This window comes from Hakea prostrata, chromosome 4 (genome assembly GCF_041222555.1).
Source record: "Hakea prostrata isolate BN-2017 chromosome 4, UWA_Hpros_2, whole genome shotgun sequence".
Lineage (NCBI taxonomy): Eukaryota > Viridiplantae > Streptophyta > Magnoliopsida > Proteales > Proteaceae > Hakea > Hakea prostrata.
In genome coordinates this window covers 41,049,697-41,193,875 of record NC_142603.1, presented here as the reverse complement: position 1 = coordinate 41,193,875, position 144,179 = coordinate 41,049,697, and the positions used below count along the sequence as shown (strand labels likewise).

The 144,179-nt window shown below is 39.0% G+C and overlaps 2 protein-coding genes and 1 pseudogene across 4 annotated transcripts; all 3 read left to right on the top strand.

Annotated features, from left to right (window-relative positions):
* The first annotated feature begins 1,002 nt into the window (after positions 1–1,002).
* Positions 1,003–2,808, top strand: LOC149018904 (CDPK-related kinase 3 pseudogene; annotated as a pseudogene).
* A 35,716-nt stretch (positions 2,809–38,524) lies between these two features.
* LOC149018903 (U11/U12 small nuclear ribonucleoprotein) lies at positions 38,525–59,240 on the top strand. 3 transcript variants are annotated; one of them, XM_089153019.1, is made up of 6 exons: positions 38,525–38,615; positions 38,716–40,500; positions 41,176–41,290; positions 56,102–56,209; positions 56,353–57,225; positions 57,325–59,239. In XM_089153019.1, the coding sequence occupies exons 2-5, from the start codon at positions 39,077–39,079 to the stop codon at positions 57,025–57,027; spliced, it is 2,322 nt and encodes a 773-aa protein (XP_089009145.1). In that variant the 5' UTR covers positions 38,525–38,615; positions 38,716–39,076; the 3' UTR covers positions 57,028–57,225; positions 57,325–59,239. The 3 variants fall into 3 exon arrangements, with proteins under 3 accessions (XP_089009145.1, XP_089009146.1, XP_089009147.1); XM_089153020.1 differs by lacking the exon at positions 38,525–38,615 and having other exon boundaries at positions 38,629–40,500; positions 58,088–59,231; XM_089153021.1 differs by lacking the exon at positions 38,525–38,615 and having other exon boundaries at positions 39,021–40,500; positions 57,325–59,240.
* Positions 59,241–65,142: 5,902 nt separating this feature from the next.
* On the top strand, positions 65,143–127,364 carry LOC149018902 (DNA topoisomerase, type IA, core). Its single transcript, XM_089153018.1, has 15 exons — positions 65,143–65,347; positions 65,464–65,520; positions 77,115–77,218; positions 77,834–77,927; positions 78,772–78,871; positions 96,549–96,792; positions 101,018–101,180; positions 101,276–101,395; positions 112,647–112,726; positions 113,026–113,304; positions 114,862–115,030; positions 115,196–115,324; positions 115,411–115,623; positions 123,747–123,926; positions 125,912–127,364. The coding sequence occupies exons 1-15, from the start codon at positions 65,327–65,329 to the stop codon at positions 126,563–126,565; spliced, it is 2,607 nt and encodes an 868-aa protein (XP_089009144.1). The 5' UTR covers positions 65,143–65,326; the 3' UTR covers positions 126,566–127,364.
* Positions 127,365–144,179: the final 16,815 nt, after the last annotated feature.

Below are 144,179 nucleotides of genomic sequence, written 5' to 3'. Positions count from 1 at the left end.
CTTCTCAGAAGGCTCCGACACACCGTAAAACAAGGGCAAGGCGGCTTGATTGGACTCTCTTGATGGTTTAGGGGACCGTCCTGGCGGCACCTGGAGCCCATGGGCGACAGAAATCACCACCGTCTTATAGGACGAGAGGCAGGGCACCTCTGGAGGTATGAATCTAATATATACCTAGTCAGAAGCGGGAAGAAGGGTGAGCTCTACACACATCCCAGCCTTCATTCTTTTGCTTTTCAACCCTTAAGAGTAATCTTCGTCATCTCTTGGGGCTTTTGGCTCCTCAATGGAGTCTCTGATTTATCGACCTGGACTAACTCGATCGTCGGAGGTGGCTTCCCGTCCTCAGAGGCGACCCACTTTCACCTTGTTTTGGTTTCAGAAACGAGGGCTGGATCAAGAGCGAACTATAGAGCTAAAATCATATTTCTTGCACTAACACTCCCTCATTTACTTTTAAATTGAAATGAGTAGAGTTCAAATTTAAAAATCCTTTGGTCTCGAACCCAGTCAATTTTTTATTTAGTTATTTATATTTTTGGGTAGAACCTAGTCAAAGATTCCTGGGATCCTTCCTCGTAGAGCCATTGCATTCATACAATTTGCTCTTAAATGAACAAGAATACAACAAGGTTGTTACGTGAGGCCCGGAAAACGAGGAATTGGGACAAAGAGAGGGGCTGAGGAGCAATATCCAGTTACAAACGAATTTCTCGTGCTCTCGTAGATGGATCTCTGTCATTCTTTCTCCCTCTTCGCTGATCTGAGTTCCCTCTCCTCTTCTGCTTTCTACAATCTAGCCCGCTGTTGTCTGTTCCTCAATCTTTCTTTTCCTTTCTGACCCAATTCCCCTTATTCCCTCCTTTAACGTTTACTCGCGGTGGTCTCTTTTGTTTCTGCAGAAAATCCGGAATCCTTAGATCCCTACAGAGAAGGGTTGAATGATTTCCATGTTTAGGATTTTGACCGATTTCTTTTATATTTAGAGTGTCGTAGCAAGAGATGGGGCTGTGCTACGGTAAAAACATTTCAGTCGTCGTCGAAGACGACAGTGTCGGCTACAGCGATGATCTTCAGACGCCATCAACTTCAACTCACGGTAATGAGGCCTCCCGTGGGCGCTCCTCAAAGAATACACGATCTGACACTCCAACCAGATCCTCCAACAGCTCTTGGCGCAGCGCTTGGCACCGGAGTTCTGGTACTAGTCCCCTTCCACAAGGATCCTCTCAATCGCCGGCGAGGTCTTCCGTTGGATTCTCCCGCCGCCCTTTCCCTCCTTCTTCGCCGGAGAAGCTCATCAAGGCTTTGTCAGCCAAACGATTTGGTTCCCCAAAGCCCAAGAGAGGTCCCATCCCTGCGGATGGTGCGGAGGTTCATCAGCCCCTACTTGATGATAAGAACTTTGGATATTCAAAGAATTTCACTGCCAATTACGAACTGGGGAAGGAGATTGGCCGTGGGCATTTCGGTCATACATGCTCCGCCAAAGCCAAGAATGGAGAGCTCCAAGACCAACCTGTTGCAGTCAAGATCATCTCCAAGGCTAAGATGACAACACCAATTTCAATTCAAGATGTTCATAGAGAAGTCAAAATTTTAAGAGCTTTATCCGAAGGACACCAAAATTTGGTAAAATTTTACGATGCATGCGAAGATGCCGATAATGTCTACATGGTCATGGAATTGTGTGAAGGAGAACGACTGTTGGACAGAATTTTATCCAGAGGTGGAAGATATAAAGAAGAAGATGCAAAAGTTATTGTTGTCCAAATTCTAAGTGTAGTTGCTTATTGTCATCTTCAAGGTGTTGTACACCGTGATTTGAAACCAGAGAATTTTCTTTTTACTACTCGAGATGAAGATGCTCCAATGAAGCTTATCGATTTCGGTCTTTCCGACTTTGTCAGACCAGATGATGAAAGATTTAATGATATTGTTGGTAGTGCATACTATGTTGCACCTGAAGTCCTTCGTAGATCACACTCTACGGAAGCAGATATTTGGAGTATTGGAATCATAACATTTGTCTTGTTATCTGGAAGAACACCTTTCTGGGCACGCACAGAATCTCAGATTTTCCGTGCTATTTTAAGAGGTGGTCCAAACTATGACAATGCACCATGGCCTTTGGTATCACCCGAAGCCAAGAGTTTTGTTCAAAGGCTACTACACAAGAGCTACAGGAAAAGAATGACTGCAGCACAAGCTCTCACGCACCCTTGGCTGAAAGGTATAACATGCTCTGTTCCTCTAGATACATTGGCCTATAAATTAGTCAAGTCATACCTTGAAGCAACTCCTTTGAGACGGGCCGCATTAAGGGCTCTGTCAAAAGCACTAACTGAAGATGAGCTTGTGTACCTTAAGGCTCAATATATGCTGTTGAAGTCACATAAAGATGATGTGCATGTTTCTCTTGAGAACTTCAAAATGGCTCTCATGAAAAATGCAACCGATGTAATGAAGGAGTCAAAGATTTCTGACATCTTAATTACTATGGAAGAACAATTTTCTCATGTAAAATTGGACTTTGAAGAGTTCTGCGCTGCAGCAATTAGCACATATCAACTGGAGGCTCTTGAAAACTGGGAACCGATGGTGAACGAGGCTTTTGAATATTTTGAACTGGTAGGGAATAGAGCTGTAACAGTGGATGAATTGGCATGGGAACTCAATCTTAGCCGCGCTTCACACTCAATGCTTAACGACTGGATCAGATGCTCAGATGGCAAGCTCAGTTTTCTCGGGTACACTAAATATTTGCATGGTGTGACAGCATTCAGCTAAAATTCAATACATCAGTAATTGTATACCTTGCGGCATGTAATTGTTTGAGAGGTGACTTGCATGGAGAGGCTTATCTTCCCCCCCTTCGTTTATGGGCTGGAAATGTGTGTATAAATGAAATTTATAGTCGATTCAGAAGATAGGTTCTTGAGGGAGTTCAAAATTGATTGGTCATATTAAAGGAAAATAAAAAATAAAAAAATAATAAGTTTGTTATGTGAGAGTTTTTCTGAAGTAATTTTTTTTGGTAGAAAGTTCTCTAAATAGTTGGGATACCCATGTGGGGTGCCAATCGTCTGCGGCGCTCAACCTTGCGGCCATCTAGCTGCGTTTAATAGTTGAGCGCCACATGTTTCTCTTTTTATTCCAACCGTTGGATGGTTGGAAGTTGGAACATCTAATTAGGTAATAAATTAGATGAATCAGTTAGGTTTTAGGGAAAATTACTTGATTAGCTAGTATTAGGTTTGTAGTAACAAAACTAACCACTCATTGTTCTGATCAACAAGAGTAGACAGTTGTGTGTTTTGGTTTTCAAAAGTAACCAAAACAGTGGCAATCACTCATTGAAAGACGTCATTTGACTATTTTACCCTTCTTCTTCTTTATTCCGATTCTTCATCCCTGCTGCTCTTCATCTTGCAGTCCAACCTGTAAACAGAGAAATTTCTTTTTCGTGTAAACATTGATGTGGTTTGTAAAATCATCTTGTTGTCTTTTCTTTCTTCTACTTCTAGTTTTGTAAGTGGAAACTCGATATGAACAGATTTGTAAAGGGAAACTTAATTTAAGCTAATCGTGTAGTTTTCCCTAGGTTTTATCTATTTAACCAAATCATGAATAAACCTTTACCTTTCTTCATGCACCCTTGACTCACTTGACACTCACAAATCCTGCCGTCGTTGTTGTCACCGTCGCCGGAGTTGTCCCATTTCAAGACAAATCAAGAAGAAAAAATTTAAAGAAGATGACTACGAATAAAGTTGATTTTGAAGTTGAAAAGGCCAAGATTAGAGAGGTCAGGATGATGTTATCTCATATTAAACGCAGCTAGATGGCCGCAAGGTTGAGCGCCTCAGACGATTCACACCCATACACACATAGTTTCCTATTAAGATTTTCATACGTGAATATAAATTATTAAGAGCAAATTGCATTGGCACCCCAAAATGGAAACCTTAAAGTATTGGCACCCCCATTTTATGTTTAAAAAATACAGAGACCCCAAAATTAGATTTTTATTGGATATATTTGTCAAATTTATCACTAAAAAACAGTTAAATTACTGTTTATGTTCAAAAATATTCCTATAATAAACAGTGTCTAACAGGTTTTTAATGATAAATTGGACAAATATATTCAATAAAAATCCAATTTTTGGGTCTCTGTGCTTTTTAAACATAAAGTGGGATATTTAAACATAAAGTGGGATGTCAGTGCTTTTAGGCCTCCATTTTGGGGTACCAATGCAATTTGCTCAATTATTAATGATGTAAAAAACGAAATAACTTTACCAAAAAAAAAAAAAAAGGAATCACTTTTAGAATATCTTTATTCGAGTTTGGGAAGATCCTTTACTTGATTGTGTTATAACCCTCCACGAAAATTTAGAAAGGAACACTTTGGTCTACCTTATCAGTATTTAGAGGTAAGGAACCCTAATCCTAAATGTGAGGTAAAGGTATAACGAGAGCACAATCTTCTAACCTATGGATAGAAAAACCGGATTCCTACAATGTAGGGAACATCTTGACATCTGAACCACTAAACTAATGCCTTCGCCTTGTCTTAGCTGGACTTTGCACAACAATTTGAAACTCTTACATATATTAGTTGCAATTAACCCACAAATTTCTGGGACAAAAAAAAGTTAACTCCTAAATTTCATGTCATTGTTCCATAACAAATCTTAATCCGGAAGTGCTTTCAAGGATCTAATGATTTAATGAAGGATAATATTCATTATATAGGCAGATTTTATCGTGCCCATTTTCATTTTTATCCATTTCCATTCATTTCCTTACGGATGCATGACACATGTCTGAGTTAAAACCCAATGTTCGAAAAAATTGCAATTTAAAAGATAATGTTTTTAACCATTAAATTTTGTTTTAAATGTTTTAATACAAAATGTTCTCTTAGAACATTGCAATATAAAAGAAAATGTTTTTAACCATTAAATTTGTTCTCTCTTCTCTCTTTCTCTGCAAACCGGATCCTTTCGGGGAAAGGTTGGCGAAATCAAATTAAGTCCAATAGTGAAGCGTGCAATCAACAACCACAACATCACAATCCCTAGAAAAGACCCAAGTCTCAACTCTATTCGTCTCAGTTTCCTCATGTATTCCAATTCTTAAATAACTAAACCAAGAAAGGAGAAGGTATATCATGGAAGAAACAATGCTTTTTCACTTTACCTACAACATGGCGGATTCTTATTGTGTCCATTTGTCGTTCTCCTCCATTTCCATACGGATGCATGACCACGTCTAGATTAAAATCCAATGGTTGAACCACACAATAACAAAATTATTTTTGAGAGAAATAACTCCCTCCCCTGTACTTACTCTCTATTTACTCTTACTTCCTTCTCTAAAGATTCATCTCTAATTCCTTGAAAAAAGTGAACTTTTACCTCTTCTTCACCCCTAATATTTTAAAACAACCATATTACCATTTTTTTTGATAATCTCTTTAATCGATTAAGTTGATTTTTTACGTGTCATTGATCCCCGGGGGCCAAAGGAAGGTCCAATGGATCCTTGAGGTTGAGCGCCTTCTTGATGATAATAACTTGGGATACTTAAAAATTTTACTACAAATTACAAACTGGGGAAGGAGGCTGGCCGTGTGCTCCGCCAAATGCAAGAAAGGAGAGGCTTAAAGGCCAAGGGCTTGCTATCAAGATCATCTCCAAGGCTAAGATGACAACAGGAAGATCAATTCAAGATGTTTTGTAGAAAGTCAAGATTTTAAAAGCTTTTTTGGACACCCGAATCTGGTAAAATTTTCAGAGTTTTTTGCAAGGCACCCACTTAAGTGGGCCTTTAATTCTTGACTGCCTACTTAAGTGGGCCATATTGCACGACACCCACCTTGATCAAGTTGGAAAGTGCAAGTTACCACCTTAACGGCCAAAGCTTTGTCCGTTAAGGTTTGTTATTCAAATGGCCCATATATCCTTCTAGGAGTACAAAGACCTAATTACCATCTTACTCATTAAGTGACTCAACCCTTAGGTGGGTGAAGGGACTCATCTTTTTCCCATACCCTACCAAAAACCCCACATTGCCGGCAACCACCACCTCTCCCCTTGATGTGCTAGTAAGATAAGATAGAGAGGAAGCAATCGAGTCAAATCCTCTAAGCAAAATGGAAGAATCGGCATTCAAGTTTTTACCATGTTCAAGCTCACGAGTATCCTACAAAAACCCAAAGGGAAGTCCATGAATTGTTCTTTCCACCATTAAAAAGAAAAAGTAGGAGTGATTTGAATAAAAGGAAAGGCAGATGCTCTCACATCTTCTACTTGAGGATCCAGATCAAGGTTAGTTCGGGAACATTCGATCGGACCATCTGCCTTCGATTTTCTAGAAGGGTATTGTCATACATTATGGTTCAAACCATGCACCCCCAAATAAAACCACACGGTTGAGAACGCTTGGTTCAAATCCGGTTCACTGGGTTCATCAAGCACTTCTCGGTTGAACCCTTCTCGGCAGAACACTTCTTGAAAGAATACTTGCCTAGAGGGACACCTCATTGTGACTGCCAGCTGGCATGTGGACTTCTCAAATATCCCTTGTCTGGCGCCCAAGAAGCTATATCTCGGCAAAAGTAACGTTGTAAGGGGATCCAACGTATTTTTATCCAAAACGTTAATCAATACATTAAATACAGCATTGAATGCACTGAGACTCATTAAATGCTCAGTACCTACCAAAAAGCTTCTCATTCGCCTAGGACTTCTTCGAGTGTTGTACCCTTACATTTTGTCTGTCAAAGTACGGGACTGCTATCACATCCACATCTACATGAATCTGACCATGAGATCCGGTTGGGATAAAGTACAGTTGTATTGAAGCTTCTTCAGGAAGATTAGGTTCTTAACTTGGTGATCAAGTAACCCACCGTGAGTAATCACAACCCTTCATCCAGAACTAAGGGGTACGATGCGTCTTTGCCACCTCAGAGATATGAACTTGGTATACATTCCAATACTCTACACATATTAGGGTAAGTCCATTGAGAATAACTCTGATCATTTACTCTTTTGCAACTACCCAAGGAGACACTCATTCTTCATCTTCTTGGGGCATTTACTCCTTGTTACGAGGATTTATGTTTTTTAGATTCTAACTTAATCATTGGAGGTGGCTTCCCGTCCCCAGAGGCGGCCCACACTCACGTCTTCATTTCTTAGGAGCCAAGCTTGGTCCAACAAAGAACCAGACCACTCTCAGGTGGAATCTGGAACATGTATCAACTCAGGACCATGGAGCACTCCAATATGGTTTCTCTAAGTTGAGGCTTAGCAGAGGAGAAGACACCATGGACATGGTTAGCACCTGCAAACATCAATTAACCCAACAATTTCTCTTGAAGATACGCTTATTTGGCAGCTCTATAGAAGGATCTGATACCTTGGTGCAAGCAGGAGAAAGGGTTTTCAAGGAAACTGCCATGGAGGCTACAGTGAAAAGAACCTTTGACTTATTCTTCTTGAGTCAAATCAAAAGCTCAAAAACATCCATAGATTTGTTCATTACAGAGATTAAGAAAGAGAAAGGGAGAACAAATGACAAAGAAGCATGGAGATGGGATTATTTCGACCTTGCCATTCTTGACTTATTCTTCTTGAATCGAATCAAAGCTTAGAGACATCCTTTGTTCATTACAAAGGAAGGGAGACAGAAAGATGGATAACCCTGGAGATTAACTTGATCTCTGCTCAAGGCCTCAAAGACTCCTCCGCCAACCTGTGTCAGTTGCAGACTTATGCATTGTCGTGGGTGAATCCAACCACCAAGCTCCGCACTTGTGTTTACATCGTTGGCGGCAAAAATCCTACCTGGAATGATAAGTTCATATTCGGAGTCTCCCATCACTGGAATGATCTGCCATTGAAACTAAGGTTTACCGGTTTAATCATTTTTTTTCTTAAATTTTCTAAAGAGAGAGAGAAAGAAAATGGGTTGATGGCGCGGGTGGGCAAGTGAAGGTGGAGTGATTGTCGCCGGCAGGGGAGGGGGTGGTGGTAGCTGGCGATGTGGGGTTTCCGGGCAGGGTATGGGGAGAAGATGGATGAAGGGATTTTCCCTTCACGCACTTAGGAGATGGGTCACTTAAGTGAGTAAGAAGGCATTTTAATCTTTTTAGAAGTATAGGGATATATGAGTCATTTTACCACCAAATTTAACGGTTAAAGGCTTGACCGTTAAGGATGGCTATCTTGCAATTTACCAACTTCATCAAGCTGGGCACCGTGCAATTTACCCCACCAGTCAGGATTTAGAGGCCCACGTAAGTGGGTGCCCTGCAAAAAACTCGAAATTTTAAGATGCACACAAGAATGCTGACAATGTTTACATTGTGTGAAGGTGGAGACTGTTCGAAGAGAATTTTATCAAGATGTTTTACCTTGCAGCCAAGGGTGTCACTGCTTTATCAAGATGCAAACTTAGTGATGTTGTTGGTAGTGCATTCTATGTTGCACCTGAAGTCCTTCGCAGATCATACTGTATCAAAGCAAATTATTGGAGTATTGGAGTCATCACATATATATCTTCTTATGTGGAAGAGTACCCTTCAGTTTTAAGAGCTAATCCAAACTATGACGATCAACATTGGCCTTCGGTATCACCTGAACCAAAAAATTTGTTAGAAGGCTTTTGAACAAGGGCTACCGGAAAAGAATGACTGTAGCACATGCAAGCTCTCACACACCCTTGGCTGCAAGGTTAAAACATGCTATGTTCCTCCTATATACATAGAAAATGAAACCGATGCCATGAAGGAGTCAAAGGTTTTTGACATTTTAAAATACTACGAAACTGTAGAAATTTTCTCATGGAAAAATGGATTTTGAAGAGTTATGCGCTACAGTAATCATCACATCAACTGGAGGCGCATGAAAACTGGGAACGGATGGCGAACAAGGCTCATGAATATTTTGAACAAGAACGGAATAGAACTGTAACAGTGGATGAATTAGCATGGGAACTCAATCTTGGCAGCTCTGCTCGCTCAATCCTTCACAAATGGATCAGATCCAAGTAAGGGAAGCTCAATTTTCTCGGGTACACCAAACTTTTGCATGGTGTGACAGCATGCAGCTCAAATACAGGACATCAGTAATTTGTGTAGCTTTGGGGGCATATAATTGTTTCAAAGGCGATTTGCATGCAAAGCCTCATAGAAATTCTTTTCTCCTTCTTTCATGGGCCAAAATGTGTGTATAAATGAAATTTATAGTCAGAAGAGACGTTCTTGAGGCAATTCAAAATTGATTCGTCATCAGAAAAAAAAAAAAAAACAAGGTTGTTATGTGAGAGCTAATTTCTCTAAAGAGGCTTTCCTTTAATTTCTTTTTTATTTTTTTGGGTAGCAAGTGCTCTAGAGGGATGGGACACACACATAGTTGCCAATGAAGCTTGTTACACATGAATAAAAATTAAGAGTATTTTATATGTGGGTCTTCTTAGTAGACCATAAACTAATGTTAAGTCACTTTAGTGTAATAAATTATGTTTAAGTCTCACAGCAACTAAAACCGTTTGAGAGGTATTAAGTTTGTTTGTAAAGCATGTCCAGACCAGTAAAGAAAGCTTCATTCTGTGTCTATGATAAGTGTCGAATTTTCTTAGCCCTAAGCTTTGTTAGTCATTTGTATTTGTAAACCTTTTAATTTCTGATTCGGTAATTGAGTATAATGGATGTATGGCTTACCTTTGCTAGGTTTCAAATTGTAGGCTTCTCATTATTGAAGGACCAAACTAGAAAACCTATGATTCTATTGGGCTGTTTTACCCAAGGTTTAAAGTATCCCACGATACAATGCGATACTAGCCGATACGTATTCATATTTGACCCAACCAATACGATACACATCGATACATCTCTCCATTGAATTACACTAAAATACATTAGCTAGAGTGATACAATACTCGATACAGGATGATACGTTTCTTAAAATGTTGTGGGTCAAGGAGATGATGAGGTGGCAATGGAAGACCATGACCAGATCAATATTCAAAAGAAACCACGTCAGTCTACTAGGTTCAAGAAAGCTCCTGTATTCCTAAGGGATTATGTGACATGAGAGGCTTATTTTTGTAAAGAGATGGGTAGTAGTTGATAACCTTGACAGCTGGTGTTGTTTGTATAAAAAGGGCTTAAACCTTTAAGGGGAGATAATAAGAACATTTTTTCCAAATTTCTTGAATCTTCTTTAAGCTCTGCTTCTCTCTGTTTCTATTCTTCGTCTCGTCTTTTGTCTAGAATTCTATCTATAGACCTATTTCATCAAGAATCACAACATAAAATCACATGACCGATACGATACTCGATACCGATACTTTAAACCTTGGTTTTATTGTTATCTATTAAATCTGTTTTATTTGTTTATCTATTTTGATCCACTAAGGTTATTTAACTGCGTTACTCTGGAATTTTACCCAGTGATATGAAGTTATTAATGGCCGAATTTCTAATTGTACCATTCATTGGTAAGAATATTACTTGTTTTGACATGGGATTTTATGTTAATATCTCTTGTATAGCAGCATTGTGTAAATTTAAGAATAAGTTCAGGAAGTTTAAGTTGAGACCTAAATTAAGACTGGAAAACTATTTAGAAGAATTTTTTTTCATTTATTTAGGATACGTTTGATAAGATTTCTATGCTGCACGCACGGTTTTTTACAAAAAAATAATTTTTGGTGCTTCTATGCTTAAAAATGTTTTTTGAAGATCTCTGAGCGTTTGATTAACATGTTTCAAAATTAATTCTTAAACATTTTCAAAACAAGCAAATGTTTGATAAACATCTTCCAAGAAATCTGTTATAGATGGAATTTTATTTTTAACAAGTATTGATAATTATAAAAATGACATATCATCTTATTAACTACAAAGGATGACATTTACTTGAAATAAAATGAAATTAATTTTACCAAGTTATTTGGTTGGCTATAAAACTGATGTAAATTTATAAAATTTTAAATCGACATATTTTATGATTTCCCCACTCTTTTTGGATTATCAATAATGGGAAGTATATATTACATTCATTGTGAAAATGAATAGATCCTAACCAATTTTTGTGATGTACAACCTAAACTCGTAAAGAATCAAAAGAGTCTTAGTGGATTTAAACCACCATCCTCTTGAAAATGCTCATGTTCACACTTTAATTTTTTATTTTTCTTTTTCGTAGACATTAGTCAATCAATGAAGGAAGATTTGCCAAATCAAGCGCATGGGGAGTGAAGAATGCATCTATATCTAAATCTACATCTCACCAATCTGACTATGGAAAAGAGAATACAAACTATGAACAGCCAAAGGTGGCATAGAATCAATTTTATTAACAATATACACAACACCAAATGAGAGAATTTTTGAACATACATATAAGATGAATCACCAAAGAACAACTAGAGACCAACATTGGAATTTACATCTTCCTAATTCAGCCAAGAATAGACCTGCACAGCTGCACTTCAGTACCTAGCATGAGAGAACTTTCGAACATATACTTTGTATAACTCTAGACCATGAGATGAAGAATCGATAGGCTTCCAAGTCTACTCGACCAAGAGTTGGACATCTTACTAGAAGACACAAAGAACAAGAGAAGATTGAACATATGACTAGTAAAACTTACGCCTAATAAATATGAAAAGAATAAATGCAGGATTAAGAAGTAGTTTTACACCCTAAGGGTTACCGTTGATGACTGGAATTCTGTGATCCTATTAGCCTAACCATTTCACAGGAAATCTCTTCTTTTATAGATTAATAAGAACATATGTTGTCATGTTGAAGGAAATTCTGAATAAGGTAATAAACAATTAATGCAACTCTTTCAATTTTGATTATCAGGTAAAAGGAGAAGAAAATTTGTTCATCAAAATCAATTTAATGTCAGGTCATTAGAAAAAGGGAAAACTTTTCAGACTGAGCAAAGGTACCCAAGATGCCAGCAATTCTCCCATCCTTAGAATATTGCACCTTCAACCTTCAAGAAATCATAATATATTAAAGTAAAAATTTTAAAAAAATTTCATCAAATATCCCCTTTTCCATGGTAAAACATATTACAAACAGTGAAGCTAAATCACACTCTCAAAAACAGAAAATAGTTCTCTTGCATCCTTTAGACAACCACATTTTCATAAGCCACAATGATTAAGTTGATAAGACAAGTTGTTGCATTAGGAAACTCTACAACAATTACAAGAGCTGAAAATAAAAGGATTTTGGGCTTAATGGTCTACTACTCATTTCCAAAGTCTTAAATCTAAGAAGAATCATAAACCTTCATTGATTAAATACCCATTTACTGATTCTTTAATCAAGTAGAATCATGGACGCATAGGAAAAATTAGAATCTAATAGCAATTGAATGGTTTCAACCGAGAGCAGGAGAATACAGTTTTGCTCCACTTGTTTTTTAATGGATGCGACGGTGGAGTTTGACGGCAAACATGGGGTTGATGAAGACCACTGTCTAGAGATATCTTCTCGGCTTCTCCGCTGTTTCGTGATTTTGTCGGGCACAATTTCATCAATTTTGTCTCTAAAACAGAAAAACAATGTATAGTTGTTTTGCAGAACTTGTTATTTGAGCAAGATTTACCACCGGTCCATTTTGCTGGCACACAAAAACAAACAGATTTACCATAAGCATTATAATTGTTTTCTATTCTCAAAATACATGAAAACAAAAAGAGCATTTTTCGAGAGATTTATCAAATGCACCATTATTCAATCACAGAATATTTCTGTGAAACTTGAAGGTAGTCATGTCCACTTTATACAGGCGTGATTTTGCTTGGGTTCAGCGCAATAAATGCATTGCACCATTTAGCAAGACATTCAACGGCCTAAAACATTCTAAATGCTCTGAACCGAAGCAAAATCCAATATAGCCGTTGTCATTTCATTTTCATGCAGGATATTGAAGTTCTCTTCTGTGGGTTCAAATATTTATATGATCTCTTTTGATTAGTCTACAACACTATAACATATTCTCTGAGTAACCTGTCTCTGTCATCTTACATTTAGCATGCTATTTTTATTGTCTTTGCTGATCAGATGTTTCGATGTCTTTGTCTAGGGCATCTATGTATATTGCCTATGAGGTTTAATTGAGCAGGTTTCCATGAATCAAATGGGATGTTAATAGGTACTAGTATCTTAGTATCGTATGAGTAAAAATTTACAATCTTAGGGAGAAAAACTACAGAGATATCTCAGAATCATATTCTTAAAAGATCACATTCCACAGAATCTTGTAAACCAGTTGTTGTCTAAACATTATCAGAATATGAACTAACAACAAGGTGGAACAGGGGAAGGCCGTTAGGCTTAAGTGTACAGACTAGATGCCTCTCTTATCTTTGTGTGGTTAACTCTGATTATGAATGGTTGTGGTACTTGGGGTTTAAGATGGTTGGAGAAACTCAAATGTCATTGGCAGTTCAGGAACAAATAGTTGATAAAGAGTGTAGTGGTCATGTTTCCTACCCAGTGAAAACTGCTGACTTGACCTGATATGCAAAGAAACCATTGTTCTATACCATTTTATTTGTTGTCCAGATATGAAAACCAGCTGTGTAATTTCTGGGTTTCATTCTGAAACCACTATAGAAGTTAATAGTATTCAGGACTGGGAGGGTTTGTGGTAGTTTGTTGACACTCAGAAGAGGATGGTTTCATCTGTAGGGTAATGTCACATTAGTCAAGGATACTTTTGGAAGTAGAAAATGTGAAAAGGAATGATGATTTAGGGAAGTATGTTTGAATTCCCCTAGTCTCTTAGTAGACGAACATGTTCTTGGGGTGTTTCTGTATTCAATAAACAATTCAGATTACTAATTGACCCCATGAGTTTTGTAGAATTGTTAACATACTTCAGTTGACACATTCTTAGTATCACACCCTTACCATTAACTTTCCTTCTAATGTTTTTGGAGAAAAATATCTGAAGGGCTATAATCAACATGATTTATGATTTGAAAATAAAAAATAATCTAAATGTGTTATGTTCATGATGAACTTACCAAATTAGTTTTCTCCAATATTTCAGTTCTTTGCATTAGAAAATTTAATATTGAAATTCTTTTCTATATTATTTTCATAACTTATATTTAGAGTAAGGTGAAGCGAAGCGACAAAAAATGTATAGCAATGCAATATTAGGCTTAATTTATACTTATAACAATATTTTATGTCAATAACACATGCAAAGATACGTGAGTACTACTCATTAAAAATGCCTTCCAATTGACGTTCCAACAACACGTAATTTGCATTTCTTAGAGGCAAAGTAGTTACTATTCTCTATACAAAAATAAATTGTAATAAATCATGAATTTTTTATGGATTGAATTATGATAGATTTTTGTTTGTTCATAAATAGAATAAGATTGATAAAATGAATTATTTTCATAAATTATTAATTTAATGTACACAATATGAACTACTGTTTTATTTTATGGAGCATTTGCTAGAACTATTGCATGTTAATTTTATTTTATTTTTAATTTTGATGAAGAAGGGATTTTTTTTCCTATAAGTAGATGAGATGAGCCATTGTCATCTGTAAAAATAGGATTCTTTTGGAGAAGATCTAAAGATTGATAGAGAATGGTAAGGAATGAGAAAGAAGCTCCAATTATTGTGGAAGGGGCGACGGTGGCCGATTCGGCCATAGGAACACTGGATTCTACAGCCATGACGATGATGAGACAAGAGAGTCAGCCCTCTTTTGCAAGCATAGTAGGGAGTACGGAGATTCCGGCTATAGATCTTCTGCCAAAACCGGTAATGGCAAGTCAGTTTTGGCGCATTATGATTCTGCAGATGGAGTACAAAGCCCGCCGTTTGCGCGCATTGGTAGGGCAAATTTCCGCACCATCACGATGGATGATTTGCAATGGGAGGCGGTGAAATCTTGGAATCTGAAGCACAATGTCACCCTTCTTCCTTTAGGGAGAGGTTATATCATCTTCCAATTCAAAATCGAAAGTAATATGGCTAAAGTCTAGTGGAGGAGTATGTGGCAGGTTGGGACATGTTGCTCCAAAATCTACTTGCTCCAATTCAGCCAAGAAGTGTTTTGAACCAGGAATTTGTAAACAAGAAAAGAAAAAAAAAGTGAAAGAAAGCTGCCTCTGTGGACGGGGGGACGCCACCTCTAATAGTAAAGTTAGACTTTGGATAACATAGTTCCTGTTAAGGAAAAGTAAATGCCCAAAAAGATGAAGTTCTCTTGGGTAGGTGCAAGAATTAATTCAATCTGAACTTTACTTAGCTTTTTTTAGCTTTACTTACCAAAAGAAGGTATTAATGATTGTTCTTATACTAGAAGAAGATTCCATGGAGAAGATGGGTGACAGCCATTGGATGGCTTGGTACAGTTCCGAAAAGTAAAACCAAAGCAAAGGTTAGGTTTGTGCCCAAGTAACTAGTTTGAGGCACCCTTTACAAGGTTTGCAGACATCCCCTATCAAAAGTTGACACCAGATGGTATATGTTTTGCCCTGAACTCTCGACAAGCCAGCGGGAAGCAATACCTAGAGGGATTTTAACAGGCTGGCTTATCTTATCTTCTAATAAGCGCCAATGCATAGGTACGGTGCATTAAATATTGAATTTAATGCTCTAGCACGCATACAGTTGTATAAGGATAGCTTTGTATCTAGTAGTGATCTTGCTAACTAGTGAAAGTCAAGGAGTCCATTAGTGGCGTCTTCGGGATGAAACTGCCACCAAGTGGCTGGACTAGTAACCAATCTCCGAGGAGTGTCAAGCGGCTAGTTCGAAGCCAAGATGCTAACATGGAATCTGGATTCCAAGGAGAACCAAGGGGCTAGTTCGAAAACTAAATTCTGAAAAAAAGCCAAGGCTTGACAGATGACTAAGCCGAACCCAGTTGACTTTGGTTTATACCAGTTCGGAAGTCTCAAAAGCAGTTTGGATAACCGGACACAACTGATTTGCTTTCAAAGATGGACGCCATATTTCAATGCGCATGAAACTCAACCATCATCTAAGCTAGTGTGGGCTCGACTTCCTAACCAATCGAGTATTGGCACGAGAAGGTACTTATATCAATTGCAAAAATGGTAGGACATCCTGTGGCTTTGGACAAACAAACCAAGCAAGGGCACCTTGGTTTATTTGCAAGGGTTCTTGTGGAGATAGATATAGGTGTAGAGCGAGTTGATAAGGTTCAAGTGGAGTGTATGGAACCAAGATCGGAAAATGTGTATAGCTTCTTGCAATTGGTTATCTATGAAGATGAGGGAAAGTGCAATTTCTGCAACAAAGAAGGGCATGTGGCGTCGCGATATCATTTGAAGAAAACTGAAGAAGCAAACGGTAAATTGGAGACGGAGGAAAAAGCTAGCATGGCCATTGATGCAAATCAGTTACTGGCGAGTGAGACAAGGAGGTTAGAGAGTCTGGATAGGAGTTCAACCCGGCCCAATTTTCTTTGGGGCGTGATTTTCTCTCCTTTTCTTCATTTTTGTTCTTCCCGCCCAACAAAACAAGTGAAATGGGTTGATTTCATTTTGTAGATATGAAATAATTTTTTTGTCCAACATAAACCAGTTACTATTTGGTTCGAGTCAAGTTTAAGCTGGCTTGTTCACCATGAGTTGAAGAAATTTGCGTGTGAATTATTTAACGGTCAAGATTCAAGGATTTAAAGAACTTTCAATCTAGTCTTTGGCTACTCAAAGCAGTGCCTACTAAGCATAATACATATTGCACACATGGCATTCTCTACTATGTAGAGGTCCTTGCAATTTCTTCTTGTAGAAAATTTTCAGTGCCACCTCCTAAAGTTTCACATAAAAATTAATGCCACCCTCTCAGGTGTGCAATTATCATGCAATCGTTGTCAGAGCCCTTGTTGTTAGAAATCATAATTAAGTGCCAATGTAAACAAGTTAAATTTATTAAAAAAACAAAAATGCCCCCAAACAAATAAACCCAAAGTTAGTCTTCCTCTATTTGGAACAACTCATTCCTCTTCTACTCACCGACAAACTAACCCCTCACCGGGAAACCCCTTCCACCATTCCATCTCTATCTCTAGCACCAATTAACACTGAAAACCACCCAACGCTGCAAACTCCAAACCACCACCGCTCAAATCCCCAATTTGATACACACAAAACAAACAGTTAACACTTATCAATAATTCCATTCTGCTTGCTCCGGGCTCTTCTTCCGCTTCTTTCCTATGACAGTTTCGATGGCAATCGCAGGCAATGCATTTTAGGGCATCCGAAGGGCATCTTGTTGCTGTTGAGGACGAAGGTGCAATGATGATCTAAGATTTAAGATGATGAGTTGCACTGTAGTTCCATTACCAGTCCCATCTCTTCTTCCTTTGCCACCATCTCCTACAAATGCTCCACGTGGAATTAGTGAAGCAGGTGCAACGTTTGAAGTGGATTCTGGAATAAGAAATTGTTACACCAAATTCGGATGGGTTCAGGAACCGGAGCGAACCATTTAGTACAATTGATTTTTATGCTAATCCAATCAAGAAAACAAGAATGAATTGTTGAGTTCATGTCGGAAAGCCACATTTTGAGGATATCAACTTTACTCAAGTGCCACGTAGGCATTGCCACTTTACAGAATAGAAGTACCCGAGATGACAACTGAGATGTCACTTCTCGGAGAAGAACTAGATGCATCAAAGAATTTAATGAGCCATCTAATGCATAATTCTCAGGTCTCGTGAACTTAACGTCAATTGCCAAGACATCAATCCGCATGTCAAATTAAGGGATATATGAATAGATATTTCGGATAATATCTAAAGCCAACTATGTTACACTCGTAGCTTCTTGAGGAAGATTCAGGCCTCGGCTTCTCTAACAAGCCAAGCATCACTCTTAATCTAGACCTTTCATTGAGCATATGTTAATCTAAGGGAGCGGGGGAATCTTTTTCAAGAGAACATCATGGATTCATAGTATAAAGGTAACGGAGGAAAGATAGAACATGCACAATGAGAAAACAACAACATTTTACTCTTTTACAATAACTCTTAGCATTGAATGCTCTTTGAGTTCTAAATCCCTCACTACAAGGTTTTATGTTATCTTGAATCTGACTCAATCATCTAAGGTGGCTTCCCATCTACAGAGGTGGCCCTCTCTCACAATTTATTCCTTATGCAGCCACCAGATTTAAGACCAGCTCAGTCCATCCTTGAACCAACTCAGGACCAGAGCAACTCTTGAAGTTTGGCATCCCTATTTCCTTGTTTGGTTGTCATTTCCATCAATTTCTAAATCACCTTGTTTATTCATCCTTCTCGTCCCATGGATCTCTATTCATTAACTCAAACTGAAAATTATCCTTCTTCAGGGAGACCTCAAGGGTGGTGCTGAAAATTACCCTTCTTCTTCCCTCCCATGCCATCAGAAACAAGAAATCCGATGACTGGTGTGCGTGCTTACTTCTTTAGTTAACAGCAGCGTGAGACGACCCCTCTGTACCTGCAACCACTCGAATCACTTAACCCTCGTCGCAATGCTAGCCACTTGCAGTACCTCTCCAGCCATGCCACCACGGTGCGAACGTGCATTTTAAAGGTTAGCGTTCATTTATTTGGCCAACGTTTGTTGTAGCACTGTTGAGGAATCTACAAATATACTTTAAACTTGTTCTCACAATACTGTCAAATGAGCTGAAACATACATGCAGTACTTTCTTTAAGGTATTTAGACACCCCGATTTGTGCAATACGGGTTCTAAAAGTGTCTTCACCCCAAGATCAGTCAGCCCAAGCCTTTAAGGTTGCACCCCAGAAAGGTTTACTCAAGGTATAATTAGGTTATGTTCACTGCTTAACAGAATAACAGGGAGTGAGAGAGAGAGAGAAAGAGGAGGAGGAATTCTGTACTTAGAAAATTCGCATTATAAGCCTCATTTCCACATTCCAACTTCATTCTATCTTCTTCCAAAGGTGAGAGAGCTCTAGGGAAAGTCTCCAAAGGTTCCCCAGTGTTTTTGAGGTGTTTTGGTGCTTCAACAACAACACAACAACACACAATCATCACAAACAAGGTAAATCTCTCATTCTTTCTTCCATTTTCATCTTCTCATGCTTGCATTTCAATCAAAACCATGCTTTGCTTGTATCCAATGCTAGAAATCATGCTTAGGAATGCTTAGAAACATATTCCCTAGGTTTTAAACACAATGCCATGCATAGACAACAAGTTCTCACATATTGGTGTTCATCTCGCAACGTTTTCATACCGAAATCGTTATCTTTAGAAAAATTTATTTTTCTCTCAAACCGCTCGAAATTTTCGCACGAGATCAAATGCTACATGCTCAAGATGATATTGTAGATAGGTCCATAAAATTTGATTTAACCAATTTCAACTTTTCAAAAATCAAATTTTGACCTGAATTGCAAAATCCCCAAATTTCCTTCTTGCTGAATTTTTTGCTTTAATCCAAGTTTTCGATCGATATTCTTCAAACAAACTTCATAGACATGAAATTCCAAGTATTGCGCACATGCTAGTATGTTCAAATCAAATTTCCCCAAATTTGAAATTTTCCGAAAATTACGAAAATACCCTTTTGGCTCAAATCTTAAGGTAGCACTAACTGGAAATGTCTCTTGTCTCTTTCACAGTTACACTATGTAGAGGGGAGGGCGAGGACGAGGTAGAGGTCGTGGTCGCATTGTAGGGGCACTTAGGGGCAGAGGTCAGGTTCCTTCAGAGCCTAGACAGGAGGTTAGGAGACCAGACATGTTCGACACATCTCAGGCCGAGTTCCTGTACGAGGCCTACTTTAGTTACTGCAATATCGAGATGGGATGTCTGTAATTTTCGTAATTTTCCAAAAATTACAAAAATACCCTTTTGGCTCAAATCTTAAGGTAGCACTAACTGAAAATGTCTCTTGTCTCTTTCACAGTTACACTATGCAGAGGGGAGGGCGAGGACGAGGTAGAGGTCGTGGTCGCATTGTAGGGGCACTTAGGGGCGGAGGTCGGGTTCCTTCGAGCCTAGACGGGAGGTTAGGAGACCGGACATGTTCGACACACCTCAGGCCGAGTTCCCGTACGAGGCCTACTTTAGTTACTGCAATATCGAGATGGGACGTCTACTTCACTTACGCCGCCCTCGAGTCTTTAGGATTCGGCGAGAGATTCGACACGTTGCGGTGGACTCATCTCTTCACCGAGGATCTGCCGGTATACCCGGAGCTAGTGAGGTTGTTCTTCAGCAACCTTACCTACACAGAGGAGGCTCGAGGCCAAGGACATCCACTTAGACTTGTTCTAAGGAGCAGGGTCTTCCGGACTCGGATTCGCTTCTCCACCCGAGCACCGGGCCGAGATCTTGCAGGTTCCTTACTATCCACAAGGCGGTGTGTGTGGATACTGCAGGAGCAGATCCGGACAGCCATCCGATGCCGTACGAGCTTCGCGAGATATGCTCTACGCTATGGGATAGTCGTCGATGCTTCACTCCGTGGACTGGCGGACGGATGACGGATTCAGCACGGATTATCGGTCGCATAGTCGGCCGAAACATTATGCCAAAAGCCGGACATCACCATCGGGTCACAGTGATGGAGGCCTTAGTCATCTACCGCATCTACATGGGCTTCGAGATCGATCTCTCCTACATCATTCAGCAAGTCATGCTGGACTTGGTTCTGCGGCCTAGCATGCGGAACCTTTGCTATGGGAGGCTACCGACCTTGATCTTCAAGCATTTCGGGGTGAGTTTCAAGGATACACCGGTGGACACCGGTTCACGGGGATACTCAATCGGGACTCGGACCATTCGTCGGATGAGACCGCAACGATCGAGAGATCTCCTGGTCCGGAGGGTGAGGATGATGAGGAGTCGGAGGATGAGGATCGGAGTCGGAGGATGGAGGAGAGGATATCGGTCCCGATAGTGATGATCGGGCCGGGATGATGCGGATATGCACGAGGCTGAGCCGGTGCATCACGAGTTTCCTTCATCACACTTCGAGGCGGGTGGCCCTTCACATGCGGTTCCAGAGACTTCAGATCTTGGGGCACAGATGAGATCGATGACTTCCATGCTAGAGAGGATGGAGGTCAAACAGGAGCAGATGTACGAGAGGATGGAGTCACGATAGGACAGGATAGAGCATCAGGTGACTCAGCTAGCGGAGGAGTTCAGAGCATACGAGAGATCGAGAAGATCACCTAGATAGATCGTAACCTAGGATTTTCATTTATGCATTTCAAATGTAATCGTTGTAAAAGCTTTTGAAATTAATGAAGTTCATTTTGTTTCACTTAATTATTGTATATTATGCACCTTTCTTTTCTTTGCATTAGTGACATTTATTTAAGTATAATTATGGTATGTTATTCGGAAATGTTCTGTTATGCTTCATAGGTTAAGTTTCTAATCCAAGTGTTCTATTATTCACTTCAAAGAGTAGAAGAGTCATTTCAGATCCATGACTCAGGAATGTTCAGTTATTGTCTTTTGTGGTTAGGATTACCTCGAACCTTGGGCTCTGATACCAATCTGTCACATCCTCCCAGCCGGTACCCTATCTGGCATACCCGAGAGTGTGATCCACAGCCCGAAGATCAGGTATCGAGTAATCAACCTCCCACATAAACAATAACATAATCATGAACAATAATAATAAAAGTGCGGAAGATAAACCATAGATCCTATAAGGAAAGAATGAATCATATATAAATCAGAGTACTAGATATAATCAGAGTGTCAAAACAGATAAGTAAAGTGAGGCAAAATCCCACTCTACAACCAGCGGAAAAGTAGTTCTAAAAGAGAATAAACTAGACAAAATCTAATCTCAGTAGCAAGTACAATGGGTAACTAAATTGTTCTCCACTTTATAGACAACATCCCTATAAGTATAAATCTCATAAACGGCACAAGGGCGCTTCCACTCAATGGTCGGACTAAGCATCGTACGGAGCATAACCACTCGCGGGATCTTCAGTGTAATTGTTGTAACCGCAATCACCTTCCTGGAGATATGCCTCTTCGCCTTGCGCTTCTTCATAGGGACCGTCATAATATTCAAGACTGCAGAATAGTCTAACAAACATTGTACAATAAAGGAATGAGTTTCAAAGAAACTCAGTAAGGCAGTTAAATCCATAATAACATAAATGGCAGGATTTCAGAACAAACATAAATGCAATATGGTATGAGACAATCAATGAATGAATGAATCTAACTCTATATATGCTGGTCTCTATTGGCAGACATGCTTTAAGTCATAGCACCGTACTTCTTTAGGAAGGTCTCAATCACTCATCATCAGTTGGTAATGGGTCCGGCATCCCTCGGGACATTCCATGGCTGGGGGTATAGGTCACCACTCTCTCACATCACCATTGGTCTAAGTACCGGCGCATGTCGGGTAAAGCCTAGCCAAATGCAAGTCTTCTACTTAGTTACATCAAGTCGAGATCCGAGATACGTCCATTCCTCGTCCCCGACGATCCTTTCCGGTATCCTTCACACTAGAGTCCTCATAGTCCCTGACTACGGACTCATCAACCCTATTGGTTATCCACATATGGTAAACGGGAAGCTCTCACGTCCCCTCACGGGTTGGTTACCGGTCTTGAGCGCCCGTGAGCCCAAGTCTAACCATATGCAACCCTACCAATAAATGGCCCCCACAATGTGATTCCTGTCCTCTCACGGGTTGGTTACCGGTCTTGAGCGCCCATGAATCCCCATTGCTACCACGGGTCGTTCGGTCTCAATACCCCTCCGATTAGGGTCTGACATAACAGGACATCCTAGCCAGACACTACTAGACAATCCTAGATATGTCATCCAACAGTTTAGGAAGGTGTCCATAGGGCATCTCCGGAAACATCCCATAATATTCCCGTAGTAGTCCAAGGACAGAAGTGTCAAAAGGACACCTCTCCTTTCCAAACCATACTTAAGCATACACATGCATCAATTCATATCATCACATATATGGTAACTTCATATATGGAAAGAAATCAATAATTACAATCACTTTGTATATAATTGGTAAGTAAATCATACATGAGTCAATTCAATATGATTAAGTAATGCTACTGATATCAAGATAGTACCACAGTAGTATAACATTATAAGAATCTAATTAAAGAAATATCTTAACAAGGTTCAAATATAGAAACTAAGATATGCAATTTATGTTGTTAAAGAAGTAACCATCCTTACCTTTTATAACTCGCAAAGGAATCCTAAGAAATCAAGTAAGATCTTGGCAAACTTGAGATGAAGGTCCTAAACAAGTGTATACAACATATTAGGAAAGATCCCTAATAGAAAATATACCAAAACATCCAACACAGACCAATTCTGGAGTTGTTGTACTCATTGGTCGGCAGACAGTAGCCTAAAAAAAACAGAGTTTTAAGATATAAAATCCGAATTTGGTGGTTCAAAAGGGTACTAATCAAGGGGTAAACTACATCAATAGTATCCTAACATAAAGGGAACCTCAAAACACTAATCCAATCAAGCCATCAAGATCCAAATTAGGAAACAAAAAGTTACCATAATTAGATCAACCATGGATCTTGAAGAATTCAAGATAGAAATCAAAGACAAGAACAAAGGAAGAATGGATCATTGCTTCAGGTAAAGGTATCATGAAAAGCATACTTAGATCTTCAAGGAATTAGGCTTAAAAGTATAAATCTAAATAAGGAAACAAAACCTACCATATATGTAACTATCATGATTCATGAAGAAAACATGGTATGGTAGAAGAGAAACAACTAGAGATTGATAGATCATGGATCATGAAAAGAAAACACAGCAATTGACTACTAACATGATCAATATAGAAGATCCAAGGAGATCAGAATTCAAATCAGAAGTTAAACAGAGACTAGATCATGGTTTGATCATGATTCCTTCAAAAGCTTGCAATGATCATGGTTAAGATCATTGTTCTAGCCATTAATCCTTAGGATGATCATGAGAGACAAGTCCAGAGATGTTTGCAACAGAGAATGCAGCATCTCCCCTACTGTCTCAACTCAAAAAGGAAAGAAAAACAGAGATGGAGGAGAAGAAGAGAGTGTAGACATACCTTTGATGCAAAAGGAAGAGTTTCGACGAAGATCCGTCAAGAAAATCACCAAGGATGCAAGGGAGATGACTTGCAGAGGTCTTTGGTTCGTTCCAAAGAGTTTGGAGGCAGCAAATACGAAGTGGACTCGAGATTGGACTTAAATAGAGCAAGCAAGACCTAATTGCCAAAGACAAGACTCATTGGTCGAGTGGATTGGTCGACTGGTCCAGATCGACCAATCGATCGACCAATGTCGACAAAGAATTCCAAAACAGGGAATTGAAGACCCAGATCAAATCCAATCCTAAAGGGGTTTTGCACACATATCAAGTGACTTACCTAATAGGTAGAAATGCCTTCAAACCAAGATAGAGAGCACTCCAAGTCCATCAACTAATCCGATCTTCATCAAGATTCAGTTTCCATAAATAGAACTTCATCATCAACTCTCATGGATTCAAAGCCAGACGCCAAGTCCTCCACTGGGATGGCCCAAAGCTGACTTCTTACCTTACTTCGGGTCACTGGACCTACAAATAATAAGGTTTCCGGGTCAAGGTTAGGGCTGGGTTTTACACCAAGTCCCAAGTCATATAGATAGATATATACCCTGCCATGATTATATATATATATATATATAATCATGGCAGGGTCACTATAGGGTTCAGGCAAATTAATAATACATGGGCCCTTACTATATATAATCCATATAATCAGATTCTCTCAACCCGATGTGGGACTAAATAAAACCATGGATAAAAGACACAATTAAAACAAATATTTATATAAAGTTTTAAAATATTTTACAACAATCCCCCACAATGGTTAAAACTTCAAATACAAAGGCTGAAGACTCAAGCAACAGTGAACACATTAGACACAGTAGGACACTTCGTTGTAGATGTCTTTCGGACTTGAATCTACACTAGATCTGATAAAGCACGCTACAGAGTACTGGTGAAGTCTGACTTCTTGAACCGTTACTGTCACAGTACAGCGATATAGGTGGCATTGGTTTGGGCCATAAAGGTATATCTGCAATCATGTTTCTAAGCCATTCAGCTTCACTTCCAGCCTTTTCCAAAGCTATGAATTCTGCTTCCATTGTAGAAGATGTTCCACATGATTGCTTAACTGACTTCCATGAGATTGCTCCTCCACCTAGCATAAACACATATCCACTTGTAGCTAGTGTTTCTCTTGAATCTGAGATCTAATTAGCATCACAGTGTCCATCCAAGACAGAGGGATTTCCACTATAGTGAAGTCCATAACGCATAGTACCCTTAAGATACCGAAGTAATCGTTCAATTCCAAGCCAGTGCTCTTTACTAAGATTATGAGTATGCTGACTCAATTTTCCAACTGTTAGAGCAATATCTGGCCTAGTACAGTTCATCAGATAAGTTACAGATCCAATAATCTGTGAGTATCTCTTCTGATTTACTGGTTCTCCAAAAATTTTCTGAAAATTACTTTCCATAATTAAAGGAGTTTTAAACAAACCAGAATCATAAAAACCAAACTTCTTAAGCATATTTTCCACATAATGAGCTTGAGAGAGTATAATTTCTCTTTCTTTTCTGATGACTCTAATTCCCAGAATTACATCAGCAGTGCCCAAATCTTTGGTGTCAAATAAAGACAATAGCAGTTTCTTAGTTTGATTAACTATTTCTAGGCTTGTTCTCATGATCAACATGTCATCTACATAAAGTAGAATAAAAACACCCTTCCCTTGATGAAACTTACTATATAAGCACCTTTTAGAATCATTGACACTAAAACCCTTCGAAATGAGAGCAGTATCAAATTTCTCATGCCACTGCTTGGGTGTTTGCTTCAACCCATACAATGACTTGACTAATTTACAAACCTTATTAGGTTGACCAAGAGATACATAACCTTCTAGTTGTCTTATGTAGATCTCTTCCTCCAATTCCCCATTTAGGAATGCTATCTTTACATCCATTTGGTGTATCACCAAATTGTAGATAGATGCAATTGCCATAAGAACTCTCACAGTAGTTATTCTTGCTACAGGTGCAAAGGTGTCAAAGTAATCTATGTCTTTCTTTTGCCTAAAACCTTTGACTACAAGTCTGGCTTTAAACTTATCTAAGGAACCATCAGGTTTCAATTTCTTTCGAAATATCCACTTGGTTTCTAACACCTTTGAACTTTGAGGAAGATTTACGAATTCCCAAGTGTGGTTAGCTATGATGGAATCTAGTTCACTCTTTATAGCTTCCTTTCAAAAGACAGCATCTGGAGAAGTGATTGCTTCACTATATGTGAAAGGGTCATTGTCTATAAGATAGACTATCCACTCATCAGATGAAAATTTAGCTTTCCTTTGTCTTTTGCTTTTCCGTATAGGATTCTCATTTCCACTTGGAGTCAATATTATCTCATTTCCACTGTCTTGTGTCAATTCATGAGATAAATCAGCGGTTGTAGCCAAATCATTTCCATGATTCATACTACTACTTCCAGACTCACTTTCAAGTCTATTAAATTTAAAATGAAATATTCTTTCAAAGAATTCAACATCCCTTGTCTCAATTATTGAATTTTCCTCACAAATTTCTTCTATGGTTCTTATAATCATGCAACGGTATGCAGAACTATGTACTGCATATGCAGAACTATGTACTGCATATGCAGAACTATGTACTGCATATCGTAAAAATACACAGTCAATGGTTTTAGGACCAACTTTTCGCTTCTTAGGTTCTGGAATGGCCACTTTGACCAAACAACCCCATGTTCTCAAGTGTTTTACACTTGGTTTCCTTAAATACCATTTTTCATATGGTATCATTCCAGTTTTCCTGTGGGGAATTCTGTTTAAAACATAACACGAAGTTAATATTGCATCCCCCCACAAGTCAAGTGGTAAGTCAGAACTGATTAACATTGCATTCATCATCTCTTTTAATGAACGATTTTTCCTTTCTGCTATCCCATTAGATTCTGGTTGATATGGGGCAGTGGTTTCATGAATAATGCCTTCTCTTCAAAGAATTTACTAAGGCTGAAATATTCTGACCCTCTGTCAGTCCTTAGCCTTTTTATCTTTCTTCCAAGTTGATTCTCTACTTCTGCTTTATAAGACAAAAAGGCATTGCAGGCTTCATTCTTAGATTTCAGTAGATATATCATATTATATCTAGAACAGTCATCTATAAAGGTGATAACATACCTATTACCACCTCTTGATTCTTGTGGTTTGAAGTCACATAAATCACTATGCACTAGTTCTAGCAAATTCGTTTTCCTATCCACTGACTTATGAGGTTTCTTTGTAAATTTAGCCTCAACACAAATTTGACATTTAGTCATTGGTGGTTTAACACTATGTATAATGCCCAACTTACATAATTGAGATATATAAGGTGCACTACTCTGACCTAGTCTACCATGCCATAAATCAAAAGAATAAAGAACATAGGTAGAATCAGAAGTATTTATTAATTCAGTAATACTCAATACAAAGAGGCCATCATTTAGATAACCTTTTCCAATAAATACATCATTTTTCAAGAGAACTACTTTGTCTGCTTCAAAGGACAGCTTGAACCCAGCTTTATTCAGGAGCGAACCAGAGATTAAATTTCGCCTTATATCTGGTACATAGAGGACATTCTCCAACTCAGAATTTTTCCAGAGGTAAGCTTCAGGGTGATTTGTCCTTTTCCGATTACATTGGCTGGTTGAGAATTTCCCATGAAGATCTTGTCAGCAAGATCAGCGTACTTGGAGAAGAAGCTCCTATCTCCACAAATGTGCCTGGTGGCACCTATATCTATCATCCAGGATGTTGACTTTTCAACTACAAAAGCCTCTATTATCATTGCAGTGTAGATCTCAGAATCAATCAGATTAGCCCTTGCTTTCTCTGATCCTCCTTTCTTCTTTACCCTGCAATCCTTTATGAAATGCCCAGGTTTGCCACACTTGAAGCATGCTCTCTTCTTCTTTTTGAAGGTAGCATCTTGATTGGGTTTCAGAGACTTATTAAATTTCTTTTTCTGTTCAGTCTCTACCAAGTTGCCCTTAGGCTTATTGGAACTACTAGGTTCGTTCCTAAGTCGGTTCCTCTCTTCTATTCTGATCCGAACCACAACACTGTCAAAAGCCCAGTCCTTCCTCTTCTGTTTCATTGAGACCTTGAAGGCACTCCAAGAGGAAGGAAGCTTGTGTATCAAGGCACTGGTCACAAAGGCATCTGGCAGAATGATATTCTCTTTTGCCAAATTCCCCACCAACACTTGATACTTGTTTACTTGGTCGGAGATGCTAGTCCCATCGACCATCATAAACTCCAGAAAGGTTTCAACCACAAACCTTAAGTTATTGGCATCCTCAAGAGTATATTTCTTGACTAATGCCTCCCAAATTTCGTAAGCAAATTCAAAAGAGCTATACACATTGTATAACTCGTTTGACAACGCATTTAGAATGCGATTCTTACATTTGAAATCCGCAGTGAACCATTCGATCCTTTTCTGATCGAATGAAGGATCACCTGACTTAGCAAGTTGGAGTTCACTAAGCACAAATGCTATCCTAGCTTCCATAAGTGCGAAATATAGCATTTGCTTCCAACGTTTAAAGTTCTCACCTTTGAACTGCTCGATTTTGTCAAAATCTGACTTTCCGGTTGGTGGTTGTGAAGCTTGCAGAGATGGAAGAGGAGTGTTGTTCTCAGTGACTTTCTCATGTGTACTTAAGTTTGCAGACTCCTTCATGTTGGTCTCTTTTCCAACAGTTGTGTTGACTACTTCAGTGTTGTCAGTAGCCATAGTAGAAAATATAATAAATACCTTAAACTTGTTGTAGCGCTGTTGAGGAATCTACAAATATACTTTAAACTTGTTCTCACAATACTGTCAAATGAGCTGAAACATACATGCAGTACTTTCTTTAAGGTATTTAGACACCCCGATTTGTGCAATACGGGTTCTAAAAGTGTCTTCACCCCAAGATCAGTCAGCCCAAACCTTTAAGGTTGCACCCCAGAAAGGTTTACTCAAGGTATAATTAGGTTATGTTCACTGCTTAACAGAATAACAGGGAGAGAGAGAGAGAGAGAGAGAGAGAGAGAGAGAAAGAGGAGAAGGAATTCTGTACTTAGAATGAACTCGGAAATGGCTTTATATAGAGCTCCAAAGGCTGTGGGTGAAGGGTAAGGTCACCTCTCTTTGTTGAGGGTACCTTTCAGCTCAGCTCCCTTCAAGAAGGTACCTGTCCAGCTGACCTCCCTACTGAAGAGTGCCTCTCTAATGGCATCTCTACGTAATCACCCAGCAGCAGGCTTTCCAGAATAGGGCCCATGACAAAATGGGCCTTCTGGATCAAAGCCCAAGTCCCAATTCCAAGTCTCTCTCTCTCTCTCTCTCTCTCTCTCTCTCTCTCTCTCTCTCTCTCTCTCTCTCTCTCCTATATATATATATATATATATATATATATATAATCATGGCAGGGTCACTATAGGGTTCAGGTAATATATATAAACCATATAATCAGATCCTCTCAACCCGATGTGGGACTAAATAAAACCATGGATAAAAGACACAATTAAAACAAATATTTATATAAAGTTTTAAACATATTTTACAACAACGTTCTTCCCTGTTTGTTGTAGTGCTACAATACCAAATATGTGTGCTAAGTGTTTGTCTATTTATCAAAAAGACAGCTTCTCAGCCTCCCCAAGGAACAAACGTTTCTCAGTTTCTTGTTTCAGGGTTGGAGGTCAGAAGCTCTCCATGAATCATCCGAACCCTTATTTCAATCCCCACTCTTTCGCCTTTCTTCCTCAAAATCCCAATCCTAACCCTATTTCGAATCCAAACCCAAATTCCCACTATGCTTTTCCTCACCTCTTCTCACCTCAACCTCAACCTCTGATACAGTCTGCAACTCTCCTTTAAATCCCGATCTTCAGACCACCATTTCAATCGTCAAGAACTTCATCGACAATGCCCAGAACACACTCAAATCAGTTTCTGATCTTCTTTGTTCTGGCCAGCCAACTGTAACTGACCATGATTTTTCTACATGCACATTTGATTCTCGCCATCGGATGTCTCCGGAGTTCCTGTTTCGTCATTATCTTCAGTGTCCTTATATGTCTTTGTTTAGAAATACAAATTGTGTTTCATTTTTGTAACTTAATATAATTAAAAAAAATTATGATTTATAAACATGAAAAATATCTGATGGGCCTATAATCAACATGATTTTATGATTTGAAAATAAAAAAATAAGCTAAATGTGTTATGTTCAAGATGAACTTACCAAATTAGTTTCCTCCAGTATCTCAGTTCTTTGCATTAGAAAGTTTAATATTGAAATTCTTTTTTATATTATTTTCACAACTCATATTTAGAGTAAGGTGAAGCGAAGAGACGAAAAATGTATAGCAATGCAATATTAGGCTTAGTTTGTACTTATAACAATATTTTATGTCAATAACACATGCAAAGATACGTGAGTACTACTCATCAAAAATGCCTTCTAATTGATGTTCAACAACACGTAATTTGCATTTCATAGAGGCAAATTAGTTACTATTCTCTATACAAAAATAAATTCTAATAAATTATGAGTTTTTTATGGATTGAATTATGATAGATTTATTTGTTCATAAATAGAAAAAGATTAATAAAATGAATTATTTTAACAAATTATTATTAATAGACATGATCTAAACTGCAATTTTATTTTGCAGAGCATTTGCTAGAACTATTGCATGTTAATTTTATTTTATTTCTAATTTTGATGAAGAAGGTTTTTTTTTCCCTGTAAGTAGATGAGATGAGCAGTTGTCATCTGTGAAAAATAAGATTCTTTTGGAGAAGATCTAAAGATTGATAGAGAATGGTAAGGAATAAGAAAAAAGCTCCGATTATTGTGGAAGGGGTGACGGTGGCCAATTCGGCTACGTGAACACTGGATTCTACAGCCACAATGATGGTGAGACAGGAGAGTCAGCCCTCTTTGCAAACATAGTAGGGAGTACGGAGATTCCGGCTATAGATCTTCTGCCAACACCGGTAATGGCGGGTCAGCTGCAGCACATCATGATTCCATAGATGGAGTACAAAGCATGCCGTTTGCGTGCATTGGTGGGGCAAATTTTTGAACCATCACAATGGATGATTTGCAATGGGAGGCGGCAAAATCTTGGAATCTGAAGCACGATGTTACCCTTCTTCCTTTAGGGAGAGGTTATATCATCTTCCAATTAAAAAATGAAACTAATATGGCTAAAGTCTAGCAGAGGAGTATGTGGCCGGTTGGGACATGTTGCTCCAAAATCTTCTTGCTCCGATTCAGCCAAGAAGTGTTTTGAACCAGGAATTTGTAAACAATAAAACAAGTGAAAGCGGAGCCGCCTATATAGACGGGAAGCCGCCTCCGATGGTAATGTTAGACTTTGGATAACACAGTTCCTGTCAAGGAAGAGTAAATGCCCAAAGAGAGGAAGTTGTGTTGGGTAGGTGCAAGAATTAATTCAATCTGAACTTTACTTAGCTTTTTTTTAGCTTCACTTACCAGAAGTGTAACAACCCCCGTATTTCTAACTCAGGATCCGTATTTGCAGGTCCAAGACTCGAAGGTCTAGCCGGATAAATTTGTAGAGTGTCTAGATAGAAGTCCATGATCCATACCCTGAATCCATGGATCTGGATTCTCTTGTTGAAGAGTCTGCCCTGCTTGGAAGTTGGACCTCTGTAAGGCAAGTGATGTCTGGAGATGTCCAAAATGAAGGTAAGACCTCCCCCATATGTTGATTAGGGTTAGATTGTACTTGGACTTCAACCCCCTGAGCAAAATACTCTTGTATAGCAATATACTAGGGGGTGGTTGCTAGTGGCGGTTGATTAGACCAAGAGACCACCTGGTACTGGTTGCGAGGTTTTGCCCTATTTTCCCCCATACTTCTATAAATAGCAACCCTCGTCTATTTTAGGAATACTACATTCGGGATTGCTGTTTTTGGTGGTTAGGCGGCAGTGAAGACATGCTGGAAGGTGATTTGAAGTGCTGTTAGTGACCTGGAAGCTCTCATGTCTTTTCTAGCTGATCTAGTTGAGATAAGTGACTCCTTGTTCACTCATACTCCATCCTTGGCTATGATTAAAGTAGATTTGTTTCCCTCTTTGGTTGTTCATGATCCTCTCATTACAGTACCTACCTTTTTTAATGCTCTTGATGAGATCAGGTCCGAAAACGAAACCCTGCTTTCGTGAAAAGGATTGATCCAATCAAGGGGAGGAATTTTGGGTAACCAAATTGGTGTCAATTGTTAGGTTTTGTATCACCCTTGGTTGTGAGAGTGTTAGGTTTGAAATTCAGACTGTGATCATCCAAAAATCGGATTGAAATCGGAAGATCAGAAGCCTGAGTTTCGGATTGAAACTCTCTGTTTTTTGGGCGATCACTAGTGGCGGTCGCTTAACCTAAGCGACCGGCCCAAGCGACCAGCAGGTTTCTAGTGAGCAAGTAACTTTTGGATTTGTCTGATTTGATTCATTTGACTTACATATTATTGTAACCTTGTTTATAGGTGTCCTCTGTTTCCAATAAAAGGCTTATAATTGTTTCTGATTTGCAATCTAGAGGATTTCTACTTATTTACAGGTAATGACATACAACCTCATCTTTATGAAATGACTTGAACATGCTAGTCCTGTGTTTTTCAATACTGTTCTTTCATTTTATATACTGCTATAACCATGAATAGCATGCTGATCTTATTATATGCTTGTTGTTTGTATTGTCTTTACATATGCTTTATCAATTATGACTGTGGTATGATGATGATGATGATGGTTTGTGGTTCTGATGGAAAGGGTATTCCATTGAGATATGAGGGCTGTGGTATGGGACACGTGCTCGCTGATGTCTCTTGCACTGTCATAACTACTAGATGACATACCTAAGTAGAGTCTAGAGTTGCATGGCTAGGTACCCCACATACTACTACCCTTTCGGTAGGGGAATTGAAGCCGGATGACCCATGAAGACGGTGATGTTACTCTGTTTCATCCTATAGCAGTAACCAGTTCGTGCGGAGACTCAGTGGTCCACTGTTGGTCATACAATGATAGGGTTGCATATGTTAGGGTTGGGCTCATGGACGTCCAAGGAGCGGATCGGGTGTTGTGAGGAGTCATGAGAGCTTTCCGCCCCCAACAATATGTGGATGACCATAGGGTTATGGAATGGAGTTCAATAGCGGTAACTAGTCCGTGAGGGTTCTTATTCTTAGGTTGCGAAGGATAATGAACCGAGGGGATGTATCTGGACTTCATGTAGTATGTTACCATTATGACCTACATTGGATTAGAAACCCCGACATGCGCCAGTACTCATGCCAATGGTCGTGGGGAGAGAGTGTTGACTTAACCCCAGCCAGGTGTGGACTTACCATTTTTCCCAAGATCCCTACAGAGGTAGCAGTCCTTGCCGGATCAGAGTGACTAGACCTACCCAGAGGAGAGCTGGTGAATATCTTAAAGCATGTCAATTGTTAGAGATTTGCACAGTTAGATCTTAGCGGTATTCATGCTTACACTTCATGCATATCATATATGCATTTCTGATGGTTTGACATATGGATGAGAACTATTGTTGTTCATACTGAGTTCATTAGAACTCATTCCTTTATTTTTCTATGTTATATTAGCCTGTACAGATGGAGGATATACACCGGAAGATGGATTGGTTTCCCATGAAGGAGCCTTCTCGTATGAAGAGGATGTGGCACCGGCAGTGGGAAATGGAGATAACCTGTGTGGGAGCTCCTGCGAGTGCATGGAGTGCGCTTATAGCACCTATTGATAGGCGGAGGAGACAAGTTGCCAAGCAATTTGCCCATCGTATGGAGAAGAATTGGAGAACCCCATTTCTTGAAAAACATGAGAAACGTTTTCTAGCTTTAGAGAAAGAAACTGGAAAGAAGATCATTTAATTCTTTTGATTGCTTCCGCTGAACTTATATTCTTTTTGATCATTTATTTCTTTCCTTGATTATTTTATTTGAGTATTTGGACTCCTGTAATCCTTTCATTTAATTATTGAACTTATTCTTGCTCATGATTATCTTTACTTGCATTTATTATTATTGATGGGTAAGACCGTGGATCCTGTGACAGATCACTCCCATCGGTTGTCGGGCGAGTAACCGAGACTGGCGGGTGGGGTGTGACAAGAAGAAGGTATTAACGACCGTTCTTATACGAGAAGAAGATTACATGGAGAAGATGGATGATAGCCATTGGTCCAATTCCCAAAAGGAAAACCAGAGCAAAGGTCAGGCTTGTGCCCAAAGTAACTAGTTTGAGGCACCCTTTACAAGGTTTGCAGACATCCCTGTCAAAAGTTGACACTAGATGGTATGTGTTCTGGTTTGAACTCTTGATAAGCCAAAGGAAAGCAATACCCAGAGGGATTGTGACATGCTAGCTTATCTTATCTTCTAATAAGCGCGAATGCATAGGTACGGTACATTAAATGTTGAATTTAATGCTCTAGCACGTGTACAGCTGTATGAGGATAGCTTTGTATCTAGTAGTGATCTTGCTGACTAATGAAAGTCGAGGAGTTCATTGAGTGGCGTCTCCAGAATGAAACTACCGCCAAGTAGCTGGACTAGTAACCGTTCTTCGAGGAGTGTCATGCGGCTAGTCCGGAGCCAAGATGCTAGCATGGAATATGGATTCTGAGGATAACTAATGGGCTAGTTCAAAGATTAAATTCCGAAAAGAGCCAAGGCTTGACAGAAGACAAACAAAATTTGCGTGTGAATTATTTAACGGTCAAGATTCAAGGATTTAAAAGAACTTTCAATCCGGTCGTTGGCTACTTGGAGCAGAGCCTACTTAGCAAAATACATATTGCACACATGGCATTCGCTGCTATGCAGCGGTCCTTGCAATCTCTTCGTGCAAAAATTTTTTCAGTGCCACCCCCTAAAGTTTGACATAAAAATTAATGCTACTCTCTCAATGTGCAATTATCATGCAATCGTCAATCGAGCCCTTGCTGTTTAGAAATCATAATTAAATGCCAATGTAAACAAGTTAAATTTATTATAAAAAAAAAAAAAAAAAAAAAAAAAAAACCAAAATGCCCCCCAACAAATAAACCCAAAGTTAGTCTTCCTCTACTTGGAAGTTGGAACAACTCATTCCTCTTCTACTCACCGGCAAACTAACGGGTTTAAATCTTCTGCGGCGACCAAAGTAGCGGCCATCCAGCAGCCGCTACCAAGAAGCCGCCACGTGTTTCTTAATATATCTCAATCGTTCAATAGTTTGAACATTGTACTCATCATAAGCCAATCTAATTGACTCTAATTGATCCGGTTCAATGTTCGAACCAAAACATCTAACCAAACCTAAAAATCACTCCCTCTTTACTTGCTTCGACTCACAAACCCCTCTTCTCAGTTCTCACAACATCACCGTCATCGTGTCTGTCGTCGTCATCTCGTTCTTCTAGTCGTCTTCTGAGGCTATAGTTTTACTTTGCTTCACATCCTTAATTTCTTCACAGACTTGTGTATCATTGGTTTCAAAGCTTTAGACTCACAGATTTATGATTTCTAAAATCCCTCTCATTTCTTCTTCAACTGCTTCAATTCCTTTGTTCTCTTAGTCGCCGCAAAATCATATGATGAGTTTCCAACTTCCTCCAGATGACATCTGCCTTCAAAACGTCTTGAAATCATTGAAACATAGACTGAGACCACAGATATAAATTACCTATATAAACCTTAACACAGGCATCAGTTCCACTGATGGCGCTACCATGGGATTTTCGAACCTAATCCGAGGTTTAAGTCGATATCAAACCCTTGCTGACGACGAAGCAAAAACCACATCTTTCTCAACCTAAGCGGTTTCATTAGGTTTATCCATCCTCTAATTGCGCATTCGATGATGATCCTCTTGATATTCCACTGGACATGATGTCTATGATTTTTTTCAAGCACATTTTGAGCCTTGGCAAAGCCACAGATTCTACCGAAAGTTGAAAATTTTACTAACTGAGAGAGAAGAGAACTGAGGAAGAGCGATATTAATTACTAAATGAGAGGGCAAGCCATGCAACTCCGATTCCAATATGATGATTCCGGCAACTAAATGCCACCAGATGCCTACCAAGATCGATAATGACGGAGTTGTGGGGAGTGGGTGGAGACAAGAGGGTTAATTTGTGAGTCGATCGAGGTTTAATCCGATGGACCATCTAAACTAGACCGGTTTAACAGGGACTGAGTACTTAAATTATTGAATGGCAGAGATATATTAAGAAACATGTGGCGGCTTCCTGGTAGCGGCCGTTGGATGGCCGCTACTTTGGTCGCCGCAGAAGATTTAAACCCCAAACTAACCCCTCACCAGGAAACCCCTTCCACCATTCCATCTCTATCACTGGCACCAATTAACGCCGAAAACCACCCAACGCTGCAAACTCCAAACCACCACCGCTCAAATCCCCAATTTGAAACACACAAAACAAACAGTTAACACTTATCAGTAATTCCATTCCGCTTGCTCTGGGCTCTTCTTCCGCTTCTTTCCTATGAAAGTTTCGATGGCAATCGCAGGCAGTGCATTTTAGGGCATCTGGCATCTTGTTGTTGTTGAGGACGAAGGTGCAATAATGATCTAAGGTTTAAGATGATGAGTTGCACTGTAGTTCCATTACTAGTCCCATCTCTTCTTCTTTCATCACCATCTCCTGCAAATGCTCCACGTGGAATTAGTGAAGCAGGTGCAACCTTTGAAGTGGATTCTATAATAAGAGATTGTTACACCTAATTCGGATGGGTCCAGGAACTGGAGTGAACCATTTAGTACAATTGATTTTTATGCTAATCCAATCAAGAAGACAAGAATGAATTGTTGAGTTCATGCCGGAAAGCCACATTTTGAGGATATCAACTTTACTCAAGTGCCACGTAGGCATTGCCACTTCACAGAATAGAAGTACACGAGATGACAACTGAGATGTCACTTCTCGGAGAAGAACTAGATGCGTCAGAGAATTAAATGCGTCATTTAATACGTAGTTCTCAGGTCTTGTGAACTTAACATCAGTTGCTAAGATATCAATCTGTTAGCCAAAATTGATAATATAATAAGGGGAATCAAAGAATTAAGAGAAGGTCCGGAAAGACAGAACTTGAACCGAAAAGAAGAGTAAAGGAAAACCGTCGAGGCGCGTCAGACGCTTTCTTTAAAACAGATTCGTCCCCTCCACAATGTGCTTGAGGATTCAATGGACGTCTGTCTCCCAGGATACAACGACGAACAACGATGTACTTAGCAAAAAGTATATCGCAACGACGAACTTGACAAGTGCCTTCCTTCTATCACCACATGATTCAAACACGAAACCAAACTCGAAGCCAAACTCAAACCATTGACAACACTCATAAATTGTTTTTAAGAAAACCCTTAAAACACGCTAATTAGCATTCTCCTTAAATCATAAAAGAAAACACAACACAACCACCATCTTCACCAAGGAGGGATCCCTATTTATAGAGGAATTCTATGTCTCTTTAACTAGCTTGAAAGATGAAAAGCCATAGTCATTATTCTCCAAACTTAATGAATTAAGTTATGGAAATGAAAAGCTTTATTAATAACCAAGCTAGAAACGAGAAGTTTCTTGGAAATCAAGAGTCCCCAAAACCCTCCATAATTATCTTAGGGAAATGAGAAGTTTGTTGTTAGGAAATAAAATGTTTCATAACCTCCATTCATGAATTCTCCTTGGGAGATGAAACACCCAATAGTCCATAGGTATTCCCATAACCCTTCATTCATGACCTCTCCTTGTGCAATAAATCACCAAATAGTCCATTGGTATTCTATGCACATATTTCCACAAATTCATTTATTTCCACAAACTCTCCATATGAAAGATTTTCATTCATATGCACTCATGCTCAAAGAGCATATTCCAACACAATCCGCATTAATTGCATGTCAAATCAAGGGATAATATGAACAGATATTTCGGATAATATCTAAAGCCAGCTATGTTACACTCATAGCTTCTTGAGGAAGATTCAGGCGTTGGCTTCTCTAACAAGCCAAGCATCACTCTCAATCTAGACCTTTTATTGAGCATATGTTAATCTAAGGGAGCGGGGGAATCTCTCCAAGAGAACATCATGGATTCTTAGTATAAAGGTAACGGAGGAAAGATAGAACTGGCACAATTGCACAATGAGAAAACAACATTTTACTCTTTTACAATAACTCTTAGCATTGAATGCTCTTTGAGTTCTAAATCCCTCACTAAGGTGGCTTCTAATCCACAGAGGTGGCCCACTCTCACAATTTATTCCTTATGCAGCCACCAGATTTAAGACCAGCTCAGTCCATCCTTGAACCAACTAAGGACCGGAGCAACTCTTGAAGTTGGCATCCCTATTTCCTTGTCTGGTTGTAATTTCCATCAATTTTTAAATCACCTTGTTTATTCATCCTTCTCGTCCCATGGATTAGTATTCATTAACTCAAACTGAAAATTATCCTTCTTCAGGGAGACCTCAAGGGTGGTGCTGAAAATTACCCTTCTTCTTCCCTCCCATGCCATCAGAAACAGGAAATCCGATGACCGGTGTGCGTGTTTACTTCTTCAGTTAACAGCAGCGTGAGGCGACCCCTCTGTACCTGCAGCCACTCGAATCACTTAATCCTCATGCTAGCCACTTGCGGTACCTCTCCAGCCATGCCGCCACGGTGCGCAGCGTGCATTTTAAAGGTTAGCGTTCATTTATTTGGCTAACGTTCTTCCCTGTTTGCTGTAGTGCTACAGTACCAAATTTGCGTGCTAAGTGTTTGTCTATTTAGCCAAAAGACAGCTTCTTTCCCGCTTCAGGGTTGGAGGTCAGAAGCTCTCCATGAATCATCCAAACCCTTATTTCAATCCCCACTCTTTCGCCTTTCTTCCTCAAAATCCCAACCCTAACCCTATTTCGAATCCAAACCCAAATTCCCACTATGCTCTTCCTCAGCCCCCTCAACCTCTTCTCACCTCAACCTCAACCTCAGATACAATCTACAACTCTCCTTCAAATCTCGATCTTCAGACCACCATTTCAATGCTCAAGAACTTCATCGACAATGCCCAGAACACACTCAAATCAGTTTCTGATCTTCTTTGTTCTGGCCAGCCAACTTTTATTGACCGTGATTTTTCTACATGCCCGTTTGATTCTCACCATCGGATGCCTCCGGAGTTCCTGTTTCGTCATTATCTTCAGTGTCCTTCTTCGCCTGGTATGATCGACCTTGGTCTTCTGGAGCCTCTGCGTTACCCCAATTCTCTAAAATCCGAGGAAGAATTGTTGAGAGAGAACCAAGTTGTAAGGCCTCTGCAGGATTCTGATTCTGATCTCTTCTTTTCTCTTGATGACTACGAAGATGTTGGAGCGAATTTCTTTTACAGGGATTGCCCTGGAGTTGTTTCTTCTTCTGAACAAGATGCATCAAGGAAGACTTTTATACTTCCCTCTGCTTTATCTGTTGAATGCGCAAACTTTATAAGGAAGGGTGGTGACAAAATTGAAGACTTGGGTAGGGAAGATTTGGGGATTCTTCCCTCTGAATTATGGGCTTTGAGAAGTGAAGTAGACCTATGGAGTGAAATCCCTTCTTCGTATTCGTACACTGTTTGTCGAGTGGCTATGCGTTTACAGATGATTAGAGAAGCTGATGTACTGAAATGGGTGATTTCAAACTCTCCTTTTTACGGGATTGTGATTGATGTTCCCATGAGAGATCACATTTTTCTTCTGCTGAAACTCTGTCTGAAAGCTGTCTCACGGGAAGCACTTCACTCCAGCGAATTACTTTCGAGCACTGACACAAATCAAGAGGATGGGAATCTTAACCCGAAGTCTTTGGCTTTCCAGTGCCCAGTTCTGGTTGAAGTGATGATGTGGTTATCATCCCAACTTTCTATTTTGTATGGGGAAACCAATGGAAGATTATTTTCGGTTAACATGCTAAAGCATTGTCTGTTGAATGCTGCATCACGTTCATTATTGTTTTCTTTGACCCCAAAACGAACCATATTGATTGGCTCAGTCGAAGGGAATTCAAATTTTGTTGCTAGTGTGAGTGATATGAGTGGTCAGACATTTGATCCAGAAGCCACTGTGGATGCTAAAGACAAACAGTTACATGGAAATGACAGTGCTAGCACTGGCCTAATTTTTACATCACAGGTTGCAGCCGCAATTGCTGCATTGCATGAGAGATCCTTGCTTGAGGGAAAAATCAAGAGACTACGGTTCGCAGTGTCACTTCCTAAATTTCGACTGTATGTTCCTTATGCTATCTCAGTATATTTATATTGTTGCATTTTTCACCTAAAATGAAAAAATGTCTGAAGGCTTACAACAATTACCATGGATCCATTTTTCGTCCTTTTCTCTTTTTGTTTTATGGTAATTTGATTTGGATGAAAGCATCTTGTCTGCTGTTGCCCAACTTGTTATACATTTTCTTGATATTGTGTGAGGTGCTTCTTGATCAAATATGCTGCCTTTAGACCATCACTCATTCGGGAAACTACTTAATTGTTTTAATCATGGGAAACCAACATTTAAACCACTCAGGGACATGTCGAAATTTTACAGCATCAAAGTTACAAAATTCATTTCTGTACACAGTATGAACCAATTCTGGTTTCATTAGTTGGATATGTCTTGTAGTTTTGAAGTTAGATCTAATTTTCATAAAATATTTGTCAAGGCTGCATACTTTCTCTCGAAGATTTTGCTCTTGTTTATCCTGTATAGGCTCTTCTTTTTTAAATAACTTCTTCTAAATCTTTCACTTCACTATTTACGCCTAGTTTTGATTTGCAAGTATTTCTATATAATTATTTTTCACTCCTTTGTACTTTGAATATGGATCCTTAGCTAATGTACAGATTGAAGAATTTATTACTTCCATATACCAGTTAGCATTACATTAGTTTGTGCTTTATCAGGATAGCTGAGCATTCGTATTTGTCATCAAAAGCTAATGAGGAGAGGCAGAAACGCCCTAGCTATCATCCTGTTCTTGAGCATGATGGGCTCTATTGGCAGCATTCAAGAAACCAGGTTCGTCTTGTTATCATGCTTTGTCATTATGTGAAGATGATTTTATTTGCTTAATTGTTTAATGGTGATGAATAAGTGTACAAGGTTATTTTCCAGCTTTTATTTAACAAATATTTCTTGTTATTCATCCCATATGGACGCTACCTCCTGATGTAGAGCCTCTGCTTGGTTGAGGAGTGTTTAGGTGATGATAATAAAGTTCCTTATAATCTCAACTTATAATCTCAACTTATAATCTCAACCTAGTGTAGCCACATTTAACAGACTGAGGTTGTTGAAGTGAAAGACACACTGTAATGTGGTGCAGATCTAGGATTGATCTGCATGTTGGGCTTCATAGAGAGAGGTAGAAGAATAGGAAGAAGGGGGGAAAAGAAAATGCACAACAAGACTGCTGCTAAAACTAAAATTTTGTCAAACAGTTAACTTCCAATCTATGACAACTTCAATGAATAAATAGAAAAGAATCTCGCATGAAATAGAAACCTAAGTAGAATAGAAACAATTTCAAATAGGAAATTAACCATAATGACCCAAATTTAAAGAAAGAAAACTTCCTTAGAAGCTCCTATGTAATCTACCCAAGGTAAAGTAAATGAAATGTGGCATCCTAGATAACTTAACTAGCACCACTTGCCAGACCAGATAACTGGTTTAGGAGCAGCCCTTGTTCTGAGTCTCCAAAGTAGATCATGTCAGTCCAGCCAAGCTAAGGCTACTGCATCAGCTCTCCTCTTCTAAAAAGAACTCATTTCCGTCAAGTTTGAAAAGGATCAAGTAGACTATCTAAAACAATTAGTGATGTAGAACCAAGGGCTGGATAGAAGAAAACCATGAAAGTAGGACCAAGTGGAGCAGCTATGGACCAGGCCTGCTCAAGCCAGCCATTCAGCCTAGCTGGCCTTCTAGAAGGACCAGAAGGAGGCCAAAACACTCTTCACACTACTGTTCCCGTGAATAGTGTCACAGCCCCATATTTGGCCTTAAGTTGAAATAGTCATTGATGATCTGTGAGGCCCAGGATCAGATTACATGAAGAATATATTCTTGGGAGATTTAGAAGCTTATTTTGGTTTCTATTTTGGTGGTATCCATTTTAGTTATTTATGCATGTGGTTCAAATATAAAACCTACTAGTCTTTATTTTCCAAAAGATTCTGTTGTCACTAATTACCAGGTTATTAGTTTCTATTTTCAATCTACTAAGTTTCTATTCATTGTAAAGCTTTAGCCAAGCTATAATAGGCCCTTTCATTGCAAGAAGCAGACTTTGGAGAAATCAAATTTGCAGGCCATGTTATGATTGCTTATGGAGGGAACCATGTTCAACAGCTGAGATAGTTGTGAGTGAGAGGCCTGGCCTTGATATAGCCCACCCCTTACCCCCTTTCTTTTCTATCTTCCTATCCCCGTCGCCTTATCTTTTTCTTGTTGTTGTCACTGTTTTTGTCTGACTGCAAGAACTCATTAAGGTCTCAAGTTGAAGATCAGAATCCATTCTCAGTTGATTCCAGAGGCTGCTAATGCTGTTATCCATTGATTGAATGTTGTTGCTGTTCCTGTCATGTAGACTTGTTGCTGCAGCTTGTGAAGATCATAATTCAACAACCCTTGGTCATAATTAATAGATTTGGAGTGTTTTCAATTTCTTTTGCACCTATACTCGATCTCAATCCAGTCCCATTCCATTGGTTAGATTGCTTCACATCCATTACCTTCTATTTCTAGACATTACTAGACCGGAATCTGGGTTCCCTACTAAAGGTATTTAGAGCTTGAACAACATATTGGCATACACTCTCACATTAACTACATAAGGAATGGTCCTGTTACTCTCTTAAGCTTAATGTCGGGGAGGTCTTTAGAAGGTAGAAACTTCATACAGTTGCTGGTATGCTTGAAAGAGTAGGTATTTGCATATCCACAATGTTGGACCAGTTTTATCAAATAGCCATTGTTGACTATGAAGAATGTGACAGACCTTCAAAGTGAAGATTTCTAATTGCAGTACATCCTTGTTTTCACTAATAAAATAGGAAAAGGTAATATCTGTCAAAAACCTTGACTTTATTGTTGTTCACCCATGCAATTTTGTAGGGGGTAGATGTGGTTTTATTTGCAATCCCAACTTATGAATAGGTTCTTCAAAAACAATGAGGTCAACTACTGCTGTAGATCCCAATAAAATATAATTGGCCATTGGCACTTCAGAGATTTGGAAAATACTGCTGTGCCAATCTCCATCCTTGTTGCTTTTTGCATGATCTAAACAAGGTGAAAAACACAACATCGGTTTTGCTAACAAATTAAACCAAATTGTTGGGATATTAAGCACTATAAATACTGAATGGCAACTTTTGGCATTGTATTGAGGCCAGTCAGAACTGGGGATTATGGTTGGTTAGGCTGTGCAAATGATATGTTAAAAGCATGCCAAGGTGGAGAATTTGGCAGCTAGGTCGTGAAGATGCCATAGATTAATCACTAGCCTGTGGTTTGCGCCCGAAATTGGCTTGTGCTGTGAAAATATTGATGTGGGTGAAATTATCACCTCTGGAGTATATGTTCAGAAAATTTCTTCGATCATAAGGGTTTTCCTTAATTTTCCTCAACTTGATATGTTACCTGGATTCCTTGTTCCTAGGCAGTTTACTAGTGGCAATTAATGCACCAAACACAAGTTATGCCTTTCAACTTTACTTCTACAAATACTAACTTATTGGCTATGAACCCAGGCAAGACTTTGCTCCAAGTTGTAGTCCCCATAAAAATTAATGAATTCCAATCTTGTTGCTTTGTCTATTCCTTCATTAAATCCAGCCCCTTATGGCAGCGGTGGTGGTGGCAGATTGGAGTTGGAAGAACTCTCAGATTGCATGGGACTCTTTTCTTTATTTAAAGCCTCTGAACAGTCAATTGAAGCTTGCATAGATTCTATCATAGTCTTGCAGGAAGTGGTAGCTGTAGTGAGACTTTCAAAATTTGTCTCTGGTTCAGGCTTACAGGCTACCATGATGAAGGGAAAGCAAGAGAAAACTCAATAGCGAGGTGGTGGATTCCAAAACAGTAAATTATTAGAAGTTTACGAAGGGCAGAACTATGACTAAAGGGATCTGAAAGGATTATAAAGCAAACTCCACAAGGATGTAAGAGCAGTAAAAATGAAGACTAACAGCTAACTTTAAAGTAAATGAAGAATAAGGATGAAAGAAGATAAGGCACAATCCAAAACTGGCTGAAATATTTGCTAGATGGTTACTTCATTAAGTCATTATTTGTGGATTCAATGTAATAGTATTGGTACTCTAATCTTCTCAAAATTCAATGAGTAAGTTATTCTCAACACTAGGGGCGTTGATGCCGTTATGCTGCCTTGGATCAACCTAAACCTAAGTTTCTAGACCTCCAGCTTGAGTCATAGGCATATTCATGGTATAAATTTTGGTCGAAACCACCAAAATTTTGACTGAAATTTTTGTTTTTGAAAAAAATGAGATGGAACAGGGGTGGAATTGAAAAAATATCAGGTTTTGACAAAAAAAAAGTCACAATTTAGACCTAGATGGGTTGAAATCTTGAAACCTGTAGGATTTCGCAAGTTTCGACAACTTCCGCCAGATTTTGCCTTTTGAGTTTCGACCCCCAAACGATTTTTTTTGTTGGTTTTTGTGATTCAACCTCTTTTTCACCCTAAATCAGTGACTCATTTGCCTTCAATCATACCATTTGCTCCTCCTTTAGGGTTTTTAGAAGATTCTTGCAATGTTTGGTCCAAACCTCCCATTTTTTTACTTTTGCTTTGTTGATGGCTTGAGCGGGTGTCGCACAGAGTATTTTCCCTTGCAACACATTTCCTAGGATGGGATATATACATTATGTTGATGATCCCACCTATAGAGACATAATGAATCGATTCTTTCTACCCAAAAAAAGAAAAATGAATCAATTCTTGGACAACTTTAAGCATAAGATGTCATGAGAAGCTTATTCGCTATTCAGAGTATTACTATAGACAGGGAATGGATCCACCATTTCCAGCTAGGCACTCAACTTGGATGTGAAGCGTGGGATTTTTTTTTTGTTTAGTTTATTTTATTATATATATGTAATTTTCTATCAAACAATTCATATATGCAATACAGTTTGTTCAATTTTACAATGTTTGTATTTCTCAGAACCTCTCATGTGTTAGTATAATTGAATAACTTTTCAGTGGATTTTTCGCAAAATACCAGTTCCATTTTGTTCGTTATGCTTTAAATAGGTAGGAAACTAGAAATCAGATGAAAAACACATCATGTGAGAGTTGAAATCTGCTGTTGTCTGTCGAAACTTGGGTCTAAATGTTCTAAGTTTTAACCAAAATTTCGGTCAAAACCAGCATATCTCAGTTTCTGGACTGGTCAAAACCGGCTTTGAAACCAAGATTCCGATACTTGGTTATAGTAGAATTTAGAAATTCTGATGTTTGGGGAAATAATTTTTTTTGGGTTTATTTTACTCTCTATTTTAGAAGATGGTTGTGTAGGATATTGGCTATTGGGTTCCTAATATCTTTTAATTTCCATTTTTGAATTACTGTCCTAGTAGAGATTACCCAGTTACTCTTATTTTGTGAGTCTTTTTAGATTTCTTTATATATGAATAGAGATGGCTGTGTGGGTGCATGTACTCTTTTTCGCCCCCATCTCTTATGCATTCTTCTGTTCCTCCTTTCTTAATTGCCCTCCATATCTAGCCTTTTACTAATTCAGTAGGAACATTTGCACCATACACTCCCACAAAAGTAAAAAAAATTGAGCTACCCCATGGAGGCTTGAGATCAGTAGATTGTTTTGCAGAAAAGAATAGCTCCTTTCTCAATCTTCGAATTGATGGCAATCAGATGCTACTTAGCTAGAAATAACTCCTGGTACCAGGGAATACACAGTGAAGCAGGATTTATCCGTAATATGGTTGTAAGTTCATTACCTTCTGATGTGAACCAAAATTCTCCCCTTGGTCGAAACCCAAAACCCACACCTAGGGGGAAGCCTCCCTAGGCTGGCCAAACCATTGGGGGGGGGGGGCAATTCCCCCTTTGACTAATTTCAGCGTGTGTTTTTAGTTAATTAAGTTTTAATTTCTGCATATGGGTCTTTAGTTCTTTTAATTCCAACATGTGGCAATTAGAGTATTTAGTTAATTAGGATTTTATTTCAGCATGTATCTATTAGAGACCATTAGTTGGTTGTGATCATGTAAGGGATCCTAATCTATAAAGGACAATTAGTTTGAAGTCTTTTAATTTTTTTTTGGTACAAGGGCACTTTTTATACATAGGGATGGGGATATCACATATGCCATCAGCTACAAGGGCACTTTTTATACATAGGGATGGGGATATCACATATGCCATCAGCAAGAGTCGAACCCACAACCTCTTCACTAAGAGATGTTGGTCTTACCAATCGAGCAACCCTGCATTGTCAACGTTGGAAGTCTTTTTGTTTGCTATAAATAGCCTATTCTTTCTTTATAAGTTTCTTAAGTCTGATTATTGAATAAAATTGAGTTTAAGGATCGTGGCCTTGTTGAGGAGGCCATGGTTGAATAAGTGAGACTTCTATTTAAGATCAGCAGCTATCTCTTGTCTAGCACTCTTCTTCCAGTCTCCATCATCTTCTTCAAGAGCATACAACAGTCTCCGAGTATAGCGAGCCCTAACCCATTTTCCCTCTTCCCCTCTCCATTGTAGGCCATCCCCACCCCTTCGCTTCAATTTCAGCAACCCCCGACCCCTCCCTCACCTTCTGCTACCCTAGCAAGATCTCTCATGCCCTTCCCTTGTCCTATGCAACCCTAATAGCCTCGCACCTAGGCAGCAGCCTCCCTAGGACCCCTCGACACCAAACTTTCAAGATCTCGCGCTTGAGGGCAATCTCGCCCTTGAGAAAAAGCAAGATCTCGCTCAAGATATAGTATTTTTCTTGGGCCAATTCATGAGTGCCCATCTCGGTGGTTTTTAAGGGTTAGGTTGGCTTGAAGTTGGTATTTAGTTTATTTTAGGCCTTTTAAACACACTGTTGGCCACAACCCTAAGTATGAGTTCTAATTCAACCCTAAGTTTGAAACTGAAATGCTATAGGAATAAAAATGCAAGGTTATAAAACATGAAATATAGAACCATTAAGACATATAAATGAAAAGCAAGTGATAAGTTATACCAAATAACTTAAATACCAACAAAATTCCCTCCATATGAGTACAATAGAGCATCACATTCTTGACGGTTGAGAATACAATAATACAACCATGGAACAAAATTCAACCGAAATTAAAGAAATTCCGGTCGATATGCTTGCATATTTTCAAATTGAAACGAAATACAAGGACAGGCATGAAAAGTGTCTTGTATCGTATCCTATTGACCGAAATTTCGGTCGATACTCTACGAAATATAGACACGATATTGTATTGCGCCGAAACGATACATTGGTATGCTATAAAGTGTCCATTTATCGACCTATCGCTGTTTCGGACTGATTTCGAGTCATATCGCCTCAAACATTTCAACCCTCTTTTCAACTTTTTTTTTTTTTTATTTCTCTTGATTTCATCCCTCTTTTCACCTAATTTCTACAACTCTATTTCATTCAAATACTAGATTTGTTCCTCCATTTGTGCATTTTCTCAAATCTTGTAAGGTGAGTAACCAACTTCCTAATTTTTTATTTTTGTTTTGTTTGTGCCTTAAATCTTCTTGGATTGCTTCCAAATTTAAGTATGTTTACTTTAGAGTGTTGATGTATGAATTTGTAGTCTCAAAATTAAATTTTTATTCTTCCTACTTTTTATTTTATTTTTCTGTTATTAAAAATTATTTAGTAAATTATGTATATTGCTAAAAATGTATATGTATAGTAGATGTATGAGCTTCAAATTAATGTATGTGAGAGTTGAGACCATATTGCTGTGATGGTGTTGAATCAAATTTTTTTCTGTTAATTATGTAATTTTACTGTATTTTTTATATATATTTAAATAATTAAAAAAACTAATTAATTTCTGTTTTAAATTTAAAAATAGGAGACTATTAGTGGAAGCATGTATGCAATTTTTGGAGCATGTTGTGGAGCTTTTTAAGATAGTGTGTATTTTGTATATTTTTAAATTATTTATATATTAGAAAATACTCATATATATTCTTTTATATTTAAAAATATGAGGTTATTATTAGAAGCATGTATGTAACTTCCCACCGTCAGGAAATCTTAGGCATGTGGATGAGGCCACGTACAGAGTTGCAGTTGCTGTCTGCGTCGACAACTATAGGGGGCAAACATCATGGGACTTGTATTGTCATTTGTATGGGGTGCAGACGGAAAAGGGAGACATTGAATAGAGTAGACTTGTAATTAGTAACATTCTCGCTTCTTCTCATATGTAGTATATACTTGGAAAGTTGGATGTTACATTTTCAATGGTATTTTTGGTAAACTAGTGGGTCTATAATGTTTACTATGCTTGAAATAATTAGTATGTAAACATCCAAATCATTTGGAGTCCATATGAGGCCCAAAATTGAAGTTACAATTGTCAGGAAAAAGTATTCAGTTTCGGTCGAAATTTCGACTGAAACATAGGAATTTCGGCCTTTTGCAAGGTCGAAATTCCCATATCGATCGAAATTTGTTCCTTAAATGCAACCATCATAAGTTCAAATATGGATCATAAGTTTGTAACAGATATGTTGGGTATGGCTCATACTTCACATTTTGTTGCCGACGACCTTATCCCCGACTTTATATAACTTTGAACCGTGAGATTTCCTTTGTATTTTGGGCTTGGGCCCATGACTAGTTGTTGTGGCTTAGGGAAGTTGTCGGCAGCGAGAATTCGGCAAAAAATGAACTTGGGAAGTTGTTGGTGGGATGGGAGGTGAGACTGGTCGAGGTCTCAACCTGTGTCGCTGAGTTGTGGGATCTAAAAGGGTGGTTGGATTGAGATCTCAGGTGGTATGGACCGAGATCTCAAACCAAAATCTCAGTCGAGTTGGTGTATTTCGTGAGGCTCGATTGAGATCTCATCTCGAGACCTCAAAAAGGCGAGATCTTGATCCTTGACAACACCCCAACCCTACATCCTACCCCCTATAACCCCTCCCCTCCCCTACGATGCCCTCCCTTCCCTCCTAACTCTCTCAGCCCCTCTCTTGTCTCCTCTTCCTTGCAGCAATAGAAAAACAGAAAAGACAATTAAAGAAAGAGAAAGAAAGAAAAGAAAAGAAGAGGAAGATCAAGAAAGAGAGAAAAGTTCTTGTTTACTTTTCAGATTCAACCTGTATTCCTTTTGTTAACCTCTAACCTAATTCCCTTCCATCCCATATAATTTTGTTAAGCCCATACCTTACCCATAACCTCCACATTTGGTATCCATCCTTTTTCAAGAATATTATCCATCCCATAGTTAGTTTCACCCCATAATTATTTTGGGTATCTCAAGCTTAGGGTGACTTGTCAACAATCCTAACTTGTGATGTAACCCTGGATTTTAGGGTTAGATATCCAGGATCTTCTGAAATGGGTCCAACACTCAATTAGGGTTTTAGGGGTAAACAAGGGTTTCGGCTGGAGTTTAGGATGGGTCTAGGGTTGCTGGGTCTGTAGATTAGAGGTGCTGTTGTTGGTATTCTGTAGCCTAGAATAGATTTAGAAAGGTAGAGGTGGGGTTTGGGATGTTTTTGAAATTTCTGGAAAATTACAAATTCTGCAACTTTTCAATGAAGAAGATGAAGTGTAGAAAATTTTCAATTCCAAAAATAGGGCAGCTTTGGGATTAGGGCTTCAGTCTAGGGTTAAGGGCAACTCAAAAGGAGTGAAAAGGGGCAGGAAAGGGGCTGGAGTTTGAGTTCTGCAGGGTGGGGAACCATGCTGTATTGCAGGGAGGCAGGGGATGAAGGAGAAGGGCCATGGCAGCTTAGGGTGGGCTAGGTTGGGGCTGTAACTAAAGGGGAAGGCCAGGAAAGGATTTGCAATGGGGTTAGGTCTGTTCCTAAGGTCTGAAAGTGAGGGGAGGGGGCCGTGAAGGCTGCTGACAGAGATGGGGAGGGTTAGGGTTTGGGTGGGGGTATTCCACTTACTTGAAATTGAAGAACTGCAGAAAACTTTGTGGTTGAATGCTTGAGGCAGTGAAGGAAGCCTTGAAGTTGAAGAAACAATGCACAATACCCAGCCGCAGGGTGCCCCTCAGGATCCCGCGACTTTCAAGTCAATTCTCAAGACTTTGGTTTATTCCATAATCAAGACTGCCAATTACATGAAAGACTTAGGCTATTTGTAGCCACCCAACTCTTAAGTAGACTCAAATACTCTTTCCTAATTTGAAACAAACTCAAATAAGACTCTTAAAAGGAAATAACTCTTTCCTAACAACTCAAAATTGAACTCCTTAAAAGGAAATAACTGTCTTAATTTAAACAAACCAACAAGACTCTTTCCAATCTAGAATTTCAACCCAAAAAGGAAAGAAGCAAGCTACCTAATTTAAGACTCTAAAACAGGAAATTAAAACAGATTCAACTTCAACTAATGCTGGACTCGATTCTGCTTGATTGGGAATCAAACCAACGGGTGAAAAATGACAAATTTGCCCCTTGATCAGATTCAGGTCCCCTCTGGTTTGGGCCTCTTGCCAAATGGGCTTGGGCCTCTTCTGAGATCTTTTGGGGCTGCCTGGGGGCTGGATATATCCACTTGTCCCTAGGGCTTTCCTATAATTTCTTAGAGGACCACAAACATCCCTTCATATTTTTAGACTTAATTGCTAGAAGATTCTGGGCAACCCTTAATTTTAGGAAATCAATTTAAGAGAACATAACCCTAAAATTGGGTTTCATCACCTTCCACCAACATGGCTACAAAAACTTTTTCAGCCGCTGTGATGTGGAGCTGAACAGAATAAAGGCTCCCATGGGCCTTGCTGAACACATTTTTAGACTTAATTGCTAGTTTAAGTCTAGTGCTAAGTATTAACTTTCTGCTCAAGTCTTTTCATTTTGACCAATTAACTCCTTGAAAATTACTTGTCTTGGAATCCCAAAGCCCCTTTAATTTATAGCTTCATCAAGTAACCATTTAGCCTCCGTACCTTGGTCTATATTAGAGAACTATGGGAGCCTTTATTCAAGAAAAATATAATTACTTTTGTGTGAGGTTCTCCTTGTGAGACGCAAGAAGGCTTGTGACTCAAACAGGGTCAAGGTGTGACTCCTTCAATCATGACCTCAGTGGGACTCCAATAGTTGACAACCAAGGTTCTGATGTAGCCTCAAGTGAATGAGGGCCAGTTCTTCCAGGATCTTATTAAAACCAACCTTAGACTGAGATTCAAATTAAGGTTTCACAGTTTTAGGGTTAGGGTTTGGGAATTTTTGCAGTAAAGGAATTGGGACTTAGTCTTAGGGTTTGGTTGGTCCGATAGGGCTGAAATTGGGATGGAAGGTCACCAGGGTTGGGGTGATGAGGTCCCTAAAATTTTGGACAAATCTAACAGTTAGATTGGTGAGGATATGACCTTGAATTATGTGTCAATAGAAAAGTCCCTAAATTCAAGAATTATTCAAAACATATAAAGAAGAAGGATGATATGAGTAGGGGAATAGAATTAAGTGTTGACTTGTTACTTACCTATGACACAAGCCTTATAATGGGGTGTGATGGAGATGGAAAGAAGTGGAGGCAGGCTGCAGGCACTGCCGAAGGAGAATCCTTCAAATAGAAAACCTAGGTTGCTTACTTGATCGTATGGAGATCCCTTACCACTGATGAGAAGCCCTACTAAAGCCTTGCTCGTAGGCAGCAACACTATGTTTAATTGTATTCTTAATTCTGTCTTCTGTTACATGCCCTGGGCTTTATTTATAGCATTACATAAGAATTCCTAGTGAAATTAGGACTCCTATAACTAAACTCAAAAGGAGTCCTTATCATATCCTAGACTGACTTAGACTCTTAAACTACAATAAAACATTTAAAAGACTGTTTTGCCCTTATAACTTGAGTTGGGCAGAATTTACATAACTAGAAAAAATTAAACTAAAATAAAAACATATTTTCGTACTAGGCCTAAACACTACATATGGGCCATAGAATAGGTCCATGACCACATAAAAATATTAAACATAGGCTCAGCCCTCATATCTATCTACACTAGGTTGATTTTAAAGGAAAATAGGCCAATTCAGTACCAGACCTACATCAGGCTCTGTTGGCTGCACCTTTCAAACTATAGTTAATCAGTGTAACATGCATTTTATTGTAGATCTTAAAAATATTCTTTAACAGAATTTGTCCTGGCATGATAGCCTCCTATAGGCTATATGAGAGTTGGTATTATTTTTAGTAGTTCTTTAATTTTTTAATTTTTTAATTTTTTGTTAGAAAACAAGCATTAAATAATCAAAACAGCAGCTGAACTTGAACAAAGAAAAGAGAGAAGAAGAAGAAGAAGAGAAGAGAGATGAAGAACTAGTAGAAGAGGCTTGTGATTCTTGCTTAAGAGTCTAGAATCACAGAGCCCTTTTATTTATAGCTTCTAATGAATCTAATACAACTTGAGAGACAAGTAATTGTCCTCTAGAAAAAGGAAACAAAAAATTACAACTTTAGTAACTTCCTAGCTCTTAAAATAGAAAATTATGTAAATAGAAACTACTACCAAAATAGAAACTATGCTTTCTAAAAACTCCCAAAACTTATGTAGCAAGACTCCAACATTAGAAATAGAAAGTAGAGTAGCATCACTAGCATATACTGTTCACGTGAACAGTAACACAGATTTTACTGTACACGTGAACAGTATCGTGAACAATAAAAACAGATTTTTTACTGTTCACGTGAATAGTGTCGTGAACAGCAAATAGCCCAAGTGTATATACTTCAACACTCCCCCTCAAGCTGGAGTGTACACAAAGAAAACTTCAGCTTGCACAATAGGAATAAACTTGAAAAGTAGTAACAATCTTGAATCGTGTAGCAATGGCAGATGTCGATAAACACTGAGAAAACTTCACCCAAGAGATAATCAACACAAACTTGAAAAAAACTTTAATTCTTCGTGTTAATAGAACCATCCAATATTGAGAACAATCGACGATGTTGAAGACGAACAAAGTCCATAAGTATAGCAGGATCAAAGACACTATCCATATAATGCCGGTAGTAGGGAGAAATATCCACACTAGATCTTCAAAATTGTAACTCCAAAGTCCATATAAATGCTTCACAAGAACGCAAGTAGTAGGTAGGCAAAAAGCATTATCCACGTAATGCCGGTAGTAGGGAGAAATATCACGCTAAATCTTCAAAATTGCAACTCCAATGTCCATATAAATGCTTCACAATAAGGCAAGTAATAGGCAAAGTATAGGTAGGTAAAAGGCAATATTGATTTCTGTGGACCAAGTAGGTAGGTAAAAGACAGTATAGGTTAATGTGGACCAAGTAGGTAAGGTAGTATGAGTTACTATGGACCAAATAGATAAGGTAAAAGATAGTATGGGTTACTGCGGACCAAGTAGGTAAGGTAAAAGAGAGTATGGGTTACTGCGGACCAAGTAGGTAAGGTAAAAGATAGTATGAGTTACTGTGGACCAAATAGATAAGGTAAAAGACAGTATGGGTTACTACGGACCAAGTAGGTAAGGTAAAAGACAGTATGGGTTACTGCGGACCAAGTAGGTAAGGTAGTATGGGTTACTATGGACCAAGTAGTTAGGTAAAGGGCAATATAGGTAAAGACATGTAATGCTATTATTGTAGAATGCCATAAGTTGAGGACAAAGATCTTCACAAATAATATCCATCAGCACATCTTGAGTAGATATAGAATAAAGTACCATTCTCCCCCTCACGTGTAGCATTACACGTGGACAATTAATGATGACCAGTGACAAGCATCTTAAAGTATGAACACAAAAGAAACCCAAGAAGGAAAAGTAACAGCCACATAGCAGTGAATTATTCACCAATAAAGTTGATCAAGCAGCAGAAAATCGTCTCACAGGACAAAGTCTTGTGCACCAAGGGGGGAAAAAAAATTCTGGACCACCGCTAACCCTTAGGCAGGAGCAAATTAGATTAGGAAAAAAAATATATTGAACCAGCTTGGAATCTCAAAATTGCAGTAGTCGTTGCAACAATCCACTCGGAAGAAATGCAATAATAGTTGCTGCAGTAGCAAATAATATCAGATCTCGGACCATAGCAGCAAACTTCTGCTAGATTTGAAACTCTAACAGATCTCGATATGAATGAAAAATAGTCCTCTAGGTCTTTATAGAAGTATTAGATAAAAAGAAGGCTAAACTTGATTCTGAAATAAACAACGGAAGAAGTAGTAAAGCAAGAAGGTAGCAGTAGAATTTTTCAGAAGAGAGAAATTCAATGAAACAGGGGTACTAGTATACGACTTGCAACTAAACTTATAGCACAAACAATGGAAGACAATACTTAGGTCTTGCAATCCGAATTATGGGCATATCTTTGCAAGAATCAAGAGGAATCCCAAGACATCAGTATAGTGCAGATTGAACTTCAGATTTGCACACAAAAAAAGGGTAGTAGCAGCCTTAGTTGAATCAAATAGGTAGACATATCCCCAGAAAGCTTAGGGCCTTTTTGTAGTATTAATACAAAGATACTTGGTGCTTCAAAAGTTAAAGAAGAAGGACAGCCATGCACAATTACTGCAGCGAAGGTTGGGGCTGCCCTAGATAAGAAAAAGGAAAAAAAGAAGAAAAAAAAACTGGGCAGCCAAGAGAGAGAAAACGGTCCCTAAGTTGATTAAACTTGCTCTGATGCCATGTTAGAAAACAAGCATTAAATAATCAAAACAGCAGCTGAACTTGAACAAAGAAAAAAGAGAAGAAGAAGAAGAAGAGAAGAGAGATGAAGAACTAGTAGAAGAGGCTTGTGATTCTTGCTTAAGAGTCTAGAATCACAGAGCCCTTTTATTTATAGCTTCTAATGAATCTAATACAACTTGAGAGACAAGTAATTGTCCTCTAGAAAAAGGAAACAAAAAATTACAACTTTAGTAACTTCCTAGCTCCTAAAATTGAAAATTCTGAAAATAGAAACTACTACCAAAATAGAAACTATGCTTTCTAAAAACTCCCAAAACTTATGTAGCAAGACTCCAACATTAGAAATAGAAAGTAGAGTAGCATCACTAGCATATACTGTTCACATGAACAGTAACACAGATTTTACTGTACACGTGAACAGTACCGTGAACAGTAAAAACAATTTTTTTACTGTTTACGTGAATAGTGTCGTGAACAGTAAATAGCCCAAGTGTATATACTTCAACAATTTTTAATTTCTCCTTATATATAGGATGTAATTCCTGTTGTTGGATATAGATTTGAAATGAATTCAGCTTGTTTTGAGAACTGTGTGCAAGTTCTCTTCCCCCCCCCCCCCTTGTTTTCCATTTTCTTTTGGATATTATTCTCTCCTCCTCCTGCCCTACACTCATGCTATTCACAATTTGGGCTTATCAGGTCAACAGCCTGGAAAAGAATACTGTGGTATAATGTGGGTCATGATTATTGAACAAAATGGGGCATTAGATGTTATCATGTTTTGTGGGTCTGGTGGTTCATACGTTTGGTTGATTAATTAAGTTTGTTGTTATGTTTATGTTATTTGTGTATTCATTGGAAACAGCAAATATGTTGGTCCATTTATATGTTATATTCAACAGCCTTTCATATTTACCCTATGGATTTAAAGCTTTATCTTATGAATTCTTTAATGAACTTTTTAGGATTCAGGAAAGGTTAAGACTGTAGAAGAGCTCTTGGCTGAGGAGAGAGACTACAAACGTCGAAGAGCATCATATCGTGGCAAGAAGGTGAAGCGATCAACAACACAGGTAGGATAAAAATTTGGTGGCATTTGTTTATAAAGGATTCTAATCTTACATGCAATTCAGATCCTGTGGTTTAAGGGGTTCTGTTCCAAGTAGCCAACTTTCCATAGGAACTGAACTGCTAGTTTATTATTCTGTTGTTCAAGGTGATGCATGACATAATCGAGGAGCAAATGGAAGCAATCAAGCAGGCTGGAGGGATTGGATGCTCTTTGAAAGCACCTTCAGATGTTGGGATGTCGCATTCTGGTTCATTTTCTGCTTGTGACATGGCTAAAGATGTCAATGAGCCAAAAAAAGGTGCATTTGGTATAACTGTTCGTCCAAATGATCAGTTAAGCTTGAACAATGGTTTGAAGAGTTCCCAGCGTCAGAGAAGTGAGTCTCTTGAGCACCACGAAACTCCAGAGGATCGGAAAAGATCTATCCATAGGGAATCTAGGGACACTCGACATGATAGAGAGTATAGTTTTGGAAGTCCAGAAAGTTACAGAAGTCATGGCCGATCTCATGAGCGCCGACCACATGAGCGCTATAGGCATCAACGGGAACATGATGATGAGAACATGGGTAGGTCTAAATATGATGGAAGTAGTCATTCTTCTTCCCATAGGTCCAGGCAGTATGACAATACGCCTATGTCTTCTGAGTCAAAATCTCTAAGTGATGCAAATGATAGGAAGCACAGAAGGTTATCAGATACTAAAGACAGAAGCAAGGAAAGGAGACACAGAAGCAATTTGTCAGATTCCATGACACAAGATACATTTGAGGACAGATACAACCCTTCTGAATTATATGATAGGTATGATCCTATGTGAACCCCTTGGATCATGCGACAGATACAAGGTTGCCTACCATGATTCTGGGCTTTTGGTAGTAAGTTTGAAAGCCCAGGTTGTTATGACAGTCAAAACATGTCAAGTTTTGCATAAGCCAACTGCAGAAAATTCACTTCTCTTTATGGAGTGTCTGCAATTTCATCATGCAAAGTGTTAGTCTGCTGCCCTGTTAATGTGGTGAGTAAAGTTATCCCATTTCTCATTTATCTTGGAAGGATAAGTTTTATATTTATGTTATTATGTTTTTTGACTTGCTCCACTGTCGTAACTTCGCAGCAACAAGTCATTCAGGCTTCAGGAATTTATCTGCCTCTTTTTCTGTATCCTCCCTTGTATCCTCAAATTTTCTGTTTTGGTTAATGTGTTACTAAACAGTTTAATTACTTTTGTCTGAAATATGTTAAAATTCAGGGGTAATTCCTTGGATGATTTGCATACCTTAATTGACCACCACCATTACATTGTCATTGGCACTTTCAATCCAATTATGAACAGTTTGTGGTGCAGCTTGAGTGGTTAGCCCTTTCTCTTGGTGCACAACCTAGTCCAGTTACACTGGTTACTTGAAGCCTTACCCTTCCCAAGTTGAACCTTCTACTCTTCCCTGGTTATGTAGTTGTAATTCTCCAACTTCTTATGAGGTTCTGTGGATCATGCTGGGTGCTCAGTTGTTGCCTTATGCGGTCAACCGGACCTTCACTGCCCCTAACCCAACATGCTCTTTCTACATTACCACTTCTATCTTCAATATGGAAAATAACTAAATAATCGTGCTATTTGAACTAAATAACCATGATATTAACTAATGCTAACTGCTCATTGGGTTACTTGTTATGTTTTAGTCCTTGTCTCCATTCTTGTTATGTAGTCCTTGTCTCCTTTCTTGTTATGTTTTATTGTTCAAGATGTCCAAACCAAATTGTCTATGTTAAAAAAAGGTTTTGAGGCCAAAATGAGGTGGCTGCTGGTTGAGAAAGGCTCATAACTATGGTCGATAACTATGTAACGACAGAATTATCATAATTGTGTTCATCTCCAGTGCAGGGTTAAACAAAGTATGTTGGTGGTAGAACTTGGAATGGAGTGCATTGATGGAAATGTTCTATTGGTGGTGGTGGTGGTGATGCAGATTCCCCATGAATTGAGCTTTCTGTTCAGATTTTTTTATTTTGGCATTGTAGTGTGTAGAAATTCTTGTTCTTAGATGAAGAATCAGATTTTTTTTTTTTATAATGTTATTGTTATTGAAAAATTTTATCGGAACTTTTGTTATTCGATTGGTAGTCAGATGTCTAATAGACTAGTCGGCTGGGGAGCATACAAGGTTTAAAGTAGAGGATTACATAAGCAAGATCCACCAGTGACCAGGTTTTAATCTAAAAATCTGAGTCCAGAATCTCAGATGTGTTGCTTTTCTCTTGTTTATATCCAACTTGTTTTCCCTAGAATCTCCTTGGGTCAGGCGTATCTTTTATATTCATAAATTCGTATATAAAATCTCCTGAGAATTAGACTGCATATCTCAACTCCAAAAAGGGGGGAAAAAATTCTTTTCTTGCCGTGGTTTTGTAGTGGCCTTGCATCACATTAAATGAGGAAAGTCTCAAGAGCTTGTAATCTGATTGAAGGTGATCAGGGGGATTTGTTATTTCCATCTTTAATTTGATTTGATTTACACTACTAAAACAATTTATGCATTTAAGCATTATTGATTTGTGTGTGTGTGTGTCAAATAGATTAGCAAATCATAGTAGGATGAGTAAGTAGTGCCCGGATTTTTCAATTGAGGATTCTTCCATGTTTTCTTGGCCTCACAAGGTTATAGTGCCTTGGAGGGTCGTCCCCTCTTTAAATGATGGGTCCCTCTCTGCCTAAAGGGCAACACCCATAGTGTGCGAGGTCCGCCTATATCTCTATTGAGTTCTTACCCGTTGCTTTGTTGTTTTTGTCTCTTTTTAACCTGTTTTGACTTACATATGGTTTGGAACTCATCTTCATGATGATACTAAGCTCATGCTTGCTCTCAAGCGGTTTGGTAGCCCTCATGTTTTAGGTTTGAATCTCCTCTATTTTTTGCATTGGATAATTGTGTGCTTTTTTGCTTCGGCATGGGATCACTATCAGTTTTTGTGGACTATATATATTAGATCTTTGGTGCTAGTGCTTGCATTGGTAGTTTACAAGGTTAATGCTTGCATAGCTCGAACTTGAAAGTCCGAACCACAGAACTATATTTCGGCCCAGTTTGCCGGTGGGCGAAATAAAAAAGGGATCGAAATCGAAACTTTAGGAATTTGCCGCAAAACTATGATTTTTCGGTGAGATTTGTCGATTTTCTGGCGAAAATTTCAAATTTTTTTTTTTTTACTTTACTACGTCAAACCCTTTTAACTTTGTTGTTGTTGGATCGTTGAAGTAGAAAACCAGCAGCAGCGGCTGTTGCTACTTTCGTCGGAAAGGAGAAGAAGAAGAAGAAGAAGAAATAAAGAAAGAGAGAAAGAGAGAAACAGAAGTAGCACTGTAGCAGCCGCTGCTAGATTCGTCAGAAAGGAGAAGAAGAAGAAAGAAAAAAAGACAGAAACAGAAAGAAACAGAATGAGCAGAGAAGAAGAAGAAAGGGATTTCTGGTTGCAGCGGCATCGGCGAAATCTTGCTGAGATTTCGCCGGTTCCCAGGTTCACCAGGTAGCGAACCAGCGACTTCCTGCAAAATGTTGTTCCTTGGTCCGAACATTGCATAGAAGGGGACAAAAGGTTGCCACTACTACATCTCCATTTGCTACCAAAGAAAAGGAAAGTTCATGCAGCTTTTGCTAGACTTTTCCAAATCTTATTTTTCGAGGTTTATTACTCTTTTGCTTAATAAAGAAGGCTAATTGACTATTACGTCAATAGAGGAAAATGAAGATCATAAGGCATCAAGGAGATAATCTTGATGAGATTGTCTTCACCTGAACTTGGAGCACCAACTAAGCAAGCGTCAGATTGTGCATCAATAAATTACTCGAATATTAGTATAATGTAGGAGATTAGGAATTATTTTAGTTACTCTAATGGGCTCAACAATATGTTCACCATGGTTGGAGTGACTACCTCACCTTTCATGAAATAAGAAAGTGCTGCTTGTTGATCTGCAAAGCACAAGTGGCTTCTAAGATTAAGCACTTCACATAGGGGATTCTTGCGGGTGGGCTTGCCATTGGAGACGCCATGTCCAGAAGGCATTTCAAGGTTGATACATTGTGCAATCGATGTGGAAAAGCTGACGAATCTATTGGGTATATTCTGTTTGAGTGCAACTTTGCCAGAGCAGCATGGCTAGGCTAACTCACCCGTTGGGCTACAGAAATCCATTATTAAGCCCACCTAGTTTGGGGGACTGGTTTGAGTAACTGTTCTTGGCCCGAGATCAATCCAGCACCCAACAACAGGTGACGATTTGTATGGCACTGTATACGTGTTGGAACCTTTGAACGGCACGCAATGAATTGATCTTGAGGCAGCGTATGTGGATGCCTGGTGAAGGTAAGCGCACATGGAGTTTCGAATGGCCCAAGAAAATTTAGGAGCTCATCAGGCCCATAACTTTTTATCCTCTAGTCCGAGTTTGAGTTTATTACAGGGAGAGTGGAAAACATAAATTTTATCCAGTCCATTTGTCCATTTTCTTGTTAGAAATTGACTATCCATTTTCTTGTAGATGTATGACATGTGTCTTAACATCAGATCAAATGGTTGAAATCCATTTATAAGTAACATCAAAGAGTTGTGATTAAATTTAAAAATAATAATTATGTGACTTGTAAATGGACCTCAACCTTTTGATGTGATGTTGAGACACATGTCACACATCTACAAGGATATTAGTCCGTGGAAAACATGGTTGTGCCTAGCCTAGGGATATGTTAAATTAAATTTAGATGCTACATGTATCAGGCGTACAGGTAAAGCGGGATTGGGCTTTCTCTTGAGAGATTCAATGGGCCGGCCATTATTTGCAATTTCGGAACCGGAGCACGCCTCATTAGCTTTGATGAGTGAGGCCTTAGCCCTTCGTTCTGGGCTTCTCTATACAGTGGCGGAGGCAGTGGATCAAGTAGTTGCGGAATCGGATTGCCAAGTGCTGATCAACTTCATTACCATGGGATCTTCACTACCACTGCGAGATATTAGTCCTATCTTAGTTGATATTAAGTGTTGTGAATGTTTGGTTTGAACCTTTGGGCCCAAGTGAACCAAGGAAACCAATACCTTGGTCTAATCTAGTCTTTCGGTTCGTTAAGTTTGTAAAGCACTTCTCGGCGGGGCACTTCTCAGCAGAAAGTTTGCTGAGAAGAGCGATTCTTAGTGATAGCTAGCTGTCACGAGGGACTTCTTGGCTGACCTTTCAGCGAGCACTCGACAAGCTACATCTTGGATAAAGTAACGTTGCCGGAGGATTCTGCGCATCTCTCTCTAGACGTCAATCAGCATTAATTTCAACATTTAATGCACTAAGATTCATTAAATGCTCATTGGCAGTTGGGAAGCTTCTTATTCGCCTAAAGGCTTTCTCGAGTATTGTACCCTACCGTTTTATCTGCCAAATATTGGACTTACTGTCACATCTATGTCTGCGTACACCTAATCATCTAATTCAGTGGGATTTTGTACAGTTGTCTTGAGACTTCTTCATGAAGTTTGAGCACTTAACTTGCGGATAAAGCTACGCATCTCAAGCCATCGCCACCCTCCTTCTGAGATCAAGATATCCAAGGGTTATGATGCATCTTCACCACCTCAAAGGTATGAGTGTTCATATATCCAAGGGCTACAATGCATCTAAACAAATGAGGGTAAGTTCATGGACATTAACTCTAGTCATTACTCTCCTACAACTATCCAAGAAGACATTCTCTCTTCGTCTTCTAGGAACGTTTACTCCTCTCTATGAGGATTTGTGTTCATCAGAATTTGAATTAATCATTGGAGGTGGCTTACCGCCCCAAAAGGCGGCCCACACTCACTTCCTTATTTTCCAAGAACCAAGAACCAGGCTCGGTCTTCTTACGAACTAGTTGGACTACAATCAGATTTTGGAACAACATTAAGTATCTCAATTTCTCTCTAGAGGAATGTTTTTTCTCTTATGTTCCTAGGATGGTCAATTTTGTTGCGCACCACCTAGCAAGGAAGGCCTTGCTAGTTTTGACTATGATACAATGGCCTTTATCCACTTATTGGTTGCAATCTTTGTGCAATTTTGTAGCCTTGGCTCAATCGTTTCAATAAAGTGGGCTTTAATACCAAAAAAGAAGAAAGAAATGTGATTTCATCCATTCATGAAAGACCTTGCCTTGCATTGATTTGTTTGAGGACCTCGCTAAAGTGCCTCCTTCCTCCTTGGATACCATTATTAAGGACATCTATTAGCTGGTTAGTTTCCGTTACAGTGTACTTTCTCCTATATTTTTGTAGGACAATTAGTTCCTTAGTTGATGCCCTAATTATGAAGGCCATGTCCCTTGAAGGAAGATAGTTTAACAAATCTCCATTATTAAGGATATGTATTTCGTAACATAGGAGCTTTGATGTTATGTTATGACATGAATTTTTGTACTTGATTATTAAGATGGACCCACATCGACATGTTTTAATGGGAGAGCTGAATGATTTGCTTTGGAGATATATGGTGGAAGTGCGGCCCAAGCTTGGAGCCCACCCCTAATCTCAAGTCCATAGAGGGGGGTGAGTGGGAGTGTAGGCCTTGTGGTACGGTGCAACTGACTTGATGGATCGACCCGTTTACCCTATTGGAGTCTATATATATATATATATATATATATATATATATATATATATATATATGTATACACTATTGGAGTCTATACCCGTTTACCCTATTGGAGTCTATATATATATATATATATATATATAGTTTACCTATTGAGTCTATATATATATATATATATATATATATATATATATATATATATATATATATATATATATATTAATATATATATATATATATATATATATATATATATATATATATGTATACACACACACCTTATGTTTGCCTGACTTCTTATAACACCGTTCTTGACAATTGGTTGTGAGATCTCATTATGTACTTCTTCTGTATGATAAAAAAAACTCTTCCTCTTCACCAATAGATGTAACACCCCATTGGTTTATGAACCACGTTAAATCTCTATGAATTTTTGTTGTGTTTCTTTTTCGATTTAGTATTTCTTAATGTTCTTTTTAACGTTTGAGTTCATTCTTTTTGGATGAAGGCATATTTTTTTGGTAAAAAGAACGGGGTCACGCAGGACCTAACAGAAAACAAAACAAAGAAAATACTAATTTGGCCCAACCAACATATCAACCTGAATAAATTCCTCTAATTCTAGAGGTGGCTTTTGTAGGATTTTCATTTTATCACAGAACATCCTTGAACACCAATCGGCTACTTGGTTTCCTTCCCATCTAATGTGGTGAAATGACGTGTCCATTTGATATGAATCTTTGACGAATGTCATTAATAATGTTTCCAAACTTTCTTTGGATCTTCGAATAAGGATGAAGAAGCAGGATAGCCTCGCGGCAGTCGGATTCCATTTCAATAGGCCATGCCCCCATATTGAGAGCAATGTCCAATCCTTTCTTGTTGCCAAAAGTTCATCTTCTAGAACTTCATTACATCGCATATTTTTTGTAAATTTGGGTCGGAAAGCTCCACTATGGTCTCTAACAACTCCTCTCGCTTTAGCAATTTGAACATTGTTTGATAATGGAGGCGTCAATATTGCATTTAAACCAACACTTTGGTGGTATAGACCAATTACACTTATTTGTAATACTTGGTGGTTTCTGTACTTTCGCATTGCAGGATTCCCATGCTTCCTTCACTGTGGGGAAGTAATATCCAATTATTAACTTTCCATTTCCAAGTCGGACATAAACGATATCATGCACATTTTTATTCCCTTAGTAAATAAATCACACAGACGAATTTCTCTGGCCATCCTGAATACTATTTAGAAGTTTCTCTACAAATGTTAAGTTCATACCAAGAGGTTCGATCATAAGTATAAAATGAATTTCGAAGAGTCAGATGAACTAGCTGATTCCATATACCCGTAGCAAAACCATACTCTCGGAAGACATGCATATTCAGTGGCGGAGCCACGTTGGGACCGGAGGGGGCCATGCCCCCCCCCCCGGATTTTTTGAAATTGTAAGTATCATTGTTTTTCTTCTTATTTCTCTATCTTTAAATGTGAAATACCACTATTTGGCCCCCTCTAAAAATTAAAAATAAAAATTTAAGATAAAAATGATGGGTACAAATGTCATTCATAATCTTTATCTAATGGTTATCATTAAATCCCTAATTTTAAGAAATAAAATGTTAAATTCTAACTTAAAAACTAACTCACGATCCATGAATTTCTCCTTATATGTTCCTATTTTAATTTCTATTTATTCTCTCATGAATCTCCTCTTTTATTCCTATTTTTTCTCTCTTTTTTTTCTTTTTTTTTTCTCACACGTCTCACAAAATATTGAAATAGTTCGCTATTGAAATAGTTCGCAAACTTTGAAATTTTCCTAAATCTTCTCCACATCAGGTATTCACTCTCTCTTTCTCAAATTATTTATTTCTCTCTCTCACTCATGAATTTTCTATTAATTTACCTCATTTTTAATGTAGACTCCACATTAAAATATAATAATATATTTTGAAATGGGACCTACAGTGGGTCCCACATTGACCTACATACATTATTCGCCCCCCCAATGTTCAATCCTGGCTCCGCCCCTTTTTGAAATGGGACCTACAGTGGGTCCCACATTGACCTACATACATTATTCCCCCCAAATGTTCAATCCTGGCTCCGCCCCTATGCATATTGTCTTCCACCCCAGCACTACAATCTTGGAGTTTCAAATATTTTGTGCGAGCACAATCTACTCGGTAGTTTTAATTTTCAAATCAAGTCCCAGAAGGTGCTGTGTACGAATCAGAACCTGGCATTATTAGATAATTTGAAATAGTTGGATAAAGGCATCTTCACCAAAAGAAAAGAATTTTTTTTTTGTTTGTTTCAAATGAAAGAAAGGAAAAAAAAATTAAAATTCTGCTATTACGCAAAAGACGTCGATTTTCCTCTCCGACTGTACCGATCGATTAGACTGCTAGTGCAGGACTAGTCTGCAGACTGCCAAAATCGATTGCGAATGCGAGGCCGAGGCCGCGCTTTGGATATCAAAGCTAGTCTGATTGGAAAATGGCTCCAAAGGTTCTCATGGTAATGATTATCACCGTCTTCGAAGAGAAAACTTGTTGATTTCGCAATTCTTTTGGTTGCTTAGTTTCTTTCTCTGCTTTTCGGTTCTCATACGTTTTCATTATACTCTTTTGCAGGTCGCAGAGAAACCCAGCATTGCTCTCTCTATTGCCTCTGCACTTTCTGGTGGTCGAGTAAGTTTAATTAATTTCCATTCTATTTTTATTTATTTTTAAACCCAAAAGATCGTTTGAAAGAATTATGTCACGCGGAACTAGGAAAAAGTTAGAAATATCGGTTAGAAACCTGCTTCTGTCGTCTTCTTTTTGTATACCTTTTTGGCTCCTGGTGACATTCTATTTTGATGGGCTTTTACTGTTTCTTTAAGACATGTTTAGGGTTGTAAGGTTGGTTAACTAAGGGTTTTGGGTATAATGAGAGGACTTCAGTTGAGGATTTCATAAGCATTGCTCTGCTTGATGTTGAGAGTTAGGCTGAACTACAAAGAAAATTGTTTTGGCTGCAAATGGGTTCAAAGATTCTATGGTTAAATGAAAACTTACTGATATTTTTGGATATAAGTATGATATTCATCGATATTCCTTACACGGCTTCATGGCTCCCGAGGTGTCTCCCCTCCCTGCACCCCCTCCCCTGGTATCCCCTGCTCTCCTCCTCCTCCTTCGTCCACCACCCCAGCCAACCCCGCCGCCCCAATAATCCCCCATCTCCCTCACCTTACTTAGCCTGGAACTCCCTTTTTCCTCATCCCAACACCAACCCCTCATCTTCAGAGTGCACCTTACGTTTATCCCTCCCTCATCAACCGATTCTATCCCTCTGGTTCATTGCCCTTCGTCTACTACCAAACCTGGTATTCATCTTTGGGAGCTGGCTGTGATTGGCCAATTCCTTGGCCCCTGCCCCCCTCTTAGTATTGTCAAAGCTTCCTTGTCCAAGCAATGGCATTCTCTAGGATCATTGGAAACCTTTGTTATTGACTCTGGTATTTTCTTGTTCAAGTTCTCCTCTGCTGTCTGCAAAGCTAAAGCCCTTGAATGCTCTCCTTGGTTTGTTGGCAAGTCCCCTGTTTTCACCAAATCTTGGGAAGCCTCAAAGCCTCTCTGCAGGGTCGACTTCAATTTCCTTCCCATGTGGATCAATCTTCCCCGTCTCCCCTTAGAATTTTGGAATCAAGATTGTCTCAGTTGCATCGGTTCAGCTCTAGGGAGGCCTCTTCAAACTGATTCGAAGACCTCAGTTTGCAGCTCCTCTCCTACGCCATAATTTGCTTCAAAGTCCCTACCGATAAACCTCTTCCACCTTGCATCTCCATTAAAGACAATCTTGGTCTCCATTATGATCAAATTATCGTTTATGACTGGATTCCAAATAGATGTGCAACTTGTTCTTCGTTTGGCCATGATTACTCAAATTGTTCTTCATTCTCTAGCTCCCTTGCACTTGCGCCCTAAAGTTCATCGCAGCTGCCACCTCCTTTGAAAACTTTGCCTCCGTTGCCTTTGCCAATTGGAAGTATCTCTTCTCCTGCTTGAACGATGTTGCCTCCTGAAGATCAGTTGCTGTTGGATTCTATTAGCAACTCTGTGCCAAGACTCTTGATTGACAAGTTAGACAAAGGCTCTATTAATGTATTTGATTCTTCTCCGGCCATTCCTTCGGGTGGTAAGACTTATTGGAGAAACAAAAGGAAAAAGAAAAAAGATCAAATCTCTGAAAATCCTGAAAAGCTGCTGCTAACCCCTTCTGTTGCGCCGGTGATCTCTGGATCTCCTGATCCTCTACTGTCACGCCGGTGATCTCCTGCTTATGCTTGTGACGCTACCTGATAGTGCCTCTGTTGTTATGATAAAAAAGACGCAAAATCCCTCTGCTACGCTGAATTTGTCTACTTCTCCAGAATCTTAGTTGATGGCGATTAAGACCTTTCTCCTACTGGAAGTTGCGCTACCACCTGACCTCGCTATGCTTGACATTGCTGGTTCACTAGCTGGTCCTTGGTCATCGTAACTTGCTGACCCTCAAATCACTGCCTCTCAAACCACTCAGGTGTGCTTCCCTTCTCATGCTTTCCCTTGAATTGTCTCGACCACCGCCCCATTGTTATCTTCCTCTTCAAGCAATTCCACCTCTCCCCAACCTGACAATACCTTGTCTCCATCAACTTCTAATCTCTCTAGGGTTCAAAATCTCCTCCAAAGCGACTCTCTCAACCCTTCCCTTGCAGATGACAAGAAATCTCTCTCTTTGGGGTTGTCCTCCCTCATCTCCCAGGAGGAAAGCTTTCTTCGTCAAAAAACTAGAATTAAATGGCTTGAGCTTGGGGATGCTAACACTGCTTACTTTCATCGTTCCCTAAAAGATCGTCTTAACTCTAATTCCATTCCCTACCTCCTTATTAGAATGGCTTTTCGGTTCATGATCCCTCGAGTATCAAGGCTGAAATTATCTCTTTCTTCTCTCAGCTTCTCTCCCTGCTCACCACCCCCTTCCTCTTCTCTTCTCAACAAATTTGTTAATCCCTCCTCCTTTGATTCTCTTAGCTCCATCCCTTCCTCCGAGGAAATCATTTCTGCATCCGCTCTCATAAATCCAATTGTGCTTCTAATCCTGATGGTTTTAGCATGGGCTTCTTTTTGGCTACCTGGGATTTCATTGAGGAAGAGATTGTCCGAGCAATCCATAGCTTCTTCTCCAATCCCTCTCAATTTTCCTCCATCAACCAAACCTTCGTTTGCCTTATCCCCAAAAAACCTAGAGCCACTTCTCTATTTGATTTCCGCCTCATTTTCCTTTGTAACCTCATCTACAAGTTCATCTCCAAGGTCCTTGCTAACCGAATCATGCGTGTCATCCCCTCCCTTTTGAGTCCCAACCAATTTGCTTTCATATCTGTTTGTATTATCTCAGACAACATTCTCCTCTGTGCGAAGATTGTTCGAGGGTTTGATAGAGCCACGCACTCCCTGGTGGCCCTTCTTAAGGTTTACCTTCACAAAACTTTTGATTCCATTCACTGGGATTTCATTAGTGGTGTCCTCTCTGCCATGGGATTCCCCCCTTTGTCACTTGGGTAGAAATCTGTATTTCTACCCCCTATTCTTTATCATCACTAACGGGTCCCCTGCTAGCTACTTCCCTTCTAGAGTCGGTATCTGTCAGAGTTGCCCCCTCTCCCCCTACCTCTTCTCCTTGGCTCTGGACTCTCACCTCCTTCAAACCAAAACTAACCATCTTCATCTCTTTTATTCCAAAATGTAAGTCCCTGAAGCTCACCCATCTGGCTTTCGCGGATGACCTCATGATTTTCTTTAAAGCTGATTTTCTCTTCCATTCTTGAAACCCTCTTTAACTTTGATTCCCTTTCTAGTCTTCGGGTCAACTTGGATAAGTCTTCCCTCTTCCTCTCTGGCGTCTCTGATTTTGTTCTCTAGTCCCTTCTTTTTCTTACTGATTTCAAGCCTGGCTCCTTCCCTGTCACTTATATCGATCTCCCCCTCATCCTTGGCCAGCTCACTCACCATCATTGCTCCTTGATGCTTGACCTCATCCGGAAGAAGCTCCAACTCTGGAAGGGTAAGCTCCTCTCCTTTGCTGGTCGAGTGGAGCTCATTCGCACTATCCTCCAATCCTTCTACCTCTATTGGTGTGGAATCTTCTCCATCCCAAAATCTACCATTCGGGCTATGGAATCTCTTTGCTGCGCCTTCCTTTGGAAATGTCAAAAATCCACTTGTTTCCTCTACCACATTAGTTGGGCTAATGTTTGTCACCCCAAATCTAAAGGGGGCTTGGGCATCCGTTGTATCTCCGATATCAATCTTGCCTGTCTCCTGAAACTTATCAGAAAAATTGCCTCCAACCATCACTCTATCTAGGTTACTTGGGTTTACTCACACATTCTTAAATCCGACTCATTTGTACTACCCCCATCCCTCCCAACCCTTATTGGATCTAGAGAAAACTTCTCCCTCTCCGCTTTAGAGCCCTCTCTGCTTTCTCTATCCAAATTTCATCTGGTTCCTCTACCTCTTTCTGGCTTGACCCTTTGCATCCGTCGGGTATCCTGTTCGCCCATTTTGGCCCTTGCATTGCCTATGAAACCCGCATCCCCAAATCCACCCCCTCTCCTCTTTCATCCCTAATGGTTCTTGGGTTGCCATCCCCCCTCACCCGAGTTTCACACATGTTTGGAACTTCCTTCCCCCCTTACATCCTTATCTAGTGATGTATCCATTTGGCTCCCCTCCCCTTTAAAGTCTTTTACCACCTCCTCAGCCTGGAATCTCCTTAGAAACCCCTCCGCCTCTACCCCTTGGGCTCCCTTGCTTTGGTTCAAAGGCCACATCTCCCTCCACTCCCTCACCCTTTCGAGAGCCCTTAACTTAGCCCTCCCCACCCAAGCTTTTCTAATTAGCCGCCATATCTTAGCTAACCCTAACTGCACCCTCTGCTGGAACTTCCCCGAGGACCTTGATCACTTATTTTTCTTATGCGCATTCTCCCGCTCTCTTTGGGAGAAAGCCCTTGCTTCCGTTTGGCCTAGGTCGAGACTTTCTTATGGCTTCACTTGAGATTGGGAATGTTGCTTGAGAGTATTCTCTGGTTCATCTCTGTGCGACCAGGTTGGTAAGTTAGTGTTCGCGGCCTCTATCCATCACTTGTGGTGGGAGCGCAATCTTAGGAGATAGTCCTCCAAATCTTGATCTCCTGACAGGATTTGGCACGCCATCTGTTTTGATGTCTCTTCTAGGCTCCTTTCTAGTCCCCATCCCTCGGTGGCTGACTCCCCTAGGAATAGGGCTGATTGTTAATTCCTAGAGTCTCACCTCTTCCATTAGGCCTTCCCCTTGATAGGCTTGTCCCCCCCAACCCGCTTTCTCCTTTGTATTTTCTCGGTTCTTGTCTTTATTTTTAATTATTTATTCACCAAAAAAAAAGTATGATATTCATCATCTGTAGGGAGCCAAAAAGGGGTAACTTATCAGTTATCACATGTCACTTGCATATGCAAAACAAATGAAAACATGCTTGCAAGTTGCAACATCATATAATTTAGTGGAAAGAGAGGTGAGAATGTAATGGAAGAACCTAATGATCTGTGAACTGTGATCAGGGAGAATTATGTTACTTTGCTTGAGACTACCAACTTCTATAATCAAAATAGCATACAGTGAATGCCTTTTTGACTTGCCTGATAATGAAATTATTTTGGACCTTTTAGAAGAAGTTGAACGAAGGGGAATTGGAAGAATATAGCCTTCTACAGTTCTACTTGATATGTGGAAGCTGTTCCTTGCAGGTTATGTGATTGAGTTTGGAGGTATTGAAGGAAGTGAGTAGCATCGTGATCTCTCTAAGAGTGGGATTCCCCCCCTCCCCTAAATCCTTACTCTTGATACTTTTACTTGACAAGATCCAAACCACAATTTTCACATAGCAACTAGGTATCATCTATGTGCAAAAAAGTTGTTTAGACCAAGGTTGAAATTTCATCTTGTCTCAAGGTTTCGGCCAGGTCAAGACAACCAAAATTGCTGTAAGCTGGTACAGAATTTTGGTAGCTTTCAATGGGTTTTTAGGCAGGTCTTCCTAGGGTCTTCTTGGATAACGGCTTTCAGGGCCTATAAACACATATCCATGGTTATTGACAAAAAACAACACAAATTGGTCTTTTGGATTTGCAAATGCTTGGTTTTATGCGGATAGAAACTGAATGTTGTATTTTGACAAATCAAAACATGCTTGAAGTATAAATTGAGATAAATCATTAGCAATTTGAATTAATAATCAAGTTAAACATTAAACCTACATTAAGATCTGCCTTACACATAAAATAAAGACGGGGGGGGGGAAGGGGAAGAGAGGCTGCTGCGCTGCTAAAGAGAGGGGGTGGGTGGGTGTCGTGGAGCTGTCACAGGGGTGGGAGGGGGCTGGGGATGCTTGTGCAAGAAGGGGGGAAGGAGGGGGAGGGACGTTACTTACTTGACAGAGAAGGGATGCTGCTGTAATGGATGATTGCTTGCTGGTTTGCTGAAGAATGGTTGCTGCAAATTGAGTCAAGGCTCTTAAAATCCACCATGGCCCTCCCGAAGAGAACCACGGCTTGTTTCCCACAAACAATATTCAATCTTTATTCAATGCTGACTAAAGTTTACAACCATAGGCTGGCCTATTTATAGACTTACATAAAAAAGAAAGAACTTAACTCAAACTAGGAGACTCTATCTTGACTTAACTAAGACTTAGAGACCTACTTAAGTAGTTTTCTTTTATAAGTTAGGATACCAAAACAACTAATTAACAACCACCTAATTAAAAGAATTCTTCTTGAAATAAAAGACTAACTTATCTATAAGAGTCCAACTTTAAAGAAAGACTTGCAAGGACTTAAGAACTCAACTCACAAAATGAAAACTTCTAAAGAAAACAAGACCTGGAATTAAAGAAATAAATTCTGAAATTAAATTCCAGCAGATAATTAGGACTGAAATTAACCCAATTACCCCTTTTAGGGTCTTTCCAACCCTAGATGCACCATCTTGGTTGGGCCGTGGGGCCTAACCAGGGTTTCGGTAAGGTGCTGAATTATGTTTCACATCAGGGAGAGTAGGCGTCAAACTGTGACTAGGTTTAAACTGGGGTTTAAGCTAGATATCCAGTTAGCTTTGGGGCTTGTTGATATAATTGATTTGAAGGATTTGTTTGATGAGGCCCTAAGGGCCAAAACTTGTCGGCCCAGAAGAAACAACTTAGTTGAGATGTTAGGAAAGAGCCTAGATACATCAAACCTCCTCCCACTGCCACCGCCACCACCAATATTCCACCATCTAGAGCTGATTATTAGGAGAGGCTTTCCCAGCACCGACATCCTTGGGGAGTTTTTTACTGTCACGGGAAGGGTCACTGTGCTATGGGTTATCACTAAAGAAGGGGAGTTGCTGTATTTGATCCTAATCAACAGGTTCTTGAAGAGGAGGACAACCTTGGGGAGTATTTTACTGTCACGGGAAGGGTCACTGTGCTATGGGTTATCACTAAAGAAGGGGAGTTGCTGTATTTGATCCTAATCAACAGGTTCTTGAAGAGGAGGACAACCTTGGGGAGTATTTTACTGTCACGGGAAGGGTCACTGTGCTATGGGTTATCACTAAAGAAGGGGAGTTGCTGTATTTGATCCTAATCAACAGGTTCTTGAAGAGGAGGTAGTTTGTCCTCCACTCGAAGAAGAGCTAGATAGTCTGTACATGGAACCACATCCACCTCAATGTGATGGGAAAGATCTTGGTGTGAGAGACTGAAAGTGAAGATTGGAGGAGAAGCGGTATTTTCTACACCAACATCAAAGTTTGCAGGCTCTTGGCCCGGACAATTATAGACAGTGGCAGCAGTGTCAATGCTGTGTCAGAGCATTTTTTCAGGAGGACAGGGCTCAAGGCTGAAGGACAGCCCCAACCATAGAAGGTCTCCCTTCTCAATAGTGCCAGAATGAGGTCAGCACCAGGTGCTTAGTGCCAGCAAGTCTACACTCTTACTTTGAGGAAATATCTGCATATGGTCCCATGAAGCTCTCTGACGTTATTCTAGGCAGACCTTGGCTCTTTGGTAATAATATCATCATCACCAGTAAAGAGAACAAGTGCACCCTTGAACACAAAAGGATAGAAATTTGTTTTCCTAGCCTCTCAACCTTGCAGAAGAAGCCAAGAAGCAAACTCTCGGGAACAACCAAAAGAATCCCAGTACAGACCACCCACTTCTAGTTGGCCCACCCAGGAAGATATAGGAAGAGCTCATCAAAGACTTCAAGAGCATCAAAACAGGATGAGGAAATTTTGCCTGTTCATCGGGGATGAATGAATTTAAGAAAGGGAGAGCTGATATAACCAGGGTCAGCAGGCCAGAGAGCCCAAAAATTGGGCCCAAAACAGCCCCTAGGATGCGGCAGCCAAGGCTGGCTGAATGCCCTAAGGAATATTTTGGTCCTTTTCATAGCCCTCCTTGGGGTCCAGTTAGTTTCCTTGTTGTGTCAGGAGTTACAATCTGTTTTTACTTTTTTAGTTGATTATGTCATGGTCAAGTTATTAAGAGTCTTTGTTTATATGGGGGGTCCCAGTTGGAATCAATTTTAAAGTAAGATTCTTTCTGGATTTTTGTTATTTTGTTTTGGTTATTTTTGGTCTTTAGAAGACCCCTTGTCCAGGTTGTTAGTTAGTGGTGGCATTGTTAATTAGTTGTTGGGTTAAAAGGATTCCCAATCCAATTTGATTCCCTTATTAGAGTCCAAGTCTGTAAGTTAAAGTCCAAGTTCAAGCGTCTTTCCTTCTTCATAAGACGCTCTATAAGGGTCCTCACATGTTGTATAGAAATTTGACTGGACTAATAAAAATTAAAGAGAATTGGAGTCATGGGTTCCATGGAGGATCCCCACGGCTGAGTGTGAGTTTTCTTTGATCTTCTTCAACCTCAAGTACCTGCAACAGTTTAGCAACCTTCCACACAGCAGCAAGGGTGAACCAGTCCACTCTCGAGTGAGTGCGATCTCAGCCCCTTGCCTAATCCTTGCATGACCAACCCCCACCCCTCTCTTTCCCTTGCAGCAGTAGTCACTCACCCATGATCCATCCATCCCTCTTCTTCTCTTCCTCTCGCTAGCTTTCGCCCCCCCAGGCAGCGGCCCCCAGTCCCCTCTTCTTTCCCCAATTCTTGATCTTGCGGCAGCATAGAAAGAAGGAAAGCATCCAAGATTCATCAAGAACCCCAAGAATGATTCAAGAGTCATCAAGATTGATTCAAGAACCTTAGGGTTCCCTCCTAAACCCTTCCCAAGTAGACTTCCCCACCCATTTAGCCAACTGCAAGCCTCCCCTACCCTTCCTTCCCTTATCCAATCCCATCTAGGTCTTATTAAACCCTGATTTTCCCCAATCCACCATCCCATATTGAATTTTGTTAAAAACCTTAAGTTTCCCTAATTCTTTCCATAACCAAGATACAATTTTCTCAAGTTAACCCAACCCATCTAGGGATTTTGTTAACCTAAACTTCCCATTTTCTTCTCCAAAACCATCCCATCTAGGGATTTTGTTAACTTAAACTTCCCATTTTCTTCTCCAAAACCATCCCATCTTGGGGTGTGGTTAAAACCCTAACTTCCCAATCCCATCACGTGATCTATTTTTCCCAGTTTGTTTTCCCCGTGGGTTATCAATATTTGAAATAAACTTCCCAGGAATTGTCTTTGTTAGCTGGTTTAATTTGAGAGGATGCTGAAGACTGGCCCAAAACCTGGGTTACATTACTTTGTCTGATTAGGAGTCCCTGTTGAAATGCAATTTTCAAATAGGATTCCTTCTGGAAGTTGGTTGTTTATTTTGCAAGTTGTATTTGTTTAGGAACTATTACTTGAGAGTCCTTTTCTACTTTAGAAGGTTAAGTCTAGTTGTAAATTGTAATAGGGAATCCTATTCCAAGTTGAATTCCGTAGGTTGAGTCCAAGTATGTTTCCTAATTAGAGTCAAGCTAGACAGTCCTAGCTGCATTCCTTCAATGTAATGAGGCTATAAAAAAAGCCCCTATGCCTTGTAAACGATTCAGATTTGAATGAAATCAATGTATAAGAAAATAAATATTGAAGGAAGACTTGGAGTTGTGGGAGAGAGCCCACAACCTGGGTTTTGAGAGTTCTTTTATTTTCTGCAGTTGTGTTTCTTCTTCCCTGTCTGCGGCAGCCATTGAAGCTTCTGAAGTTTTGCAGCTTCTTCAAGGAACTCCTGCAAGTAAGTACAGACATTCCCCAACCCCCTACTCATCTTTTGCTTCCCTTAGTTACCCTCCCAAACCCTAAACCATAACCCTCATGCCCTCTCATCCTTTTCCTATTTTTCTGGATTTTTTTTTGGATTTTTGGACTTTTTCTTAGAAGTAAAATTCAAGGTCAGATCTATAGCAATCTAACCATTAGATCTATCCCAAACTTTAGAAGCATCATTCCCCTTAACCCTAGTGACCTTCCCTCCTAATTTCAGCCTAATCAAACCAACCTCTAACCAAGAGCCTTAATCTAGTTTTGAACCCTAGCTTGAAGAATAATTCTGCTAACTAAATTCTGATAAAACAGAATTATTTTCTTCAAATTTCAGAACTAAACTAACCTGGCCGAACCATAAAAACTTCCCCCACTTAACCCAAACTTCCTTATTCATATCCCCAAGGTTTGTAAGTCAAACAAGCTCATCTGCAGGTCATATTTGGTCAAGTACAGCTGCTGTCCACTTCCGAAACTTAAGATCTTTCTAGCCCTAATTCAGCTAAGAACCCTAAGCCACAGGTTAAATTGGAGTTCAACAAGCTGCTATTCATTGATAATTTGACTGAAATCAGAGCTAGAACAGCAAATTCAAACCTTGGTTTACTGCTGGTTCTCTAAAAGAGGATCCTAAAGACTGGGCCAGACCCTGGGTTACATCACATTATGTAGTTATGTACCATTCCAGTGTATTAAGTTACACACTGTTCATGCATTGGTCCTTTTGGCCATAGTTGTCATACCAATAAGGTGATCCAAGGTGGTGGCAGAGGCAAAAAAGACCGATTTACCACTGACAAGTTGACTTGACAACTAATGGTTTAGGGTTTTATTAGACAAGAAAAACATCTTCCTTTCTTGTTTCATTGAACCATAAGCCTGTAATTTTCTTTCTCTTACCTGTACTGGATACTGCGATTAATCTGGGGTTGTCAACAACCTAGGGCATTCAAATGCATAAATCTTTTGAAAACCAGAACAGCAATGAAGGGTTATAGAGACCATATCCAAGAGAACTCAATATCAGAGAATCAGATCATCGTAATGGGTTAAAGTTCTGGTTGAAGGGTAGTTTCTTAGAATGGAACAATCCTTCTAAATCTGGTTCAGATCTGGATTTAGGGAAGTATCCTACTGATGGTAGGATTCTAGCATAGGGTTTCCAGAGCAGGGTATCAATCTTGGATCATAATGGGATGAAATCAGAAATTACGGCTCTTTTGGTATCATCTTTCATTCTCATTTTCGCGTACTTCAAAAAAAATCATTGCTGAAAGTGAAAAACTGTTTGGTAACTGCTAGAAAAAATAAATAGGATGGAAACCACTTTGAAACTACGAATTTGTAAATGCTTTTACAAATCCTTTTTAAGGAAACTACTAATCGGTAATAACCAGATTTGATAGAGGTATTGGTACTAATAAAAACCAGTGTAGGGCACATTACAATAAGACTGCTATAGGTTCAAACAGAAATGCCTAGATGCCAAGGCAATGCTGCCTTATTAACAATGCTCTAATTAGACTAAATAAAAAAATGTGTCTTGTATTCAGATTCTAAATCTTAAATATGGGCTTTAAAAGCGGTTCGTTACACCAATAAAAGCAGAAATAAAAAGTCTAATGCCAGTAGAACCTAAATATGATTGAAGATAAAGTTTTCCAAGGCTTAATTGGTCCAATTAGACAACCTTAACTGCATCATTCCATTAGTATACTATAATTTTGTCTGAGTACTGGTTTATTACCCATTAGTTTCATTTTTCTTGGAAAAGTTCAGATTGTTATTTCTAACTGATTGTTCAAATTCATTGGTTGTCAAATCATTTGTGTCACAATAACTTGTGGTTTAAATGTCAAATCCTTTGGTTGAGTGGGCTAATTTTATCTGTTTATTTTTCCCCATGATGAACTATAATGGTACCATTGCCTTACCATGCATACCTCTGGGATGTTACAGATGTCTACTCGGAAATGCAGTACTGAGGTCCATGAGTTTGAAGGAAGATTCTTGGGTTCTCATGCACACTTTAAAGTGACATCAGTCATTGGTCATGTCTTCAGGTCTTATTTTCTTATTCATTTGACCTAATATCTTTAAATGCCATTCTTACAGCCTAATATAATGACAATAAAATGAACTTGTGTTAGTGGACCAAGGTTCTTAATATGGGCCCTGGATTGCTGAGCAACTCAGAAGCCGTGTCTGACTCTGATCCACATTTTTCATTTCTGGACGAGGTCAAACTTGGTCAAACTCATGTTAGATTAGTTGAGCCAACTAGTGATTGGTGTAGTCCACTCCAGTTTCTCTATCTTGTTCACATTTAATCTTCTTATCCTGAGTTGCCCACATTTAATTTTTATGTTAAAATTTCCATTTATTTTTCTCAGCATGCCACCTACTGTATTATCACCGCTAATTTTTTTCTGTGTGAGAAGTAAAATTTGATCATGATTGTTCAATACAAGCTTCAGTAATGCCTTGAGAGTTGGAATTCTGAAAGACAACTGCATAGACAGATTGTCAACAACATATTGTCATAGTGTAACATATTATTGCTGATATGTGATATATAGATTATTTTCAGTAATTGCAATATTTTTGATCAGGTAACTTTGTAATTGTTTGTATTGGGTTTATATTTTGGGCATTTTTTTTTTTGGTATAATATGTAGTGTGGATTTTCCTCCAAAATATCAAGACTGGGGAGCTACAGATCCTATGGATCTTTTTAAAGCTCCAATTGTAAGGGCAGAAGCAAATCCAAAGGTACGTTTTCTTTTTTGGCATCATTTCTTGATTCAGGTTTCACTAGTTAAAAACATTTTACACAAGAAATGCTGTTGCTTTCTGATTGGACATTTATTAGGGGTGATGCAGGTGCACTGCCTCGGACCGACCCAAACCCATTTGTGTACCCAAAGTCCAAACAGAGACGAACCGTGTCCAGTTATTGGGTTCATCTGAAACTGTGTCGTTTAGGAGCCTTAGCTACTTATCATATATTTTTATTGCTATTTGTAGACTCTTAGACGGGGGTTGATGGCTGAAGTTTTAGTTTCAGACTTTCAATTATGGGTGCTAGTTAAGAGTCTTCTTTTTACTTGAAATACTAGTTTGTAACCAACAAATGATAGGTTTGAATGAATGATTTTTTTTCTTCAAGTTGTTAGTGTGCTAACAAGTATGATGAGAATGCCATCTGACCTCTCTTCCCCTCTGATGATATCCTTTCATCTTCTTAACTCATCTCCTTTCCTTTATTTATCGTAATTTCCTGTACTTTTATTCTGTTTTGATAGTTAATAATACCGGTTTGAACACCAGCAGACCCCAGGCCTTTGTTGCAAAAGGCCAAACCACCTCGAACAACATTCTAGGAGCTTGCTGCTGATCAGGGCAACTCCTGCATCTGCTTTAATATGTTCGGTCCTCACTTTATCCTATCCTTGTTTTGCGACACATCCATCTTAACATCCTCATCATTGCAATGCATAGTTTTTGATTTTGCAGATGAAATTATCAGAAAATTCAGACTTCAAACTGTACTTTTCTTTTGATAGGATGTTTTCGTCTTCATTTCATATTGACTGACCATGTGTTCTTTGTTAAGGCTCATATTTGCAGGCATTTAAGCCAAGAAGCTCGTGGATGTGTGTATCTAGTGTTATGGTTGGACTGTGATCGTGAAGGAGAGAATATATGTTTTGAAGGTACCGTTTAATTAATTAATCATGTTTTATTAGAAACAATACCACAAATAGTATCATTGAGATAGAAGGCAACTAATAAAGAGGGCAAAAAATCTCATTAGAACCATAGTTGTCACAGCGACGAGGCGGTTTAGGCTAGTTGACGCGATGAGTCGACAAGGCGCCCTCCGAAGCGCTTTTGAGGCAGTTAAGGTGTTTTAAGTGAAAATTTTAGTGTACATCTCATCCACTCTAATTCATTATAAATCTATCATATCTTATATAATAATAAAACTAATATTAGCCTACCTCAAATCATCCAACATATTACAAACCACACATAGTAAGTCCTAAATAAAAAGTCGCGGGAAGAAAGGAAGAGAAGAAGTCTCTGGCCACTGCTTGCTGGAGTGTCGTTGCGGGAATGGAAGAGAAGAAGAGAGCAAGAGAGAAAGAGATTAGGGATTAGAGTGAGAGTGAGAGTGTGAGACTCGAGTCAAGAACTTATTCTCTTTCGATTTTGTTTAGTTATTTATTTATTTACTTTTTTATTTTTATTTTTATTTTTTTTATTTATTAATTATAAATTTTAACATTTGATCACATGTAGCGTCATTATAAATATGCATATAGGTTCAAACAACAGATACTTTACAATCGGAATCTAATAAGTAATTCAATATATGCCTTCGATTTGGCATCTTTCATGTGATTTAAAAAAGAAAAAAAAAAGTGGACGCCTTGGGGTATAAGGCGCTTGAGGTGACGCCTCATACCCCAAGGCGGTCGGCTTATTGCTTGAAAATAAGGTGACGCCGATTTGAGGCACTACGAAGGCGCCCGAACGCTTAGGCAATGCCTTAACAACTATGATTAGAACTCTACAACACCTGAATTATTTTATACAAGATAAATAACATGAAGTCTCCTTATCTTGATGGGTTTGGGGCAAAAATTCTACGTGCATTCATGGGACTTGGTGGGGGAAGGAGCTGACAGGAGCCATCTTGTGGTTCTTTAAGCAGGTGGTTATGGCTAACTCCATTAATGTTACCCATACTAATTTGTTGCCAAAAGGGGAACAGGTGGGAACATTTGCTGGGTATAGACCTATTGCCTTGTGTAATCTGTTATGCAAGGTTATCACAAAGATATTCACCAATAGGATGAAACAAGTGATTGGTGGCCTTGTTAGTGAGGATTAGTTTGCGTTCATTAGAGGGATATAGAAGGCCAAATTAAGTTGCTACCCAGATGTAAACAAGCAGATATATCACACTTGATGTTTGCCAATGGCTAGATGATATTTTTGAGGGTTCTCACAACCCAACCGTGGCTAGTATAGGAGCTTTGGATAAGTTTGCTATCCACTCTGCGTTGTGTCAATAGGGCTAACCTCTATTATTTATTGGGGGCCTTACCCAGTATTACAGACTGCAACTATTGGAATTAACAGGTTTCTCTGAAACTAAGTTACCTTGATGTAAACCCAAGTCCGGGCTGGTCTTCAGGATCTTTTCAATAGGTTTCAGAAATAATTTAGGGTTCTTAAAATTCTGCAACTAGGGTTTTAGGGTTAATTTCAGCTAGACAGCAGCAAATTAGGGTTTTTTTAAGACCAGCAGCTAAGGGAGTAAACTTTCTAAACCATGTGGTTGGGTTGATAGGGGTTAGGGGCAAGTCCAAGATTGTTGGGAGGGCTGATTAGGTTCAGTTAAGGCAGAATTAGATGAACTACTACTTCTAGGATATCTGTTTTAAATCTCAGATTTGATGCACAGGTTTAGGGTTTGTAGGAACTAGGGTTTTGGGCTTGGGTTAGGGCTAGTTCTAGGCTCAAAGGTCAAGGGGAGAGGGGCGATGATAATTCCATGGGTGGAGGGGGTTTGGGTATATTTGGCTGGGGAAAAGGGTCACTTGAAGAATTGCTGAATTCCTTGAAGTTCCTAGAAGAAGAAATTCGAACTTCTCAACGATATAAAGGTATGGTTCAGTCATTATTTGGTGGTTCAACAGAATTTCCTAATTATGAATTGAACAATGGGACGCTCTTTTATAAAGGAAGGCTGGTAATCCCTGAAAATTCGAGGTTCATCCCTAAACTATTGGCTGAATTTCATGCTACACCATTTGTGCGGTCATTTGGGATACCTCCGTACTTATAAAAGGTTGGCTGCCGTTGTGTATTGGGTGGGTGTGAAAGTGGCTGTTAAGGAATTTGTTGCCAGCTGCAACACATGCCAAAGAAGCAAGCATCAGTGAAACCAGCGGGATTGCTTCAGCCTTTACCTATCCCAGACCATGTATGGGAGGACACTAGCATGGATTTCATTGGAGGGCTACTGAAAACTCATGAAGGGGACACTGTTTTAGTAGTGGTTGATGGGCTTTCAAAGTATGGGCATTTCATTCCACTTACTCACCCATATACAGCTAAGGATGGTTCTCTCATCTTCAGCAAGGAGATAGTTCAATTACATGGGTTTCCAAACTTTATTGTTTCTGATAGAGATTGAGTCTTCATGAGCAACTTTTGGGGGTAGCTGTTCAAACTAGCAGGGACAAATCTCAAATTTAGCAGTGCCTATCACCCCCAAATGGATGGCCAGACTGAAGTCGTAAACCGTAGTTTGGAGATCCATCTTCGCTGTTTCTGTGCTAGACAACCGTGTGATTGGACCACATGGCTTCCGTGGGCGGAATATTGGTATAATACCACATACCATTTAGCCACCAAGTTGACTCTGTTCCAAATTGTATACGGGCGTGCACCCCCAACACTACTACGGTGGGAGGGAGACTCCTCCAAGGTGGATGAGGTTGACGTTTACCTTCGTGAACGTGATAGCATTCTCGATGAGCTGAAACAAAATTTGTGTGTTGCACAGGACCGAATGAGATCTTCTTCAAATCAGCATCGCAGAGAGGTTTCTTACCAGGTAGAGCAAGAGGCATTCCTCAAATTTCGGCCATATCGGTTCAAAATATTGGCCAAGAGGCATAATGAAAAGCTTAGCTTCCGTTATTATGGACCCTATCAGATTGCAGGCCAAATTGGTCCCATTGCTTACAAGCTCATTCTACCACCTGGCTCAAAAGTACATCCTATTTTCCATGTCTCACAATTGAAGAAGGTTATGGGAACCAACATCAGCACTCAGCCACTCCCATTATGTTTGACTGAGGATTGGGAATTGCAACTCACCCCGGAGGAGCTGAGGACATTTGTTACTCCCCTCGCAGTACCCTTGAAGTATTGATAAAATGGAAGAACTTACCTTCATGTGAGAACACTTGTGAGGAATTCTCTGAACTGCACAACGAATTTCCAGAATTCCACCTTGAGGACAAGGTGAAACATAAGGGAGAGAGTGTTGATAAGCCCTGGGTGACTCGGGTGTACAAGTGGAGGAATAGGAGGGGAAGTGTAGGATCATCACCAGCAAATACAAGAGCCAACCCAACCAACAAATGACAGATGGCAAATTAGTATCGGGCAGCAACCACAACCATTTTGAGGCAGAGGGATACAGAGGATGCACCATGTCGCAAAGGAAGATTGGTGAGGGGTGTAAGAGTTTGTTAGGATTGTAGGTACATAAGGAGGGGGTGAGGAAAGTGTTGGGGGGGGGGGGAATGATGGAGTGGAAAGCAAGTTGAGCTTGCTGGGAGAGAAGGGTCTCTCGGGTGGGGTTTTCTGATTTCTTTTCTGGGAGTTGTTCTGTTTTGGGTAGGAGGCAGCAGCATTACCATTTAAAGATTATGTAAGCTTTGTCAATTATTCGTATCCCATTGCTAAAATCATAGCCTAGTCTCTGGGAAGTGTAATGCTTAGAGAGATTCAAATGATTCTCTAGGAATGAACTTTGAATCATAAGTTGTGGAGCAGAGAAGGAAACTGCTAATGCGTCAAAGACAGTATGAAACAGCCCCAATGCCAATGGTTTCGCAACTCAAGACAGCCCCTTTCATTGAGGTGGCCACCACACCAGCCAAGTATAAAGGATAAAGTTCGTCATTTTATGTGTCGGCAGATTTCAATGAAAATATGCAGTGTAGCATCACTGTTGTTTGTTCTGCTGAAGCTTGATCCATAGACTAACAAAGGGGTCTTAACAAATTCTATTTGGATTGAAATTCCTTCTCACACTAAGACTCAACTCAAACAACTAGAAGAGGAATTCTAATTAAGAACTCCTCAACAAATAAAAACTGAAAATTAAATTTCCTATATGACAAAGAATCCAACTTGAAAATAGGATTCCAACTTGGACTCTAACGAGACAAGGACTCTATCATAAGTCATAACTTGCTAATCAAGGACTCAAGCTCAAAACAAAAGAGTTGACTTGAACTCCTTAAATCAAGATGAAGTTGATGAACCTAGTAAGGTCAAAAGAGGACTCAAGGGGGTGGTAAAATGACCAAAGCCCCTCACTAGGTTAGGCCACTCTCTGGGGCTGTAGGAACTAGGAAGGTGCTAATTTTAACCTTTTAGGCCTCCTTTCTGCCTTGCCTGTTGGGGGAGGGGGGACTTCCTGATCACATCATGCCTATAAGGTATTTTTCTGTGCCTTTGTTTTCAAGGTAAATAATCTAGAGGTGATTGTGGAGCCATCCTGAACTGGATGAGAAAGCATTTCGAGGTGTAGAAATCCAGATTCCTTTCTTGTGTAGGAAGGTTGCAGTTGCTGTCCTCAGTGCTCCAAGGGTGCAATATATATTGGTCTGGATCTTGGTTTGCCTGGAAAAATGTGATGAAAAAGTTGGAGTGCATCTTCTCTAACTTTCCATGATTGGGTCATCGCCTCATCGGTGCATTATCTATTGGAGGAAGCAGTGTGCAAGCAAAAGGAGGGTGGATTAAGGATTTGCCGCATAAAGGACTTTGACATGGCAGGTTCCTAAGACATATTTTGGTGGATTGCTTCCAAGAAAGAGAGGATATGGGTCCATTGGGTGTATAGTGGATATCTTAAACAAGAATTCATATGGACAGTTAAACCAATTGCTAACTGATCTTGGGTTTGGCCGAATGTTCTGAAATATAGGGATAAGGCAGAACCCTTCATACAACATGTAATTGGTGATGAAAAGGGTATTCGTATGTGGCTGGATAATTGGCACCCGAAAGGTGTGTTGCTCACTAGGTACAACAACACAATCAGGCTTGACGTGAGGTCTTAGCTAACGGAGATGGTGGAAAAGTTTCTCATTGATGGAAGGTGGAGAAACTGGACAGGACGATCGGCAACGTTGATGGATGTATGGGAGACTTACCACTAGTGGAAAGGATTGATCATAATAAAGTCAGAAAGCACAGGAGGTGAGTTGGTGGAAGGTAGTCTAGTTCTTGGATAATATTCTTCAACACTCATTTTGAGCGTGGAGATGTGATGTAACCAGGGTCGGTAGGTCCAAGGAGGCCCGAAATTTGGACCCAAAACAGCCAAAGCTTGCCAAATGCCCTGAGGGAGTATTTTGGTCATTTCTCATGCCCCTCCTTGGGGTTTCCTTACTCTAGAAACTAGAAAGATTCCTTGCTTTATGAGGAGTCTAGAACTGTTTTGTTTTCTTTAGTTGGTTATGTCATAGTTAAGATAATTGAGAGTCCTATTTGAAATCTATTTGCAAGATTCCTTTTAGATATTCTTATTTTATTTTGTTATTTCTTGTGGTCCTAGTTGTCACTTAGTTGTCAATTAGTTATTAGTTTTGGAAGTGTTTTCAAAGATTTTTTTTTTGGGTGGTTACAAGGTTTTCAAGATTGACTCCAAGTCTAACTTCTTCAATGTAAAGTAAAGAACTTCTTCAATGTAATGTAAAGTATTCAGTTGGAAGACACTATGTTGGTAGAATGGCTTATTAATCAATGATCTCAAGCCCTCTATTTATAATTAAGTGGAAAGTAGACTATTACAAGGAATAGAATTTTACATGAATACAAACTCTAATTTAACTCCTATACAAACTCTAATTTAACTCCTAATAGAATCCAACACTCCCCCTCAAGTTGAGGCATAGATATTAGTATGCCCAACTTGCCTACAATAGGGAGGAAATCTTTTTCTGTCAAACCCTTAGTAAAAACATCTGCTACTTGGTCTCCAGATCTTACAAAAGGCATGCAGATAAGCCCTTGTTCCAACTTTCCTTTGACAAAAAACCTGTCAATTTCAATGTGCTTATTTCGCTCATGTTGCACCGGATTATTAGCAATACTAATAGCAGCCTTGTTGTCACAATATAACATCATAGGGTTTGGAACTTGGACTCCAATGTCTTGCAACAAGCCTTTCAACCATAGTAGCTCACAAACTCCGCGAATCATAGCTCTATATTCAGCTTCGGTACTAGATAAAGCTACCACATTCTGTTTCTTACTTCTTCAAGTAACTAGATTACCTCCAACAAAGGTACAGTAACCTGAAATTGACTTCCTGTCTGGAGATCTAGCCCAGTCTACATCAGTGTATGCTTCTACTTTTAGATTATCAGTGGGTGACAAAAGTATTCCTTTTTCAGGAGTTCCCTTCAAATATTGTAGTATTCTGTTAACAACCTTCATATGAGCTAAATATGGATCATGCATGAATTGACTCACTATACCTACAACATAAGCGATGTCTGGCCTGGTGTGGGACAAGTAAATAAGCTTCCCTACCAGCCTTTGGTATCTTCCTTTGTCCATTGGTTCTCCCTCTTTTTCTTTAAATTTAGCTCCAGCTTCAATATGGGTATCAACTGCTTTACACCCCAACATTCCCACTTCTAATAATAGATTTAGGACATACTTTCTTTGGGATAGGAATATACCTTTATTTGATCGAGCCACCTCAATCCCTAAAAAAATACTGTAACTTCCCTAGATCTTTAATTTCAAACTCTCTGCCAAGAAAGTCCTTCAACTTTTGAATTTCTTCACCATCATTCCCTGTGATGACAATATCGTCTACATAGACAATGAGAAGTGTTATGTTAGTACCTGACTTCTTGACAAATAGTGTATGATCAACATTGCTTTGCTTGTACCCAATAGAAGTCATTGCCTTCAGGAGGTGTCCAAACCAGCATCTAGGATACTATTTTAACCCATAAATTGACCTCTTCAACCGACAAACTTTCCCTGCAGTATTGTCATCGGAGAAACCATGTGGGATTTCCATATAGACCTCTTCTGCTAACTCCCCATGTAAGAAGGCATTTTTTACGTCTAGTTGGTGCAAGTTCCAGTCTTTGTTCATAGCTACAGACAACAGAACTCTCACAGTGTTTAGTTTCGCAACGGGGGCAAAGGTCTCCTGATAGTCAATCTCATAGGTCTGGGTAAACCCCTTTGCAACTAGTCTAGCTTTCAACTTGTTGACTGATCCATCCATATTTTGTTTAACCACAAATACCCATTTGCAGCCCACTGGTTTTTTCCCTGGAGGAAGTGTAACTAGCTCCCAAGTGTCATTTTTTTTCATTGCCTGCATTTCCTCTACCATAGCTGCTTTCCATCTCTTATCAAGATAGGCTTCCTGCCAACTTTTAGGAATAGATACAGATGACAGAGAGGATATAAAAGCACGGTAGGAGTCAGACAAAGAGTTATAAGAAACATATTTAGATATGAGATGTTGAGTAAAAGATCTGACCCCTTTTCTAACAGTAATAGGAAGATCAGAAGAAGATACCTTAAGGGGAACAGTAGAATCTGATTCTGGAGCAGGAGACTGATACGCCCCTGATTACACAAGTGTATCAACGTAAGAAGAGACAGAGAAGAACAGCAGAAACATTGGCTGGGATAGGGCAAAACATAGATGAAACAAGGGAGATGTGGTAGCTACACCAGCAGCGGGTGTAGAGGGAGGCCAAGTGGCAACTCAAGAGTGGGCAAACACCACCATTTCTGTTATGCACTAAAAGACAGAATTGTTAGAACAGGTGGCAGCAGGACAGTGGATAAGAGAACCAAGTTTGTTAGAGTTGCCAGGGGAATGGAAGAAGGAATATAAGGGGAATAGCAGAGGAAAGTAAGGGGGGGGGGAAAGGAGGAGAAAGGCAAGTTGATCTTGCGGGGAGAGGGAGCCTCTCAGGAGAAGGGAATAACCTTCTGATGTTAGTTGCAGCTTTATCTTATTTCTGTTTTATCATTCCAAGAATTAGTTAGCAGATGAATAGAGTATGTTGTAGTGATTCAAGTTGGATTGTTATCGTAATACATATGCAATGATATCCAGCTCTCTTACTTGTTAATGTTCTTTATTTATTAATCTGAGTAATCTCTGCTGCTGTTAAGGAGTCTAATAGGAAGATAAGTTAGGCTCGTAAGGGGGGTCCTAACAGAGACTGAAGTGGTAACGAATCACCTTTCTCCACCTGCTTTAGCCGATTGTATTTCTTCCTCTGATAAGTCTGTACCTCCTTATTCTGGTCAATCTGGTTTTGAAAGACCTCAACAGTGTGTCTCACAGCAGTGGTCTCCCCTTGGCTAGGTTCTTCACATGGTTCAAAAATCGAAGGTGGAGAATTAGAGTCCTCAGTTATACTAGCCGAAGTTTCCCCCTGGTAAGGAAACTCTTCTAGGACTCTTAAGTTGTGTTGGTGTGTGATAGGAAGATCTAGAGTCGGAAAGAACACCTCTCCTCTAGGACTCTCCCCCTGGAGAGGTGTATAGTAAGGGTAAAACTCATGAAAAATTACATCCATGGATACAATGGTTTTCCTGGAAGGAGGATGATAACATTTATACCTTTTCTGAGTAGCAGAATACCCCAAAAATATGCAGCGTAGGCTGCGGGGAGCCAGCTTACTCTGGTGGGCTGTGATTCTGGCATAACACATGCATCCAAAAACCTTTGGGGGAATAACAAAAGAAGAGGCTCCCTGAAGAATCTCATTAGGACATTTAAAACCAAGTATTCTACTGGGCATCCTATTCATAAGGTAAGAAGCAATGCGTATAGCATCACTCCAAGTATTGGTCAGGTACATTCATAGCAATCATAATGGAATGGGCTATCTCTAAGAGATGCCGATTCTTCCTTTTGGCAACCCCATTTTGGGCAGCCGTATCAACACAACTGGTCTGATGTATTATGTCAGAGTCAGAGAGATATCTTTGAAATTCACCATCAATATACTCTGTGCCATTGTCACTGCGAAGGATCTTCACAGTGGCATTGAATTGAGTTTTAATCATATTATGAAAATCATGAAAACATCGGAAAACCTCATTTTTTTGTTTTAAAAGATAAATCCATGTAGAACGAGAGTGACAATCAATAAAAGTAACAAAGTACCTATGACCAGTAATAGACACGTGTCGGCAGGGACCCCACACATCAGTATGAATTAGCATAAAAGGAATAGGTTTTCTATTATGAAGAGAAGGTAAATATGTAGAACGGGTCTGCTTCGCAAAAATGCAGGCTTCGCAAAAAATTTATCCTCATTACAAGAAGAAACCAAATCTGAATATATTTTCTTAAGAGTTCCTAGAGAGGGGTGACCTAGCCTACGATGCCACTGATAAAGATATGATATTACCGAATGGACCGGATTAGAAGATGTAGTCAAAGCAGACGTAGATTCTCCAATCGGCTTGAACAAATAAAGTCCATTGTCTAGTTTATCACGTCCAATCTCCTTCCCTGTGACCAGATCTTGGAAGACACAGTAAGATGGGAAGAAAGCCACTTTACAATTCAAGTCATGTGTGAGACTACTGATAGAGAGCAAGTTAGTAGAGAAAGAGGGAACATAGAAAACTTTAGACAAAGAAAGTGATGGAGAATGCTGAATGGTCCCTTTTCTAGCAATGGAAGAATAGGAGCCATCAACAATTCGAACTTTATCCTTTCCAGAAGTTGGAGAATATTGTAAGAAAGAGGTGGATAAATCAGTCATATGATCTGTGGCTCCTGTATCAATGATCCAAGGAGTAAAAACTAAAGAAGCTTGAAAGCCTGTAAAAGTTTTACCTGAAGTAGCAAGGTAGGAGTTGGTATGGGTAGTAGAGGAAGCAGTGGTCGAGGCTGTACAGTAGAACTGCAGAATACGTTGCAGAGTAGCGAACTCCTCCTGTGAAAAACTAATGTCTGTAGAGGGTGTGGTGGAAATTGTCTTAGAAAGATTAGCCTTTGGTTTTCCCCTTCTTTGTGCTCGTTTTTGCTCAAAATCAGCAGGCTTCCCATGCAATTTCCAACAATTTTCGTTGGTATGATATGGTTTGTGACAGTGTTCACATTTGACAATCTCCTTAGCCGGATCAGATTTAGTGCGAACAGACTGTAAAGCTGATTTCTTCATAATAGGAGCATGAAGCATGGCTAATCGACGACTTTCCTCACACTAAATAAAAGCATAAGACTGTTCTAGTGTAGGGAAAGGGAGAACGACTTAAGACTTGCACTCTGATCTGATCGTACTCCACTTTCAAACTTGCCAAGAAGTCATATACTTGAATCTTATCAATGTGTTTCTTATAAGTCGCCACATCATCTGGATTAGTGGGGTGATAATCCCCATAATGATCCAACTCTTGCCAAAGAGATCGCAACTCAGCATAATAGTGGGCCACAGTCAGTTCCTTTTGGGTAATCTCATGAAGCTTCTTTCGTAGTTCATAAACCTGTGCATCATTCCCCAACTGTCCATATGTTTCAGTAGTAGCCTTCTAGATTTGGGCTGCAGTATTAAGTAATAGATATCCACGGGCAATATTTGGAATCATGGAATTCAAGAGAAATGACATAATAAGAGAGTCATTCGAGATCCATTTATCCTTTGAAACGCCTGTGGTAGTAGGTTTGATAGTGGTGCCCGTAATATATCCAACAAGTCCTCTTCCGGCAATAATCAAGTAAGCAGATCGGGACCAAATCAAATAATTTGTCCCATCAAATCTTACCGAAAGAGGATGAAGAGTGGGGTAATGTTCAGGGCCGGTGGGAGCAGTAGTACTATCGATAGTTGCCATGTTGAAAAAATTGTCTGCAGTTCTTCAATATTCACCTTTTGAAAAATAACTAAAATGTCGCAGAATGCAATAGCCAAACAATGATATGATCAAATCTCCTTTTTCCTTTATTATTGTTTTTTTGTGGCTAAAAGAACAGTAGATTTGGATAAAAAGGGAAAAAGATACAATAATATGGTTTGGTTTGGTCTAAACTTAGAGAGAACCAAACATATGGTTTGGCCAAAGACAATAAGTATGGTCTAAAGAGAACCAAATATGTTTGGTTTGGTCTAAATAAAAAGAGAAGCAACCATTCGGCCAAAAAGTAAGGGTTTAAGGGTTGAAACAGTCGTGTTTCAGCCAGAGGAAGGGTACACCTTTAGCGATGGCGACGGGTTGAAAGAGTTTGTTGCAGATTTCTGGAAAGCAAAGCAGTAGCGTTTGACTCTCTTCGAATCTCTTCTACTCCTCTCGAGCTCTCCGATTCTCGAAATCTCTGTCTGCCTGAGTTCTCTCCAGGGTCTGTCGGTTATGAACTCTCGAATCTGTTTGTGGTTGCTTCGATGGTGATGGTGAAGTACAGAAAAAAAAATCAGAACTCAGAAGAAGATGGGTTTCGATGGAGCAGTTGCAGCGGCTGAGGTAGGTCTTCTTTTTTCTTTTTCTTTCTCTTCCCTATCGAACTTAGGCTCTGATGCCATGTTGAGAAACACTATGTTGGTAGAACGGCTTATTGATCAATGATCGCAAGCCCTCTATTTATAATTAAGTGGAAAGTAGACTATTACAAGGAATAGAATTTTACATGAATACAAACTCTAATTTAACTCCTAATAGAATCCAACAAATGTAAAGTAAAGAACTTCTTCAATGTAATGTAAAGTATTCAGTTGGAAGATTAATAAGACTTCAAGGCTTGGAGTTGTGGGAAGCTGCCACATGACCTGGACTGAGAAGCTTTCTGGAATTCCAGCGTTGTTCTTCATCTTGGTGATCACCTCCTTCAACTCAAGTGCAAACAGCATCATTCCTAAACCAGTAAGTACATTTCAACCCCCTCCCCTCCCATTCCAGCCCCTATCTCTTCTTCCCTAGCCCATGCAAGGACTCCCCCACCTCTACCTTCCATTGCAAGACCTTCCCACCCCTCCCCCTTCTTTCGCAGAGTCTCTTACAGTCCACTGCCTCCCCTACCCTGTGGCATCACCAGAAAACCTCCCCCACCTCTCCCAAATCTTGTGGCATCCCCTCCCCAGCCCCTCCACTCTAGTCCACCCTCTTTTCTCCTTTCTTGAGTCTTACTGCTGACTGAAAAACACAAAAGTAACAAAAGAAAGAAAGAAAGAGGAAGGAAAGAAAGAAAGAAAGAAAGAAAGAAAAGAAAGGTAGAAAAGAAGAAAGAAGAGAAAAGAAAGAAGAAAGAAAAATAAGAGAGATAAAGAATTAGAAAGAAGCAGTCAAGAAAGTCCAAGAAAGGTTCAGGATTCATTCCCAACCCATCCCAAGCCTAACCGCAAGATTCCCACCCATTTCCTTACCCAAAACATTAACCCTTGCCTTCCCCTAGTTACATACCAAACACCCCAGCCACTCCCGTAATCCCATCCCATCTTTGGGTACTGTTGGCTATCTGAAACCCCTGAAATTCCCATCTATCCCATCTGTCTGATTGTTAAAAACCTTAAACCCTTCCCTAATCCATTCCGTACTCAAGACACAATTTCCAAAAATAGATCCAACCCTCTTAGGGATCCATGTTATCCTAGAATCACCCATTTGTTACCAAAACCATCCCATAGATGAAACCATAACCTTAGAGATAGCCCATTTATTAGCGACTTCTAAGTAAAGAAAGATCCTGAAGAACCCAGAACCTGGGTTACATCAAGATGTTTTAGAGATGCCTTGCTGACTAGAGGCACTCTGCTAGATAGGAAGATCTTGATGAGTCTTAGTTGTTGTTTCTGCTGGGTAGGGGTTGAAAGTATTGACCATCTATTCTTCTGGTTTCATTTTAGTTTTTTGGTGTGGAGAGGCATATTTAAAATGTTATCAAATGAAAGGAGGTTAATGATAACAATTAATTGAGAAGCATGAGGAGATAATGGAGGGAATTGAAGTAATTGTGAAGTTGGCACTGTGTGCAACTATTCAGCACCTTTGGACTGATAGGAACTATCGAATTTTCAAGGACAAATCCAGGACAGCAGATCAGTTAATTGCAGCAATTGTGGATGATGTGAAAGTAAAATGTGCTGCTCTGTGTATTACTTGTGAGTGGAATGCCCAAACTGCTTATATAGCTGAGGAGTGGAATGTTGATATTGTTTGGAAGACTGGGTACTAAAGGCTTGCTCCTGGTATAGGCCTTCTACGAATCTGTTCTCATTGCAATGTTATGGAGCATTGTTGAATTCAACAGCTACATGTGGTGGGGTGCTGAGGACTAATTCTGGCAGTCCTATTATGGCATATGCTGGTAGAGGGGAAGGGCTTTTGGTCGGGGCAATGGAATTGCAAGCCATACTTAGATGGATTCAAATTGGCATTCAAGAATGGTATTTGGAGGTCTCCATCAGATCTGATTCTAAATTGTCAGTGGATATTCTTAAAGGGACTATCCAAGGGCCTTGGAAGAGTCGAGCTATAAAAGGGAGAATTTTGCAAGAGGCTGCTTTGTTGGTAGAGGTGGAGATTGGGCATGTGTGGAGGCAATAAAACCAGCCAGCAGATTACATGACATGGGTTCAACTCAGGGAGCATTGAATGTGGTGGGAAATTATTCAATTCCATATAAAAGCTAGTTGCTCTAATTTAGATGGATGTGGCAGCACTTGTTTATTACAGATTGTAATTGGGCTAATTTTCCTATTTGGGATATTGGTTAGAAGGGTATGCCCACCTTTTCTGAATTCTCCTTACCACTTTTTCTGAAGGGGTTCTAGGGGGATGCCTTCTTTTTATATTTTCTATTTAATATAAATCTTACTCAATCTTTAGGGTTTAGCTCCTCTCTAGGGGTGATCTCCCAGGGGGTGCCCAGCGAGCTCGAAGAAGGTACCACATGGTCAATACCAATTCAAGGGCTTAGATAATATTTACCTTTACCCCAAGTGAAACCCATAAAACCTGAAACTGATTTGGGGGGGAAAAAAATCATCTTCCTTTCCTTGTTGCTTTGAACCTGCGAGTGAAGATGTAACCCACCGAACTCAGGGAGAATCAAAACCTGGTTTAGAATCCCATCCTTCCCCTTTGAAAAAGAAGAAGTGGTATTTGTATTCCTTGTTGCAAATCTGTAAGAATGAAAACCCCTTGGTTGTCTTCAATATCACAGTAAAAATCTTTTTTTTTTCTTTCTTTCTCTCTCTCTCTCTCTCTCTCTCTCTCTCTCTCTCTCTCTCTTTTCTTTTTTCCCAACTATGAATCTAAACTCTTCTGGCTGCAATCCTCTCGACTGAATCAAACTCAAATCCGAGAACTGATGCACTCCAACAAGGTGGGTGTTGGAGAAGAAATTACGGAGCAGTCAAATCTCAGGGAAGAAGGAGTTTTAAATGGAAACCTGGTTTAAAATTCATCCTTACCCTTCTTCCACCCTCCACCCCAAAAAAAAAGAAAAAAAAAAAAAGAAAGGAAAAAAGGTATTTGTCTTCCTTATTGCAAATCTGCAAGAATGAAAAGCACTGGTTGTCATCAATATCAAAAACATTTTTTTTTCCTTTCCAAACTATTGAGTGTATTTTCTTCTGGCTTCAATCCTCTTGCTGAATCAAACTCAAATCCGAGAAGAGATGCACTTCAGCGAGGTGGGTGATGGAGAAGAATTTTCAGAGCAGTTGGGAGGAATCAGTGCAATAGCTATCTATTAAATAGTCCTACCCAGCTCTTTAAACTCTTTAAAGAAGAAAGACCGGGCAGACGGGAAAAGTTTTAGATATAAAAGCTATTCCATTTTCGCCGCTGTTTTGTAAGGATTCCCCTTCTAGAATGCACTGGTTTCTAGGGCTGGAAAGCCTGTAAGGAAGAAGTCGTAACTCGGAATAGAAGCTCTTGTCGGTGTCGGGAATCCCTGGTATGGAATTTGCTGATTTCATGGTTGAGGGAGTAAGGTGTCTTAGGGAGGGTTTCATCTTCACTTGTAGGTTCAGGGCAATGAGGAAATGTAGATGAAGGCTTTCTTTTTATCTGTATTTTTTCAATTTGGGTTGGGTTTTAAGGGTTTCACTTGGGGTAAAGTTAAATATTATTTAAGCCCTTGGATTGGTATTGTCCACGTGGCACCTTCTTGTAGCTCACTGGGCACTCCCTGGAGAGGATACAAACCCCAATCTTTATGTACCGGAGTATGCCAATCAATTTTTTGTCAGATGAACAAAACATTCATTATCAAAGAAAGAGAAGAGTGGGGGAGGGGAGAGACTAGCAAAACAGTACAACGTACAAGACTCTACCTTTGCATAGAGGGAGGGAAGCAAGGGCCTGAAAAAGAGTTGGGACAGACCACAAGAAACTCTAAACGGACTAATGGGGGCCAATGCTAGGAATGAGTGACATCATTAACGTTGAGTCCCAGATCTGGATTTTGTAGACCTCCATAATGTAGGAAAATGGCCTTGCTGAGGACAAGACCACGGAGAACCAATCTCTAACGATGTCTAGAATGCTTCTTCACCAAGGCAGGAAAGGACTACAGAATGGAGTTTAAAGTGAAATCTTTTTTCATTTGTCGGATACACTAAACTATGGGGGATAAACAAGAAATGTAACTATGACTTCCTGATTAATGAACTTGGGTGGGGAGTGGGGGAAACGGGATTATAGCAGCAAGAGTCCCTCAGAGTTTGGCATGGAAGAGGCCAGGTGAGATGTCCTCTTGGGATATGGAGGAGGGAATTTATGGCCTGCTGTAAAATGAATGGGGAAGGAGTGCTCAAGGTTATGAGGGTGTGAGGGGTTGAACATTGAGAGGGAGAAGATCTCAGAGGGTAGGGTGAAGGTGAAGGTTAGTGAATTGATGGGACAGGTTGGTCTGTAAATTTTTATCTCCACATACGTTAAGTTAGTGCTTAATGGGTGATGTGGGTGATTGTGTCCAGCCCAAGGGGGGGGGGAGGGAGGAATGATCTCAGAAAATTAGCCTAGATGTTGATAGACAAGGATGCTTGTTGTAACATAATATATGCAACCTTAGAGGGGTGAATCAGTAATGTAGAATCTTTCCCCAAATTTCAATGTTCTTTTCTTGCTTATCTCACAACTCCGATGATTTTTAGTAAACAAAACAATTTAATCAAACAGAGAGAGAAAGAGAGAGTGCATACCTATTTTGTGGTGGTTTAGCATGGCCTCAATACCATTCTACATCTAGTTTTTAAGTCAATGATTGATATCTACTATACCACCGTCCTTGTCGAGGCAGGAGTAATACCGTCACAAAATGATCAACACCTTGTCACTGTAATGTGACAGACCAAATGGCTAAAAGGCCTAAATACAAATTTACATGATACAGATAAATCAATCAACCCCCTTTGGTCAAATACTTTTTCTCAATAGCCCAGAAGATCTTTCCAATTTAAGCTTCAAATGGTTCTCGAATATTCAACTTTAGCCCAACAGAGTTTCCCCAGAGATTTTCCAAAAAGCCTCCTTTCAAAACTCTGTAGTCCCCATCTACAGAGGAGGATTCCTGGGGTCAAAATTATAGCCTTTTAACTTTTTGACTGCTCTATTTTCGAATACACTGATTGATCGGTTAACTGGGCTGGTTAATCGCTATCCTTTAGATTGAATACAGAGTACCTTTCCGACTTTGCTGGTTTATATTCCAGTGGAAATCTTCAGTGACCATTTGCATAATGGTTCTCTCAGTCTCACTAACCACTGTACTTGTCCCAATTGGTGGCTATGTTCTGGTGACTGTAGACTTACAATCCGGTCGGCCACTCCATTAACCACCAGTGCAACTACTGCCCTTCTAAGTTCTGAGCAGAAAATTTCAGTACTCTAACTAGGGATGGATCTATATCATAGCCTACATTTGGCCCAGTGTAGACATTCCTTTCTCCTTGACTGTGAATGGTGTTGGCTGTTTTCCTTATGCGGCTCCTTTATCTCCTAAACCGTTGGTAGATTAGTGTTTGGGGTTAATGTTTCCCATATTTGGATGGAGCGTAACACCATAAGATAGACTACCAAATCTATATCCCTTGTTCTTTTAAAGGCCATCTTTATCAATGTTAGCTCCAAGCTTTCTTTGATCAGTTATAAATTTTGGAGGACACCCCATGGAATAGTCTTATTGTTGTTACTCGCTTACTTGGGACTTGGATGTTTCTGTTTTGATTTCTCACGGGGCTCTCTTGGCCTTGGCTTCTCTTCCCCAACCCCCCCTCTCGCTTATTTTCTTGTGTATTCCCCCCTCTTCCTTTCCCTTCCCTTTCGGGACTTCGTAGTGTATTTTTATTTCACCCCCAAAAAATTGACTATTTTCAGAATTTTATAGTCTGTAATTTGAAAAATACATGATTCTATAAACATTATTAACATGGATCTGTTTACATTCGTAACTGAATATGTATTTTATGTGTATTTAAACCATTGTTTCTGATACTTCCATATTTATGTTATGTGATCTAGGAAGAACTCCCCTGCGTATTGGTGGACAAAAAGAGAAATTTTAATACCGAACTTCTATCAATCAATTAATTTCTGTTTCTAATTCCATCATATTGAAATTTTCAGTCATTGACTCTGCGGGCTTTAACAGAAAGGAGGCTGGGCAAAGAGTTTATCGTGCTCGATTCTCTTCTGTGACTGAGAAAGATATTTTGAAGGCCATGGATAACCTTGTAGAACCAAACAAAGATGAAGCATTGGCTGTTGATGCACGCCAAGAGATAGATTTGAAAGTTGGGGTTGCATTTACACGGTTTCAGACTATATATTTCCAAGGAAAATATGGGAACCTTGATTCCAGAGTCATTTCGTGGGTTCTCTTCTCTCTATCTCTACTCAGTTCTTCTTTCCTTTGTTCAGGTGCTTCTTGTATATGCTATAAAGCATGCTTATTGCAACTTTCCCCCCTTACTCTTGCCCCTTTTTTTTCCTCCCTTTTTTTGGGTCGGGTGGGTGGGTTGGCATTGGGTTGATGCATTCAGTGGATTGAATTAAGTCTTTAACACTTGTTTGCAGTAAAACACATAACTTATTTGAATTTGGGCTTCATTCTACTTTGATAAGTTGGTTTCTCAATTCTTGTTGGTTATGTTCACTAAAGTACCTCTGTTACATTTCAGCATGCAGAGTTCTGTCTACAAATTGTGACAAATCTACAACCAGAACCTGTGAAGAAGAAGAGAAGAACTGAGCTGTAGAAGAGGAGAGAGAGAGCAAACATGGAATGGATCTATATAGAGTATAGACAGCCTGTTCCTGACATGCAAGCAGCTCTTGAGAGGAAACCTTCTGAAGTCTAAGTTTAACTACGTTAGAAAGTAATAACCAAACCCAAGACTGATTACAATAATGCTAAATAACTAACAGAGAGAAACATAGACTGATAGATAAACCTAAACTCTACAACTTGTTAGAATATTCGAAATTTAGCACTAGTAACCAAATCAATACAGAAGAAGAGAAGACGTCAGAAGAAGAAAAAACTGGAGACCAAACTAGGTCAGAGAAAGGCTTCTTATGAATTGCAGGCTTCTATTTATAGATAGAGCATATTATAGTATCTGAACATATTTTCCCATTCACTAATATAAACCCATACTTCATAATAAAACCCAAAATACAAGATATACCACTACCATAGATATCTCATCATTCCCACTCAAGCTGGAGCATACAGATCACCCATACTCAGTGTTAAATAAATACACCAAAATTAGAATCAAACAACACTTTCCTGAACAATCAGCCAATTGGTAAGCAGAAGACAAAGGATGTTGCTATGAGCTTCTTCTGAATAGCATCTCGAACAGAATGACATTGCTCCTCTATATGCTTCAGATTTGTTAGGATCTCTGTGGGAACTGCAGCAAAGTTAGGAGGTATTATGTTTTCTCTGCTTAACATCATGAAAGCATCAAAACACCCTCTCAAATATCCTTGTAATTGTCTCTGGTGAGCGTTGGAAGTCTTCCGTGACGACCCTATATTTAAAGTCATGGCCAAGCAAACAAAAAAAGATCCCAAGCTGTTCATCTACTCGAATGTACTTAGTATCATCTAACCACCCTTGATGTCGCATTTGGACTCTAGGTTATAGAACACATCGCTCCATCTTGAATCTGTCGTAGACATGATCTACATGACCATCTAAGATTTCTTTAACCCATTCTGGTCCAGTGAGTTTGCCATCTCGTATTGGCTCAAGGACACAGGTCACTTGTGGTTGATCTATCAACATCTCCAAACCTATACATCCACGAAAATCTTTCCATCTGAATCACTAGATGTATCCATGTTATGACTCTAATCCCTGTAAAATATAGATACCCTACTAAAAAGAAAAAAGATAGCATCCATTTCCAATTCATTTCCAATCCATAACAAAATATTTATAATCCATACAATATAAAAAGCGCACATAATCCATACAATCCATAAAAGAGATTAAAACATCCAAAATTATGACAAACCAAGGAAAATCCATTTGAAGGGGAAAAGAAAAAAAGATCATCAGCAATTGTTCAAATCCGAGAAGGGTCAGTGGGGTGGATGGGCAGCTCCAACCAATACATCAAGAGTAATCTCCCTCATAGGGGGGGGGGGGGGGGAAGATATCAACATGTCTCTAAATATTGGGTCTGACTTGTCTCTTAAGACTGCCTTGCTATATGTGGGGGTATCCATATTCATGCTCACAATAACACTTATGCACTTAGCAAGGCTGAAGTCCTTTTGAGAAGTTGAATCAGCCGTACCCTTCCAAATATTTGTCCGACTTTGTCAAGCACTTTTCCGAGAAGGATTGGATTACACTTGAATTGGTGATTTTTGGGCTTGTGATCTTTCTCTTCCTTCTCTTCGCATTTGGAGTCTTATCATGTCTTTCAAGAAGAGGGACGGGTTCACTGGGTGTATGAACATGAGTGGTAGGTGACACCTCAGGATCCACAATTCCACATCAGAAATGATGTTAACGTCACCTCCATTTGAGCTATAATCACCAATAGACTTGTAATTATCCTTGCTCAAGTCCACTGTAGGCTCTAGTGTAGTGTCAGGAGTTATTGCTTCTTCACTTGTAGCATATGTACCCCCGAAAATTTTACTCAAGTCTTCATACTCTGGAAGGCCGTGCTTCCTCAACTTGGCCCAACTTTGATTAGTCTATCATAATATTGCACAAATGAGTACATAAATCTATGATCCATATTCTATTGTTTCAAACAAAACAGTGGTACCAAAAAATGAAATAAAACATAGCTGAAATTACCTTGATATGAATTTCCCACAATGGCTCATCCTCAAAAACTGATCTAATAAATGCACAATAGGAAAATGAAATGCCATTCAACTGAATCAGTTCTATTTCAAATGAATAATTACAACCATAACAAGTTAGAAAATAAATCTGGAGTTTTCATGAAACAACACTTTAATCTTTGAAACCCAATGGACATACCAACTTACCTAAGCACCATTGGTTCAAGTTACTATGTCAAGTTCTTGAGTTCTTGAAGAAAGAAAGGGCTATGAAGAAAGATTGCAGATTGTAATATCCACCAAAGAAGTATTGTAGCCTAAGCATCTAGAAACCCTAGTTTTGTGCTGGTTCCTCTCTAGAAGATCCTGAAGATCTAACCCAAGACCCTATGTTACAACAATTTCATTTCTTCTCTCTCTCTCTCTCTCTTCCTGTAGATTCTACTGCAAGTAACAATGACCAGAAAAAATATACAGAAACAGAAATCCAGGTTCAAGAAAGTTGATTGCAGAAAATTCTGCAATCACAGAACGGGGCTGCTATGGGGTTTCAGGGGTTCTGGGGTCAGGGCATGGTTGGGTATATGGAATCGAAGGCAGGAAAGAGAGAATGGCGGTAGGGGAAGGGCTGGAATGGGTTGCAATTGATGGTAGGGGGCTGAACTTACTTGGAGGGAGATTGGAATTGCCGTAGTTGCTTGAATTAGGCTGCTGCTGAAGCTTAAAGAAGAAGAAATTCTGAAATTGCAGAAAACTATGGCACAAACCAGCTGCAGGCCTCCACCTTGAGAAACCCTCAGCTTCTCTCAAGTCTTTCTTCAACTCAAAATTTTGTTCATCAAAAACTGAAAATTACATAGAGTCTGTAAGTATTTATAACAAATGACTTTAACTTGGGGTGGGAAACCTTAATTGACAAGGATTCCACCTCTTGACCAAAACACTCAAAATGGGATCTAATTACTTAAATACCTCAACCCTAGATTTGGAAGCTACTAAACACACATGCTTGGTTAAACTTTTATGTTAACTTCAAAGCACATGCTAATTAAGATAGGCCTCAATTCAAACAATCTCCAATCAAAATAAAACTTTGAAATAACTCACAAACTAGGACTCTAACCAACCAAAGAAAAGCAAAAAAAGGACTCCACAAAAATAGCTGGACTTATTTCTACTAAGTAGGACTAGAACCAAGGGGTGGATAATGACCAAAATGCCCCTGTATTGGTTCAGTCCCCCAGGTTTGTCTTAAATTGCTAGTTGGCCTGGGCCCTCCTTCGGCTCTTCTTGGGCTGTCCTTGGCTGGTTAATCATTTGGTTTTGAGGCTTGCTGAAATTGGCCTCGGGACCGAGATTTTGAATCTTGATTCATCCACAAAACAGAAGGCTGAATTGTTGGTTTGTTAGACTATCTTATTAAGAAAGCCAATTAGCCACTCCATGATTTGTTCATTTCTTTACGGAATACCTTTAATTATGTATTCCGGTTGACTAGTTTTCTAATTTAGAATTGTATTAGCTTTTTCACCTACACAAACATCTTCTGACTTTTTTCATTCAAATTCATGTGTTATTACTTAATATGACCCAATGTGTTGGATTTGGCATTTTTTTATTCTATTTCCTGTGTTCTTGCTTATTATGACGCGAACTGTTTCTAAGTGATCTAGTTTCATTAGTCTCAATAAATAAAGGTTAGAAAAGCATGATTTAGTGTCAATAGTTTGAGTAAAAGAGATCAGAAAATCATGTTTATCTTGTGCTTGTTTCAGCTATGGACCTTGCCAGACTCCAACTCTCGGATTTTGTGTGCAACGTTACTTGCAAATCACCACTTTTAAGCCAGAGAAATTTTGGTCTTTACACCCTTATATCATACACAATGGCTATGAACTTCAATTAGAATGGGATCGCAATAAGTTGTTTGATATGGATGTGAGATCCTCTCTTTTGTATTATTTCTCCCCTGATTTTAGCTCATGCTTTTGCCCTTTGGCTGAGGCTTTCTCCATGTATATGCTTGATCATAGGTTGCTGTGATGTTTCAAAAGATGGTAGCGGATGATGGCACCCTAGAAGTAACCAATATATCAACTAAAGAAGAGAACAAAAGCCGTCCTCCAGGTCTTAATACGGTGAATTTGTTGAAGGTAAGTCCACTTGGGGATACAATATCTTGGCATGGCTTTCCTTGAAGTTGTAGGAATTCATTATTTGATAATTCTCTCATGTACTGTTATGTTAGTTGCTATTTTAAGATGGTATTCAACAAGTTAACTGTTTACTGTTATTTTATAGTGGTACTCTAGATCCCGCCTGGGTTTTGAATATTAGTAACTCAACCATTGCTTTGTCCCTCAAAATAGAGAAATAGGGGAAATTTATGTCACTCCTTTATACTTCATATTTATCCAAGCTGTTCTCTATTCGCCTAAAACAATTAACTTTTACCTCTCGATCACTCCTAGTAATTCGAAACAATGATGGAACAACTCAGCCTGATCCGAACATGAATCCTTGCACCCCAATCTAATCGAGGTCATACTTGTTACGAGGCCCAATCTTTGCATTCCTTTCCTCGCCCCTTCTCTTGGCATCATTTTCTGTCTGTCCTTGGTTCTTTGGTTCCCTTAACTAAGTAAATCACCCTCTATGTTCAACTTATTCAGCTTTTCTAGAGACTTTTTTGTCTCAAAGTTTAATCTCCTGATATTCCACATCTTCCTTTCAGGTGTTTGATTTTGGCAAGGAATATATCCTTTGTCATGAATGGTTTCTTTTTTGGCTCCCTCCTAGTCAAATACATGGTTCTTCCTCTCATCCTTGCCAACAAGGAAGAAATTTCAGTCGAAACAGGAATTTTGACGTAGGAAAAGGCTGAAACTTCCAAGTTTCGACCGAAATTTCGGTAAAAAACTTGTCCTTTTTTTACTAAGGTTTCGAACATCAGTTTCGAGCCTTATATGGACTCAAAATGATCTGGATTCTTGCATACCTCCTATTTCAAGCATAATAAACACTATGAAACTACTAGTTTACCAAAAAAACATTGAAAATGTAACATTCAAGTATATAGTATATATGAGAGGAAGCGAGAATATTACCAATTATAAATCTACTCTATTCCATGTCTCCCTCTTCTCTCTGCACCCCTTGAGATGACAATAAAAGTCCCATGATGTTTGCTCCATATAGTTGTTGACATAGTCGACAATTGCTCTCCTGTATGTGGCCTCATCCACATGCCTAAGATGTCCTAATGGTGGGAAGTTGTGAATCTCCTGATAAGGAACTGGCTACGCTGCATATGGAAAGGTTGGTGGTGCTGTGGTATGGAGTGCAAGATATGTTCAAAAAATGAAGAAACATTCTGGTAGTTGGCAGGGGCAGGTACATCATAAGCTCCATACTGAAAACAAGGTTTTAGTGGCTGACTTCGATAGGTGACAGTGGGAGGGACACCATAAGCTCCATGGCCATAAGGCTCTATTGGTGGCTAACCTTGAGTCTGATAGCCAGAAGGGACACTATAAGGTGCATAACCATAAGCTCCATCGACGGAGTAGAACCAATACTCTCCACAACAGTATTATATGAGGACTTTGTAGGCTTATGCCATTCGGATTCTTTGGAGGTGGAGTCTTTAGAATCATCCATACTCATCAATCTCATAGATTCCACGAAACTCTCCACATCAGCCGGACAATAAGACTTATATGATGGCGTGTCCTTCGTGTTATATCTGTGTTGTCTCCCTTTCCCTTCCTTGAATATGTTGAGGAAACATTTTTGCCTGGAGATGCAGTTCCAGTATGGTCTGAATCCTGTGTCGCGTGAGTGAACTAACTCTCGCCTGTGAATCTCGGTGGTCATCCTCCCCCTCCTTGACTCTCACGTACTGCTGGTATTGGTGTTGGTATTGGTGGTCTGTCCCTAGGATCAGCTGAATCCTGATTATGAGGTCCAACACCCTCCTCATCCTCCATCATCATCATCATTGTTGTCGGGGGTGCCTAAGTCGCATCATCCTTGGTGTTGGACTAGACAATCAAATCCCAAGTCTAAGTGGATGCACTAGGGTGTGGCACGAACGGACGGGCAGGTGGGCGCTGTATGTGCACTTCCCTTCGGGCCATGATGTCTGCCACATCAACCCCCATCTCATTTGCAATCTGTCTACTGGGATGACCTCCCTCCTCATCCAGTAAGGGCTCTCCACTGTCCTTGATCCAATCAACTACTAGGTTATCATCATCATCGATCTCAAATATGTCAGCTAACTCGATATTTTTATTCTCTCTGTCCATCCCCTGTCTAATATGATCCTCCGTTAGTCTTATATTATAATGAAAGTAGACAAGGTCCTCGAGATGCCTCAAACCCAATTGGTTATGCCTCTTTGAGTGAATGAGGCTGAAGGTGCTCCAATTTCACTCACAACCAGTGGCATAACATGTCTTGGAGAACACGTTGCTTGCAATCTTACTCAAGTGGGGTGAGTCACGTCCAAATTGCTATCACCATTCAATTGCAACAACAAACATAGACTCTAAGTTATTTCAATAGTTAAATAACTATCTTAAAGCTAAATATAATTAATTGAATATATAATGAATTAACTTACCCCCAGGGGCGGATTTGCATTTCGATACGGCTATTAGGGCTGCAACTGGGCCGGGCTGGGCCGGGCTTTTGCAATCCCAAGCCCAGTCCTATATGGTATAATTTGAGCCCATTCCCGCCCTGGCCCTAGTTCAGGGCCAATAATTATTGTCCCTGGCCCTAAGCGCTACAGGGCCAAGCCAAGCCCATTCCCGCCCTAATTGGCCCTAATTGGGCCGGGTCGGGATGGGTTGGCCCTAATTGGCCCTGATTGGCCCTGATTGGCCCTGTCCCTGGCCCTAATTAGCCCTGTCCCTGGCCCTGGCCCTGGCCCTGATTGGCCCTGTCCTTGGCCCTAATTGGCCCTGTCCCTGGCCCTAATTGTCCCTGGCCCTGTCCCTGGCCCTGATTGGCCCTGTCCTTGGTCCTAATTGGCCCTGACCCTGATTGGCCCTGTCCCTGGCCCTGATTGGCCCAGGCCCTAATTGGCCTTGTCCCTAGCTTTAATGGCCATATCTTTGGTCGTAAATATCAAATGTAAGACATGTAGTAATTAAAATACATATTAAAGTAATTAAATACTTAAATTTCAAACTCAATTCTGAAAAATAAAATATTAAAGATGTCAACAAATAATCCAAAACTTAGATTCAATATGTATTTAATTATTTATACCCATTTAGATTTTAAAGAAATAGAGAAATCCAAATTTCTAGGGTTTTTTAATTTGCTCTCTCTCTCTCTCTCTCTCTCTCTCTCTCTCTCTCTTTTTATTCTATTTTTTCCTTTGGTTTTTCTCCAGCAGCAAAGAGTTAAAATTATTCATGAAATAGAATAAGTAGAGAGAAGAATTGTAATTAAATTTAGGCATATTTGAAAGTCAAGTCAATTATAGAGAATGTCACACAAACTCTTTTTGCAAACTTAGAAACATTAGAGATTCATAATTCAAAAGGAATCTGATAAATGAAAATTTTATCTTCAAAGTCAAGAATTTAAGCCCTAGGTAGGTATGTTTTCATTCACAACTATTCAATAAATTGATATCTTTATTCAATACAAAAAAAATCATATTCAAAACCTTGTTAACAAGTAAATCGACAATAATTTAGTATTCAACAAAAAAAAAAGTATTTTTTTCATAGTTAAAGAAAATGATGTTTTAGTTACAAACATTGCTATATGTTTTTAATAATTTTTTTTGAAATATCACAGTAAATTTGTTAGATATTCATGATGAGAAGTTAGGGTATAAATTTGTTAGATATTAATTCTTTATGTAATAGTTATTATTATTTATAATATATTATCTCGCCTTAGTCAAAAAACAAAATCCATATTTTATTGAACTAAAAATGACTTTGTTGGAAAAATAAAAATTACCTTAAAAATAATATAAAAAGTGAATTTATAGTCTAATATGATCAAAGTGACTAAATATCAAAATCAAGACTCAATATCAATGTTAGTATGAAGATCAGGGTAAAAATCTAGTACTATAGTACATGATCATCGTCAAATTAATATTAAGATTAGAGCCAAAATTAGGGTCAGGATCAGGGCCAAAATCAAATAGATGCTTATTACATTGGTAATGAGGTTATAGTTTAATTTTATTAATTTTCTAGAAAACATGATCATGTTTTTAAAATTTGACACGTGTCAAGTATCCACCTATATGTATTACAATTAATTCCTCTCAATGTGGGTGGAGGATCCAGAGTCTTTAGACTCAAATCAGGGCCAAGATCAAGGTCAGGGCTAATATCAGGGCCAAGATCAGGGCCAGGATCAGGGCCAGAATCAGGGCCAAGATCGGGGCCAAAATCGGGGCTAGGATCGGGGCCAAAATCGGGGCTAGGATCGGGGCCTGGTCAAGGCCAAAATCGGGGCACTGGGTCGGGGTTAAGATCATGGCCAAAATCGGGGCTAAGATTAGGGCCAAAATCAGGGCCTGGGTCAGGGTCAAGATTAGGGCCAAATCAGGGCTAAGATCATGGCCAAAATCAGGGCTTGGGTCAGGGCTAAAAATCAGGGACGGGCCGGGATGGGCTGGGCGGGCCAGAGAGTAATCCCAGGCCCGCCCTTGGCCCTAGTTCAGGGCCAGAATATTTTGGCCCTAACCCGCCCTTAGGGCCAAAATCTTTAGCCCAAGCCCTATTCGGGCTCAGGGCGGGCTTAGGGCGGGTCAGGGCCGCCAGGGCCAAACTTGCACCCCTAACGGCTATAGAATGACCAAAGCTCCCAGTGGCACCCTAAATGCCTTTATCTAATATATAAAGGAGAAAAAAAAAAAACTAGGTTAATACTTATAACTTAGTATAAAACTATGAATTGTGAATATCAAATTACTATCTCACCTCCATAAGGATGATTGCCAGTTTATATGGATCCAGTTCTAGCCTCTCCACTACAGTTTGGACGGCATCCATCAAATCTTGCCTCATCTCAAGATTGTCGTTGTAATTGGTACTTGGGATTTAAAAATAGTATGCTATGTAAGAAAAAATAAAATAAGAGGGAATAGTCAATACTTAATAGTGTGATAACATCATGAAAATTAAATTGATTCCTAGACTCAATGACTCATTAGCCTTATGTAGTGGTTGCTGTAACATAGACTCTCATCTAACTTGGATGATGTCGAGGATTTTCTTGTTGCCCTATGGGTAGACTTGAGCAACTTGTTGCTTCATCCTATCTATTGCAGCCCATATGTGTGGTAGAGTATGTCTTCTCTGCTAATCTACCATCCTCAACACATGCACCACAGGCTCAAGCATCTTCACCACTATCCTCACATTATTCCAAAAACTCTCATCTACTTTGGTTAACTGTGCTCTCTTTACTCCTACGGATGAAGAACCCTCCTAGTTAAACCATTGTTTTGATGCAGCATTACTCTTAAGGCCATTCTTCCTACTCTCAAAACTCTGTAGTGCTATCCAATATGTAGCAAATCTAGTTATGCTTGGCCTCACTAAGTCACCTTGACACTTGTCCCTCATCATCTTTAATGCATAGGTGTGGATATAGACGAATGTGCTAACTTGTCGGGCTTGCTCCACAATCTTCTTCACAAGCTTGACATTTCCCATGTACGTTAGCATTAAGTCAATGCAGTGAGCAGCACATGGAGTCCAAAAGAGCTTATATCTATCCATCAAGGCATTAATACAAAGTCATAAAGTGTACATATAATGTAAGTATGTAATATATGTATTTAAAAATGAAAATTAGTTGTAGAAGTAGAAGCATGTTCTGATACTTGGGGTTCACCTGCATCTTTAACCCAGTTTTCTTGTAGCTGGAGCCATTATCAGTCACAATTTGGATCACATTCTCCACTTCGACCTCCTTCGCCACTTCCTTTAATAATTCACCCACTGAATGCATCTACTCATTTGAGGAACACTTTCCTCCTATCACAATTTAATATGAAATTTATGATGGAGTGCCTAGTGGGACCAGTCCAACCATTAACCATCGCAATCACTCCATAATAAGCCCACATGGGCTTTAATTAATTAATGTACTCATTCAAGTCCTCTTTATGCTTAGGCAAATAGACATTATATATCCATATGGAGTGGGCCACTGCACCCACTCCTAGCCCTTCCTATCTCCTCCATCATATCCCTATAGTAGGGCCCTTGGGCTATATGTGTTGGAATACTATGGTACATAGCCCATTTGGAGAAAGTCATCCCCACTTTCTCCTTCACACTCCCTCGCAAGTGCTTCAACTTTCTCTGCTTGTGCTCAGGCCTCCTACATAGGGCCGGATCATTACTAAGATTCTCAAGATCCGGATCTGTAGGATGCGCTGACGATGCTCGACCCCTTGTTGGGGCCTGTGGGATAGGAATCTCCTTCCTCACACTTTGATTCCTCCTAATAAGGACTTGGGAGTTGTGTGTGCCTCCGATATCGGCTGGCTCTCTAGAGAACCCACAACCTGTAGCCCTCAGTTGCCTCCTCATGTGATCAACCCTCGCTTGCTCCCTACTTATCATCATCGCCCTCTTAATTTGTTCGGACTCTGGGTCAGGGTCACATCCATGCTCTCCTGGCTCCTCTGGATCAAAATTCTGCTCTCCTGGCTCTAGAAGGTCATCTAGGCATACATCCTCGAACTCCTCCCTCTGTGTTCTCTTCCCTTTCCTCTTTTGCTTTCCCCTAGCCAAGTATGGGGCCATTGCCTTTTGACATTTGAGAGCACCTTTTGACATCTTACTACATCCCTGTTTCCCCTAGCTAGATGCACCTCCAATCTAGTGGCTCCACCTCCTCCTATTTGTTTTTTGCAGTAATTACACTCGCTCTTCCTATCAACTGTCAGTGGCTTCCCATGTTGCCAAGCTATGTCTGACAGCTTTGAAGGAGAGTGCCTGATACAAGAAATATGCACTAAGTATCTTAAAAAGCTCCACAATATGCTCCAAAAATTACATACATGCTTCTAATAATAATCTCCTATTTTTAAATATAAAACAAAAATAAATAAGTATTTTTTAATATCTAAATAATTTAAAAATATATAAAATACACACTAATTATCTTCAAAAGCTCCACAACATGCTCCAAAAATTGCAAACATTCTTCCACTAATACTCTCCTATTTTTAAATTTAAAACATAAATTAAATAATTTTTTAATATTTAAATATTTTTAAAACTAAATAAATGTATATTAAATATAGTTAAAATAGATAATTAACAGAAAAAAATTTGATTCACCACCATCGCAGCAATACGGTGTTTCATATGCATTAGTATGAAGCTCATACATCTATTGTACAAGTATACATATACATTTTTAGCAATATATATAATTTACAAAATAATATATGATAACAGAAAAATAAAAAAATACTAAGACGAACAAAAAATAATTTTTGACACCACAAATTCATAAATCAACACTCTAGACTAGACATACTTTAATTTGAAAGCAATCTAAGTTGATTTGAGCCATGAACAAAAAAAAAAAAGATGGAGAACTCTGTAAACTCACCTTGTTTGATTCTCAAAAACCCAACAATGGAGGAGCAAGATTAGAGAAGGAATGCAAAGGAGTTGCAAAAATGAGGTGAAATGGGGGTAGAATGCAAGAGAAATGAGAAAAAGTTGAAAAAGGGTTGAAACTAACGCTGGCGAAAAGGCTCAAAATTGGCAGAACTGCGTTTTTGGCAGGTTCTGCTTGAAACAGGGGGGATTTATAACATGAAAAGTGTTGTTTCGTAACGGTACGAAATTTGGTGTTGTTTCGATTGAGATTTCATATAGTTTCGGTCGAAACCTATAATGTTTCCGAAATTTTTGGTTTTTTCGTTTTGTGTTCCAAAAATGCAGGTAGTTCGGTCAAAATTTCGACAATTTTGACCCAAATTTCTTCCATGCTTGCTAGACTGACTAGCCATCACTATACTTCCATTCTTGACCTTATTTGCAAATGCTGCCGCTTTGGAATGTCAAACTCCTTTCTGTTCAGGTAAGCGGAGTTGATTACATCCATGGTGCAACCTTCTAACATCTGTTGGTGCGATATCTAGTCTTCTTAATTTCACAATAAACTATGGATCCTTCTTCTAGGTCTTCTTTTGGAACGGAATGTGTTACATCCACCCAGCTGGTACCCTACCTGGCATACCCGAGTGTGTGATCCACAGCCCCGAAGATCAAGTATCGAGGTAATCAACCTCCTACATAGACAATAACATAATCATGAACATAAATAATCAATGTACAAAGTATAATCAAAAGATCTAAATAAGGAAAGAATAAATCATATATCATCAGAGTACGAAAGACAATCAGAATGTCTAAATCATAAAGTAAAGTGAGGCAGAATCTCAGTTTACAAACAACGGAATAGTAGTTCGAAAGTCAAAAGAAAGATTACAACTGGTTCTAAAACAAGAAAGAAAGATATAACAAACTAAGCAGGAGTCTATTCTACTTTATAAAGAACGTCTTCATAAACATAAACTTCATCAATGACGGTCGACGTTCCCACTCCACAAGTAGGGCTAATCCTGGAAACAAGTAAGGCCACTCGAGGAATCCTCAATGTAATCTTCATGGTTGCCAACACCTTGCGTAAAGTACGCTTCTTCAGTTTGTGCTTCCTCATATTGACCTTCATAGTCATCAATACCTGTAGAGTAATCTAACAAAAGATATTGTACAAAAGGAATGAGTTTCAAAGAAACCTAGTAAGGCAGTTAATCCATAACAACATAAATAACATGATTTCAAAGCAGAGTAAAATGCTATATGATCTGAAACACATGATGCAATATGATTCTAACTCTATGTATGCTGGTCTCTATTGTCAGACATGCTTTAAGTCATAACACCGTACTTCTTTAGGAAGGTCTCATCACACAACGCATTTTGGTAGTGGGTCCGGCATCCCTCGAGACATTCTATGGCTGGGGGTTAAGTCACTGCTCTCTCACATCACCATTGGTTTAAGTACCGGCGCATGTCAGGGTCAAAGCCTAGCCAAATGCAAGTCTCTTACTTAGTTACATCAAGTCAGATCCAAATACGTCCATTCCTCGCCCCTGGCGATCCTTTCCGGCATCCTTCACACTAGAGTCCTCATAGTCCCTGACTACGGACTCATCAACCCTATAGGTCATCCACATATAGAAGACGGGAAGCTCTCATGTCCCCTCACGGGTTGGTTACCGGTCTTGAGCGCCCGTGAGCCCAAGTCTATCCATATGCAACCCTACCTATAAATGGCTCCCACAATGTGATTCCTGTCCTCTCACGAGTTGGTTACCGGTCTTGAGTGCCCATGAATCCCCATTGCTACCACGGGTCGTTCGGTCTCAATAGCCTTTCGATTAAGGTCTGACATAACGGGACATCCTAGCCAAACACTACTAGACAACCCTAAATATGTCATCCAACAGTTTAGGAAGGTGTCCAAAGGGCATCTCCAGAAACATCCCATAATATTCCCGTAGTTGTCAAAGGACAGAAGTGTCAAAAGGACACCTCTCCTTTCCAAACCATACTTAATCATTCACAAACATAAATCCATAACATCACATATATGGTAACTTCTTATATGGAAAGAAATCAATAATAACATCCAACTTGCATATAATTGGTAAGTAAATCATACATGAATCAATGTAGCATAAACAAGTAATGCTATTGTAATCAAGGTAGTTGCATCATTAGTATATCATTGTAAGAATCTAATTAAGGAAATAAACCAAAGATTCAAATATAGAAACTAGATTCATGCAATCTATGTAGTTAAGGAAATAACCATCCTTACCTTATATAACTCGCAAAGGATCTTGGGGGAATCAAATAAGACCTTATCTAAACTTGGAAAGAAAGTCCTAAACAAGTATATATAACATATTAGGAAAGATACCTAGAAGGAAAGATATCAAATCATCCAAAACAGACCAAACATAAGGTTGCTGTCCTCATTGGTCGATTGATTGGTCTATTGCCTCAGTTGACCAATGAGTCGACCAACAGAGACAGTGGCCTTCAAAATCAGAGATTTTAGAATATATAACCGAATTTGGTGGTTCAAAAGGGTACCAAACAAGAGGGAAACTACAAAGTTAGTATGCTAGTATGTAGAGGACTTCAAAACTCTAATCATATCAAGTCTTGAAGTTACAAACACTCATGGATTCTAACCAAGTTAGAGAGTACTCCAAGTCCATCAACTAATTCCTTCTTCATCAGGGTGCAGTTTTCATAAATGGAACACTAACATCAACACTCATGGATTCTAAGCCAAACACCAAGTCTTCCATTGGGATGGCCCATAGTTGACTTCTTGCTTTACTTCGGGTGTTCGGACCTACAAACAACAGAGTTTCCGGGTCAAGGTTAGGGCTGGGTTTCATAGAATGAATGCTCTGAATTCGTCCATCTTGTCAATTGGGTTAGGAAGCATTTGCTACAAGAAGAAGTTAGTAGATTGGATCAGAGCTAGAATATGATCATTTCCTTGCCTGGATTTTTCCTAGCCAAGCAGAATGCATTAAGAAAATATAAATTTTTTTTTCAATATTCTTAACTACTGTTCACTTTCTCTTAATATCCTAGCGTTCTGTTTGTTTCCCTCACAGGCCATATAAACCAGCCAAAGCATTGGAGATGAGTATGAGAACACTTTGCAGCTAGTATGGGTATTCTGGGAAATCATAAATCAGCAGGAAAAATTGTGTCACTGTTTTAATATTGACAACCTTTTGGAATAACATGTTTGAAATGATGTTACAAAGTGACGTATCATTGTGCTTTACATATACAAAAAGTGTAATTTCATGCATTTATTTGGATAAATTAACAAATGCCACAATCCATGAATGGTCTCATAGGCTAATATTCCATACAAATCATTTTTCTCACAATTTGTATCGGGTCCCTTTGCAATTGTTATGTTATACATTGTTAATTTGTTACTCTTTATATTGATCATTATTTTTGATTTTTTAAATTATCTTGAACTGATGAACTTTTGGTATTTTGCTCAGAATCGAACTCGATATATAAATTTTGAATTTACAGTTCTGTTTTAGACCAAATTAAGACTTCTTTCCCCCCCCCCCTCCTTAAATATATGGATTTGAAGAATGCCGAGGAACTCTGATTTTCCCCCCCTAGAGTAGCTTGTTGGTTCTGCCCTTATTTTCATCAAAGGTGTTAAAGCTGTGCCTTATGTATATGGATTTTATAATTAAACTAAAAGTAATTGTACTAATAAAGAGCCTTTGAAAACTTATTCATATGATATACATTTACTTAGGTTGCTTCAAGTGCACTTGGCTTTGGACCTCAAACAACTATGCAACTAGCTGAACGCTTATACACACAGGGTTTCATCAGGTTTTTCTTCTCTCTTTCTCACACACATGCGCACACACACACAAATACAGTCACAACTCACAGATACTAAGGGACACGCTTTCGCTGAATGTATCTCTAAACATTATATTCTTTCTCTACTCTATTGGCTTCTGTTTGCTGTAGGGCTCATAAGCTAATGTGCCATTGAAGCACTACCTTTTCCTTCTAAATTTTTTCTGGACTTCTGTCTCCAAGTGTCTGTCAATCTTGTCTGCGAGTTGAGTATCAGATGCTTGGATTTAATAGTTAACTTACTGATTGTAAATGAAATCATGCAGTTATCCACGTACTGAGAGCACTGCCTATCCTTCCTCGTTTGATTTTAAAGGCACTCTTAGAGCACAACAAAATAGTCCAACGTGGGGTGAATACGTTGGCATGCTTCTAGCGGATGGTTTCCATAAACCTCGATCGGGTACAGATGCAGGTGATCATCCTCCCATAACACCCATGCGTTCAGCAACTGAGGATATGCTTGGCAATGATGCTTGGAGATTATACCAGTATATCTGTCAACATTTTATTGGAACTCTGAGTCCTGATTGCAAGTATGAAAGGTAATAACTTCATATGTATCTTTTCCTATACTGGCATATGGCTTCTTATAGTTTCATGCTAATGGAATGCATCTTCAAATATATAAATCAAGCATAATGTCCTAGAGAGATTTTGACTGTTGTGATATTGTTTGTTTATGATTAGTCCATTGTAAAAAGAGAGAGGTCAAAACTGATCATGTATTGAATGTGGTTTTTATATTTATGATCAATTTGCAATTCCATGGAGTTGCAGATTGTGACCTAGAAATGTTTATAGAATTCTTGAGGTGATTGATGGCATTTTAAAAGAAAACTATTTAGTCTTTTTGTTGTAATCTCTGGGTTGCATTTTGGAATTCCTTCTCTGTGTTGCTGTAAATACTTTTTTCTTCTAATGAAATTAAGTTAGGTTGTTACTATTATTATTATTTCTTTGAGGATGGTGAGGATAAGAGAAAAAGTAGTGTGAAGGCAGGACTCAGTCCTTGGTCTTTGCTATTGTAACTCAAAATCTTGCCCGGTACTACTGTAGACACTCAGGAGGGGTTGGGGGGGGGGGGAGGGAGAGAGTTCCACATCGATCATTTTTGAGATACCTTAGGATATGTAAATCATTCAAGCCTTATATTTGGTGACCCTGGCAATCCAAAGGATCTGTATGTGCATGTTGTGTCTTTCAAATTTCAACACAAAAATAATATAAAATGGATTTGCCCATGTGAACAATGCTCAAACTGTCATGACCCCAGTTTTCACAGGCTTGGTGGGGCCCACATTATGGACATTTAACTAGGGCACGTGACAGTTCCTTCCTTTATCAACCTATTTATAACTACTAAAACAAAATGCTAAACTAAACATTCTTAAGAATCAAATATTTAGATCCTAATTAGTAATTCCCAATGAGATATTTGCAAATAAAAATGCTGGTCAAGGTCAGTGTCAAATAGGGCCATCCTGACCCTTCAGGGTTCATCAGGGCCAATCTGACCCTACTCGACCCTATTAGGGTTAATCAGGCTGGCCGGGTTGGGCCTTGACAGGGCCAAGTTAGGGTTGGGCTTTTTTAAAACCCTTATTGGGTTGGCTTGGACTTTGGCTTTAATTTTAGTCTTCAGGGTAGGGTTAGGGTTCGAGCCAACCCAGCCCGTTGACACCCCTAAAATCTAGCCCTTCGAGTCATCTTAATGTCAGAAATTCAAGATTCACAGGTGAGAGATCTGGTGAATCAAGTAAAACTCTGTAAAACCAATCCAAGGTAAAAAAAATGGCATAAAAAGAAACAGAATATGTCTTAAACGGGGGCTCTAGCCTATTGCATTTTTTAGAGCATGTTTGGGAAGCATACGGCAGTACTTTGCTTAAAACAGTGGCATGTAGCAACCACGTATTAAATGTGTTTGCTCAAAAATTTTCTTTTAGAGCTCATAACCACTACATCAAAATTTTTCTTACAGAGCTCATAACCACTACATTCTTCAAGGCCATAACTTGAAAGCCCTTTGGTTTGATGATGTTAAAACAGGAAGCTTTTCTCTCGTTCCTATAATATGGTTTCTTTCATGGTTAATTCAGGACGAAGGTAGAATTCACTACTGGTGGAGAACTATTCCACTGCATAGGGTATCATGCTACAGTTAAAGGCTTTACATCTATTATGCCATGGTTGGCTGTCAATGAGAAGAAGCTTCCTCAGTTCACAAAAGGGGAAAAGTTAAAAATTACAAAACTTGAGCTGTATGAGGTAGATCTGTCATTTTCAGCAGTTCTCATTGACGTTTCTAGTTGTTATTTAAACTTCTCTGGTTCAAGTATGCTAGATTAGGCCTAGATTATTTTGATATAAAAAATGAAGATTTGAAGGAATTTTTCTTGTTCTTTTACTAATTAATGATTCCTCAAATATTAGGGAAGTACTTCCCCTCCAGAATACCTCAGTGAAAGTGAGCTGATTTCACTTATGGAAAAGAATGGTATAGGCACAGATGCATCCATTTCTGTACATATTAACAACATATGTGAGCGCAATTTCGTGCAGGTGTGTAAACATGCATGCACTCTCTCTCTCTCTCTCTTTGTGACAACCTCTATTCCAAATTTTGATGCTTTGCTTCAAAATTGAAGGTTCAAGCTGGAAGGAAGTTGGTACCAACAACCCTGGGAATCACCCTCATAAGAGGTTATCAATGTATTGATCCAGATCTTTGTCTGCCAGACATCCGCAGCTTCATCGAGCACCAGATTACCCTTATTGCAAAGGGTCAGGCAGATCATTTTCGTGTTGTGCAGCATGTATTGCAGCAATTTACAGGGAAGTTCTCTTATTTTGTTAAGCAGGTGATGTGATTTTCTTTCTTTTGATTTAAATTTCGATACAAGGTTTAAGTTTATTTGCACATCTCATAGAGTAAAGTTTATTTAATAATTTTACTTATAATGGTTGCTAACCATGAGTACAACTGTACACGAACAATAAAAGCCTCAAACAATCAAACCCCACAGTTAATATATAAATTTAAATCCTAAATTTTGACTGTACATAAAATTGAGATCTACACCATCCAGCTTTGGCTAGCACATCAATCAGACTATTGTCTGTGGAGCATATCTTTTTCCCGAAGGAGATATCATGGTTCAAGGTCCCAAGATCTCTTTTTTTTTTTTTGAGATCTCGAGACGAGATATCCTGCGAAACTAAAAAGGCCAAGATCTTGGTCAAGTTGAGATCTTAGTTTCAGCCCACCCTTTAGATATGCCTTATCTCGGTTGAGACAAGTGGAGATCAAGATATCTTGTTCGATCTTGACCTGTCTCAACAATACTTCTTCCCCCTTGCTGGTTTTGGTGATTTTGCCAGATTTTTCACTGGAAACATAGTTGGATCTCTACCTAGGCTGCATCAACTAGGTGTTTAGCTCCTTTACAACAAAGATATACTGATTCTGAAGCAAATCTTGAAGCAAGGTGAGTTCATCCCAAACTTCAATATTTTCAAAAATTATGTTCTACTCTAGTTGTTTGGATGTAGGTTAAATATATGTTGAACATCTTAAGCTTAATCTACATTTTAATGGGAATGAATTATTTTTCTGTATTTAACTTTTTGAATTAAAATATATTTTGTAAAAAATTAAATTTAAAATATCATGAAAAGTTCTTATGTTTTAGAAAGGTTCTGTAACATATGTTTTGTAATGGTTGTCTTTCAATCTTATAAGTCTATATGTTCACCTTTTCAGCGTTTCGGTTTAGATTTAGGGTTGAGTTGGAACTCGTACATACACTTGTTCACTCACAAATCTGAGGCCTAAAATAGGCTAAATACCAAATTCCAGCCCAAGCTGAGCCTTAAAACCTATCAAGTTGGCTCGAGTGAGCTGGCAAATTTTCCATATCTTTATAGAGATCTCAATTTTTTGAGTGATCAAGATCCCTGTCTCGATCTTGATCTCAAACCATGGGAGATACTCTTAAAGTGCTAAGCCTGTCCCATCTAAAGTGCTTATATGTATGAAATGACAATATTGTGGTCTCCCAGGCTGGAAAGACAATACCTGCAAACTGACTTGGAAAAACCCAAAAGCAAATTGGAACAATATTATAATATATGGCAGAAACTTGGGCAGAATGGATTTCTCAATTCGTACAGCTGATGGGGCTGAAAGTCGACTTAATGGACCTAATTGGTATGCTAGGTACTTAAAATACCAAGGCCGGCCAACAGTTGGGTTCATAGTTGTCAAGGTGCATCTAGATGGCCAGGCACCTTGCTGGCTTTAATTGCATTGTGAATATTGCTTTATGTTCAAGACCCTTCCAATTCCATGATACTAAATTTTGCGAAATTTCGAGCATCTTGTGCCTCTCGGGACAAAACATCTTCTAAAACAAATTGAGTCAATTGAGTGAATTGCAACGAAATTTTATTACTTTGGTGAAATTTCAAGAATTTCAAGGGGTTGTGATTATAATTTGTAATTTGTAAATTGTAATTGAGATCATGGAATAAACTTCCCTTAAAATTTCTGCATTTTTTTGAAATCAAAATGAAATGCAAATTATTTCGTTGAATTAATTGTTTCGACCAAAACGGTATGGAATTTCGGTCGAAACAATACGAAATTTTGTACTCACAAGTCATAGGAAACGACACATTCCTAGTTATAAAACATATTTGTTTTGAGTGGAACCTATGAACCCATTCCACCTCTTCAAGTTCTGACCCGAAACAATTTTTTTCTCAGTTTCTTGGATTCTACCCCCATTTCACCTTATTTTTAGTAGCTCCTTTGCATTCCTACTCCACTAATGCTCCTCCATTGTTGGGTTTTTGAGAATCAAACAAAGTGAGTTGACAAAGTTCTCCATTTTTTATTTTTGTTTTGTTTATGCCTTAAATCAACTTAGATTGCTTTCAAATTAAAGTATGTTTATCCTAGAGTGTTGATGTATGATTATGTGAAGTTAAAATTAATTTTTGCATATTACTACTATTTTTTTCTTCTTGTATTTAAAAATTATTTAAAATATGTATATTCCTAAAATACTCTTGTATGAGCTTCAAATTGATGAATGTGAGACACCATCACTTCATCTATGATGTGATGGTGTTGAATTAGACTTTTTGTTACCAGTTATTAATTTTAATTGTTTAAAAAATATTAAAATATTAGAAAAAACTATATTTAAATATTAGAAAAATGCTAATTAATATCTGTTATATATTTAAAAATAGGGAATTATTTATAGATTCATGTATGTAACTTTTTGAGCTCATTGTTATGCTTTTTAAGATACTTAGTGTGTATTTTTTGTATCAAGCACTCTTTTTAAAAGATGTCAGACATAGCTTGACAACACGAGAGGCCACTGACAACTGATAGGAAGAAGCGTGTTTGCAAATATTGCAAGAAACATATAAGAGGAGGTGGGGCCACTAGATTTAAGGTGCATCTAGCTGGGGGAAGTAAAGATGTAACATAATGCAAAAAGGTGCCCCCAGAGATCAAGAAGGCAATGGTCTCATACTTGGCTAGGGGAAAGCAAAATAGGAAAGTGTTGTATAGTCTTAGTCCAACATCTAGTAGAAGTGGGAGTTGTTATCCCACATCGAAAAGAAGTGGGAGTTTCTTGAGAGTTTTAGTCCCAGTTCGAGTAGATGTAGGAGAAGGTAGGATGGGGAGAGGCTATAAAATGATGCCTCCCCCTCCACATATAATTCATCCCAAAATATTCCCTCTTGTATATTTCTTTATCTATAGGGGATTTCTCTCTTGCCAGTGGTTTTTTCCGTTTAAGGGTTTTCCACGTAAAATCTTGTGTTCTTTTCTATTATTTGCTGATTGTTCTATTCGGTGGGTTTTTTTCATTACCCAACAGGTGGTATCGAGCAATGTTTTGTTTTCATCCTACGGAGGTGCTACAGAAATTTTTTGAAGTCATTATTCACGTGTTTGTTTTCTTTTCGGGTATCCTGAAAAGGTATATTAGGTGATTAAGTGCATGTCTAGGAAAATTTTGTGAGTCTGGTATTTAAGCGGACTGGTTGTGTCCCTCTAGTCTTTCCTGAAAATTTTCCTGGTGTACTTTGGTTCAAAAATATACCAGTTGAAAATAACGTGAGGAGATACTTTTTACGTGAAATAGTGGGAGTTATTCTGTAGTCAACAACAGTTCATGATAGAAGTTCAAAAATATACTAGTTGAAAGTAACGTGAGGAGATACTTTTCACGTGAAATAGTGGGAGTTATTCTGTAGTCAACAACAGTTCATGATAGAAGCAATGGCAACAAGGATCAACATCGGCAAGTTTGATGGCACAAAATTCTCATTATGGAAGATGAAGATGAAAGCATTATTGATAAAGGATAATTGCCTGGAAGCCATCAATAATCGGCCAGCGGATATCACAGATAACGAAAAGTGGAACATAATAGATGCAATGGCATTTTCCAATTTGCATTTGGCATTATCTGATGATATTTTAGCAGGCATAAAAGAAAAGAAAACTGCTAAGGAGGTTTGGGACCATCTCATCAAATTGTATGAAGCCAAGTCACTTCACAACAAAATTTTCTTGAAGAGAAAGTTGTATACCTCACGGATGTCAGAATCTACATCAGTTACAGAACATATACATACTCTGACTTCGTTATGTTCTTAACTTCTAACGTTTGGACATAATGTTATGCCACAGGAACATGCTTAAATTTTACTCCAAAGTCTTCCATATTCGTATGACCAAGTTATCATCAATTTAACCAGTAATATCCTCTCTGATTATCTGATATTTGATGATGTCGCTGCTGCAATTCTTGAAGAAGAAAATAGACGAAAAAGCAGGGAATATAGACAGGCAATCTCACAACTAGCAGAAGCTCTGTCTATGACGCGAGGAAGGTCAATGGAACGTGGTTCCAATGGGAGTCACAATCGAGGGAGGTCAAAATCTAGGGGTAAGAAGAATTTCAATTGCTATAATTGTGGCAGAAGGGGATACTTAGAAATGAGTGTCGATTAAAAAAGTGTGTAGATAAGGCAGAAACATCTCAAGGGTGCATTGCTGAAGGAGATATTTTTTTACAGCGAAGCAGCAACGGTATCCAAGGATATTTTGGAGCTCACTGATGCTTGGATCTTGGATTCGGGAGCAACATGGCACATGACCTCTCGCAGAGATTGGTTTCACACTTATGAACCTATCTCTACAGGGTCTGTGTACATGAGAAATGATCATGCTTTGGAGATTGCTGGAATTGGTACGCCATCAAATTGAAGATGTATGATGGTATGATACGTACTATTCAAAATATGCGGCGAAGGGCCTAAAGAAGAATCTATTGTCTTTGGGACAGTTAGATGAAATTGGGTGCAAGACCCGCATCCAAAATTGAATGATGAAGATCGTCAAAGGAGCGCTAGTTGTAATGAAGGCTGAAAGGGGCATTGCAAATTTGTACAAATTAATGAGAGAAACGTGTCTAGAGGCAGAAGCATCAGTTGCATCAACCGGTACTGCGGAAGAGATGACAAAAGTGTGGCATAAAAAATTGGGCCACATGTCAGAGCAAGGGTTGATGGTTCTCGCCGAACGGAAATTACTCCCGGGCCTCACAAAGGTTGGTTTCATTACCCTTTGGTGAGCACTGTGTTACAATGCATCTGCTTCCAGAAGTAAAAGTATTCTGGAATTAGTTCATTTTGATGTTTGGCAAGCACTTGTTACATCTCTGGGAGGAGCAAGGTACTTTGTATCTTTTATTGATGATTATTCCAGAAGATGTTGGGTGTTTCCGATCAAGAAGAAGTCAGATGTGTTTTAAGTTTTCAAAACATTTAAAGCGCAAATTGAACGAGAAATTGAGAAGAAAATCAAGTGCCTCAGGACGGACAATAGTGGAGAATATACAGGGGATGACTTCGTTAAATTTTGTAATTAAGAAGGCATCAAGAGACAATTCACGGTGGCTTACACTCCAAAATAGTGTTAGCCTATCTTTCAAGCTTGCGTCTTCCAAGCTTCTTCTCCTTGATTAGTCCAAAATCTCTTTTAGTTCTGTTATTTTTATTGAGGAGCTTATTGCAATGAACTGAAAGCTTCATTAGAAGAATTACTTGAAGAGACTATTGATGCATTAAATCTTCATTTTATTGTTGTGCATCATTAATCACTCCAAGGGTACTCTGTCATACCCTTCAATACTATCACATTCACTTTCAAGTTTGTTGGCTGTATACTTGGACTCGAAACCAGACTAAGAGTCAAGAACAAGTACTCTCTTGTCCTCAAGAGATTGGGTACTCTTTAAGCAAGATTTGTCAAGGTAATCTTGTGCATTACAAGATTGTAAAGTTGTTGCTTCCCCACATATTGTATTGAAAATGAATCACTAGTGGAATTGTCTCAAGGTTAGAGAGGATGTAGACTCGATGGAGTTAGACCACTATAAAACCTTTTGTTGCTTGTGAATGTGATTCTCTTGTGCATTACAAGATTGTAAAGTTGTTGTTCCCCACATATTGTATTGAAAATGAATCACTAGTGGAATTCTCTCAAGGTTAGAGAGGATGTAGACTCGATGGAGTTAGACCACTATAAAACCTTTTGTTGCTTGTGAATGTGATTCTCTTGTGCATTACAAGATTGTAAAGTTGTTGTTTCCCCACATATTGTATTGAAAATGAATCACTAGTGGAATTCTCTCAAGGTTAGAGAGGATGTAGACTCGATGGAGTTAGACCACTATAAAACCTTTTGTTGCTTGTGAATGTGAATTTACTTCTTACTTTTATACTTGTTCTATTAAAATGACAAAGAGGTAACAATTCACTAGTTCAACCTAGTCACCCATACTTTAGGTTGATTTACAGTGTGGAAAACTAGAACCTCTTATGATTACATTCCTTTGGATAGGAATGGATTTTAGCACCTTTTTGCTTTGTATTAGTTGGGCAGTGTTGTGTGTACCATAGAAGGAAGATGGGCTGGGAATTAGAAGGATGAAAGATTCTAGCAAGGCAGACTGCACCCAGTCAATGTGGAAGGTTGTGGTGTTTTATGATTTTCTGTGGGTGAAAATAGGTCCAGTTATTCATCCAACAGAGAAAAAAAGGAACAAAAGAAAAGGAAATAGATCAAGTTGAAATACTTACAAAGAGACTCTCTGGATGACAAGTTTATTCCTAATTCCTTTTGGTCTTGGAAGAAAATGCTGAAATTAAGGCCATATCTGGAGAAGGAGATGGTGATGAAAATTGTATTCATGATTCATCTGGCTCTTGGAAGAAAAACGTGAGACTAAGGCTCAATCTGGAGAAGAAAATGATGATGAGAATTGAAAGTGGCCACCTTAGTTGGTTTTGGTTGGATAGTTGGCACCCAGATGAATATTATTTAAATGAATATTGTGAGGACACCCGATTGTTTTAGGGCTACTTAATGGCTCTGTGACGGATATCCTGAAAGGGATTGGGAGAAAAGAGTGCCTTTTATTGCAGAGTTGACACTTGAGAGAAATTAGGGAGAATCTAGATCTAGTTCTCCGTGGACGGAGTGACTAGAGATATTTAGTGCTACACCCTGTAGGAGAGTTGTTGTGACTGAGATATTTATTGCCAGACCCTGTAGGAGAGTTGTTGTATAAGAAATCATGTAGCTTACTCCACAGCATTTCCAAAACATTCTTTTATTCTGTGGAGAGGACTTCCCATGACGAATCTCCTGAATATAAGATGTTTAAATGTAAATCCTGGATGTTCCTTTTGCTGGATTGGTGTGGAAGGTCTTGACTAGGATTGCAAATGGATAACCATAATCCACATTCGTATCTATGCAGGGGAATCCAAATCCATCCTATTATTTAATGGGAAATGGATATGGTACTATCCCTTCCAGACCAATTATTGTCTGACTGATCAATTATCTGATTAAGTTACTTTGTTGGATTTGTTTTCTTACTTTTATATATTTTGAATTTATGATATGTGGTTATTTTTTAAGATCTTCTATTAAAATAAATACAAATGAAAATCAAAAGTAAAAAAAAGTTAAAAAGTCAAAGACTAAGGACGAAAGAAAGGAAAGTGGCTAAGTTCACAAATTTCAACTCTGACCTAATTAATAAAATGGTAAAGATGGCATTCATACCCATTTAGGAGAATCTTTATTAAAAAGGTGACTATCCAAATATCATCTGAATCCGACTTAATCCACCCAGAAACTGATAGGATACTGTCTGAATCCGTCCGAATAGTAATAGGATGCAGCTATGGTATTGCCACTATCTGATCCGAAGCCTATCATTTTACACCCCTACCCTTGACGGCTTGGTTTTCTAGATGCTCAGTATCAGGTAAAGTCTGGGAAGGGGAGCAAAAGAGATGTGTCATGATGGATTGAGTTTCCAGACTTTCCAAAGAAGTTGGAGGTGGAATGGTGGATAAATAAAGAGTTTGCAGGAATCACTGACATTGATAAAGTGGGTAAACTAGTGTTTGCAGCTACAGTTTATCATATTTGTTGGTGGAGAAATCTGAGGAACTGGGTAGGGAAGTCTAGGACTTTCTAGAAGATCTAGGATGCTCTTTCTTTTGAAATATAGGGTGATTTGGATTTCAAAGGGGTATGTCTCTAATTCTAGGGATGTGCTTTTTAAGGAACAATGGGGTTTTTAATGGTTGTAAGGTAGTGCCCCTTGGGAGATTCATTTATTTTTTTTCATTGGGCTTTTAGCTCTTGTGCAGTATTTTTTTTTGTTAATAGGATATTATTCATCCCAAAAAGAAATATAAAAAAAAAAAAATTATAAATGAAGAAAATATCTACTGATACTATCTTGGTCAGCTAGTTTTGCCATGAAATTTGGTGTCTGTGTCCAACTTTCAGCTGTATGCCCATTCATATCTCCATAGTCTGCTCCTTCCCTTTTGTTGAATTTTTTTTCTCTCTCTTCCGGTACAGATTGAGAGCATGGATGCATTATTTGAAGCACAATTCTCTCCACTAGCAGATTCAGGGCGTTTACTAAGCAAATGTGGGAAATGTCTCCGGTACATGAAGTACATCTCCAGCCAACCATCTCGCCTATACTGTGGCACATGTGAGGAGGTCCACTATGTTCCTCAGAATGGCATCATTAAGGTAATCTATTCCCTTACGAATGATTCCAATTTTTGAATGCTGAGAGAAGAGGGTGGGTGTGAATTCACCATCTACCTTCTAAATTGAATTTATTTGAGTATGATTTATAGATATTTGTTGTGTTCTATGAGAAGTGCCCCCCCTGTGATGCGCCCCCCCCCCGAGAGATACAAAAAAACAATTTGGAGGATATCATGAGATTCAATGTTCATTATGCTGTTCCATTTGTAGTTGATACCATTACACTGTTGATCTGTCCGGTGAAGGGACCTTTACTGAAACATCCAAATAGTTCTTATCAGTGATGTGGCTGATTCAAAATCTTATCTGTATTGCTGAGACACCTCGTGTAGACTTTTGCACTTGTAGTACACAGCCATTGGATGAATCCATCCAAAGTTAGCTCTCCGACCGTATTTTCTATTCTATGTACCCATTTGAAAAATTCGTAATTGGTGATGCGTTTTAGAGAAGGCTGGGGGCTGGGGAGTGGGAAGAGGAGTTTTTGAACATGCAGGAGTTCTGCACTCCCCCCCCCCCCCCCAAAATAAATTAACTATATAAAACCTTTGCATTGTTTGACAAATGTCACCCAGTCTCTATGGAACAATTAGTGAATATCTTTGATTTTTCATAGGCTGTAATTCTGTTGGTAGTTGGTACTTAAGTGTTGTTTAGTTTGTCAGGAACCATTTCTCTCCCTGGCAGTCATGTTTGCTTATCATTATTTCATTTTCCATTTTAGCTGTTTGGATATTGTTAGAAGTCTTGATTAAGTGTTCACGGAACTGTTGACGTGAACAGTGTAGCACACAGTTTTCACAAGTACTGTTCACATGAACAATAATTTTATATATCCTTTTCTATTGCTAGGTCATAGTTGTTCCTAATATTGCGATTATTTAGTCTCCTTTCCTTCTTGTTGCTTGGCTGTCAAGCAAGTCTATTTTAGGATAGTAAATTTGAAGATCTTGTAACCATATCTGAGGATATTTGAATCTCTCTCTAATCTGGTAACTTTTTGAGTAGTTTTTTATTTTTTGAATGTAATATCTACGTATTCTTTTTGATGTAACTCAGTTTAAAAGAGTATTCCTTAACTAAGCTTGGGTCTTTGATTATAACTAAAGCATGCATAGGGAGGAGAGATCATGTATTCCTTCATCTTCACTCCTCTTCATTGTTTCTACTTTCTACTGCTGTCTTTCTAAACTGTAGGTTCTGTTGCAGACATGATTGAACAGTACTACTATATGTATCTAGTTCTGCAGATGTTGCTGATGCAATTCAGAAGAACATGAAAGCCAGCAGCAAATCAGGCTATTGTACTGGACCAAGAAGGGAACTGTATGTTCATTTTCAGTGTCCAATGGGTCATATGTGGGCTGTGGGCTTTAGTAGTTTAGGGATTCTATCACCCCAAATATCAGGAATTTGAGTACTATGTGGGATTAAGTGCTGATTTCTATTTTGTTAGATTTAATCTAGATCGATGGAATTAGGAGAACTAGGAGCAGAGGTAAGATGACCTTAAGAGAAGTGAGAAAGGATATGCATAGCTTAGGCCTTATATCTAGTATGTTCTCAAATAGAGTTGATTACAAAGCAAGGATCCATGTGGCCGACCCCATTTTGTTGGGAAAAGGCTCCTTCTTCTTGTTGTATCTGAATTTCCAGTTGTCATTGAAGTTGACCAAGGGAGGAAAGAAAAGATTATTTAGCTTAGTAATCATATATGGATTTCAAGAGAGGTGCTACTATTCCAGCTAAAACACTTGTAACGTGAATCTCTCTGAACTAGAGACCTAATGAAATAGTTAATAATTTTTCTCTCTATCCGTTTGATGACAACATTTTTTAATCCTTTTGGGATTCCTTACATCGTTCATCCTTCTGCATGTTAAAAATGACTTGTAGCATTTTAATACCCTTGTCCTTCTCGAGATGAATTATCTAATCTATCTATTGGTTATGTTCTGCTGCAGCTCTACAAGGAACTTGTATGCCCTCTGGACAATTATGAGCTATTAATCTTCTCCATGGCTGGCCCAGAAGCGAAATCATTCCCTCTCTGTCCTTACTGCTACAACAACCCTCCATTTGAAGGTATAGACACACTTTTTGGTGCACTCAAACAAGGAAGCTCAGGAAAGTTGGGCAAGGGGGCTGGAATGCCCTGCTTTCTCTGCCCACATCCAACATGCCGGCATTCTATGATAGCTCAAGGAGTGTGTGCCTGTCCCGAGTGCAATGGCACGCTTGTTCTTGATCCAGTGAGTGCTCCCAAGTGGCGGCTTTATTGCAATATGTGCAACTGCCTTGTTTTCCTTCCTCAGGGAGCCCATCGTATCTCAACAACAGGAAAACGCTGTCCTGAGTGCGACTCTACAATATTAGAAGTGGACTTTAATAAGAAAACAACACCTCTCAGTGATGGGGCTACTTTGTATTCTGGTTGTATTCTCTGTGATGAGCTGCTGCATTCTCTCGTGGAGATGAAGCATGGAAAATCATTCTTCAGACGCACGGGAGGGAGAGCAAGGGGAAGGGGAAGGGGAAGAGGTAGAGGAGGCAGTAGGGGAAGAGGAAGAACTGGTGGGAAACGGGAGGACCCTAGGATGAGCTTTCGAGATTTCTGAAATCTATGAATTGCGAGCTTGGACTTTTGAAGGTTAGCATCTCCAAAATTTCATGATATCCAACATTTTTCTGTCTCCCTTCGCTGTCAGACTAAATCTTCTCGTCAATGCCAAAGAACATGGTTTCATTGCTTATTAGTCTTTGCGGAAAAAAAGAGCGTTGGTTTGACATGGCAGAAGATGAGGTTAACTCAAGGAGGATGCATTTGTACAAAATGTTGAACATCAATGTTTTAGTGTCGTCCGCTCCGGCAGGACAAGCTCTGGTCAAACAGATCTGCATTACAGATTCTAGTGTGGGACACTACCGCGCAAAGGTATGCTCGTTATTATCTGTTTGTGTATTGGGTTTGACATTTCGATACGGCGGTTTTTGATACATCAAATGTAGGTGGGCTAATTTGCTAAATTTTTATATTACATGGCTTGCATTTGAATTATGTTGTACATTCTCAAGGTGTTTGACGTTGTTAATCTTGTTATTTTGAGTTGTAAATGGAGCCTACATAAAACTACTACATCTTATTCCATGGTTTATCAGTGCTGGTTTAGGAGAACTGGAATAGTAGCTTCTCTCATTAATTTGTTGATGTAGTTTAAAAAGTAACCCAGGAAAACATCATATCTGCAATGTTGTCCACAAAAGTTCCACTTGACTTAATGAACTACAAGTCCATGGGCAATGCTAATTACAAATCTATCATTTAACAACTGGAGCATGACTTCTTTCAAGAACATATGAAACTATTTAGGCATGTGAAGAGTTATTATGGTCAGGGGGGCTCATATGGACGCATCAATCAATTTCCAACTCATTTGAGCCTTTCTAGAATTAAGCTGTTGGAGACAGCAGCCAAAAGAGGGGGCGGGGGGGCTCAGAGGGATTTTTGACAGCCAAATCATGTACTTCTACAATGAGGTTCAAGACATTTTAGGAGCCAAATGAAATCATTTCATCGTGGGTTTCATGGGTTGGTTCATATGCTACAAATTTTTTTTTTTTTTTTGGGTACTAGATTTTTGTACACTCAGAGAAAGGAAGCGTTTCCTATTTTAGAATTGTATCCAAGGAACTATAAACCTGAAGTTTAATCAATTGGAAGTGGTTCTGTCATTGCTATCTTCTGGTTTAGTTGAGCAAAGGAGATTATAACATACACAAGTTCAAAATATAGTAATGGTGGTGGTTTATGAGTGTTGCTTCTAGTGGTGGAAGTTTGGCTTTGATGACCTCTACTCATCCTGAGCCCCTAATCAGGACTAGGATCAGGCTTAAGGTTGTTAGGATTAGACCTTGTTGCGACAGTGCTTTAGAGGTGAAACATGGAAACCAATGTCTTATACCTAACTGCTGATTCTTTAGTTGTTAATGCATCAATTTCAGCAGCAATTTTTTTTATTTTTTATTTTTTTGGGGTTAAGGATAAAATATTTTCTTATGAGGGAAATATTGCACAGTTCTCTTGTAGTGATTCTGGAATTCTTGGTTCCAACTAAGGAAAACATTTTCTATTTTTCAGGGAGTAATAATCTATTTCCGAACCTCTTTATTCTCACCCTAATTTAAAACAAATCGGGTTTAAAGGAAATATTTCGGTCAATTATCATTTTTTTTCAGAAATTGGACTTAAATTTGTCGAACCAGCAGAGGCCAGACGTCTCTTCTTATTCTGATTTCAACCATCCTTGGTTTTGCAATCCTCGTTCGTATCGATAGAAATGTACTTTATCTTCATTTCTGAAAATTATTTTAACTTATCCTTCTTGAGCTGAATCAGCTGTGTCATCAGCCACCCTGTATACAAAAAAATAAAAATAAAGGAAATCCCTGTCACTCTTCAACCCCACCGAGAACCCAATAGTGGCTGCTTCAGGTGACGCTAGCATCACTACCCTCCCTAACTTCAATCACAACCCAACTCCTTCTGCAAAACCTGAACTTGCTTCTGTCTTTGCCCCTTTACTGATGCAACCGCCTCCCAATGTGTCTAATTGATCCTGTTGAGGGAGTTAGCCTTTCCCTGCACCCTGAGCCGTTGACCAATGATCCATCTCTCTGTTCTGCAATTGTAGGCGCCCATGGGGAAAAAATCCCAGCCTTATGGTTCCTCCCCCCCCCCCCCCCCCCGAAACTCATGTTTTCAGTCACCATTGCTCCCTTGTGAGGCACCTCTCTCTCTCCTCTCCACCCCCTCCCCTCTCTAACCCCCATCTCTTCCTTGATCCTGCCCTAGTCCGCTTGGGTCAATCGCCCTCATCCCATCCCCCCTGCTCTTCCTCCTCTACCCTTTTCTACCACTCCTTTACCCCCATTCCATCCTTCCGACCCAGGCCCATGCCCCTCAACCCTCCCTCTCCACCCTTTATCCCCTAGCCCAGCTCCCTCACCCCCAACTCTTAGTCCAACCCACTTTCCTCTATCCTCCTTTCTTCACAAGCCTATCTTTTTGGGTCCTAGTTTCTTCTTCCCCTCCCTCTCTCTTAGTCCCTTAGCCCTCCTCTGGTCCCTCCTCTCTACCCGCTGGAGATTAATCTGTTGGATGAGATTTGGTGGCTTCTGACGGTACTATTGATGACGAGATTTGTACTTCTTTGATTGTTCCAAATTGTGAGGGTTGTAGAAGTACTCGCTCTAACAAAGGGCACTCCCCATGTGGACAGTGATTTCGTTGTGGATTTCCAATCCCCTTGGGATAAGATGAAAAAGAATCAAATGAAACACTAAGTCTTTTGGCTCGTCTAGGGTGTTTTAGCTTAGGGCGTCTTACCTTATTTTATTGTTGTTTGCACTCTTGTTTGCCTTAGGTCTTGTGCCTTTGCTGCACTGTCTACTCTTCTAGTTGGGCTTGGGCTTGGCTAGCTTTGTCATCCCCCCTCCCCTTCTTTCTCTTTTTGGTAATGAATTCTTTATTCATCCAGAAAGATTATAAAATATTTTGAATAAAAAAATATCTGAAAGATCAGGCAACATATGATGATCTATATTTCTTCTTTCAAATCTTTATTTTAGATTAAAGATATAAACTCAATGATTTCTTCCAAGATAAACCTCAAATGAGCGGTTCAACTTCAATGTTGTGCATTAAATGCATAACACTGTGTTGCCAATGGTCAAGATCGAAATCTTGACTATTGGCAGCACATTCTAGGCATTAAATGCGCAGCATTCAGGTCTTGGCCCAAATAAAAAGCTGTTGTGTTTTTTTGAAAGATAGGAAATTAGGATCTTCTCGTCTGGCTAAATAATCACACGCTTATATATTGCTTCAACTGTTGGAGAACAAAAAACTAGGGCTTTTCCAGTTGCCGCATCATCGAACTTGATGGTTATACAAACAAGATTTTCCCATCAAATTGGTTTCAAATATTAGATCAAACCTGTTGGAACTCCAACTATGCTTAATTCTTGCAATCCTATTTCTTTCTGGATCTTCATTCCTTCCCCAAAACAAACATTCTTGGATTTGATGGAAACTTACCCCATTTTCCATTTTATGCCAGCCCATCTAAGCTATAGATGCAAAGCCCCCTTAATCGGATTTGGTATTACAGTGACTAACTTGTTTTTGTAGCTTTTAGAATATCAACTAAACAGACACCAAAAGACAACAAATTACTGACATACATGATATCATAGGTGGAAAATGGATCTTACAACAAATTTCTTAAATAAAGAACCAGGGAAGGATATCCCATGACTCATTTATGGATCTTCATCACCGATGACCTTCTCCTACCTGCTGATAATTCCAAACATCATTTGGAGGGGGTGCAGGAGGACGAAACATGTGATGTGAATTATTTCGCAAAGGACTCGGTGAAAGCGGATCTGTCGTCGACCGGCTGTTTTCGCCTTCATCAATTCTTCGGCAAAGCGATGATCAGAATCTGCTTCAATCAAATTAAGCTCCTGAATGACAGATGGGTTCTGAATCTTCCAAACCTGCAACTAAGTAGCTCCCCATGTCAGCAGTAACTAGCAATTACCAACAAGAGCCCAAATGCTAGAATCATGGTTAGATTTACATGATTGGAACTTCCAGCCATTGCAACCTCTTCAAGAACTAGATCTCACCATCTTTCAGTCCAACCTGTTAGTATTTATTTATGTATAAGAAGAAGTAAACTGCTGATGAAATTCCTAGGGTCAAAGCCTCATGTTTGAAGGAGCTAAAGGGGAGACTGAGTTTGGTGGAAGAAGATAGAAACCCTTAATGAAGGGAATGGAGATATTCATTGAGTTACGAAGTCTACAACAAAATAGAAGTCAAACAAGTGGGTCTAAAGCTGCTGGAAGACGCACAGAATGACAAGAACTGAAGATGGCTTGAAAATAATTCAATACAAAGATAATAACAAATTTTAATGTGCTGGGAAGCATCACAGAAGATGATAAAAGGATTTTTTTTTTTCTGATTTCACACAAGAAAAGGATAAGTAATTTCAGAAGGCATTGATTGAAGGTTGGGATCTGGTGGACTGTTGACTGGTGTGGAATGTAAATGTTGAGAATCACAGCCAGAATGTCAACTTTGAAATGCTTTATGGTTGACTTACTGGTTTAAGCTCATTAAATTTTATTTTTGTTGTGGGGTATCGCAAATAACTCAAGTAGTCATTGTTGGAAATAATATACAGGCTGAAAGTATAAGACTTATCTAAAATAATAAAATGGTATTGGACTTATCTAGTTGGTGCCATATTATTGCAGAAGTTGGTGTAGAAATCAATAATATATATATATATATATATATATATATACACAATTATGCATCTCCAAGATAATCATGTACATGAATTAAGTTATGCAAAAATGTACTTATGGCATTTAAACGCTCCCTTATGGTGTAGATTAGGTTGACCTTGACGTTCTTACCTCCAAGATAAAACAATTCCTTAGTCCTAATGGCATGCACTCCAAAGACAAACTACTAACAAGAAATGTCCGAATGTATTATGAACGCATGCATTGGGATTCTAGTTTAGTTAATAATTGTTAGAACCATGAGGAACCAACTCCTTTCTTTATATAAAAGGGGAAAATACGATATCTCGAGAGATATGTCCTAAACTATGTTTTTTTCCCCCTTCAGGCGTGTTTGTTTGCCGTTCAAACATATTCTTCCATAGGACACCTATTGACTATTTAAGTATCTAATCTAATAGGAAATAATATCGCCTCTAATGTTTTCTTGTAAAACAGAAAAATATTTTGAATCTCACTCTCTAGAAATCATTTTAAAAATTCCAACACTAGGGCATACCATCCTATACATCATTGAGACAACGTTTGTTGTCATGAGGTTAGCTAAACTGTTCCACTCCTTTGAAATATAAGTGAAATGGCAAACGAATAATGACTCCGTTGAAGTATAAGTGAAATGGCAAACCAAACAGACAGAACAAGAGAGCGAGACAACGAACAATATCCCCTCTATTAGGCGTGATAAGGATGATTTTTCATCATTTTCCTAATTATCTCTAATTTGAATTCTTTCCATATCATTTCATCTTCTCATTTGAATTATTTACATTCATCACTGCTCTCATTTGAATTCTTTCCATATCATTTCATCATCTTATTTGAATTCTTTTTATTCATCACTCCTCTCATTTGAATTCCTTCCATTCATCATTCTTTATATTTGAATTCTTTCCATACCATCTCATCCTTCCATTTCATCAATATCCTAATTTGGCTTTGGCTTGATTAGGTTTCTCTATTAAATCATTTCCATACAAACATTTTCATGTATTATATTTACATACAAACATTTCCATGTATTATATTTCTATGTTTTATATCTTTCTTTTATTGTTCATAGTTACCTAACAGCATGGGATGTATGCTGCTTATATATTTGAGGTTCTCTCATATGAAATGATTCAACTATTTTTCCCATTGAGATTGTTACTTAGTATGGTATCAGCCTAACATACGATTCTACATCTTCATCAGCCATGTCTTCTTCTTCCTCATCTTTCACCTCTTCTTCAATGGCTGCCAATACTACGTCTTCAATGGCTATCAATACTACATCTTCAATGGATTTCTCTCATACAGTTCACTCTTTTGCTACAACTGTGACCCCTTCAGCTGTTGCACCATCTTTCACCACAGATCAGTACCATAAACTTCTATCTCTGTTGGAATCTGGAAACATTCCACCATTGCCAAATGTTGTAGGTAAAGTATCTTCTCTATGGGTTATTGATTTGGATGCCAGTCTTCATATGATTTCCGACTTATCTTTATTTCATTCAGATAGTCTTGTTCCCCACACCCAATCTATTCGTCTTCCAAATGGTGGTTTTGCTCCCATTACACATATTGGGAATTGCAGCCCCATACCCACTTTACCTCTCACGAACGTATTACATGTTCCTTCCTTAAGTCCTACACCTAGAAGAAGCAAATTCATGAATCAAGCAAATTAAACGATTCTCCAATCCCTGCCTACCTCTTTATGATTCCAATAGTTCTGACATTCATCTCCTGGTTCTTCACCCTGGTGTTGAACTCACTAAAGGTTCGCTTTCCCTCTAATTCCAGCTCCTGCTGATGCTGGGGTTCACTCAGACTACCCTTGTACTCTTATATATTGAGGGCTTTATACAGAAATCAACCTAAGTGCAAATTTGTTAGAGGTCCTAGCAACCAAAAACAATGGCAAACCCAGTACTGGGTCATCTTCCTTGCTCTCTTCATCTTGAATTCAACTTTCAATGAGTTTTCATCCTAATGGATGTTTTCCTCATCTAGGCTCCCTAATCGATGCAAGGTGCCATCCATGGCCACTGCTACAATGTTTTTAGTAATGAGCAGTTCCCACTTCAGGTAGAGAACTTCTACAGCACAACATATATGTAGACAATCAAAGACACCAAATACCCAAATCAGGAATACATGGGTGGAATCAGAATTCTGCCATACAACGAACTCAAGATACGTATCCATGTTTGTTTGCAATATATTGTACATCCCTTGCTTCACATACAAGAGCCATGCACCCACGCCCCATGGATGCATGGTTATGCAATATTCAGAAACCTCTACAAGTATCACAAAAGGCTCACCATTTCCAATTGTAAAGTTGAATATCATGCTGACTGCAATCATCCTTCAAAGTACAAACATATATAAGATTCCCCAGAGTTCACTTTACAGACATAATAATAATTAAAAAAAAAAAAAAAAAAAAAAAAAGGACTATCAGAAAACAGGCCTTCCAAGTTCCAAATAATAAGACCAATAGACCTGGTTTTGGACTAAAGAGTAATTGTTTCCTCCTATTTCATATGTTTTTAACAGTTCATTAATTTGTCACGGCAAATGGAGAAAAGTTCTAGAAAATGCAAGATCAGAGGCTCAAAAACTACTGACAAATTTTAGAAAATGTAACATCAGAAGCTCAAAACTGCTCACAATCCAACCAATGAGGAATTGCATTGAAGATGCAAGTAAACCGAAGTTTTCAAATGGCGAGGGTTATAGGGGTAAACCAACCATTCAGAAGAGAAGACAAACAAAAGGACAACAAGAGCAACTAGACTACAAATGGGATAACAACTTCCACAATAAACCATTGCTTAGTTGCATCAACTAATCGTTTTGTTTTGCCCAATTTAGCTAAGAAACATCAAGCAGTGAATCAACTTCCACAATCTGCACGCCTCATCCATAGATGACACTGAGGCATTACGTCAACAGCTCTTTCTCATAACAAATTGACTAGCCTTCACTAACACTGGAGCTTTATCACTGAGCTAACTCCAATACCTTCTCTCAAGTTTCAATGATGTAGAGTGTTAGTTTCTGATGTAAGTCAATTATGATGGCTTACCATTGCCATGCACGAATTCAGACTTTCCAAGCTTGAATTGCCACTTGCAAGACTCTTATTTACTATTGAGTGTAGATGAACTTCATTTTTTCACAAGCTAATTTTGCAAGTATACATTCATGTTCTCCAAATAGCTTGTTGAAGCTCATTAGATAAGGTTTATCCATCTTCTTCATTGCTGCAGCCTATAAACTGATTTTGTACAGTCCTTTTGCTTAGGATCCTCACTTCCACCTCACTTTTAAGATCATCCCAATTCACTACCTCGGCCTTGTTATTGAATTTGCCATTTGAGACATCTCTAGAGCACTCAACAACCATCTGTCCATATCTCTCACTACTGAAACTGTTTTCCTATTTTTATGATTTTAAGATCATATAGCTAGAAAAATTATAATTTGAAGTAGTTACGAGATTCTTCAATTCCTGGATGCTAACCTCTAACCACTGCTATGTGAAAGAAACTCATTGCTTCTGTAGGCACGGTATCATTGACACTTTGAGGGCAGCACAAGAGGGGCAGTGGGTTGTGTAACCATATTGAAGAACTAACAAAATCGTCATAAAGAACTCCAAAACACAATTGAGATATGGGTTTAAGAGACAATGAAAACTCAATAAGATTTAGACTCTCAGTTTATATTTATGTTTATGACTTATTTATGAATGGTCAACTATGATATAATCAATTTGTCCATCAGAAATATTTGATAGGGAGGAAGAGGAATAAAGAAAAGAGTCCAATAATTAGCTACTATTATAATCAATTATTGTTAAGTTCTCCATTATATGAAAAGGGTCTGATGTAGATGAAGAATGTGTTATGCAATAGCGGTTTGATATTAGTTTCATATCGATTTGGTTTTGGTTTTCTATATAAATATATTTAGAAGTATAAAAGATGAAATATACCATCAACAATTGCAGTGTAGTTTCAACCATCGGATTGTATTGGTTTTGATCTGGTTTTTCAAGTTCTTATTGGTGGCTTTAGTGCAGCCCAGATTGCTTCAGTATCACAAAACTCCAACCCAAAACATGACCCAAGAAGCTCATATCTGTTTGGTTTCAGTGTTTCGCCTCAATTTTTGGACAGTTCAACTCAAAGCCCAAAACTACCCATTAATGGTACAGGTATAAACAAAATTAACAGTTTATGGTGATGATTCATAACCAACACTAAAGTGTTTACGGATACCAAGTCAAATCATTTCATCTTGAACAGGAATAGGGATCATGAATCATATCAAACACACCTATTTATGATTATATGTCAAATAAACATAAATTTAACTGTACCAAATAGACTTGCAGATAAATTGTCAAGGCAACAAGGCATTCCATCAGTTGAAAGGGTGCCCAGGCGCAGGTGCATGCTTCAGTGTCGCTTCAACACTCCTGGCATGGAATATGTATGTTAATATTTCATACGGCGTACTTCCATATAAATAATACTTATATGCATCATGCAAGCCATATAAATGCAATAAATATAAGAACATCTATCCTCCGATAAAAGAACAGAGGTCTTAAACATTAATAACATAAACTTATGATGTGCTAATGGTGATGATGCCACCTTGGACCCCAAAAGACCTAGATGCCCAACCAGCACCTTGAAAACTATAATTTAGCTGGTTCAGCAACTTGTGTCATCAAGTTATCTGACACAGCTCTTTTCAATAAGCGTTTCCAACAGCAACAATCAGCCTTTACAAAATTGTTTGTGGGGTCCTGAACCTCTGTTTTCCACATGGTTATACCTTTGGGAGGGTTTCGAACAAGGGATTTTGAAGGAGATCTCAAATGAGGATTTCCGAAGCTAAGAGACGGTGATCTCAAGTGACTTGCCTTAGGGTCTCTCTCTCTCTCTCTCAAGCTTTGCGAGAGCAAAGCTCTACACCTCTGTCTCTTAGGGTTTCTAAGTCTTTGCCTTGAAATCCTATAGCGTTGGGTGATTCTAGAGGTGAAGCGACGTTGGCACTCCTCTGCCTCTCTCTCTACTTCATGAAAGCCCTCCGCCTCTGCCTCTTTGGGTTTCTAAAGTCTTGCCTTGAAATCCTATAGTGTTGGGTGATATTGGAGGTGAAGCAATGCTAGCAATCCTTTGACTCTGTGTCTCTCTGCCTCCTTCTCCTCTTGCCTCTAATTCTCTTCTCTCTCTCTCTCTCTCTCTCTCTCTCTCTCTCTCTCTCTACTTCTCCTCCTCATGATCTCATATTCTCTATATTTCTCTTCCCCTGTTCGCCTCTTCCATCTCCTCTCTGTTTGTTTATATATATAAGATGGTTGTTTCACGATTTTGTCATAGGTTGTCTAGGGTTTTTGTCTACGAAGGTCTCTCTGGGCATCGGGGGAGAAGCCTAGCGGCCACCGTTGTTGTTCTTTCCAATTCTCTTTCGATCCTATCGATCCTAGATCTAGATCCATCTCCTCCCTCGTTCTCTCCTCTCTTCCTCTCCCCTTTTTGTTTATGGTTTAAGCTTCTTTGTCTAGGGTTCTAGTCCTTGATGGCATCTCTAGCGTCAAGGGGAAGCCGTGAGGGCCATAATTAATTGTTCTCTCCATATGGGTTCGATCTCAGATCTAGATTCATCTTTCTCCCTCTGTTTCTCCTTCTCTCGCCCTCTCCCCTTTCTGTTTCAGGGTTTCACTTTAGTTTGTCAAGGGTTCCCACCTTTGATGGCCTCTATGGCTTTGGGGGAAAGCCATGAGCGCCATCGTTGTTGAACTCTCTAAATTAGTCTAGAACTCTGATCATTACTCATCATTCTTTATCTCAATCTTGTAATGCTACCAACCCTTGTGTTTGTGGGGATGTTGCGTCAGTCCTTGTTGCATGTCCTGCACATTGTTGCCATGAAGGCTCTTCGTCTCTCAGATCGATCGGGAGAACGTGTAGGTCTAGTTGGGCCCCTACCTTTTTGGTCCATTTCTGTGAGGTTGTAATTTCTGGTCTAATTGTATGGATTTGGGCAACTTGTGCTTGTGTTCTATACTTGTTTTATTGAGCCTATCTCTGGCTCTATACCTTTCCCTTTCCCTTTTCTCCAATTTGGTTGATGAATTTATTTATCTATCCCCAAAAAAAAAGTCACAACCTTTGGTAGCTTACGGAGCTCAAATTTAATACAAGTGTTTCAGCTAACCTCAATCTTTACTACTACGGAGATCTATAATCACTTCTATGGCCTTTTGGAAGATAGTTTGCAATCAAGATGCAAATTCCCTCTAGGGCATTGGAAGCACAGTCTAAATACATAGACTAAGCACAATAAAATGCAATTCTTATGATTCTCAAAACCCCTTTAAACCCACACTAAAAGTTGATTCCCAAATCCCTTTAAACCAAGGTTAAAAGAATCTGTAAAATGTGGCAAGAATCTCAAAGCTCCTCTACTTCCAGATTTGTGCAGCCATCATGCATGCTTAGGCTCAAATATGTTGATCTGTTGGTTGGCAATCAACCTCCAATTTTAAGAGACAAACTTTGACCTTTGAATCTGAGATTGGCTGCTGACCACTGGACCAGCATATATACTTGTTGATGGAAAGACCCACAGCTGAAGGGTGCAGAACGCGAGCACATATAATCTGGAAGTAGAGAAGCACGATCCAAATATGACACTTTAGGACCTTTCACCATAAGATTCTTGTACACATTTTGCACACAATTTAACATCAGTTAAAAGGAACTTTTGTTGATTTAAAGAGACATTGAGAACCATAGAGTTGAATTTAATGTTGCTTAGTACATAATAAGTGCTTCTAACTATGCATCATGCCCTGGAGAGGATTTGAATCTTGAATGCAAACAGTCATTGAATCTGTAAATTAAACCTCAAATAATATAAGACTAACTCAATTGTTAGAAAATAATAATTTATAGAACATAACAAATTTTATAGAATCATATAGATAAACTGAGTGTATCAGAAATGAGGATGCTAAGATGGATGAGTGGCAAAAGTAGTAAGGATAAGATGATGAATGATCATATTAGAGTTGGTATGGGAATTGCTCCCATAAGTAATAAGCTTCAAGAGAGTCGTTTGAAGTGGCACATCCATGCTCAACGGAGACCTATAAATGCCCATATACTGATAAGTGATACAATCCAGATTGAAGAAACTAGAAGAGCTAGGAGTAGACCTAAGATAACCTTAAGAGAAGTGGTGAAAAAGGATATGCATATCTTAAGCTTTGTACGTAGCATGACCTCAAACGGAACTAATTGAAAGGCAAGAATCCATGTAGCCAACCCCATTTAGTTGGGACAAGGCTTCTTCTTCTTCTACTTGTTGCAAAATTCCACTTCCAAAAAAACTTCAAACAAAGTGAGTTAAAAAATCACAAACATTTTCGAGAATTCACAAGCATATATGGTAAGAAGCACAATAATGTAAGTTCATGCGATCAACAAATCATCCATAATATATAGTAGGTCCTAACCCTCACAATAGATAGGAAAAAGGCAGGCCTTTATACTCTATATATATATATAGAATTATATGCCGGATAGCCGACTCTCGATTCATACTACAAGTTAAAGCCAAAGACAGAAATAAAAGGAGAATACTATCTATATCCATATACATACAAATATATATATATATATATATATATATATCTTTATTAAAAAAGAAGATAGATTATTCATTATCTATAAGTTAATGCTTCTCATTTTCAATACTACTTATAGAAGGCTATGTGGTGCAGAGTTTTAAAAGAACTGAAATTTTCTACTTCTACACACTCCATGATGTCCCCAAGCCTCCATACTGAAGGATTTAATCAGCTAGATAAGAATCAGTCATCACAGCATAGTTTCTAATTTCTCCATAAGAATCTAAAAATGAGACTACAGCTCTAAGTGATCTAAGGTGTGCTTTTTCTTTTCCATGTTTATGGACATTTTTGTAGCAACTCTAAAGGCATTGCAAAATTAAACATGAAAAATATTGAGTAATTGATGCAAATTATCATTCAGATATCCACAGCTTGTACAGGTTTAACAAAGGAACCAAGACTAAAATGAACATTCAGATCATCGAGGGAGCAGCTAACAAACCTCAAGAGAAAATTACTGCTAAAATTACGTCACAAAAATGGAAGATCAACAGCAAGCCCCATAAATAAAGGATAAGAAGGTTTCAGATTTAACCGTGCCAGCTCTTCAGAAGTGAAATAAGACGCCCACAAGCAGTCAGCACTTCAAGTGGCAGACAACAAGCAGCATGCAGGCATAGAGAAGAAAAAGAACGGGTCTGGTGAAGTAACAGCATGACGATGAGAGAGAGCACGCATGTAGACCAACCATGATCCTTGCATGACAGCCGACTAGCGTGCTCTCTCTCTTCGTCAAACAATGCCTTGACAAAGCTCAAAAAACCTGTGTGCAATCAGTAGATTAACAAAGCAAATAAGAAAAAGAACTGGACGCAAATATGAGACAACAAGGACTTCAGGCTTATACATACCTTCCCAGTAGATTAACAAAGCAAAAAAGAAAAAGAACTGGACACAATCATGCATGAGACAACAAGGACTTCAGACTTATACATACCTTCCCAGCAACATTAATCCCGGAACTGAATTTTGAGAGTCGCCAAAGAATGAACACTGCAGTTCCTCTTCAACCCAAGAACCCTGACAACGTACGGTCGGAATCAGAACCAATGACGCCCAAAAAAACACTCTAGCTCTAAAAGAAAAAGGAAAAAAAGGTTCAAAGTTCAACAGAAGGGAAAAAGAAGTTGATTTGCTCATCAGCTAAAACCCAAAAGTTTCCTTAAACATAGCCTCCCTCATATAGTAACAAAGAGAGAGCTGCGGTATTAGTAGAGGAGAGGGAAAAACCAGCAGCTTGAAGGAGTAAATCTGGAAACGGAAGAAATCAACCCTAACTACTGCAGTTCAGCTGAAAAGAAATAAAAATAAAAAAAAGGAGAAAAACAAAGAAATAAGAGGAACCGACAACGGTGGCAACAAAGACCATTTAGGGAGGACGGAAAACCATAGAAAGCATTTATCTGAGAACTACAAATTAGACCAAACGCAGAGAGCAAGGAGATGTTTTGTATCGTTTTACAATCTTACTGATGTCTGCTACCAAGAAAAAACTCAAAAAGACCCAGTTCAATGACTGCAATGTACTACTAACCAGTATCATCAAATCAAAATCGTCTTTTACTCCAAGTAGGCTAGGTCTAGGGCACCCAATTTATAGCGAAATATCCGGGACTAACCAGTAAACAACAGGTTTGACGTTTCAACGCCTTAACATCCTAACCTAATCCCAAACCTAAAAGAAAGGCAAGGAAGAACGTGAGGAAATGAATGCCAGGATCTTAATTACTTCTTTTTTTGGTAGAAGGATACCAAACCCTAGGAATCAAGCCTATCTTGTTTTCTGGGTAGGAGGAAATCAAAGCCTTATTACCCGTGAATCCGAGATGTTATCGTCGTCCTTGTCAGGAGACTCAGGAATAGTGTTCGTCTCTGACGCTTTAGCATCACTTGCTTGTCAGTCTCATGATGATGGCAATGCCTTTGCTGGCCGTCCAACCAAAGTTGCACAAGTGTCTGATGGAACAAAAGAGTATGTAAAGAATATGTTCTGGACGCTTTATGACCACGAAAATAAATAAAATGAACGTAGTTTTAAGTCTCATCTTTGCATTTTATTTTATAATATATGTTCTGATCATCGTAGGGATGATTCGAAATAGTTCTACTTTCTTTCTTTCATTCTTTTTTTATATTTTATAATAAACTTTCGTTTGAACAGGCTGAGCCAAGGAAATAGATTTACAAATCCTCTAAAACCAGGAAGAAAACACAGTGTTGCCTGAAAGACTCTGTGCTCTCCAGGCTAGATGTCTACAACATTGTTGAACTTCTTAGAAATATGAGAAACTGAAACAAAGAGGAAATAAAATCTAATTTTTCTTATGTTTCTACTGTGGATCTCATACATGAAGGGATCGGGTAATTTGCGATTTTGATGCTCTTATCAACTCCAGATTGTTAGATTCAAAACGCACGTGATCATAGGTCTCTGCTAAAGCTTGTAGCGCAGCACTCTTGAGAGCTAGAGTTTCTTTAATTAAAATATTATCGAAGTATTCAATTTGAGCAACAAGGGAAAGACTTGCAAAATCTCTGATGAAAATATGACACGCCATAAAAGATACAGTTCCACATTCCAACCCAATGAAAATATGAAGTGCCGTAAAAGATACAAGAAAAGGATCTTATTGGTTCCTGTCCTGAGGTTGTTGGATTTAGCCTCAAATTCCAAGACAATTCAATCCTAATATGGTTCAAACACTAATTAGTTTCTAGATCATTCAGCACTGCCAGAAATTTCCACTCAATTCTCAACGGAATAAACGCACGTTTGGTTGTAGTTTTCGTTTTTGGTTTTGTTGCCTAAATGCTTTTTCTCTTCAACTGGTCTAAGGGCTTCATTGTGAACTTTGTTTTCTCAAGATAAGCATCAGTGACTTTAAGGATAAGCTTCTATAACTTAGCTGAAAGACATAATCTTATCCTGATTCTAGATTTTCAGTTGAACAGACTTTACTCCTCTACCAAGGCAACGTAATAGTCATCCCCAGCAGAACTTTTCACTGTCTTAAGATGCAAACCTGTTGGATACTCAAGACTTTTGTCTCCTTTATCCACTAGATCGCATCTAGTCAACACTTCCAACCTTTGAGAAAAGCTAAGATAACGCACTGAGATTGGCTTCAATTTCCTTCTCCATGAAACCTAGCTTCTCTCTTACAGTAGATCCTCCAAGATCCTGAATGCCCAGTAGCGCACTAAGGGAAGAGTTTACCTTAATTCTATTAGTTGAATTTTAAAACCCCACCCCAAACTTAGGTTCTTAGCAAAAATACCTGGAATAAGACAGTTAAGTTACTAACAAACACTCCCTGATGCAAGCCTCTCGTGTTTCTGGTTGTTTTCATCTTTAAAGTAACCCTTTCACTGTCCAAATCACACTCCCCCTGAAGATAAGTTGGATATCACCATCAGCCCTACTAAGGTACCAAAGGCCACTCCCTAGCCATTGGATGACAGAGGAGGCAAGGAATCAAAACCTTTTAACATATCAAATTCGATGTGGCACCCTAGACCCTTTTAGAAAAGTTAAGAGATCACCATCAACCCTGAAGTAATTCCAACTTGATGTTTACAATGAAATCCTGGAAAATGGTCTGGATAATCATGGGACCACAGTTATAACTCAAATTTCAGTGGCTTGTCCACCCTCTCCAAAACAACATATAATTCCAAATTGGATCATCCACTGAAATCCTGGAAAATTGGCTGGATTAATCAAAGGACCACTGTTAAAACTCAAATTTCAGTGGCTTGTCCACCCTCTCCAAAAGCACATAAATCTTGTCCTATATTTTGATAATTAAACTTGGAATACCCACCAGACCACAAAATTTAGCCCACTTAATATATTGGTTGCTCAACAGTCAAATGATTTTTGAATTGCTTTCTTAACGTAAGGAAATAAATTGCTTACTTAAACAAAGAAAATGGTTTCTTGTAGCTTACTTATAGGCCAAGTGATGAGCAAAGGAGACAGAAGTGAAAGAAGAGGAGATAGAGCCTAACCCAAACTGGTTCTCATCTCATATAGCTTCTCCAATTCTCTGAATACTGCTCTCAAATCATTGACTGGTTCATCAAAGAACTGATTCACCCACTGAAGGATTCAACCAGCGCAAGGTCTTGTTGTCCTTTTAAACAACTACTACCCATGCTTGCAGATTTATGCATCTCTTTTCTTTGAATGCAACAGCATTTTCAGTATAAGGTCAGTAATTGTCTTAACCCAAGGAATCAACATGACAAAACAAAGAATGACCACTTCATGAATTTTCACTACTTGATTTGGGAGTGGGGAAAAATCTGAGAACCGAGGAGTGGTTCTCTTTGTTTGTAAATATTAGTGTTTGTATTGCTCCATCCTATTCATGTGCAAATAAGCTATGTTTTTGTTTCTAGTCATTTTTACAATGTTGATGCTATGTGATATCCCTACTGAGTCTGTATATAAAAGAGTTGAAGTGTAGGAAATGTCAGAGGATCATCATTCTACTAACCAAACCCTGTTGTTCTCCTTCAATTATTTCCTTTCTCTCTGCAAACCAACAGCAGCCACAGATGATGGTGGCTGACACTACATTCATTGCAACAATTTCTGCAGAGTAAGACAATGATTGCTGTCTATACAATTTCAGATGTTGAATATTTCGGTGATCTTTGAAACTCAATGGTTTCAAATAGAACTTCCAATTTAGGTTTGCATGTCAATGTTTTATATACAAGGTTTCAAGGTTTCCAATTAGCTGTTCAACAGCAGAGACCAAGATATCACTCAAAAGCTTTTTTCTCATGCTGATGGGGGACCATCAAAAAGACGAGCACATTTAAATTCCTGGAAGGAAAGGTTCCATGTAGGGTAAAACCACAAGATTCTGTTTTCTAAGCCAGGAATACCATACAAGTGATGGCCAGAATATTTAGATAAATGCAACTTTGTTGTAAGGGTCTTGAGGCACCTTAGAACAGGAAACTAGGAGCCTGGGATGATGGAATTCATTTAGAATTAGAGAGGAAGACGAAAAACTGATCCCTTCTCATGACACCAAGAGAAGTGAAAATAGGTTGAAAATAGGTCACTTAGGAAGGCTGTGTACACACAATTAGATCTATTCAAACACAAGAAATGTGTAGAAGTA

Coding starts and splice junctions, on each gene's coding strand:
- LOC149018903 (XM_089153021.1), top strand. CDS start 39,077: ATGAATCATCCAAACCCTTATTTCAATCCCCACTCTTTCGCCTTTCTT. Junction 40,501..41,175: donor TCACTTCCTAAATTTCGACT/GTATGTTCCTTA, acceptor GTGCTTTATCAG/GATAGCTGAGCATTCGTATT. Junction 41,291..56,101: donor GGCAGCATTCAAGAAACCAG/GTTCGTCTTGTT, acceptor TGAACTTTTTAG/GATTCAGGAAAGGTTAAGAC.
- LOC149018902 (XM_089153018.1), top strand. CDS start 65,327: ATGGCTCCAAAGGTTCTCATG. Junction 96,793..101,017: donor CTTGATTCCAGAGTCATTTC/GTGGGTTCTCTT, acceptor TGCTTGTTTCAG/CTATGGACCTTGCCAGACTC. Junction 113,305..114,861: donor CCTGATTGCAAGTATGAAAG/GTAATAACTTCA, acceptor TGGTTAATTCAG/GACGAAGGTAGAATTCACTA.